This window comes from Panthera onca, chromosome B4, assembly GCF_046562875.1.
Source record: "Panthera onca isolate mPanOnc1 chromosome B4, mPanOnc1 haplotype 2, whole genome shotgun sequence".
Classification (NCBI taxonomy): Eukaryota; Metazoa; Chordata; class Mammalia; order Carnivora; family Felidae; genus Panthera; species Panthera onca.
In genome coordinates this window covers 130515099-130651489 of record NC_138345.1, presented here as the reverse complement: position 1 = coordinate 130651489, position 136391 = coordinate 130515099, and the positions used below count along the sequence as shown (strand labels likewise).

Here is a 136391-nt window from a genome sequence, read left to right as displayed (position 1 = left end):
TAAATAAACATTTTTATTCTGGAACGAGTTTAGCTTTACAGAAAAGTTCCAAACATAGTCAGAGAATTCACCTATACCCGTCACCCGGTTTCGCCTTACGTGAACATCATAACCAGGGCACGCTTGTCAAAACTAAGAAATTAACGTCGGCACAGACTGAGTCCGCTCAGTTTCAGACTTGATTTGGATTTTACTACGTTTCCCACTAACGTTGTTTTTCGATTCTAGGATCCAATCCAGGACCCCGCAGTGCATTTAGGTTTTTTGTTTGTTGTTTAGATTCACAGAGGTTGCCCTAGGGGCTAGCGGTGGATGGGAAAAGAACCTGGGTCCAGGGGGAGCATGTAGAATAAAGACCTTAGGTGGTTTGTGAGGCAGGAAGCCCAGGGTGGGTCATGGGGGGCCTTCCTGACTCCGTCTGAGCCCCGCGAAGTATTTTCCACCGTCTCAGCTCAGCTAATGCCAAGGACAGAGGAAAGTATCAAAGTTTGTTGGCTGGTTTGAATCCCCGACGGGCCACGTTTTGGAGCAGGCCACTGTCCCGGGGTCTCCTCGTTCGTCCTAAGTGACAGTCCAGGGTGGGTGACTGGAGGCTCTGCCTCTTTCTTCCCCCGGATGTGGCGGGGGGGGGGGCAGTGGCCATGAACAGTTAGAGCCAGGTGAACTTGGGGTTGCCTGGCGCTGGGTATGATTTCAGGCTGGGCGGTCCTAGCGAGTCCGCTGCCTTCTCAGACCCTTCCTTTCCCCCTCGTTACAACAGGTCACGGATCCTTGTTCCAGGGTGCCTGGTCCCCCAGGGTGGCCTCGAGCACCGGACTGGCTCGTGTGGAGCACTGCCCGTAACTTCCTTTTTATTTCTCCTTCTCCATCAGCGGCCCCCCACCTCCCTTCCTGCCCACCCCCCCGCGCCCCTCCCCTCCTTCCGCACTCTGGGATCCCCGTGCTTGGGGGAGCCTTGTGTATGGCTCATGCAATCCCCCGGCCTGGAGTGTCCTCTCTCCGGCACCACCTTTCAAGTGCTGGCTCACATGTCACCTCCCCGGCCCTGGTTCTCCCTTCGTGTAGCCCCGAGGTCCCCTCCCTGGAGATCCCTCTTGGCCCCATCACTTCCTGCCTTGTTTCATAGACACACGTACAAGGTCTTATCTTCCCCAGGGATGGGCTATACCTTTTGCGCCCTGGACTCACCGGCACCTGAATACCGTGCAGGGCACACACTTTCAGCTCATTGAGTGTTTACCACTTAGACTCGAGGGGGACTGAGCTCCTCAGGAAGCCCGAAGCCTTTGGAGAACTGCTCCAGCCCGGCGCCGTGCGCAACAGGTCAGGCCCCAGCCCAGAGGGTACCCGGGTCTCCTGTCGGTGCCCCAGCCGGCACCTGAGGGGCCCCGGGCTGATCTGCCAGACCGCATGCTCCGCCCTCTGCAATCGGCTGTTGGGGCAGCAGCTTGGGTAAGTTCCCCTTCCGCTTCCTCCTGCCTCCCGTCCTACTGAGCTGCTCTTCCGTCCGGGGGGACCTCGCCAGGCTCTCCAAACCCTTGGAGCCCGCAGAAACGCTCCGTGCCCCGAGCTGTCACCAGCGCCGCCTCCCAGGCCCCGGACGCGATGCAGGCCATCAAGTGCGTGGTGGTGGGAGATGGGTAGGTACCTGGCTGAACCTCTCACCTGGCCGGAGCCGCCCGACTGGGTTACCCCTGAGACCCTCCCGCCCTGCAGATGTAGGAGTCCCTGGGAAGCAGCTGGGAGGGGCTGCTCCCTTCTTGTCCCCGGGGCCCAGAGAAAGCCCCCCCCCCCCCAGGTGGGCAGAGGACAGCTCCACTCTCTTTTGCCCACTTCCCTCCGGAAGCTGCCTGGGGGGAGGTGGTGGAGGGTGCGGGGCTGGGGGTAGATGTGCCCGGGGCCTCTCACCTACACCCTGAGAGCTGGGACAGGTCTCTTATGGGACCTGTCTTCCACTCTGTGGAGGCAGATGGGGCGGGGGTGGAGAACCAAGAACCTGGCCTTTCGTCCGCAGGCTGACCTGGGCTCTGGTCACTGGCTTGCTCTGCTGTGTGTCCTCAGGCAAGCTGCAGAGCCTCTCTGAACCTCAGCTTGCCCATCCGGGGAGAGGCCACGCCCCTGGGGTTGATGTGTGGGGGTCACCTGACATATTTCGAGGGGCTGTCCTGTGCTCAGGGCGCTCAATAAATATTACCCTCCTTCCCCTCCTCCCTCCCTGACTCTCCCCTCCCCCTCAGCCTGCCTGGTTGGGGAGGACTCGCGCGCCCGTGGGGGATGTGGGCAAAGAGCAGAAGGGGGAGGGGAACATGAAGGGAAGGGAGAGGGCAGGAGGGGTGGGAGGGTGATTGGGAGGGCCCGTGCCAGGTAGGCTGGGCCGAGGGGCCTTCTCAGCCGTGGGCCTCAGTCTCCTCATCTGTACAACGACTGGTCCGAGATGCCGATCTTTGATGCCGGCCGTAACAGCATCTCAGGGTCCAGCCCACAGGGGCATCCTGGGTGCAGTCCAGCCTACCCCAGCATTTCTGGCTGGGCAGCCCTCCGTTCCCACCCTCCCGTTCTGCAGAGGGGCAGCCTGAGGCTTTGGGAGGCTCAGCTCTTTCCTGCCCTGGGTCGCAGTGGCCCTGACACGACGGACCGACTTTGGCTCCGATGGGTCTCCTGGGAGCGGGTCGGTTTATCAGAGGGCCCTCGGCTGATTCGGATGTGCTGGCCGGCCTTATCTGCCCGCCTCTCTGCCCAGCCCTGCTCACTTCCGCTTTGTACCTAATCTGAGGCGGGGAGGGCAGAAGCCAAGGGCAACGTTCCAGTCATTCAAAGTTACCTTGGTGGCAGGCCCTGGGGAGGGCGGCGGTGGGGGAGGAGAAGGCGGCCAGCCTTCTCAGAACAGGAAGTGACGAAACGAGGGCCCAGGGGCCGCCCCTTTGGCCCCGGGCTTCCCATGGCGCTACCTGTACCCCCTCCCGGCCCAGCCGACTCGCAGACCCAGGGAAGAGGGCCCGAATCGTGGCCAACACTCTTCAGCACTCACTGTGGGTCAGGCGCCGGGTTCTCCCCTCTCTCCAGTCTTCCCACCCACCTAACATTAGGCCCATTTTACAGGTGGGGAAGCTGAAGCTCAGAGAAGTTAAGCAATTTGGCCCAGACCTCATGGGGTTTGAGGCCAGGCCTCTCTGACCCCCAAAGTCTGTGTTCTTAACTGTTACTCTCTCCGGTGAGGTTGGGAGGGATAGGCTTTCCCTAACACGGACAAGCTGCTACACTGTGTCACACGTGGTGCTGGCCTCTTTTACAAGCTTCGTGCTAATTTACTACTCAGCACACTCCTGGGAGGATGGACGCATCGCCGTTTTCTAGATGGGGAGACTGAGGCCCAGAGAGGTGGGCCCCAGTCTCCCCCCCGCCCCCCGAGGGCTGGGCCAGGGGATAGCGCAGGTGCTCAGAAACCTCCGTGTCTCGGGCAGGGCCCGTGACCGCTGTCCTCTCGAACTTTCTGCCTTTCAGAGCCGTGGGCAAGACCTGCCTTCTTATCAGCTATACCACCAACGCCTTCCCTGGAGAGTACATCCCCACCGTGTGAGTCCCCGGGGAGGGGAGGGCCGGGGCGCTGGGAGGCTGGGGAGAGTGGCATCCTCGAGCCCACCCCCTTTTCAGACACGTCCTGTGTGGCGGCCCGTGTGGGCACCTGGGGGTCTCTGCCTGGCAGGGGTGCCTCATGATCCAGCCAGGAAGCAGCGATCGGCGTGGAGATGGGCATTGAGGGCGGGGGCCGGGGCCCCAGGGTGGGAGAGAGCCGCTGTCCAGCTGTCCAGCTGGGCCTCGGCAGGAGGTGGGATGTGGGGCTGGGTCCCAGAAGAGGGGCTGGGATGGGGTGGTTGGAGGAGGGGGCAGTCGGGGGCCTTGACACGGGGGAGCAGACAGCAGACGCATGCACGCACGCACGCACGCTGTTAGGGGGGAGGGCACTGCCCTCTGGAGGCCAGTGGGGAGCCCTGCCCTGTTGTGGGATGTGGAGGCGGGTATGTAGGAGTTCGTGGGTGGCAGCCTCGGGAGGGGGGGTAAGTGGGAAAGCGCCTGCCCCGCCCCCACCAACCCTCAGCGGGTCCCTCCCTCCGCAGGACAACTCCCCAACCCTTAGCACTGCATTCAAGGCTCTGCAGGGCCTTCTTCCCACCTCGCCTTCCGGCATCGTGGCCCATCACTTTGCTTCGTGTTCTGCCTGCTTGTGCCCACCAAACGCTCCCTGGGCATTCTGGCCTCAGGGCCTTTGCTCAAGCCGTTCCTTCTGCCCGGAGTGCCTTTCCTTCCCAGGCGTCTAAGACCCTCAGGCCAGCTCCGGTGCCCCCCACCCCCCACCTTCCAGGAATCTTTCTCATGCAGCCTGACAGGACCTCTCACTCCCTTGAGTGACTGTATCTGATCCTTCCTGTGACTGTGTCTCTGGAGGGCAGGGAGCCTTGTACTCTACGGTCACCCTGTTATCTCATGCACATCGTCTTATACCTGATAGACGTGTTCTGTGTTGGCCTGAATTGAACTCCATGGAGAGGCCCTCGGAGGATCCGTCAGAACTACCCACCATCTATGGGGGGGCCTATCGTGTCCTGCATGAAATGCCACACATGTGTGCCCTCCCTCGGTCCTCAGCAGAGGTGGCCGTTATACCCAGGCCACTCACGGGGGAAGCTGCGAGCCTCACGGCTCCCAAGGGGCCTGCTCCCCAGGATGCCAAGCAGCCGGCCGGGCCAAGGCAGAGAAGCCTGGGTAGGGACCCTGGAAAACGGGCTTCAGCACCAGCTTGTCTTCTGAGTTCCCAGATGGCCTGGTGCCAGTGTCCAACCCTCTCTGCACCTGCCGTATCCGTCCGTTTGCCATGGATCATCAAGTGTTTATCAGGCATCTCCTAATGCAGAGGCAGGACTGGCTCTAAGCCTGAGAGGGCACAGCTCCCGCAAAAGGCCGTTGTCGCCGGCGGTGCCCTGGCCCGGCCTGCCTTCCTGCCTCTCTGCCTGTCCCAGCTGGGGGGGCCCGTTCGCTGAAGGACCTTAGACCAATCATTTCTCCTCTCTGAGCCTCCGTTTCCCTTTTTTATAAGGTCAGAGCTGGGCTGGGAAATCCCAGGCTCACCGCCGGGGCACTTCTCCTGGGCAGGGAGACGAAAGGCAAGCTCTCTGCTGCAAGACGGTGGGACCCGCAGAGGCCAGGCTAGGGCCAGTGGTTGCCAACGACTTGGAGAACCCGGGCTCCTGGTGGCCCTTGGTGGGCTCGGGACACCGGACGCCCCTTGCAGACCGACAGATAACGAACCAGGCAAGGTCTACCTTCCCAGGACTCTGGGGAGTTTGGGTCAGACCCTAGGGCCATCTTGAAATTCTTAACTTTTGAACAAGGGGTCTTGCGTTTTCATTTTGCATCGGACGCTGCAAAGTATGTGGCCAGTCCTGCATGCCATGCTCCTTTGTCGTCCGGGACAAGAGTCGCTCAGCTCTGGACAAGCCCTCTGAGAGGCTCCAACTACACGCCTGTTCCTCTGTGATGGGGAGGGAGAGATGAGTCACGCCGAGCCCTTGACGTTGGAGGGCGGGGGCAGCCGGGGGGAGTGGGGTTAGGGAAAACAGGAGATCCCTGTTTTCCTGGGGGGGATCCCCCTCCTCTGGGGACAGTCGGGTTTGCTGAGGCTGGGACACGTGTGCGGCCAGCACGTGGTCAGATGAGCAGGTGAGCTGAGCACAGTCATTGCCAGGCGTGGGGGGTTGACAGCTCAGGGTCCAACAGATGGGGAGACTGAAACTCATGACCATGTCCCTGGCGCTCTGTAGTGACTGGGCGCTCTGGCTGCTTCGAGAAGGTGCCAGAACTCAGCCACCGCCGGGTGGCTCAGCTGGTGGGAGAAAAGAACACGCGGTTAATTTCGGTCAGCTTGGCCAGGACTCGGTTTTCGTTTTCATTTCACCTCTTGGCAAGCCAAGTGTGGAATTCTGTGCACAGCATGGCGTCCAGCCCCTTCTGGGCTCTCGCTGCCCCCCGCCCACCCTCCTGCCGCCGAGGGTGTGGTTCCCCCACTGGCCCCAGCTACCCTTCTCCAGACTTCTCCACCTCGTGGCTCCTCTTAGCCAAGATGATCACGTCCACACCCCCACCCCCCCCCCCGCCTGGTGAAGCCCCTCAGCGGTGCCCCATTGTCCTCAGGACCAAGACCCGAGTCCTAACGGTGGTCCACACCCTGCCTGACCTGGTCGATCCTCCCTGGTCCCCACATCACCAGCCACGCATGCCCCCTGGTCTCTGCGTTCCTTTCTGAAGGTGGGCTTGGGTGGGGGTCAGGTGATGCTGGGGGCTGAGCCCCCTTCCTCCTGCCCCCAATCCCCTCCTCCACTCCGTTGCAGGTGTAGGGTTGGGACCAAAGCCCCATGTAACCTGGGGCAGGTCCCTCCGAGCCTCCCTGAGTGTGTGTCCCTCGTGTGTGAAATGGGGACAATGGTAGCAGCTGCTTTCTGGGCCCACTGAAGTGGCCCAAGTACGAAGGTCCTGGAACAGTCGTTGACGGCTCTGGGTGCTCAGCAGACGTGAGTTCCCTGCCTTCCCCTCAGCTCAGGGATGCCCCAGGCCCGGACTCAAACCTCCGAGTCTCAAGCCCTGAAGTGGCCTCAGCGTTTCCCAGGTGGGGGTTTTCTGAATCTAGTCCTGGCTCTGCCGCCGACTGACTGTGAGATCTTGGGCAAGTGCCTTCCTGTGTGTGGGCCTCAGTTTCCTCATCTGGGTAAGGGGGTGAGGGCTGGCCAGAGCGGTTCCTCTGGTGCTGACTGCCTGTGGATCTCAAGGAAGGGGGGTCCCCCGGGAGGTGTAGACCGCTGGTGCATCCTTGCAGTAATCCCTCAGGCTCTGGAAGCTGGGCCTCTGGGGAGGGACTGGGGTGTGTGTGTGTGTGTGTGTGTGTGTGTGTGTGTGGATGGTGCAAGGAATCTTGGGAGGCTTTCTGGCACCAGAATTTCAGGCTGGACATTAGAGAGGAGAGTGTCCCTCCTTCCTCAGCGTGTCCCAAAGGAATGTTTCCGACCGAAGCCGAAGACACCAGAGGCGCGTCTTTTCCCGTGATGCCCCGTGGTGTCTCCCTGGATGGCGCCTTCTTCCTGAAATCCCACAGGGCATGGCTGGTAGCTAGAGTTGGTACACAGAGCCCCTACTATGTGACAAATGCCTCAGGGGCCTCAGGGTGCAGTGAGGAACAAGCCAGGCATGGTGTCTGTTGTTTGGGCAAAGATTGCTGGGTTGGGGCCTGGATGGGTGGGCTGGGAGGCAGGAAAGGCTTCTTGCGGGAGATGACCTTGACATGGGGCTAGAGGGGAGATGACCTTGACACGGGGCTAGAGGCGGCTGAGTAAGAGTCAGCTGGGCACTGGGGAGGCGGAGTGAAGGAGGAAGCAGAGTGGAGAGTCAGAGAAGTGTTTGTGGCAGCTTCCAGGCAGTAGGGAGCGGGGCTCTCTGAGGAACCGAGAAGTGACCGGAACACTCCATGGATGAATAAGTATGGGGTGCTAAAAATAGCAGGCTGCCCACTTTTGGGGGTGCGTGCATGGGTCTTTCTCAGAACAGTTGTTTCGGGAGGCACCCTGAAGCACTGGGGCTTCTGCAGCCGGTCACCAAGCAGCATTCTGGGGCGGCTTCCTGGAGGAGGTGGCATTCCAAGGGCTTCAGTTCAGTCGGCTTTAGTTCCCATCTACCTGCATGTATTGGGTGCCAGGCCTGGGAAGCAGCCAGGGCCCTGTGGAGCCCTGACCCCCAGCAAGATAGAGACACACGGATTGCCTCTTCAAGGTCAAGATAAAGCGGTTGCCTAAGGGAGGGCACAGTGAGCTCTTTCCAGGTGGAGGCTAGGGGAAGGGGGTGGCCCCCTGCCCCTCCCAACCGCAGTGGAGGAACTGCCTGGCAGGAATTTGACTCTTGAACTGGAGGTGGCATCTGGGTGGGAGGCACGGCCATGATCAAGCTCAGGGAGGTGGGCAGCATGAGCCTTGCCCGGGAAAGAGCTTGGCTGGTGTATGAGGAGAGAAGGAGGAGGATCCTGAGGTCTCAGTGGGCCAGGCCAGGGGACAAGGAGTGGGTGGCTTTTGTGGGGAGGGACAAGGTGATGATCCTTAGCCCTCGTGGGCGGGAGGTGAGGGCATCTGTGGTAACCCAGCTGGGGCACAGGGCAGTGAGCGTCAGACGTGAGCGCTGGGACCCCACGCAACTGGCTTCTAACTTAGTTCGGTCCCTCGCTGGCTGTGGGGCCTTGGGCAGACGGCTATACCTCTCTGATCCCAGTTTTCTTTTCTATAGGCTGAAAAACCAGCACTTTCCTTTCAGGGGTATGTGTAGTGAGAAATAGTGTTGGGTTGGATTAAAACAAAAAAAGAAAAAAGAAAAAAGAAAAGTCTGGAAGCTTGTGTGATGGCCCTGGAGGCCTCCCTGGCGCTGGTGGGAGATTTTAGCTGTCGCTATTGACATCCCCCTATCAACAACCCCCCCCCCCCCCCCGCCCAACACTTTGGCACATGTCTTTCCTGTATGTGCTGGTGGCATTTCTCAAAAGTGTCACCCCCCCCCCCCCCCCGCCCCCCACTCCAAGCCCCCTGCCACCAGCCTGGAAGACCAGGAATTTAGCGCCCCCGGAGGTCCTTCTGCCAATGCAAGATAAGGATGCTGGACAAATACCTCGCTTCCTGCCCCTCAGGGGTCGGGGGGCGCCCTGTCTCCCAGCTGCCTCTGCTGGGACCCCTCAATAGCGCCCCCCGGAACAGCTGGTGTCCCTTCTTTGCCTCTTCCTCACTCCCCTCCCGAGGCTGCCACCTCCTCCGCTCAGGGTTTGTTTCAGGGGAGGACCCCACCCGCGACAGGGTGACCCACATCAGTGCAGCACAGGAAGTGGGTAAATTTGATGCGGGTCTAGCCTTAGGGGGGGATGCTCTGCGACGCCCCCCCCCCAAAGTCACTTCTTCAAAAGATAGGCCAAGGGCAGAAAAGGGACGGAGAGACCATGTCTTTCTCTGGAGGTTTACCTGCATTTAACACTTTTTTTAAGGTAATGAATCAGTAATGGGGAAAAAAACAGCAAAACCCAGAGGGAAAGCCGACTGCACAGGGCCATGCGACGTGCGAGTGACGGTGGCCGCCCCTCCCTGGGCCTCCGCACCAAGCAACGGGAGGAGGCCAGAAGGAGGGCCCGGGGTCCGGGGCGTGGAGACTGACCCTCCTGTGTTGCCTGCTCCCCGCAGGTTCGACAACTATTCAGCCAATGTGATGGTGGACAGCAAGCCCGTGAACCTGGGGCTGTGGGACACCGCGGGGCAGGAGGACTATGACCGCCTCCGGCCGCTCTCCTACCCACAGACGGTGTGCTTCCCTGTCCTCCTATCCCCAGCCTGAGCTCTTCCCGCTCCCTCTGGGGGCGACGCCCTGGGGCCAGGGCCGGGCAACCCTGCCCCTGTCAGTAATGACCCTGCTGGCCAGAGCGGGGCCTCCTCCCCTCCCCGCCTGCCTTCAGCTACCCTGCTCTCACTGTGCCCATCTCCCCGGCCCCCCTGCCTCATGGGCTCTGGCACCCCCCGGGGCTGCCCAAGGGTGGGGCAGGAAGATCCTGGACGGGGCCCAAATAGGGAGCCCAGGACTCTGAGTCCCAGGGGTGCTGGGGAGGGGAGGAGAGATGGGGGCGAGCCTACAGGCTCTCCCTCCGGGCTGGCCGGGAAAGGGCTGGTGACCAGAGGGTAGGTAGTGAGTGCCCGGTGAGGAGTACGGGTTCTGGAATCCCGGGTGACAAACCCGGGGCTTCCGTGAGCCTCACTCTCCCCACCTGTAGAATGGGGCAGCCTGTCGTGTGAGGATTAGTCCCTTAGAAAAGCCTGGATCAGCAAACAGCTCAGCGGCTGCCCAGGTGTGGGAAGGCCCAGGTGATGCCTCCAGGCCTCTCACGGGTGACCGTTGCCTGCTCTGTCCCCAGGATGTCTTTCTCATCTGCTTCTCCCTTGTGAGCCCTGCCTCCTACGAGAATGTCCGTGCCAAGGTGAGCAGGACAGAGTGGGGCCTTGGGGGCTTGGGGCGGGTGACCCGGGGTGGGGGGGCGGGGTTGCTGAGACTTTAGGGCAGGGGCAGGGGCAGCGGAGGGTCCCCAGTGCCAACCAGGGCTGTGAGTCTCTGGGGGTGAGACTCAGAGGGGGCTCCGAGGGGGCTGGGGTGGTTAGCTTTACTCCCCACCCTCTGTAACCTCGTCCCCTCTCCTCCCCACACCCCCTCCTCCCCGCCTCGCCGCCTCTCTTCTCTCCTCACATTCGGTGCCCCTCCTCTCCCCGTTCCCGTGCCCCCTCCTGCCCGCACCGCCTCTCACCCCCCCGCCCGCCCGCCCAGTGGTTCCCTGAGGTGCGGCACCACTGCCCCAGCACGCCCATCATCCTGGTGGGCACCAAGCTGGATCTGCGGGACGACAAGGACACCATCGAGAGGCTGAAGGAGAAGAAGCTGGCGCCTATTACCTACCCGCAGGGCCTGGCACTGGCCAAGGAGATCGGTACGGGGCTTGGGGCTCGGGCTCAGAGAGGGGAGCCAGCTGTGGGGGGGAGCCCGCCTCAGCCTCACGCGGCATTAAAGGGGCTCCAGGGCCAGGCCGTGCCGGGGGGGGGGGGGCTGTCTGTCTGGGGACGAGCAGCCAAGTGGAGCTTGAGTTTTCCAGGAAGGCTTCCCGGAGGAGGTGCTTTGCCTCAGGTCTGAAGGGGTGATTTCCCTTCTGCCTCCTTCTCACTTCCCTTTCCCCAGGCCCCCTCCTCAGGCCAATGCCTCCCGATTACTGGCCCAGAGAAGTAAAGTCACCTCTCAAGGTCACACGGCCAGCAGGTGACGGCACTGGGAGTGGAATGCAAGAGAGCACGTTGCCGGCTCGGCGGCTTCCTCGTGGCGGCTCAGGGCTGCCTGCACCGGGGAGGCCGGCACCGATGGGTCCAGCCTGTCCCCTGGCACCTGGGCCTGCTGTCCCTGGTCAAGGCCTGACCTGCCTGCGGCCTGGGGGTGGGGCTCTTGCCCCAGAGCCAAGCGTCCCCAGCCGAGTTTGGCCACTACGAGCAGTGACCCAGCTGCCCGGGGCGCTCTGCCTCGACACAGGGTCCTGAAGGCCCAGGGTTTGGTCCCTGAGGAGGCTGGGGCCCCCCTCCCCGCCACCCCCCGCCCCGGCCCTGCCTCAGCCCCACACTCTTCCTTCCGCCGGAACTGGGAGGGCTCCGGGGACTCACATCTCTACAGGAAGAGAAACCGCAGCTGCCCCCCCACCCCCACCCCCTTCCTGTGACTAGTCCACTGACATGGCCATCTTTCTCGGGGGGCCTGTGGCTGCCTGTTAAGCCTGGGTCCCGGACCCCATCCTGGGGTCTTTGGCTCCTAGGCCTGCTGGCTTTCCTCGCAAATACCGGGCCTGCCCCCTTGCCCTCTCTTGTTTTCTGACCAGCCTGTCCCCCACCTCCTCCTGCCCGGGGCTGACTCCCCAGCCTGCCTGTGAGCCCTTCCCTTCTAAAGCCTGTGCTTTGGGACAAGGAGAAGGGGGCTAGAAGCCTGGCTTCCGGTCCTGGCTCCAGCGCTGACTGTGTGTGTGACCTCGGGAGAGCGGCCACCCCTCTCTGGGCCTCAGTCTCTCCGTTCACATGGGCCGACCTGCACACGCCCCAAAGGTCCTTCCTCCTCTATAGGGAGATGGCTCCGGATCCTGCCTTGGTCTCTAGCCTCTCCCTCCTGGAGCTGATCCCCAGTGGGGGTGGGGCAGGGGCAGGGGCAGTGACTTTGAACTTGACTCGGACCAGCCTAGGCCAGAGGGGAGGCCGGAGAGGAGGCCTGGGGGACCTGCTGGTGTGATGAGAAGGGCGGAGGCCGCCTCAGCCCCCAGCCTGTGGTGGCGAGTTGGGGAGGCAGCTGAGGTCCCGGCTGGTATAATCGCGGCTGGCTGATGGAGACTGAGCACCTCCTGGGTGCTGGGCCATATACCTCCCCTCCTTGTTCCCACGGCAACCATGAAGGAGGGTCTCTGGTTGACCCCACTTTACAGAAGAGGAGAGTGAAGCTCCGGGAGAAGTCGCCGGCTCAAGGCCACCCAGCCAGGCTAGGGCAGAGCTCAGATCCAAAGCTGGCAACCTGGCTCCATTAGTCATGGAGATCAAGGGCATCTGCAGCACCCCTGACCTGCCCCCACGCCCTTGGCGCTCCTCTACCCCACCTGCCTCCGCTCGATACGCGTCCCGAGTCACCACGTCCTAGACAGATGGGAAACTGAGGCACAGAGAGGGGGACTGGCCAGAGTCCTAGGGTGATCAGAGGCAGAGCTGAAGGGAGCCCAGCACCCTCCCCCCACCCCCCTCTACCTCCACTCAGGGCCGTTGCTCTGGATGCCACTGAGCCGAGAGGAAGCAAGGGGGTGGCAGGTGCCAGGGAGGAGGCAGTTGGTGGGTGCGGAAGAAGTCGACGCTGGCTGTGGTCCCTCGCAAGGAAACAGTGGCCAATGCCCGGCGACACCCTTCTAGGCACAAAAGGGTTATAAGATGATGACACTCCGGAACCTGAACCTGAACCTGAACCAAGGGAGTCTGGCCTCTGCCAGCCAGGCCCTGGGACCACTTTGTGCTCTCCCTGCTGGGAATATGCTCCCGAGTACAGGGGACACAGCCAGCATGTGACTTTGTGCAAGTGACACACTCTCTGAACCTCGGTTTCCTTGTCACTGCCCTTTCTTTCTTCCCAACCCCAGGGCATCTGTGGTCTTCCTCCTTCCAGGGGCAGTCCCTCTTGAGGTCCTGGCTCTCCTCTCCCCAGCTGTGTGTCTCTGGGGCCCAGGCTTCCCCTCTCTGGGCCTGTTTCCTCATCTGGGAAGTGGGGAATCACAGTATTTCTTCACAGGGTTTTTGGAAGCCCCCAGCTCAGTGCTTGGCAGGGGCACCTATCGGCCTTGGTCTGCTTCCTTCCTCCTAGAAGGGCAGACTCCAGGGGGACAAAGTTCCCCTTCCTGCCCCTGCCTTTCCTCTGGTTCCTGAGGTCAGCCCCAGCCCTCTCAAAGAAGGGGCTTTGTGGTTCCTTACTTCAGGGAAACGATTTGTGTTGTAGCAGAAGTGGGAACTCAGGCAGGTTCCTTCCAGAAGGGCATGAACGCGGCCCCCTGGGAGTAAGGGCTCCGCCTGACCATCTGTGCCCCGGGCTCCTGCCCTGAGCGGTCAGGTGGGAGAAGGCTGGTCCCCTCAGCAGGGAGGGAAAACTCTCTACTCCCGTTCCCTTCACTGACAGTCCCCAGCCGCCCCGAGGTGGACGAGAAGCACCCAGCATGTGACTTTGGACAAATGATTTCCCACCTACGAGCCTCAGTTTCCGAATCTGTCAAATGGGACGATGTTAAGGAATGGTCAGATGGCACTTGGAAGGTCCTGGTGACCGGGCTGTGAGCACCTCAGGCCTCCCGAGGGGAAGCGTGGAGGCAGGTGTGCGGCTAGTTTTTTCGGAGAAACTGAGACGTGGAGAGATTCAGTCACTGTCGCTGGAGCCCTTGTTTCCTTTAGGAATGTGTCAAAATTCCTGCCTGCCTTCCCTAAGGGCTTACGTGTCTAAGGAAGATACAGACCTGCTCTTGTGGGTCTTAGCCTCTCTTTTGGAAACCAGGCTCCCCATTTCAGACATGGGGAAACCGAGGCACAGAGTTGTGGATACTCTCCTCGGAGTGGCACAGCCCAGGTGGCCCCCACAGCCTGGCACAGTTGTGTGGCTTGGGAGAGGTTTCTGCCCAGGGCCGGCCCCTGACCTGGGCCTGCCCTCTTGCCACCCCACCCTAGACTCGGTCAAATACCTGGAGTGCTCAGCCCTCACCCAGCGAGGCCTGAAAACCGTCTTCGATGAGGCGATCCGGGCCGTCCTGTGCCCCCAGCCCACGCGGCCACAGAAGCGCCCCTGCAGCATCCTTTAGGGTAAGAGCGCCTCCTTCCCCGCTTCGTGACCCGTCCTCCACCTGCACACAGCAGGCTCCGGCTGGGGGGCGGCGGGGTGGGGGTGGGGGGTTGTCTAGCCACTGCTCAGTGGCCTTGCGTTTCACCGGGAATGGCATTTAGGCCAAGACAGAAGGGCAAGCATCGCAGTGGCCTCAGTTTCCCTATTTGCCTGAGCCGGTCCAGCTCAGTGGAGCCCAGTTCCCAGCAGGAAGGTGCCAGAGCCAAGGCATGGGTGTCGCTAGGCTCCCACCCTGCCGACCCTGCTGGAGGCCAGGGATGGAGACCGGGATGGGAAGATGCGTCGGCCCCACCCCCCAGGAGAGCGGGGAGGAGCCAGCACCTCACATAAGAGTGGAGGCAGGGCAGACTGAGCTGAGACTCCAGTGGGGGCAGAAGGGGGACCAGTGTGGGTTGGAGGCAGCCTGGAGACGTGGGACTAGAAGGGTGGAGAGGCCTTGGTGTGGTGGGCAAGCGGGGGGGGGGGTGGGTGGCGGGGGACTCGTGGGAGGGCCAACCTGGAGCCAAAGCCAGGAGGTGGTCGTGAGCCTTGAGCTGGGAAAGCGGCGAGGGAGCAGGCCGTTCTGCTTGCCATCAGATTCTCACCCCCTGTGTGTCTGCCTTCCAGGTTGCACCCAGCCCTCCCAGCCAGATGGTTCTGACCTCCAGGGTCCTCCCATAAAGCCCAATGGCACCCCGGCTGGCCACGCTGTCCCCTCCCCGCCTGTGGTGTTTCCTAGCAGAGGGCTGCAGAGCTTGGTTGATGGGCTTCTCTGGGCTGGGGGGCCCCTGGGGCTGGAAGGGTGTGAATTCGCAGGCTCTGTTCCCAACCCCTGCTGCTCCTGCCCTCCTCCCCCCTCCCCGGGGGCCAGAGGGGAGCCCCCTTTGCATTAGTGCTCTTCGTGCCCGCTGCCACACAATGGCAGCGTCTACCCCTTTGCCCCAGTCCCACCCGACGCCTGAATCCCCTCTGGAAATTTCGGGCCAGATTGTCGCCAGTATGCCTTCAAGGACGGGTCTCTCGCTCCCTCCTGAGGCCGGCTACTACTCCAATATTGGTGGTCTTGCTTGTCTGAAAGTTCTCCTTCTCCTGAGCCAAAGTGAGTGTCTCAGAAGTTTGCTCCTCTGGTCTGAGCGCTCTTGTTTGGGACAACATGAAATAAACCAAATTCTCTGACTGTCGGTGGGTACCTGCAACCGCCCGTCAAAACCCTGGGTCCCGCGGACTCCTGCCACCCCTCGAGGCTTTCTCCACCGCTCACAGGACCCTGAGCTACATTTGCCCGTAGGAGTCTTAAAACTTTCAGACGCTGCCAGCCAGGACTTTTGCTATTGCAAATGGAAAACCTAATTCAACCTGCTTAAGCAGAAAATAAATTTACTGATTCAAATTTGGAAAGATCGTGTCTTCAGGTGCAGCTTGATCAAGGAGGGAGGGGGAGGCTCAAATTATGTCATCAGGGCTTGCTTTCCTGTACCTCTTTGCTCTGCCTCCTGCTGTCTGGTTCATTTTCTGGCAGGTGTCTCTCAAGAGCATTCTTCCGGGTTCAAGTTGGGCAAAAAAACAAAACAAAACAAAACAAAAAAAACACACACAAAAAACCCAACCCACAAGTATCTGCCCCAGGCAAAGTTCTAATTAAGGTTTACTCTGAATAGACCAGCTTACTTGCGGGTCATATTCAACCAATCGTATTTGGTGGGGGGAGGGTGCTGAGCTCTGATTGGCCAGGCCTGGACCACACCCCATGCTGGAGCGAGGGGTGGTTCCAAGCCGATGATAAGAACCTTATCTACTTAAGGTGGAGGGGTTATCTCCCCAAGGAGGACTCAGACCTTGTTGGAGTTCGGGGTTATGGGTGTCGAGCAGCCAGAACTCCCCAACCACCCTTATTGCGGGTCACCGAAAGGGTCCCCACGGGGTAAGGAAGCAATGCCCGTCCCTGGAGGCACGAAGCAAGAGCGAGTTTCTTTAAGAGAGAGAGAGGGGACTGTGCTCCCACCTTAGAGTTTCCTAATTGACAAGTGCCAGCCTTTGCGCTCCCGTGGATGGTTGCTCTCCTCTGTCCAAGCTTCATGCACGCTCCAGTGCATGTTTATGGCGCGCCTTCTCCCTCTGTTCCAGGTGCGGGGTCCAGTGCTGCACATGAGCTCCTGCCCTCGGGGGCTGACACTCTGGAGAAGCTACATGGAAGCTACAAGGCAGGAATAAAAAAAGAGAGGTCTAAGACCCCGTCCCCCGCAGCACAGAAGTCCCCCCCGGTTGCCAGCCCGCGAAATGCTTTGGGTTTCTGTTCTCTGCTATTCTCTGCTCACCGCCCCCGCCCCCCCCCCCCCCCCAGCTGCCCCCATAAGTCCTGATGTTGGGAGAGGCAGGGCCCTCCACCTCACCGGCCTCCCAGGAACCCCCACCCCCTTGAAAGGAACTGGGTTTAGCCGGGGAAACCCCATGGCGCCTCTCAGCCTCCGCTCAGACAAGGCCTTTCTGTTTTTAAGGTGACTTCACCACGGAAACAAGCCACCCCCCTGAAAACCCCACGCCTGCTCTCGCTAGCATGTGGCGAACACAGACCCACCACCCCCCATAATCGGACACGCTGGTTGTTTGGAAGCCCTGGGGCGCCCCCTCCAGTCGTCCAGAGTCTGAAGCGAACCTCATTTGCTCCCTGCTTTTCTGGGGCCTCCAGATAAATCTGGGACCCCTTCCCTTGACTCCGGAGGCCTGGCCACACCCGGCCTCCAGCCTCAGACCGAACTCTCATTTCCTCAAAGACCTCTCTTTCGTCTTAGCCTTTGGCACACCCTGGTCTGGTCCTCTTTCCTCGAAGAATTTCCTTCGCGCCTCTAACTTCCCTAGATGCCAAGGGCGCGCGCGGGGGTGGGGGTGGGGGGTCTCTGCTACGTGCCTCTTCCCCCGAGCCTGCCCCAGTGGGCACAGCCCTTGCTTTATGCCAACAGCAACGCCAGGAAATAAATTCTCTCACCACCGTGCGTTCTCACCTAGCCGATATTATCTCATTTAATCCCCCTCCGGGCCGCCCAGTGTAGGTGTTAGCAGCTTGGTTTTGCGGAGAAGGAAACAGGGGCACAGGAGGGCACAGGAGTCCGGCTGGAGCTCAACTCACTACGGCAGACACTCTCCTTTCCCATCTCCTCCCACTGCTCGCATCCTTCCTGCTGACAGAAACCTAGTTTTTGGGGAGAGCCGCGAGGTCCCTCGCCCCAGACCAAAACACTTGTTCTCCCGGCCTGCTTTGCCGCTGGGGTCCCACGGGGGCACAGTTCTGGCCAGCAAGGCAGGTGTAAGTCAGCTGGAGAGGTGGCTTCTGGGGAAGTTTGTGTTTTCTTCTGCAACCCCCCCCCCCAAAAAAAAACCCCAAACGGCCACTGCCCTTTGTCCTGTCCTCTTCCCCGATGAATAATGATGAGATGTCTGGAGCTGCAGCAGCCATCTTATACACATGAAACCACAAGCACGCAGCTACAAGCTGACAGGCTGAGAGTGGAGGAGCAGAGGGACGCAAAGAGGCTGGATCCTTGACAACTTTGGGTGGCCGCAGAACCGGTGCCAATGGCTGCCTTGCTAGGGGAACAAAAGGAAAATGAAACCACCTATTGGTTACGCCCCTGCTGGGCAGGCCTCTGTTGATGTTAGCTGACAGCGTTTGTGACTGAGGTCTTGGGTCTCCCAGGGCTGTGCTCTTCCTCCTGTATCGCTGTGCAAAGTGGCAGAGGACCAGATAGGTCCTTAGATAGGAGAGCGAAGCCTCAGGGGGTCTGTGCGACCCAGATGGCACGATATACGCCCATTGCCCTAAAGAAATGCTCGCCCAGCGATTGATTCATTCAGTCACCCAATCACTGAGCAAATGCTTATTGGGCTGGTGTGCCAAACGCGGGGGTCGAGGGTGAGTCAAGCGTGGGCCTGCTCTCAGGAGCTCACTCGCAGCCCAGTGGGGACAGCTGAGTCCGCAGGGAGCCCCAGGCAATGGCCCCTCTGCTTGGATGGCTCACCATGACCCTAGCAGGTGTCTGGGACCTAGTCCACGCTGGATACGTGTATGTTGTTGATGTAAACGAACAAGCAGACGGAAGAATAGACTTTACTGGAGAGAGAGAGAGACCCAGCCCTTCGGGTGACCCAGCTGAGCCCAGCCTCCCAGCCATCCCGGCCAAGGCGCCAGTCGTGTGGCTCAGCCATCTTGGATGTGCCAGCCCAGTCGAGTCCCCGGATGACGGCGGCCCCGGCCGAAATCATGTGGAGCAGACGAGCATCCCACTGAGTCCGGCCACCTCGTAAAATCATGGGAAATAATACCGTGGTATGCCGAAACGGCGACTTTTCTGGGGCCGAGAAAGTTTCTTCCTTTGCTGTTTCACTTCTCCGCCCTCCTCTCTTAACACCCCCCCCCACCCCCCCGCCCCCCAACCTGCAACCAGAGAAAGAGTCGCCTCTGGGGACCTCTGACTCCATCCAGGCCTCATGGGATGTGAGAGGCAGGGCAGGCTAGGCTCTGGGGAGGGCGACGGAGATCTAGGATGGTTCTAGAAGACTTCTGAAGGCCCTAAGCTAGGTGAAACGATGAGCAGTCATCCATGTCACTTGAAGTTCGTTCACTTCAGTTCTCACGTAGAGCCAGGGGCTCCATGCCAAGCTGCGTGGGAGCTGGAGGTGCCGCGAGGGTGACGCCCGGCCCCGAGCTCCCCAGGGGGCTCAGGGGCCGGTGAGACTGACCGACCAGCAACTCAACACCTGCCGTGTGGTCGATCCACATACCACAGAAGTGTATGCAACAGAGCAAAGAGGAGGGTCTTGTCTCGGGGTGCTGGGCCACAGCTGCTTCTGGCCCCTCCCCCTTGCTGAAAAGCAGCCACCACGACGACGACGATACGGGGAACACGAAACAGAAACACAAACTCTCATCTTCAAGGAAACCAGGAGACACCTGTGAACCCAGACCAGCCAGCGCCCAGCACACAAGTACGGAGAGCAGATGGAGGGGTGGTAAATGATTTAACAGAGGCCCGGGGAAGGCAAACCCAAGCGCCTGCTGTGCTGCGGGAGGGGCGGCGGGGGTGGGGGGTTGGGGGGAGGATTTGCAGGTGGAAGAGACGCAACCCACCGGGCCTTGCAGAATCCCAGGGCAGCTTCCAAGTGGGGGATTCAGCCACCGCAGATGGCCAGGTGGGAGGCTGAAAACTGGCGGGTTATTTAGAAGTTTGCTTAAGGGGCAATTAGACCCCCAGAGCCCCTCCCCCCTCCCCCCCACCCTGCACGATGCAGCCAGGCAACCATCCCTCCCTAGCCTGGGCAGGAAAATCCAACCAGACATTTCTGGACCCAAGGACACCAGCTACAGGGCAGGCGGGGGTGAGCCCCCAGACTGATTGTTTGAGGTGCAGTAGGTCTGATTATGCCTGGCGGGTGATTACTCCCTCCACGCCCCCCTCCAGGGTAAGAGCACACTTCCCCTCCCTGCTCCACTGACTAGCTTTGGCCTTCGGCCTTGCCTTTTGCCAGTGGGATGTTAGCATATGCATCGTAAGGAGAGACTCGATGTGCTTGCACCCTTGGACATGCTCTCTTGTGCTGACAAAAGAACATGCCTTGGTAAACCCAGTGGTTCCAAGAATGGGACGGCAGAGGTACCCAGCTGCCTGCAGCTCAGAGCCGACCTGCCTAGATTAACCCACTCCAGCTGACCTGAAGGTGTGAGGTACAATAAATGCTTATTCTCGTGCACCAAAGCCATGTGTGTGGTTGTTTGTTACACAGCAGTAGCTGACTGATACAGGGGGATTCAGTGGAAGTCGGAATACCGAACAGGGTGACCCTAGCCCACCTCCTCTCCCTGGCTTAGTTCAGGAATGCTAGCACCCAGGCATACAGATAGGAGTCGGTGGATAGGATCTGACCACCCCAGAGAGAAGTCTCACAGGTGCTGACCTCTGGTCCCATCTAGGTATGCTTGACGAAAGAGCCAGCTGTGCCTATTGCGATGTTCATTGCCTCGCAAGCCCTGTCCTCCTACATGGAGCTGCCAATCTGAGTGTTAAGGCTTCATTCTGAAAAATGAATGGGTAACAGAAGATGAATGGATGACTGAAGAAAACTCAATCAAACAGAGAAAAGAATTAGCAAGAAATAGAGACAAGGCAGCGATCAGAAGAAAACTTTGAAGAAACTACCACGGCTATCCTTGGAGAGAGAAGGAAACATAACATAGCCATAAACAAAACCAGAATACCATAATAAAAGAACAATCAGAAAACCGAGAGGAGCTCTTAGAAATGAAAAATACTATGTTTATTAAAATTTTAAAAACGTACGGGGCACCTGGGTGGCCCAGTCGGTTAAGCGTCCGACTCTTGGTTTCAGCTCAGGTCGTGATCTCACAGTTCATTTGTTCAAGCCCTGCATCGGGATCTACACTGACAGTGTGGAGCCTGCTTGAGATTCTCTCTCTCTCCCTCTCTCTCTGCCCCTCCTGTTTTCTCTCTCTCTCTCTTTCTCAAAATAAATAAATAAACTTTAAAAATACATTTTTTAGGCGGTGTCTGGGTGGCTTAGTGTCCAGCTTTTTGGTTTTGGCTCAGGTCCTGATCTCAAGGTTTTGTGGGTTTGAGCCCCACATGGGGCTCTGCGCTGGCAGTTCAGAGCCGGCTTGGGGTTCTCTCTCTCCTACTCTCTCCCTCTCTCTCTGTCCCTCCCCCACTCGTGCTATCACCGTGTCTCTCAAAATAAATAAATAAACTTAAAAAAATAAAATAAAATAGTTTTTAAAAAAAAGGTTTGGAAGAAAAAACAGAGGGAACAACAACAATAATAGAAACAACTCTCAGAAGGTAGAATAAGATGGTAAAAGTAAACAACAAGAAAATTACAGGGTTAATCCAGGAGGCCAATAGTCAAATAACAGGAGTTCCAAAAGAAAATAATAGAGAAATCTTACCCAGAACTGAAGAACACAAATCTTTAGGTTAACACAGTGCGCTAAATGCCCCAAACACTTGTTGTTGGGGTAGGGTGGGTGGCATGACCCACGCATTAGGAAATCTCTGAAATTTAGGGATAAAGCAAACATCCTAGAAGCTTCCGTTATAAAGAAAAAAATGACCTAAGGTTACCCACAATTGATTGAGAATAAGAACAGTACTGGGAGCTAGAGACATGGACAGATGCCTTCCACCACTGAGTCAAAGTAATTCTCAACCTAGAATTCTATACCCAGCCAGGCTATCCATGCGCACGAGAGGAGAATAAACTATTTTCACACGTGCACACCGGCTCAGGGAGTTAGTAGAGGTTTCGCACTGGCAAAATAAGGGAGTAAACCATTATGGAGGAAGATTCAAGAAACAGGACCTAACAGGGAAAAAGCTGAAAGGGATCACCGAGAGAGCAGCGAAGAGAGCGTCTCAGGGTGGTAGCCACGCTCAGGCACAGAGGACAGCCAGGACAGATGGGCAGAGTTGAGACGTCTCCACACAGAAATCCTGACCGGGCTCACATTCCCCTGTGAGGTTTTTCCTGAGCTGTAGGTCGCAGCTTATGCAAATACGGAGTCCTAGAAAACTGAGATATTAAAAAAACTAAAAACAAGCAAATGAAAAAAAAAAAAATGAAGCAGTTATGAACTCCAGGCTGGGCAGGAAATAACATGTACGGTACATTCCTAGTGAAAACACTGAACGTGCACTTAACCGAAAACGCCGTTCGGTGGAGAGGGTGGAGAGAAGGGGCCAGAGTGTGTAAGAAATCTAGAATCCTCACGTAGCATAGTAGGAAGTCAGTAGATAATGGGTCAGATTGGAGGCTCAAAAGATGGAGAAAGAAACCCGATAATTAGCAAGACGGAGGCAAATACAAGGAGAAAGAGCTAGAAATTGCCTCTGGCATAAGGGTGGGGGCAGGGCTGTGGGAGGACTGCCGTTTTCTGCTGTTATAAGTCCTTTTCATCACTTTGGTTTGTAAAATTTACCGGCAAGCAGTGCTTTGATAAAAAAAAAAAAAAAAAAAGAGCAAATATAAAATAATTGCCTGATGGATAAAAGAGAAGCCAGAAGAGGGAGCGTCAGAGATGGGAAGGCTTCAGGGTGGCTGGTACCCCAACCTGCTGAAGGATTAAGAGAGCGACAGGGAACAGCCTGTGCAAAGGGCTTGGGGCCCGCACGGGGTTCAGACTGAAGGCCTCAGCGCTGCAGAAAGAGAGCCAGGCTGCCGGCCCATCTGCCCCTGCCGCAGATGAGGACAGGGGAGGCTCACGCTACGTGTAGCTTCTCGGTGTCCCTGGGACCCGCGGATGTGTACAGGGATTGACGCATTCTATCGTCGCGGCAACCCAGCGCGGCAGGTGTTGAAGATGAGGGGCTGAGGCTCAGAGAGGCTAAGTCACGTATCCGAGGTCACACAGCCGGTGAGTACAGAAGCTGAGATTCAACCCCAGCAGCAAACAGCAGGGCTGATGAGCCACTTTATAGGTGTCCACACTCTCGTGACAGCCCCAGGGGCCAGGCGGGGGAGGTATTTTGGCTCACTTCATCTTGTTTGGAGGACGGACCTCAGCGTCAGTAGCCGAGGCCTCCACCCTACACTGTGGTCAGCTCTGGCGTTGGCATTGTGGGGGAGAGGAAGGAGGGGACAGCACGCTCCTGGCTGCCAGGAATGGGAGGAGCCTGGGCCCCAGCCTCTCTGGAAAACCACCGGTCTGATGGTAGAGGCACAGCCCCTGGTCTCAGGGAGCCCTCCAGTCTGAGGGTGGAGACACGGCCCTGGTTCTGAGGAGATCAGGGTCTGATGGGGGACCCATAGCATTGTCCTCTTCCGGCAGGCGCTCGGGGCAGCCCCGCCAGGATTCCAGGCGGGCATGACAGCACCGAGGGACCAGATGGGGGCCTGAGGCTAGAGGCTCTCATGTCCCAGGACCTCCGTGCCAGGCAAGGTGGGGCCGCCCCACGGCTCCGACACAGCATCCCTAGCTTCCCAGAGCTCGCGGGTGTGGAGTTGCACTTCCTCTCTCTGCCCTGCCCTCCCCGCAGAAGGAGAGGCTGGTCCGGGATCCCTGGGTCACTTCTGCTCGGGGAAGGCCCCTCGGTGTCCCACTGGGGCCACCCCTGCCCGCAGCCTGGCGCCCGGGACCCGTCACCACCACTCGGCCTCCAGCATATTATAGTCTCCCATCCTCCACCCCCACCCCTGCCGCCCGCTCGCCCTCCATCTATCTTCTTGTCTTCGGTAAACATGTGGCAAACACTTACTGCGTGCTAGGCGCTTCCAGGCCTGGGGACACGGTGAGGCCGGGGTCTCTGGGAAGCCTAGAGGAGAGGCCTCGCCGATCCAGGCCAGGGAAGGCTCTGGGAGGACTTTGTCTCACACGTATGGGTGGGATGCGGGCACAGCCTGTGCAAAGGCCCTGAGGAAAACCAGCGCCGTCACCGGTGCCTGACTGGTGAGCCTTTGAAGAACATGAATTAGGTCAAGAGACTCCTCTGCTCCCACCTGTGAAGCCCCCAAGCCACCCAGACTGAGCCGAGGCCCTGCGTGGTCTGGCCTCGGAGGCCTCCCCCTGCGTCCCTCCTCTGCAGCCACCCTGCTCTCCTCCTGGTCACCCGAACGCACAAGCTTGTCTCCACCTGAGCACCCCGGCAGGGCCCTGCTCCCCACTGGAGGCTTCTTCCCTAGATGGTGCTGTATCCCTCTCACTGTCTCACAGAGGCCTTCTGAGCTCGCTGGTCAGAGCCAATGAATGAGTGAATGAATGAATGAATGGATGGATGAGACTAGGTGCGTCTGGAGCACAGGCAGGCAGGAAATCGGCAGAGGAAGAGCCGGAGGGGGGAGGCAGGGGGAGGAAAGACTAGGGCGGTGCAAAGTCTGGAGGGCTCCGGAGGGTGGGCTTAATTCTGGGGGTGATGAGAAGCCAGGCGAGGGCCCCGAGCAGGGCAGGGAGACCCCTTCCTCACCTCCGGGAGCTTCCTAGAGCCCATCTACTCCTCAGGAACTTGGCCAGACAGACGAGAGGCTGAGGCTGGAAGGAGGGGCTTGCCCAGGACCCACGGCAAGTGCAAGGACAGCATCAGGGGGCCGGGGGCTCCAGAAGCCGGCGTGGGCATTTGTTTTCTCCTGTATAATAGCTTTGATTTTGCCCTTGACCCCCTCCCCCCCAAAGCCTGAAATATGTATTCTTTAACCCTGTCAGCCTGCCCTGGGCCCTCCGGACTCAGTCAGTCTCAGGACGGCTGCCCCCACCTGGCTTTCCTCTGGCTGGTGTCCAGCCGGTGGCCAGGACTGTGGACTCCCACCGCAGTGCTCCCTCGCGCTGCCCGCCCTCGCAGCACTGCCCAACCCCTCACCTGCCTGGGATCGGGAACCAGCTGTCGTCCCCGGGGGAACATGTGCCACAGTGGCCTGGGGGACGTCCAGCTCCCCTGGGCACCACGCTCCTCTCTCCTCCCCTCTGCGGGAGCCAAGGCCAGCGTGGGTGGCCAAATCTCCCCGGTAACAGGGTCTGTGCCCCCCCCACACCGCCGCCCCAGCCTCCTCTCCTAACCTGCCGCCCCTCCCCTCTCCTGCACCTGCTCTCCGGCCCCTCCCGCACCCCCCACTCCTGCCCCCTCCTTCCCCGGCTCTCCGTGTCACCATCTGTGGCACAATCCTTCTCTGTCACTCTGCCTGCCACCCCCTCCTTCTCCTTCCTCCTTCCTTGCTCTCCATCCCTGCCTCTCTCCGCATCTCCTCTCGCCCCTTCTCTCCTCCCTGCCACGCATTTCACATCACTCTCCCTCATTCTGGCTTTCCACCCACTCACTGTCTTCTCCCTCTCCCTCTCTCTCCACCTCCGACCGACCCCCCTTTCCCCTCTATTCCTATTGGCTTCCCACAGTCCCTGCTCCCCTTTGCTTCTCCGTCCACCCCCACCCTGCGCTCCTGCCCGCAGAACCCCCTCTGTGCCCCTACCCGCCCCCTCCTCCAGGACGTGTCCTGGAGATGGGGGGGTGACGCACAAGGCACCCGTGGGAAGTCAGGGCCGCAGACCAGATGGGAGAGGCTCTGTGGGCAGCTGTGGCCGCCGCGGGCCTAGGAGGGGGATCGGGCCGTAAGCCCTGTAGAAGTGGGCACTGCGTGGGGACCCCAGCTAAGGGTGCTCTGGGAGCTTGGGGACTGGGCAGGGAGGGGGGCAGCAGGATGATAACCAGCCTGGCGGCAAGCAGGGGAGCCCTCACCCCATGGGCAGGTAAGGAGGCTGGGGCATGGGTGGGGTCCCAGAGGGTGGGGTGCCGGGGCCCACCCTCTGCCCAGGGTGAAGTTGAGAGGCTGGGGGCTGGGGGCTGGGAGACGGTGGGAAGGCCCGGGGAGGAAGGAGGCCTTCCTGTGCCCTCCTGGTGGGCTGCAGAGGGTGGGGGCAGGTTAATCTCGGACTCTCGTGCCATTGTTCTAGAATACTGGGATCGCACAACAGCAGAGTGTCAGAGCTGGAAGAAAGCAGATGCATCATGTCGGTTGGCCTCCTTGGCTCACGTGCCAGCTTCTCTGAGCTCCCCCTCCACGCCGGGCGCTGTGCTCACGGCACGCTCCCATTTAATCTTTACAACAAGCCCGGGAGGTACGTCTACCTGTCTTCATTTGAACGGGAGGAAACTGAGGCCCGGAGCTAGGCAGTGACCTGCCCAAGTTCACACAGTAGCCTGGTGCCATCATTCTGTGGCAGAGACCAAGCCCCCAACCCGGGGCCTGCGGGCCGTGTTCCTGGGGGTCGGGCCCCAGGCCCGGAATGGGATGAGTGAGTGAGTCGGCAGTGATCAGCACAGTCCGGGTCTTTTGGGGGAAGGCCCAGTGTTGCAGAGGGCAGGCAGAAGGCAGTCGGCCAAGGGCATCAGCCTGCGGCATTCAAGGCCGTCCTGGCTCTTGGTTCCTCTCAGCTTGGGGCCTTCAGGGAAGCCAGCAGGGCCAGAACGCACTGGTGATTCAGGAGTAGACCAAACTGGGTTTTAATTCCCGTCTTCCGCTCACCAGCTAGGCGAACTTGTGCAAATTACTGACCTTCTCTGAGCCTCAAAGTGCTCCCCTTTAAAAATCCTCCCTCCTGGGCTTGGTGAGGATTTCACGATGAGGGTCTGTGCCCAGGAGCAATGCCCCCACTTTGCTCGGAGCTCTGGCTGCTCAACTGCTCGGTCTGTTCACGTTTCCCAGGGCTCGGTGCTGTGTCAGGGGCTGGGGCTGAAGAAACAAATGACTCAAGGTCCCTGCGACCCAGAGCCTGCGGGTAAGCGGATGGGGGCAGACGAATGGAAGGTGATGGGGGTATCTGGCATCTCTGAGGGGCTCTCCTGAATTGCTGTGTGGCTCGGAGCAGCCCCTTGCCCTCTCTGGGCCTCTGTCCCCGCCCTCCCAGAGCAGTCCTGTGAGGAGTCCGCCCCCGGCTTTCAGGCGAGCTTGTGCCAAAGATAAACCAGACAGGGAGGAAAAGTCCCTCCTCCCTGAGGATGAACCAGATCATGCACAGGATCCCAGCTCCTTAAAGAAAAGGAGGCACCTAAATTGTAGGGGCAGAAAGCTGTAATTTTCCTGCTCCTGGCACCCAGCCTCTTAAACTCTGACAGGGAAGATGGGCCCAGATGGGGGGTGGAGGCAGGGAGTCTTCCAGGGAGGGCAGGGGCTCTGGGAGGGGCTATTGCACCCCCGGGGTACAAAGACAGGGCCTGGCCGGCCGCGCGCGCCCGTGTGTGTGCGTGTGTGTGTGTGTGTGTGTGTGTGTGCGCGTGCCTGAGAAGGAGGTGGGAGGGGGATGTCCTCAGGGCTCACCTCCAGGCTTCCCTGGGGGCATCTGTCCCTGCAGCCTGGAAATTAGGTTTGCCCAGGTCCCAGGCTGTCTCAGGAGCCTGGCGCTTTCCTGCCTCCTGCAGCCCCGGGCTGTGATTGGCTGCCCCATGGGGATGCTGTAAAGAGAATGTGCGCGGGGCGGCAAGGTGGATGGATGGGTGACTGATGGACCAGGGCTGAGGAAGCCAGAACTCCAAGGTCTCAGATTCCACGTTTCCAGGTTGAACAAGGGCCGATTCTGGCATTCAGGAATTCTGACATTCAGACTCAAGGACGCAGAATCTAAAAATCTATGACTCTACAACTCAGGCCTAAGAATCTAAAATTCTGGTTTTAGGATCTTACGATTCCAGGGGTTTGAGCCCACGATCCTAAGAGTTCAAGAGCCCGAAGAACAGCAAGGGAAGCTCTAAATAGGTTGGTGGGAGAGTGGGATGCAGGCTGGGTGCCTCCCCAAGGCCCAGCCTCAGTCTGCCAGCCTGTGAAATGGACACACGTGCGTGTGTGTGTTGGGGGTGGGGGGGGGAGGATGATCTTAAGGGTCCTCCCAGGTCTGCCCCTTCTTAGCTGTGTGACCGGGGCTAATGTGTCCAATGGTGGGGACAACATTCGTCCTTCCCCCATCAGACCCCTAGGATGCTGCATTTCACTAGCTTCACCCGGAACCTGGCAGCTGGGGTCAGTGACAAGGAGCCAGAAGCGCTTTTAGGATCCTATGAACCCAGTGTCCAGATAGCCCCTCCCTTAATGCCGCCGCCCCAGAGTCAGGAGAGCTGATGGGGTCCCGGGGTGATGATGGGGCACCCCCTGGGGTTGGAGGAGCAGGGAGGGGTGCTCTGAGCCCAACCAGCCTGGGGCATCATCGGGAGCAACCAAGGTCAAGGGGTTCTTTGCTATTCTAGGCAGTGCCCGGCCTGGTGCTCAGAGAGACTTTAGAAACCGAGACGTTTGTTCCTAGTTAGGGTGCTTCCCTTTTCCAGAAGCTTTGCATCTTTTTTTTTTTTTAATGTTTATTTATTTTTGAGAGAGAGAGAGAGAGACAGAGAGACAGAGTGCGAGTGGGGGAAGGGCAGAGAGAGAGGGAGACACAGAGCCAGAAGCAGGCTCCAGGCTCCCAGCCGTCCACACAGAGCCTGACGCAGGGTTCGAATTCACGAACCGCCAGATCATGGCCGGAGCCGAAGTCGGACGCTCAACCGACTGAGCCACCCAGGCGCCCCCAGAAGCTTTGCATCTTAAAAATAGTGTCCAATAGGGCAATGCAGGTGGCAGGTTCCACTGACAGTGTTGGGTCAGAAGGGGGATATCAGAGGCTTTCCTTCTCTCTCAGGGTTTTCTGTAGGGACAGGCAGGAGCCAAGGGATGGTGGGGGGAGGTCATTAGGAAGAAGGGGTGGGGAGCCTTGGCCTCCACCTGGGCCTCCTGAGAGCCAGAGGTAGGCTAGCAAGTTCCGAGGTGGGCGGCCTTTCCTAGCGGGTCTTGAATTTCCACTGTCGGTAATACCCACCCCCTTTGCATTAAGAATTGTCCACTCCGGGTTCCTCTGATTCATCCGATGCCTCCAGCACCGATGCAGAGCCTGTGCTGTATGAGGGACGAGGAGACGCTTCAAAGCGGAGTGAGAGGGTCTCCACACTTAGGGAGAGTCGGTCTAGTGGGGAAGCCGGGAAGAGTCTAGCTCCTTGCAACACACGGGAGGCACGATAAGAAAGGTACTAACCTTAGTGAACGGGCATGCTGCGTGGTGCCCACCGTGTCACCGGGCAGACTCTCATTCATGCTTCAGGACCCGTCTGGAACCTTCTCTTCCCTGGGAAGCCTGCCCCACCGGTGCAGAGAGGTGTGGCTGCCCTTGTACCTCCTTTCCGGTGTGAATTTCTCACCGTGGGGGGAGAAGGGGCCCCACACGCCCACCCCCCCCCCCCCCGTCCAGGTTCACAGCTGGCCATCCCAGGCAGGGCCTCTGTGGGAGCGCAGCGGGACGGGCTAGGCTTGGGGGGGGCCCCCGAGCACTCCAGTTCCAGGACAGGGGACATCACTCTGCCTGTGGTTCCTAACTCCATTCAGAATCTGAGGAATCTGATACAAGCTCTGGGCTCTGCCCAGACAAGACATAGATGCATGAACTTTCGCCAAAGTTTTGGGGGGCTCACGGATCCTCTGAAGTTCATAGAGAGACCCAAGTTCAAGGTTAAAGACCCGGGATATGCAGCATCGTTTTGTTTTTTTTTTTCATTTTGTTTAATGTTTATTTATTTTGGAGAGAGAGAGGGAAAGAGAAAGAAGGGCAGAGAGAGAGAGGGAGGCACAGAATCCGAAGCAGGCTCCGGGCTCCGAGCTGCCGGCACAGAGCCCGACGCGGGGCTCGAACTCACGAACCGCGAGATCATGACCTGAGCCGAATGTCGGATGCTCAACCGACAGAGCCACCCAGGCGCCGCCCCCCCCCCCCCCCCAGCACTGTTTTTCCAATGTGAGGGCTGAGACCTGTGGGTGGCTGCCTCGGTCCGTTCTGGCTGCTATAACAGACTACCACGGGCTTACGAACCACATTTCCTTCTCCCAGTTCTGGAGGCTGGAAAAGCAAGATCAAGGTGCTGGCAGATTCTGTGTCTGGCGACGCCCACTTCCTGGTTCGTGGTTAGTCCTCTCCTTGCCGTGTCCTCACAGGGCAGAAGGAGTGAGGGGCTCTCTGGGGTCTTTTCTGGCCCAGACCCCATTCATGAGGGCTCCACCCCGAAGACCTAATCACGCCCCAAAGGCCACGCCTCCTAAGACCGTTACTGGGGGGTGAGGGTTTCAACACGTGAATTTGGGAGAGGGGGACACGTTCGGTCTATCGCAGGGGGTGATGCCCTCGGGCTTGGGCTTCTGCCAGCCGAGGCATCCTGTGCAGAAAGGGCAAGTATTGCTTTCCGAAACAGTATGACCTCGCTGAGTCACAATGTAAAATGGGCCGGTGTCAAAGACGGCTGATAAACTCTGGTCTAGAAGAAAGGGCCTGTGTGGTCGTGGGCCAGTGGACTGATCCGTTCACTCCTCCGTTAGACACCTGTGGAGGACCCACAGGGGCACGGGTGCCAAGGGGAAGGGGACCCTGCGAGGCACAGGCCAGCGCAGGCCCCCGCCCTTTGCAGCCAGGCAAGCCCGCATCCCCCGCCACACCCTGGCCATGTGACAGACGTCACCTCTCTGAGACTCAGTGTCCTCGTCTGACAGGCGGGGATGCCTTGGCGGCCCGTGCAGAGTAAAATGGCTGGGGCCTGTCCGGCTCTGGCCGGGCGGGCGCTCTCGGCGTCTCCAAGTTCGGAGTGACGGGGGGAGGGGCGGTGGAGGGACCGCCATCGCCCACCGTGACCCGGCCGTGTCCTTCCCCCTCCAGGCCAGTAGCTGCCCGCTGACCGCCGCCACCCCCCCCTCCTCCTCGGCCATGGACACCCCTGGTTTTCCTTCGTCGGCCCCCACCGCCTTGGAGCCTGGGAACGCCTCCTCGGCCTGGCCCCTGGATGTCGCCCTGGGGAACGCGTCCGCGGCCCCGAGCGTGGCGGGGCTGGCCGTCAGCGGTGTTCTGATCCCTCTGGTCTACCTGGTGGTGTGCGTGGTGGGCCTGCTGGGCAACTCGCTGGTCATCTACGTGGTCCTGCGGCACACGGCCAGCCCGTCGGTCACCAACGTCTACATCCTCAACCTGGCGCTGGCTGACGAGCTCTTCATGCTGGGGCTGCCCTTCCTGGCGGCCCAGAACGCCCTGTCCTACTGGCCCTTCGGCTCCCTCATGTGCCGCCTGGTCATGGCCGTGGACGCCATCAACCAGTTCACCAGCATCTTCTGCCTCACGGTCATGAGCGTGGATCGCTACCTCGCGGTGGCCCGTCCCGCCTGCTCTGCCCGCTGGCGCACGGCGCCCGTGGCCCGCACGGTGAGCGTGGCCGTCTGGGTGGCCGCGGCCGTGGTGGTGCTGCCCGTGGTGGTCTTCTCGGGTGTGCCCCACGGCATGAGCACCTGCCACATGCAGTGGCCCGAGCCGGCGGCCGCCTGGCGCGCGGGCTTCATCATCTACACGGCCGCGCTCGGCTTCTTCGGGCCGCTGCTGGTCATCTGCCTCTGCTACCTGCTCATCGTGGTCAAGGTGCGCTCGGCCGGGCGGCGGGTGCGGGCGCCCTCGTGCCAGCGGCGGCGGCACTCGGAGCGCAGGGTCACGCGCATGGTGGTGGCCGTCGTGGCGCTCTTCGTCCTCTGCTGGATGCCCTTCTACGTGCTCAACATCGTCAACGTGGTGCGCCCGCTGCCCGAGGAGCCCGCCTTCTTCGGCCTCTATTTCCTGGTGGTGGTGCTGCCCTATGCCAACAGCTGTGCCAACCCCATCCTCTACGGCTTCCTCTCCTACCGCTTCAAGCAGGGCTTCCGCAGGGTCCTGCTGCGGCCTTCCCGCCGCGTGCGCAGTCAGGAGCCTTCTGCCGGGCCTCCGGAGAAGACCGGGGAGGACGAGGGGGAGGAGGACGGCGAGGAGGCGGCAGGGGGGCGGGGGCAGGGGAAGGAGATGAACGGCCAGGTCAGCCTCATCGCACGGCCTGGCACCGGCAGGCAGGAGCGGCCGCCCAGCGGCACGGCCAGCAAGCAGAGGCAGTTCCTGCCCCGAGAGCCCACAGCCGGGGGCAAGCCGGGCGCACTGCACGCCAGCTGTCTGTAGGGGCCCGCGGGGAGGCCAGCGTGGTCCAAGCACGGGGCCGAAGCTGTGGGGACGCCTCGGGCGGGCCACCCACGGTGCCCGGGGCCCCGTGACGGGATGTGTGGAGGCCTGGGCTCCCATCCTGTGGCTGCTGAGACTCGCGGTGTGACCCTCGCGTAGGTCACTTTCCTTCCCTGCGCCTGGTGTTCTCTTCTGTGACTCAGGGATGGGAGGACTGAGCCTGGCCCGGCTCTGCTGGACGAGAAGTCTGGAGGGGCATTGCCGCGGGCCGACCTGCCTGAGTGGGGCCCAGAGAGCTGCGCACCGGCCTTCCCCCTCAAAGACAGAGCATCCTGGCAGATGGGCCCGGATCTTGGCCCTCGGAGGGACGGACCGAGGTCTGGATCGCCCGGGGCTCAGAGTCAGGCTCCCAGGAGAGGGCCTGGGACCCCAAATAGAAGAAAGTCTTACCCAGTGCAGGGAGGGGTACACACTGCTCAGGCCCCACATCAGCTCTCCCCCACTCGCTGCAAGGCCTGGGCGGGCTCTTCTCTCTGGGCCTCAGGCCTCCCTTGCTGAACAACCCAGGAACCTCCAGGCCCTCTCGGCCCGGGCGGCCAGCGCTGGGGCTCCCGTGCTCCTCGACAGGAGAATTGTCCGGGATTTTGCAGGACAGTCAGGCCGTTCAGCTTCAAGGCCCCTTACCGCTTGGGCCCTTCCAAGGCCCTGTATCTTATTTTGTACTTGTGATTTCGTATTCTTTTTCATAAAGAGGGACCCCACACTGCATACATTTAGGCCACCTAAAGCCTGGCTCAGCTCCCGTTGAGGGCAGCTGACCTATCCCCAAAGCGGCTCACTCTGCGTCCCGTGGCTGGAGTGGGGGAGTCTCTGGGCGTAAGCGGGCTCCAGGAGCCTCCCCTTAGCAGCTACCCCCTGGCGTTCCTCCTCTCGCGGAGACCAAGGCAGGATCCGGGCCAGGCAGACTGGCAGGGAAGCGCAGCGTCTCAACAGGGTGGTGGAGAGAAGGAGGGAGAGGAGGAGAGAGAAGGGAGGGAAGGAGGAGGAGGTGGGTGGAGGACAGACCTGCTCCGTGACCTTGGAGCGATCCTTGGCCCCTCTGGGCCGGGCTCAGGTGCAGCGTCCCCGAAGGCAGGCTGTGGATGCCCGGCCTGATCAATCTCAAGAAAACGATGCAGTGAGGACGGGAAAGCAAATGGTCTGGAAGGCACAGCGCTGGCTGCCCGGAGGGCCTGTCTGTGCTGGTTAGGAGGGGCCGTGTGTTGATGGAAGCCCCTCATTCTCTGGCGCTACAGTTTGAGGAGGCCCAGGGAAGACAAGCCAGCGGGGCCTGGACAGGGACCACAGGGAGGGGCCGCCATGCAAGGACTCTCTTCCGGAGATAACCGTTTAGAGCCACAGTGAGGCTGGCCCTGGGGAGGGTGGTACTCAGGCTAAATCCCTCAATCCTCCCTCCCCCGCCCCCCGCGGAGGGCAGGGGGCTCCTCAGGGAAAGTACGAGAAATCACAATGTGGGGAGACCTAGGTCTCCAACCCACCTCAGGATCCTGCCTAACCTTGACCTCTCTGGGCCTCAGTGTCTCCAGCATAAAATGGAGGTTGTCCCGGCTTGCCGACCTGCTCAGATCTGGGGAAGAAAATGAGTCATGCTGGGCAAGCCGCCAAGCACAGCGCGATGGGTGGGGGTGGGGGTGGGCGCGTCACGTTATAAAGTGGAAGCGACCCCCATGCCATGCCAGGCTTGGCCGACACCTGCTCCTTCCGCCAGCGGCCTCTCTGGCTCTGGCTCTCGGAGGTAAGAATACTGCGGGGCCCAAGACAGGAGGAAGGCTCCGGAGAGTCAGAGGCCAAAGACAGGCAGGGCTTGGGGAACGCGGCCCCCTCAGGTCACCGAAACAGACTTCGTACGCGTGTTGGCGCTGGAGGCCCGGCCCCCCCGTCTGGGATTCCCCTGATGAGGATCTGGGGGTCTGAGGGAAGAAGGGCCCCAGCATCTCGGCATCCCCTGGTCAGCCCCGCCTTCCTGAGCCCTGGGACAGGTGCGCCTGTTCTCCAAGGGCAGCTGGAAGGCCCTTTAGGGAAATCCTGTGCGGCTCCTGCCCCTAGCTCTTGTCAATAAAGACAGTGACCCCCGACAAGAGCCGTGACCTGGGCCAATTCCTCTGCCAGGTGCTGTGCGTCTAGACTGGTGTGCATGGATGGGTGTGTGTGTGTGTGTGTGTGTGTGTGTGCGTGCGTGTGTGTGTGCCACACCAGCCGTGTCTCTCTGGGCATGGGCTGTGTTCCCGGGGTCGCGTAAATATGAATACTTGCAATAAATGAACAAATAGGGAGATTCCATTTCCCAAGCTGCAGGGGGGCAATTTTCACACCGGGACTCTAGCCTCCTTTGCATTTGTGCCACGAAGGGACCCTGAATAAATGTGGGGAGGGCCGGGGCGGGGGGGGGGTGGTGCTGGAAGGAGCTTGTGTAGGGGTTTGGGCCTGGAATCTGTGGGTTATTGGAAAGGCGGGGGCCACAGGGTGAGGAGAGACCTGGGGTTGTGAGTCTGAGCAGGAAGGAAAGAGTGGTGATGGCCCTCCCTGCCTGGTTCCTCCTCTCCAGGCGGTCAAGTTGCTCAGAGTCAGGGCCTTACCTTCAACTTCTCTCTCAGAGGCGGTTGCCAGGCAACAGCCCATGGCCATCAGGCTCTGGACCCGGACTTCATGCATCGGCATCGGCATCGGCATCGGCGGTGAGGATCTGGGAGTCTGCAGGGCCTGGAGTAGGGGGAGCCGAGGGCCCAAGGCTGCAGGTGTCCTCGCCTACAAGGGGTGGGGAAGATGGAGGTCGCTGTCCCATGGGGAGGTGACAGCTGGGCTCCACAGGACTCTAAACACAGAAGGAAATACTCTAAAGGTGGCAAGATCCCCAGGCTGGGGTGTGAGGGGCATTCCCCGGAGTAGCGCGAGGTCGCAGTCCTGCCAACGCCGTGTCACTGGCGGGCCCTGGTGACGTTCTCAGTGACACTGCTGGCAGGCTGGCCTGAAGGCACGGGGGAGGAAGACGCACAGTCTCCGTGCTCTTTGTGGGAACCATGGAAGCGCAGGAATCACTACCTGGTGGGGGAGGGGGAGGGGGGAGCGTGGGGGTGCGGGGCTGGCCGTGGGTGGGGGCTGAGCCTGGAGCAGAGGGAACCTGGTGTGCTAAGGCCCTGAGGCTGGAGAGCTGCAGGGAATAAAAGGAAGAGAGGTGGGGGGGGGGGTCAGGCCCAACTGAGGGACAGATGTGGTGTCAGACAGGGCCTCTGGATGCGACCTTATTTGGAAGTAAGCTCCTTTCAGATGCAAGGAGTTAAGATGAGGTCATGCCGGGGTGGGGGGCGGCCCCTCCCCCCAATCCTACCGTGACTGGTGTTCTTAATGGAAGGGGAGATCTGGACGGACAGGGGCACAGGAAGAATGCCCGGTGATGCTTCTCCAAGCCACGGAATAGCAAAGGTTGCCAGCCCGCTGCCAGAAGCTGGGCGAGAGGCCCTCAGAGCCCTCAGAAGGAAACAACCATGCTGACTCTTTGATTTCAGACTTCCAGACTCCCGAACCGGGAGAAAATTAATTTCTGTTGGAAGCCACCTAGTTTGGGGCCCTCGGTTACGGCAGCCCCAGCGCACGGGCTAACAGATCCCCACCTGCGAGACAGAGATAATCGTCCCTCTTCTCCGGGATCTCCGGGGGCGTGTGTGTGTGTGTGTGTGTGTGTGTGTGTGTGGAACCGTGGCACCGACCCGTTCACTCTTTCATTCAGTGAGCGTTTATTAGGCAACTGTCGGCTGCAAAAGGCTGAAGGCAGAGAAGTGCAAGGTCCGTCTTTCAGGAGCAAAGGAAGTCACAGCAGAGATAAGAGAGAAAGAAGCCAGTTCTTAAGCATGCGGACTCTGGAGCTGCCTGGGTTTGAGTCCCGGCTCCTCCCTTCCCTAGCTGTTGGGCCCTGAACCGCTTAACTTAACCTTCCTGTGCCTCTGTTTCCTCTGCTCTGAGATCGGGGGAGGGAGGGCAGATTTCTCTACCGTTAGGAGGTTTAAATGAGTTAATATTTGTGCACAGTTTAGACTCGTGCCTGATGCGTTAGGTGCTGTGTTGACATGGGAAGTGCTTTAACAGAAGCAAGAGTCCCTCTGCCGGTGGAGGGTGGACGTCTTCTCCCCGGGAGGCGTTAGGGCCCAGCTGAGCCGAAAGAGGAACCTAGAGTCGATGGCACAGGGAAGGAGGCCCAGGTACCCAGAGCGGCTCCGATACCCATTCCCAGCTGAGGACGGTGAGGCCTGGGATGCTCATGCAACTTGCTCAGGGTCACGGCTCCAGAAGCAGGGACCAAGAGCCCTGTTTTCTGAGTCCCCAGTCCCCAGGTCCAGTGTCTCTAGTTTTTAACAATTGTGAAAACGGGGGACAGGGTGGCAGGAGCAACGCTGGCGGTGGAGAGAGGGCCCGAGGCCGCGGGTGGCCCCTGGGTAGTCAGGTGATGCCCTCAGGGAAGACCCGACAGGCAAGAGGCCCGCCCGGGCCCCACAGGGGACTTCCGTCGCCTCCTAGAGGCTCAGCCCCCCCCTCTGGTGACCCCTGTGGCCTCAGCACAGGCCTGGCTGGCAGGTCACGGTGGTGTGCACACAAGGGTGAGTGAAGGGGACGCACTTGTGCACGTGTGTGTGTGTGTGTGCGCGCGCGCGTGTGCGGAGGGCAAAGCCAGCCCTCACTTTTTCACAGGCTCAAAGAAAATGCCCAGGCCACACCTGGCATCTCCAGGGTTCCGGACACCTCCCGGTTCACACATCCCAGGAACATAGTCCTGGGTCACACAACCCCGGGAACACGGTCAGTAGGCAGCCAGGAGCCCGTGTCCTCTATGGTCAGCTTGCTACCGGGGGTGGGGGGGGGGAGTGGGGAGGACAGGGGGAGTGGGGAGGAGCCGGGGGGGGGTAGTGGGGAGGACAGGGGTAGTGGGGAGGACCCAGGGGGAGTGGGGAGGACCCAGGGGGAGTGGGGAGGATTGCAGAGGGATGGGGAGGACCGGGGGAGGGGAGTGGGGAGGCTGGAGGGGAGTGGGGAGGATGGGAGGAGTAGGGAGGGTGGGGGGGAGTGGGGAGGACTGGAGGGGAGTGGGGAGGATGGGGGAGTGGGAAGGATGGGGGGGGAGTGGGGAGGACAGGGGGAGTGGGGAGGACCTGGGGGGAGTGGGGAGGACTGAAGAGGGGTGGGGAGGACGAAAGGGAGTGGGGAGGACCGGAGGAGGGGAGTTGGGGGGGATCAGGGGGAGTGGGGAGGCTGGAGGGGCGTGGGGAGGCTGGGGGGGAGTGGGAAGGACTCGAGGGGAGTGGGGAGGATGAGGGGGAGTGGGGAGGACGGGAGAGTGGGGAGGATGGAGGGGAGTGGGGAGGACGAGGGGGAGGAGTGAAGGGGACCTGGGGGGAATGGGGAGGATGGGGGAGGGGAGAGGACCTGGGGGGAGTGGGGAGGATAGCGGGAGTGGGAAGGATGGGGGGTAGTGGGGAGGACTGTAGAGGGGTGGGGAGGACGAAAGGGTGTGGGGAGGACCGAGAGAGGGGAGTTGGGGGGGACCAGGGGGAGTGGGGAGGATGGGGGGGAGTGGGGAAGACAGGGGAGTAGGGAGGATGGGGGGAGTGAGGAGGACCTGGGGGAAATGGGGAGGACGCAGGGGGGGAGTGGGGAGGACGATGGAGTGGGGAGGACCGTGGAAGCGGGGAGGACCAGGGGGGAGTAGGGAGGATGGGGGAGGGGGGAAGAGGCCCAGGGTGGGATGCGGCCTCTCGGGCCTGCTGTCTGCTTTAATTGCCAGAAAATGTGTCAATATTTGCACGGGAACTGGTGGCCGGCTGCCGCACTTGGTCAACACGGCCCAGACCCGGTTTCTCCATCTGTAAGGAGGGGTCGTCGCCTTCCCTCTGCTCCTCAGGGCGGGTTTCTCCTCTCGGGCCATCAAATGGCAGCGGTTACACAGAGAACGAAGCGAACCGTCAATGCCTGTTCATGCGGGTGGCAGTCAGCTGAGCGGTCAGCCACACCATCGGGCTCCGACCCCAGCCGCCACCACGTCTTAGCGCTGCGGGACTCCGGGCTGGCTTCGAGCCTCGGTGTCCTCATCCGTAAAAAGGGCTCCTACCCGCATCTCACAGGACTGTCGCAGGACCCGAGGGCTGCGCCACGGGCTCCGGCCCAGGCCAGCGCTGTGCGCTGTGTCCGGCAGGGGGCGCCGCGGCACCTCCGCCTGGTCGCGGCTCCGCTCGGCTGGACTCGGCTCTCTTCGGCTCGGACCCGCTTTTTCAGACTCGGCTGTGTTCGGCCGCACCCGCTAAGGCCCGGCCAGACTCGGCTCTTGCTCGGTTGTCCTCGGCAGCGGTCGGCGAGAGTCGGCTATGTCCGGCCTGGCTCGCGCCCGCTCGACGCCGCTGGGCCCTAGACTGCCAAGTCCCCTCCCTGGCGCCGCGGTGGCTCCTCCCTGCCGCCTGGGGTTGGGTTTCCCGGGTGGAGGCCCCGAGGCCGCTGCAGAGTGGCCCTGAGGCTCCGCAGCCGGTGGGCGGTGGCGCGGTGGAGTCCGGTTTGGCCGAGACCTGGGCCGTGCCGAGGGTGCCGCGAGCATGCCCGCGGCCGGTGGCAGGCTTTTCCCAGTGCTCGAGGGCGAAGCGGGTGGGCCTGGGTCGGGGAGTCGCCCCCACCCCCACTTCTACCCAGAGGAGGCCAAGGTTGGCTGCTGGATTCCCTCCCACGCGCCTTGGCGGGCTCCTCATCCCGGTTCTGCCGCCAGCCGCCCCGTGGGGAGGGAACCAGTTGCTGCACCTGTTTCCTTTAGCCTCAGTTTCCCCCTCTAACAGTTAACGAACGGGGTTCTTGTGTGGCGGGGCAGGGGGGCCGGCGACGGGCGGGCGTCCTGAGACCTGCGGGCCCTTTCCTTCGCTGGGCCTCTTGGGCGTTCAGTTTCCCCTTCGGTTAAAATGAGATTAAACGCGCCCAACTCGGATTAACACCCTTGGGATCAGCGAGTCCAGGATGGAAACTGAGTCCAGAGGTGGACGTTCCCCCAGGACCAGCCAGTGGAAGGGCTCGGTACAACCAAGTCTGGGGTTCTCCACGCAGGGGGGAAGCTGGACGAACTGCTGGGGAGAGGGAGGGTCCCGTTGGACCCTCCGTCCACTGTGGAGAATGGGGTTTGGGAAAAGTGCATGGGCTCCAGGGCCACCCCTTAGCGCGTCGCAGTGGGCCCTTCATCTTCCTCGTCCCCTCCTCTGCCCCATTATCTCCTGAAGAAGGGGGCGGGACGCGTGGGGAGGGTCACAAGCCGCGGGTGGGATGGGACACACACAAGCTACCCGGGACGCCGGCCCTGCCCGGCAGGCGGCGCTCCTGGTTTCCTTTGTTTAGTTTCTTAGTTGGTTACTGACCTTGAGCGGTCAGATCGGTGACTTGTCATTCACAATTTGCAAAGCTGACTCCAGGAATCATGTGTTCTCTTCTATCTCATTTTTGAGAGGCACACGTCTTATTTTTTAAATTACAAGACGTTTCCTGGCGCTTTGTAAGCACTGACCGAATGTCACTATTTTTATACCTGTTCCCCAATCCTGGGCAATAACCTGGGCGTGGCTAGGAGCTTGGTTCTGAGAGTGAGTCTGTGCCTCATTTTCCTCATCTGTAAAATGGGGATAATACTCAGAGATTTGCCGAGGGATTCGATGAGTTAATATGCGTAAAAAAAACCCTTAGGACAGAGCCAGGTAGGGAATAAAAGCCGTCTTTTGTAAGCAGGGGGAGAAGAGGGCGGTTGGGGAACACACAGCTCTGCCCTGGGTTTCTGGCCTTGGCGACGAAGGTTTTGGCCTTCTGCCTTGGGGTTACACCCTTGCTGATGGGGGTTGTCGCAGAGTGACAAGAGGTATCCCAAGCCAGCTTCTCTGGACATGCGGTCTTTTGGGTCCCAGGGCTTCTGACTCGGGTGTGCATGAGAATGGGCTCATGCCCTTGCCATATTCACGGTGTAACCATGGAGAAGCACTGATGGGTGGCCCACACAGGGTACCCCCGTGGGTGTCCCACAAGCTGTTCAGACGCCCTCGGCCTCGTCGTGTCCCTCTGGCCCAGGGACTCCCGGGCTCAGATGTAGGGAAGCGTGCCCAAGGTCATGCAGCTAGGAGGAGCAGAGACCTAACACTTTTCTCTGCCCCAGAGCTGGAACTCTGTCTCTAAGCTATCTGGCTAGCTGGGGAGATCCTCCGAATGGCTGGCAGACCCGGGGATGGTGCATAGACGAAGGCATTTTAGGCACAGTGGGAGAGAGCGAGAGGAAAAATATTGAAGTATAATACATCTGAGTCTTGCTGTCTTGTCTGCCCTGCCTCCAGCTGTTCTGGACAGAATAAAAGAGGGGCTTTTTTTTTTTCTGGGGCATCGGCCTGGCTGGGGGCCAAAGGAGCCGGCCTTAGAACCTGGCAAGCCCAGTCCCTTTCCTGGCCCCAGCCTTCTCATCTGTTAAATGGGATGAGCAGCCTTTGGCAGGGGGCTGCACGGAGTACGGTGCGGGCGCACGAGAGGATAAACTATTCCTGTGTCCCCGAGCTGAGCTTCCCATCCCGTCGGGTCCGTCTTCCCTTCCCTTCCCCCTTTCCTAAGCCAGAGGGCTCAGAGACAGCCAGGAGCTGTCTCCCCCTCTGGTGCTGCTGACTCAGCCCTTTTCTGGTGGCAGCAGCTCGGGGAGGGTGGGGAGGGTGGCTCCCCTTGGCTCCCTCCCTCTGCAGCCTTGGCTCAGTGCCCTGGGAATGCTGCCTGGGGCAGGGCCACGGAGAGGGCATGGCCAACGTGGACTTGGAGTTTTCTCAGCGGCCATAGTCCTTCAGTCTGCTTCCTATGGGGCCCCCTTGGACCCCGAAATAGGCCTGGAGGGGTGGGGGTGGGGGGCTCCACGTGGGCTTGGGAGGTGAAAGCAACACAAGGCTAGAAGCTGGGCGAGTCTGACCCTCATTCCAGCTTGGACTCCAGTTTGGCTGTGACCTTGAGCCAAAGCCCTGGGTCTTTTCTGGGTCACAGAGTCCCTGCTGGTTAGATTAAGTCATCGAGTTAGGTCACCTCGAAGAGTCCTCCCAGGCCTGATATTCTGCTGTTTGATTAGCCCCCAAGCTGATAGAAAAAACGGAGGCCCAGAGAGGAGAGGCGGTCAAGGACACACAGCCCCGGGGCTATCCTCTCCTCCAACCTTGCCCAGCTGAGCGGAGCCTGGGGTTTGGGGTCCAAAGCCCCAGACTGAAATCCGATCACCCTCGGGTCTCTACATTTCTGTGCCTCCTGAGGGCAGTAATGTCACCACCTCCGTCTTCCCGGGGCACAGACCCTGAACGACAGCCTTTGCCCCTCAGCGATGCCCAGGCGTGTTCATGGAACTCTAGTGGGGGGGGAGCCCTTCTTTTCTGTGGGGTTCTGGTTCTTCATTTGCCGTGTGACCCTGGGAAAGCCCAAGGCTGGCGGGGGGGAGGGGGAGGGGTGTGTGTTGAGATAACAAATGGCAACACCTTTAGGTGTTCACCCTGCAAAGATGAGGTCCAGCCCAGGCAGTAAGTTCTCAACAAATGCAGAATCAGAGGGTGCTGGAGGGTGAGGGACATCTGAGCCTGCCTTTGGTGGGTTCTCTGACCCCAGAGGCTACAGCCTTTGCAAATATTCCGCGGCCCCCCTCCCCCACCAAGCCCAGGCCCACCCCAGATTCTAGCGCTGCCTCCCCCTTCCTGAGCAACTTGGGGGGGGGGCTCCTGCCCCGTCCCTTCCCTGGCCTTGATTTTCCAGCCTGCACATCAGGGGGCCTCACTCAGGCCCCTTCCGGCTCCAGCTCTATCGGGCCTCTGAATCAAACCAGACCCCACTGGATCGCCAAAGAGTTAAACGAAGGAAATCCCCAGCTCCCTAGGCTCCCTTTATCTCCACGGGGATCCCAGAAGCTGGAGAGGAGCAGGCAGGGAGGAGGGGAAGTGGGAAGCCAGCTCAGCCCGCTCCCTCCGCCTTCCCTCCGCCTCCCTCCCTCCCTTCATCCCTCCCTCTTCAGCTTGCTTGCTTGCTTGGCCTGGGGGTCCGGGCCAGCAACAGGCAGACATGGGCCAAGGAGCCAGAGGCTGCCCAGAGGCTGGGGGTCTGTGAGCCGCTGTGGAGGCCGCTGGACACAGGGTGAGTGATGAAAGGTCCTGTAACTCCCTCCAGCAGGGCCCAGGGGGCTGGGGTCAGAGCCCAGAATTCCCTTCCTCCCCCCCTGTCTTCCTAGGCACATCTTGGGTTCTGCTGTCTCCCTCTGACCCTGGCCAGCCCCTCTCACTCATTCTCTGGCTGACTGAGATCTCAGCACCCCTCACCCCCAGAAGGGCTGCCCCTGCCTGGACACTCACCGGCTCAACTCCGCAGGCCCGGCTCCCTCCTTCCCCAGAGAGCTCCCAGCTCCTGAGTGGAGGCAGCAGGGACCCCCGATCACCCCCGCCCCCCAACCACAACAGGCTCCCTCACCCTTGATCCCTGCCAGGCACCCTCCCCCAGGGCCAGTCAATGATCACGGCTGTGGTTATTATTACTCTAGTTCAAGGCTGCCTTGCTTCCTGCTTCCTGCTTCCCAGGTTACAGTTCTCTGTGTCTCCGAGCTTTTGACTCCCGGCTGGCCCGGGGCCCACAGAAAGATCCCCGACCGTGCCAGTCCTCTGGGAGAGACTCTGCTCGTCCCATCCTGTGCAGGCCCTGGGAAGACGTCTTGTCGCTTGTCGGTTGCAGAAGGAACACGTTGTTTTATTTTATTTGCTTATTATGGAAGGGTAATTGACATGCAGTGTTAGTTTCAGGCGTAGACGACTGCATCCCAGTCATTTGGCAATTCTGTACATTACTCAGTGCTCACCGCGATTAGCATAGTCACCGTTGGGTGTTATTGCAATGTTATTAACGGTCTTCCCTCTGCTGTCTTCTTTTCCTTCTTTTTGTCAGAGTCCTTTACAAGTCAGGCACTTTCCCTGCCTTTGGATCCTTCCAAACAACCTGGGAGGCGGGTGGTGGTTTCTTCTGCTTTTACATGTCAAGGAGTGGGAAGCCCAGAGAGGTTAAGCCGCTAGCCCAGAGGTCACACAACTTGTAAACTCTCCCGGAATCTCAGGTCCAACCCCGAGGCCTCCCCTGTCCCCAGAAAGTCACGTCTCTCTCTATGACCGGGGGGGAAAAAGAGGGGGTTTTTGCTCTTCTCAAAAATCACTGGGATGTGACATTTACAAATACAAGATGAGGGTGATAATCTTGGACAGAGATTAGGCTGATCTCTGAGAAACTGATCTGCCTGATTGAGCAGAACCAGGAAGCCAGAGCAGGTGGAGCTTAGGAATGGTCACCTCTAAGGAGAGGGGTGGTGTCTCCGGGGACTGCCTGCCCCTCCCCCCCACTCACTGCTGTCCCCCAGCCCCCAGAGCTGCTCTTCTAAAACCTCTCTTACCTCAGTGCTCAGTGGAGACAGAGTAGCATTTAAAAATAATAATAATTTTACCTTCTCTACACGTATTAACCGCACAAAAAAATATTTTTGAATCGTACTAAATGTTAAAGTAGAACGAAGAGGAAATAAACAAAGAAACGCCAGAAGTGTCAAAGCCAATCTGGTTTCAAGAGCTGAGTTTCTGATCCTGCGATAAGGTGCCAGCCCCCAAACACCGCTATCACCTCAAAGGCTCTCTGCCTGGCTTCCTGCCCACCCGGCGCCAGCCTGTCCCCGGTGTCTGCTGTCCCGGCCACTTCCTGCCCCTCTCCTGGAACCCTGGATCGTCTCTTGGCCAAGGCCAGAGACCGGTCTTCATAGCCCCTTGGGCTTCTCTGAGCCTTTTGAATTTTCCGGACCTCCTCAGCCTGCTCCTTAATTCCAATTTACCCCCTTGGCAGCGGATTGGCAGATCTGTGATGACTGACGCAACCGCCGTCCAATGAATTAACTCCGGAGCCTTCCCTGCAGGGCTTCTGTGTGAGGTCGCGCGGGTTGTTGACGGTGCAAAGGTGCCGAGAGGGAAGGTGGGCTGACGCCAGCCCTTGCCAAGCCACGCGCCCTCAGTGCCGCATTCCTCCCAAAATGACGTCTTCTCTGTATTTGTGTCTAACGCGTCCGGCCAGAGAGTCACCTCCTTTTGCCCGGCACCCAGGCAATTGTATCTCAAAGGTACAAGGGCAGCATCATGGGGCACAGCCCCGTGCATTTTCTCTGACTGATGTCGCTGTCTGGCTGCTAGAGTAAATGAACTTTCCTGGCCCCTTTGGCCGGACCACGGTGCCCCTGTGCCAGACCGTGGGCTCAGCCACGCGTCCCCCCTCCCGGAGAACAAGGCTGCAGAATCTTTTGTGTTTGTCCCAAGGGTCCACCGACCTCCCTTGTGCTGCCGGGGGCATGTGCTCCCCGGACACGGAGGAGTGGGTGACAAGAAAACAAGCCCCGGGGAGGCGGGTCGGGGGGGCAGAAACAGCATTTCACGGTCTTCCGGGTGATGACTCTTGGGTGGCTGGGACATCTTCCTCACCCTCCTCAGCAGAGGCCTCCAGGGACCCTTGTCCGTTCCTGGCCCGTGGCTCCCTAAAGGGGTTTCCCTCCCAGGCCCTGGGTTTCTGGGGCCTCGGCCTGCAGGCCATGCATCGCCGCCAGTCTCTTCGTGACCTTGGAGAAGTTGCTTCTCTGTGTGGGTCTCAATCTTCTCGTCCGTTAAGTGGGGGCACAATCGCTCCCTCCCCGAGTTATGTCAGGTGGGCAGACGCTGGGCGGGCAGCCTCCAGGCCGGGCATCGGGGCGGTGTAGATGTTAAGTTAAATATAGTCCCTGCCCCTCCTTCCTTGTTCCAGGTCGCCATGGGGATAGCTGCCCTGGGCCTCCTCTGCGCGGTGGTTCTGTTCCCTCTCTTGGTGCTTGGGGTCCCCACCCAGGAGCCCACCTCTGGGGAAGCTGTGGCCTCCGGTCCCCCTGGGTACTGTCGCCGGTGCTGTGACCCTGAGGACTCCCTGACCCCCGCCGACGAAGCAGATGTGTCCTCAGCCTCTCCATCTGCCCTCCCGTACGTGCTGCCTGAGGTCAGGCCCTACATTAACATCACCATCCTGAAGGGTGAGTGCCCACACGTGGCTCAGGCTAGACGGGTCCGCTTGGGGATGGGGAGGGCCTGGGGGTCTCTTCCCGGGCTGGGGTCAGTGAGGTGGAGGGAGCAGGAAACACCAGGACGGAAGGCTGTCCGAGACCCTTTCTTTCATTTGCACGTTTATTGAGCACCTGCTATGTGCCAGGACTGTTCTGGATTCTGAGGACGGAGCGTAAACAAACCAGACAGAGAAGCCCACTGCCACGGAGCTCCCGTTCTAGTCGGGGAGGCAGACAGTGAGCAATAAATATATTACCGCGTTAGGGAGACAGAACGTTGGATGGTGAGAAATGCTATGGCAGTGGTGAGTAGAGCAGGGCAAGGGGCATCAGGAGTGCAGGTAAAGGGGGGGTAGGTTGCATATTAAATGGGGGTGGTCAGTGTAGTTTCAATGAGAAGGTGAGGGAGAAGCCATGTGGATATCCGGGGAAGAGTGGGCCAAGGTGAACAGCAGGTGCAAAGGCCCTGGGGCAGGAGTGGGTCTGGTGTGTTTCAGGGGCAGGGGACAAAAGGAGGAGCTGAAGTTGGAGGCGAAGCAAGGACCCGATCAGACTTGGGCTTCCCCTCTGAGTGAGATGGGGAGCAGGGGAGGGCTCGAGCGGAGGGACCTGATCCCACTTGGGTTTCAAATGGATCCCTCTAGTGTCGCACGGTGAATAGCCAGCAGGGGACCAGGGTGGAAGCAGGGAGACCCGTGGGCAGCCCCTGGGGCTGTCCAGGTCGGAGCTGGCTCCCTGTCCTCTAAAATCAGGAAGAGGCTTCTGCTGCTGGGGGCCGCGGGCAGCCGGGCTGGGGCCAGGCCCTAGACCCCCGTCACCTCTGCCTGCGCTGACAACCACCCCAAGAGCTCGGAACTTTGTCATTCCTCCCCCCGCCTCCCACTTTGCAGATGGGGAAACTGAGCCCCCGAGAGGGGAGGAGCTGTGCTAGGAGCACACAGCTGTCAGGAGCAGAGCCAGGGTCTGGCCCGAGGTCTCCGGAGGGCCAGGGCTCGGCTGGCCTCTGAGACCCTCCGGCCCTGAGATCTCACGGGTGAGGACGCCTCCCTTCCTCCACATGGCCCTCCGAAAACCCCGAGTCGAAGAGGACACGCCTGGGCCAGACTTAGTTGCGGAGTGGGGGGGGGGCGCGGGGTGGACCCTTGACCGTGTTGCAAGGCGCCTGGCTGGCGTCAGGGCTCCCGGGTCCCAGCCCCGGCTGCTGGGCACCTCTGCCCTGTGGGTCAGGCTCGGCTCTCCCTCCCTGGCTTGCTGCCTCACTTGTAAAACGGAGAAGGAGGGGCGCCTGGGTGGCTCAGTCGGTTAAGGAGCCGACTTTGGCTCAGGTCACGATCTCGAGGTCTGTGAGTTCGAGCCCCGCGTCGGGCTCTGTGCTGACCGCTCAGAGCCTGGAGCCTGTTTCAGATTCTGTGTTTCCCTCTCTCTCTGACCCTCCCCTGTTCATGCTCTGTCTCTCTCTGTCTCAAAAATAAATAAACGTTAAAAAAAAAAAAATTAAAAAAAAAAAACAAAACGGAGAAGGAGACCCCCTCCTAAAACCACCCTTCACCCCCTCCTCCCTCGGGGCGAAGAGGTGCTCCGCAAACTGTAAAGTGCTGGGCACATGATGAGACCGTTCTCCGTGGAGGCCGTGGAGCCAGAGCGCTGCGGACCCCTTTGTCCCCGCTTCTCTCCAGGCCTCTCCTCCCAGGGGCTGGGCCCCCCTCCGCCCTTCCCAGGGGTGTGGCCACGGTCCTAGGAGACCTTGGGAAACCACAGGGGCGTGCGGCTCTCTCAAAGGGGAGGGGCTGATGGTGCGATCATCAAATATGTGGGGTCAGGTACCTGGAGACACAGGCGGTCACCTGCGTCTCCTGAGTTCAGGGTCGGCCTGGAACAAAGGCTGGGCAGAGGCGTGCGTGCCCGAGGACCAGGTTAGACGCTGCCGGACCCCAGGGCAGGCAGGGACGGGCCGAGCCTCGCTGGGTGGGCCTTCCCACCTCGCGAGTGCGGGCTGTGGCGCACTGTCCCCTAGGACATTTTGTTGAGGGCCCAGGAGCACCCCTGCGAGGTGGACGCGATCCTTCTCAAGATATAGACAAGGTAACCAAGACCCTGACCGGGAAACGCCCCGGTGGGACATAATCCCCACCCAGGGCCGCCTGGCTCCTACCCAGGGCTTTTCCCTTCGGGGAGGCAGAGGTGTTTTTCTTGGGTTCCTTCTCTGGGTCAGAAACGCAAAGCGTATCCTGCACGTAGCCCACGTCTCCACTGCAGTCTGGCTGGGGGTTTGGGCCTGGCCTCCCAGGGGCCACACCACGCCTTCGCTGTAGGGGGGAGGGGAACAGGCAGGCGGAAGACAGACCCTCCTGAGTCTTGCGTTACCTGCTTCCCCTGAGCTGTGTGACCCTGGGTGAGTCCCTCAACCTTCCTGGGACCGGAGACGGTCATGGTATCTTCCTCAGACGGGCATTCAGGGAGGTGAGGGCTGGCATGCACCAAGGGGCTCTGTAAACGCTGGCTCCCGCTCTGGCCTCCTTCTCGCGTCTTCCGCAAACCCACGGAGGGGCTCCCTTGGCTCAGGCCTGGGCGCCTGCCCTGACTTTCCCCTTCTTGTCCCCACAGGTGACAAAGGGGACCGAGGCCTGCTGGGCACCCCCGGGAAGCTGGGCAGGGAGGGTCCCCGGGGGGAGCGCGGCCCGCAGGGCACCAAGGGCGCCAAGGGGCAGGCGGGCAGCCCCGGGGGCCCGTGCCAGACGCGCTTCTCCGCCTTTTCCGTGGGCCGCAAGACGGCCCTGCACAGCAGCGAGGGGTTCCAGCCGCTGCTCTTCGACACCGTCTTCGTGAACCCGGACGGCCACTTCGACCTGGCCGCCGGCCACTTTGTCGCCCCCCTGCGCGGCCTCTACTTCTTCAGCCTCAACGTGCACAGCTGGAACTTCAAGGAGACATACGTGCACGTCGTGCACAACGAGGAGGCGGCCGTCATCCTGTACGCGCAGCCTAGTGACCGCAGCATCATGCAGAGTCAGAGCGTGATGCTGGCCCTGGGGCCCGGGGACCGCGTCTGGGTGCGGCTCTTCAAGCGCGAGCGGGAGAACGCCGTCTACAGCGACGATGTCGACACCTACATCACGTTCAGCGGCCACCTCATCAAGCCCGAGGAGGACTAGCGCCTCCAGAGGGGGCCGCTCCGGCCGGGGGGTGGGCTGGGGGCAGGGCGGTCCCCTGCGAGGCCTCAGTTTGCACCTCCGTAAAGTGGGCCCCCGGGATCTGGCGTTCTGGATGGTCTTCCTCTTCTTTTCTCCCCTCCATCACCCCTTTCTCTCCTCTCTTGGACCTATCTTAAGAAGCCCTCTGACCTAAACATTCTAGAATTTTCCCAGCCTTTTAAACCAGCACGTCCCGGACTTGAACGTGCATCTGAATGACTTTGGGGGCTGTGCCAAAATGCAGATTCCGATTCGGATTCTGGAGGGGGCCCGTGATTCTGCATTTCTAAGATGTTCCTGGGTGGTGCTGATGGGGCTGGGCTGTGGACCCCGCTTGAGCCACCAGATTCTAGAACTTTCACACGCTTCTACTTTCGGAACATTCTGGAAGCTTCCACAACATTCTCTTCCCAACATCCTCCCATTCTCACATCCCTCTGGGGCTCCCCCTCCTCTGTTCTCTTGCCCCTCCCGGCCCACCCTCCCGAAGGTGCCCGGCTCCCAGGTGCTCGTTGACCCTCCTTGGCCTCTCTCGCCAGCCCAGCGTCCCTGGCTTTCCAGGCTTGGTTAAGGTGCTAAAGCCCTGGTGGGTGTCTCCTGCCCAGCAGCGCCTCCTCTGGCCCGATGCCGCCTTTACAAATGCCACCGAGGAGTGGGCCGGGCTTTGGACCCCTCAGCAGGTCTAGGGAACTGAAGCGGCCAACATTCCGGGTCAATCAGGGGGAGGCTCCTCTGAGCCATGAAGCCAAGACAGGCACCGGGAGAGGCCAAGGTCAAGTAAGGGGACATCAGGTCTTCTGTCCTTTCTCCCCCTCCCAGGGTGGGCCGGCATGGCCGCGTCCAGCCTTCCCCTCCCCCCATCCTGGGTGGCCTGAACCTCTCTCCAGAGGGAGATGGCCTCCACCCATTGGTGCTTACACAGACCCCGGGGCAGAGGTGGCCCCAGTGGTGGTTTCTGGTGCTCACTCATAGCCAACGGACCCATGGCTACGTGGCTGGGGGCTGGCAGCGGGACCTGAGCAGGTGCCGTCGAGGCTGGTGCTCTCCCAGCCGCCCCCCCAGCCTGACTTCCGCCCCTGCCCTGCTTGTCCAGAGTGATTAAAGTTCGTGTGTCTCTTTGGCAATGCGGGCTGGTTCTTTCCCCTCCGCTTCCTCTGCCCACCTTGGGAGGGCGGCCCGTCCCGGTGCTGCCGGTGCCCCCCGGGGAAGGCTCGAGAGACGGAGCAGCCCAGGGCTCCTCTCCATGTGCTTCCCACCCACCAAGACAGACACCGGCCCCCTCTGTCACTCATCCGCCAGGGCGCCCGGGGGCGGCCAAGCTAGCGCGTGGTGGCCACTCACGAAAATGTAGTTACAGTTGACGTAACCCGCGCAGGCTCCCCTCGCAGACTCGACGGGACATCCTGCACCCCTGGGCCTCCCTGTTGCTGTGTGAGATGGCTTCCTGGGTACTGTGTGCGAGAACGAGCTGTGCAGGAGGAACGGCCCCCCGGACTCAGCCTAGCCCAGCCCGGTGGCCCACCCAGGCAGGGGGTAGACGCAAGTCTTCGAGTCTTTGGAACCTATACGGCCACGGAAGTTTTCCCACTGGACCTGAACTCCCTGCGGCTCTCACCCAAGGGGCTCCTAACAGGTCAGGGGCTACTCAGGGGGAGGCGATCCCAGGGCCTGCTTTCCATCCAGGCTCTGTTCATGCACCATTGGCCTCACCAGCACTCCCTCTCAGCATCCCCTCACCCCTGGCGGTAAAGGTTGCCCCCGCCCCACACCAGGAGCCTTTTGTCACGGTCACGTCACAAGGACAAGCCGGTTTGCTGATTGATAAGGCAGCAAAGCTTTATTTTTCCTTTTTTTTTTCTGGCAGCGAAGCTTTTGAAACTTCTCACCAAGCACCCGCAGGAGGATTGAAGCTTGTCCTTTGCAAGCTGAGGTCAAAGGCCCCCAGGCATTTCCGGGCCACGTTAGTTCAGGGCTCCCAGAGAGCATCTCCCCCAGTGTCTCAGCGGACCTGTGGCAGATGCCGCCTCTATCCGTGGTTCAGAGTGGCCTCTGATGCTGGGCCAGGTTTCCCCACAGGAGCCCAGTTCCTGGCTTGGTGGCTTCTCTCCAATGGGTGATAAGAGCCCCCGGATCTTTGTGATGGGGGCTCTCCCGGAAGGCAACGTCTTGGCGGGGGCTGGGTGAGGGGCCCGGAAAACTGGAGGCCCCCCAAACCTACTGCCAGGAATGTGGGGGGGGGGCAGTGTCCCCCCGGAGATCTGCCATGCTTAGTCCTGGTGACTCTGGCGAGCCCATGTGGTTACCTCCCCACCCTGGGGGGCAATCCCTTTCAGTTACATATTTTGAAAAGAATATTTCCCTCCGAAGTGTTAGTGACCCAGGAAGGGAAGAGAGAGGAGGGCCAGGGGGCGAAGAGGCTCATGAAATGGAAAACAGCCTGGACGAGGAGTCAGGGGACCTCACCTCAGCTTGGCCATTGCTTGGTCGGGTGGTGTGGGGGGCGGGGAGAATGGTGATCGGACAGGGATCTGAGTTGAAACCAGGAACAGAGCTGGTGCAGGCAGCTGAACCCAGCTGTGTCCCTGGGGGCCTGCTACCCAGACGGGTGGGTTGGATCCATCCCATGGGTTTGGGTAGGGTGTGCCCGGAAGTCACACAGGAGGAAGGACCTTCCTCTGTTGCACTGGAGTATGGGGAAGAGTGTGGAGAATTCTCGAGAGGGTGATCTAGGAAAGCTTCTTAGTGGAGGCGGCATTTGAGCCGGGCCTCGGAGGACAAATAGGAGTTTGAAAGACACCATGATCTGGGGGAAAAGGGACAGTGGGGTGCAAGGGGTGGCCGTGGGCCAGTGCGGTCTATGCTCTGGGCACTTGGAGAGGGCAGCACGCTATGGAAATGTTTGGAAAAGTGCAAGAGACAAGGGCAGGATGAGATTTGAGGCTGGAAAGGTGAGGAGGGGCCAAGTCATAAAAGGTCTCGAATGTCTGCCTTCGTCTGGACTTGACCCCCCACGTGCTGGGGCATTGCTGGAGGGTTCTGAGCCGCGTGGTCACTGGTTAGAGCTAACTAAAGGGGCAGATCGCTCTCGTGGCCAGGTGGAGTGTGGATTGTACAGGGTGGGACCAGAGGCGGTCAGCGGTGCTGCGGGCCCGGGAAGGGCACGGTGTGGACCCAGGACGCCATCCGGCGGGAAGGGCCGTATTCCCACTGGACTTCAAAGGAGGCAAGAGATTTAATAGCAGAGGGGGGCGGGCGGAGGGCAGCCAGATGGGGGGCGGGTTCAGCTTGGGCAACGGGTCTACCAGGCTCTGTTGCCCCTACTAGACTTTTCTATGGCAGTGAGAAGAGGGCAGGCCTGGGTGCCAGTAGTTGGGCTCCCGTGCCGGCTCTGCCCCGGGGGAGCCCCCTGAGTCAGCTGAGGACTAGAAGGCGCTGGGTAACGCATCTAGTCTCTCTGGATCCCCCCAGTGTCCTTATCTGTCACGTCGGGTTCAAAGCCCCTCCTCTCTTGGCCCACGGAGGCCTTTGCGGGTGCCCAAGGCTATACGGGGTGACTTTCAGAACTCCAGATCAGGACCCCTGGACTGACGATGGGAAGGAACGTGAAACCAGCGCTGATCGTCCCAGAAAATAGAAAGTGCCAAGTGACAGGGCTTGAGAAATTTCAGGGAAGCGGTGAGCGCTCAGATTCCAGAGCGTGTGGGCTCCGGGGCCCGGCCGGGGGTGGGGGGGCTCTGATCCCGGGTCCCTGTTTCCTTAGAACAGCTCCTGGCTCAGCGCCGACACCACTGTTTCTCCTGTGCCCACGAACCGGGCCTGTCACCTCGTCCCCGTGAGTCTCAGTTCTGTTTCAAATGAGGACCGAACGTGATGGTGTTTCGCGCATTCGCGGGGGTTGGCGCCCGGCCCGCGCTCCAAGGCCATTTTGCTGGATGGGTGACGTGTACTGAGCAGGAGGGGAGAGGAGCCGCGGGAGGCAAGGTCCAGGAGTCCTGGCCCGGGGGGTGGCGGGGGGGGGGGGGGTTGTTGGAATCTGTGCAGCGCCCTCCACTGTTTCTTCCTCCTCCCGCCAGCTCCCGCGGCCCGGGGCCCGGTAGCCACAGGCTGCCACGTATGCATCTGGAGGAAGGGAAAACATAGGCAGAGACTCAACACGACCAGAAACAGATGTCAAGAACACTCGGGGTGGGGCCCGGCAGGGCAGAGCTGCTTCCAGAAGGCAGGCTGCGGGAGCCAGAGAGGAAGGAAGGAGGGATTTCCAGGACAGGAGTCAAGAGTGCGAGGCTAAGCCCCCGTGGCCGGGAGCAGCTGGCTTGCACACCCAGCAGGAAGGGAGGCCGGGGCGGGGGTGGGGGGGGGCGCCGTGCAAGGGTCGGGCTGGGGTGTGAAGTTGCTGCCTGGAGGTGAGGGTGTGGGCGGGAGGAACTAGTAACCGAGGTCCGGGCCCACGGAGGAAACAGGGGACCCACTGCAAGGCAGCAGCGCAGTGAGAGTGTGGGTGTGGGCGGCCGTCCCTGTCCTTCCTCTGGCCAACCGCTGTTTCCCGCTGGGGGCGGGGGATGCATTGGTGTCACAAACACAGAGGTGCGCGAACTAGAACTTGCTTTCCACCGCTCTGGGCTCCTGGGTCCCCCCCCCCCCCCCCACATACCCGCTGAGCAGCGCTCAGTCCTGCGGAGCCCTCCTGGGTTCTCGTCCCTCTTGGGGCGCTCTGCACGGGGGCTTGTGTCACAGGTGCTGCATCGCTCCGGGAGCTGTCTGAGCCCGGGATCCTGTGCCTGAATACACCGTGTGGCCGTTTCTTGTCCGGGTTCTCAGCTGCCTCCCCAGGGTTCGGCCTGGGAGAGCGCCATGGCCCCTCTGAGTCTCAGCTGCCCCACACCTGTTGGGGATCTCCTCTGGACCCCACCTCCAGGCTCAGCTGGGGAGGAGGGGCGACGGTCCCCTTCAGCCAGGAACCCCAAGACCGACACGTTCCTTCCTCCCCCTCTGCCCGCCTCCCCCCAGGGGTAGCCGGGAGCTCAGATCTACTCAGTGTCTGCTCAGGGCACCCTCTCCCAAAGCTCTCGGCGGGGCAGACAGGCTCTTTCCTTCCCGTTTTAAAACGTAAGAACCTAGGGGCGCCTGGGTGGCTCAGTCGGTTAAGCGTCCGACTTTCGGCTCAGGTCACGATCTCACAGTTCGTGGGTTCGAGCGCCGCATCGGGCTCTGGGCTGACAGCTCAGAGCCTGGAGCCTGCTTTGGATTCTGTGTCTCCTTCTCTCTCTGCCCCTCCCTGCTCACACTCTGTGTATATCTCTCTCTCTCTTAAAAATAAATAAAGATTAAAAAAAAAACGCATAAGAACCTAGAAAAGAATCCTTTCCTCCCTCTGCTTTTCGTGGCATGTCCCTTCGGTATCTGTTAGGATGCTTTTGGGGGCACAGAATGCTTCTAGAACATAAGGCGTCAGAAAGGACAAATAACCCGAAATCCCAGGGCTGGTTCGTTCAGCAGCCCAGCAGCTTCGCTAAGGATCACGGGTTGTCCCAGGGTGCCACTGGGCACTCTTAACGCCACACCTTTGTGCTCAGGCCAGCTTCCCTCAGGGCCACAGGACGGCAGCCACAAGCTGGTGGCCACACGTTTGCTGTCCCAGGTCCCCGGCGTGTCACATCGGGCATGACGAGGGCAGGTGAGATGACCAGTCTTCCCTCCTGCAGCCTCTCCCTACTTCTCCTTGGCCAGAGCCGGTCACATGACCGCAGCCAACCCAGCCTCTGGGAAGAACAGAACTGTGGGAAACAAGATTTACCTCTGAGCCCTGAGAGTCCGGGCCGAACCCCCAAGCGGGATAAGAGGGGCTGTGGGGGACGTGGTCAAAAGGACAGCTGGCACATCGTCACCAAAGCTCTCTGGCCACATTGTCAGATGTGGCCATCTGATTCAGCCAGGTATCTTGGTTCTAGGGAGCCTTCCCAGACTTGGGGGGGGCAGCATCGGCCCTGAGGGTCCCCCAGCGCTTATCAGTTGTCAGCCCTGCCCCTTGGCCTTCAAACCCCCGGGGCACCAAGGTCACCATGTCTTAGAGCCCCGCCCCCACCCTCCCAAGAAGAGTCGCACTTCCCTGAGCTCAGTCGAGGTTGCTGGTTCACCCAGGTGCCCCATGATGTTAAATATTATTGTAAGGTAGGACGTTGGGTTATACTGTGTTTTTTTTTTTTAAGTTCATTTATTTATTTTGAGAGAGAGAGCACGCACGAGCAGGGGAGGAGCAGAGAGAGAGGGAGACTATGAGAATCCCAAGCAGGCTCCACCCCGTCAGTGCAGAGCACGACTCAGGGCTCGATCTCCCGAACCGTGAGATCTTGACCTGAGCTGAGATCAAGAGTCAGAGGCTTAACCGGCTGAGCCACCAGGGCGCCCCTACTTTTTTACAGAGGAAGAAAGAGACCAGATAAGTGCCTTTGGGTACCACGTGCACATCCATTCGACAATTACGGAGTCACTGCCTTTTCCAGGCTCTGCGCCGTGCTAGGCCCCGGGGGACGATGCCGTGAACACAAAATCCACACGGGCCCTGCCCTCGTGTGGCTGACAGTCTATAAGCAAAGGCCCTGGGGTAGGAAACTGCTCAGCCCTTCCCAGGAACTGAAAAAAGCCAGGAGGCGGGAAGGAGCCGGCTTTGCGGGTCCTGGGATTTTGAACCTGTCCAGTGGGCACTTGAAGGAGTCAAACCCAGGCCTTGCTGACGAGTATCTAGGACCCGAGCTAGGATTTTTCAGAGGGTGTCTGGACGGGGCAACACTTCCTCGAGCTAGGGCCGGCCGGGCTCCTCACGGGGAGTCTCGGGGGAGCTCGTGGCCTTGAACCTGGACCCCCGCAGCCAGGGGCATGCTGGAGCCGGGGCCAATGGTGTGAATCTGTTCCCAACTCTGAGTTCAGGGACATCACAACGTTAGCTTGAAGTTGGCCACGGTGGGAGTCCTTTTGCGACAGAAGTTGGCAAATGTTCCGATGGTAACTTGGGGAAAACAAAGCCTTTGTTAAAAAAAAAAATGCAGCCGCCTGGGAGGGAAAGGGTGTCCCCAGAGCTTTTGCCTCCAACACCCCTACCCTTCAAATAAGGCCAGAGTCCCGGGCCTCTCACACAGGAAGCGTAGGGCAGGGTGAGTGAGGCAGCGCCCCCGGAAGGAGGCTCTCTGGGTGTTTGATCCCCAGGCTCAGTGACCTGCTCTTTATCTGGGACCCTTCACCACCCCACCAGCCCCCACCCCACCCGGGGCCCAGGCTGTCTACTTCACCCTGCCCCCTGGTGGTCAGGGTAGTTGGTGGCTCCAAGGGAGGCCTCCACCCCAGCAGGGCCAGCCTGAGTCCGGCTCCTGGGATGAGGGAAGCAAAGCCCCGGCCAGAGCTGACGGAGCTGGGCACATTCAGGCGGGGCTCCAGTCAGGGAGCCCAGGCATGGCACATGCCAAGGTCCTGGGGCTCTGGGTTTTTCCCACCTTGAGCTTTGGCTGGGGCTCAAGCCCTCATCTTCAACATCACTTTTTTTTGTTTTGTTTTTCAACTTTAAAACTAGCAAAAGTTGAATTATCTTGCTCACATCCCAAGGGACCTCAGCTCTGGCACCCCAGGCCCCCAGAAATGCAAACCACTTCTCTGAGAGGGAGCGCTGAAGGGACAGCAGGTCATTTCAACTTGGCCACCATTAACCAAGCATCTCCAGGAGGCTCCAGGGGTCCAGAAGTCAGATCCCCTTGAGGGCTCCCAGTGCAGGGAAGGACCTTCAGGAAAAGAAGGGAAATACAGTGCATCGGGGGCTATGAAAGAAGTTTGTATAAGGTGCAAAGCTTGCATAAATAAGGGTGGGTAGCTCCAAGGAGAGAGCAACCAACTCTATCCTTATGTGTTTGGGTCTTGAAGGATGAGTAGGAGTTCGCGCGGAAGAAGGCAAAGAAGGAGGCTGCAGGGAGCATTCCATTCTGTACGAATCAGCCCACAAATCCCATAGATACTTTTTGAGGGCAAGTCAAGCCACCTCATGCCGTGTAGGACCTACAGGCTGGCATGGGGCGAGGGCACGGATCGGGGGTCCCGGGGCACATTTCGGGGAGCATGGCAGTTGTCCCGCAAATTCGGAAGACAGTCCCCGCTTGTCATCCCTCCTCCGGTTCCTCCCGGATCCCCTTTCCTTTCAGATTTTCACATCACCTCCTCTGACCACCTGATTTGAAATGGTGCCCCTGCACCCCGTGTCTTGTTTTCTCTTTTCCCCATAGCGTTTGTCTTCGAATTCCTATGGTGTTTGCTTTGTAGTTTTATTCATTGTTGGTGTCTCCCCCTCCCCCATTGCTGGACTGTGACTTCTGTAAGAGCAGGGATCTCGGTTTCGTTCACTGCTGGTGGCGCAGAGCTTGGCACATAGCAGGCACTCGATAAATATTTGTTTACTGGATGAATATGAGTTCTAGAACTGGCCGAGGTTAAGGGTGGGCGTGGGGAAGCTCTCCCTGTTTGCCCCAGCCAATGTCTTCTGCATGCGTTTTGTTAAAACGGGGCACACTCTGTGTGTCTCACACTCATCAGGACCACTTTTTCTAAAGGAACAATTGCCTATATAGACTGAACAGTTCTTTTTTCTGTCTTGCTGATTTAGATAAAACCTTAAAAGGCCTAGAATCAAATCAGAGGAGCTTATTCTTATCACTCGATTCTGGGATTGTCCTGAAATTTCAAGCCAGTGGTCATTGTACTGACATGGTCCCTTAGTTACAATTGTTTGTGTATTGTCCTGCCCCCATCCAGAGAGAAGGTGCCTTGAATTATGCAGATGGTAGGTGACAGGTGTTCTTGTAACCTCTGTAGTGGCCAGCATGGGGCTGTCAACAGGATCCCCGTAAATCCCTGTTGAATTAAAGAAAGCATGAACAGACACCTCCTCAATCTGATACCAAGACTCCCCTTCCATCCATCCATCTGTCCGTCCATCCATCCATCCATCCACCCATTCATCCATCCATCCTTCCTTCCATCCATCCATCCATCCTTCCATCCATACTTCCACCCATCCTTCCTTCCATCCATCCTTCCATCTATCCTTCTATCCTTCCATCCATCCATCCATCCATCCATCCATCCTTCCATCCATCCATCCATATATCCATCCTTCCATCCATCCTTCCATTCATACATCCATCCATCCTTCCATCCATCTTTCCTTCCTTCCTTCCATCCATCCTTCCATCCATCCATCCTTCCATCCATCCTTCCATCCATCCATCTACCCATCCATCCTTCCATCCATCCATCTATCCACCCATCCTTCCATCCATCCATCCATCCATCCATCCATCCATCCATCCATGCTTCCATCCATCTTTCCTTCCATCCACCCATCCTTCCATCCATCCATCTATCCATCCATCCATCTTTCCTTCCATCCATCCATCTGTCCGTCTGTCCATCCATCCTTCCATCCATCCGTCCTTCTGTCTGTCCATCCATCCTTCTGTCCATCCATCCGTCCATCCGTCCATCCATCCATCCATCCATCCATCCATCCTTTCTTCCATCCATCTGTCCATCCATCCATCCTTCCATCCACCCTTCCATTCTTCCATCCATCCACGTATCCATCCTTTCAACAAATACAGTGTGAGTGTCTATCTGAGTCACACATGGCTTTAGGGGCCAGAGAATCCCTGAGACCTTGAGGTGCTACAGTCCAGCCAGGAAGACAGCCACCAAGCAGATCTTCCACCGATGCCCAACAGTTAAATGAGAACAAATGCTTGGGAAAGAAGGGCAAGAGCCTGGACAGAATAGACCAGCGTCTGCCTTAGCTGGGGCGGGGCTGGCCAGGGAGGGCCTCCCTCAGAGAGTGACCACTGGCTGAAGCCCGTGGTGGTAAGAGCCCAAGGCAGGAAAGAGCTCTGAGCCTTCCAGGAACGACAGGTGCCCAGGGGTGTGGTGGTAAGGACGAGAAAAGAGTCTTAAGATTTTTGTCTTCAGAAGCAGCTGGGGCTGAGGGCATGACGGTGGTACTTGGGAGGGAGGGAGGAGGAAGGAGGGCTGAGGATGTGGGTCGGGGCTGCAGGGGCAGAACTGTGAATCCTTGGCACTCAGGGGCAGTCAGGGCCAGAGGTGGGGTGTGACGCCATCACCAGGGCTAAGGGAAAGAGATACAAGGGGAAGAGAGCTGTGTCAGGAACCCTAACAGTCAGGGCCTGGAGAAGGAGGTGACTCTGTTTCTTTTTTTTTTTTTTTTTTTTTTTTTTCAACGTTTTTTTATTTATTTTTGGGACAGAGAGAGACAGAGCATGAACGGGGGAGGGGCAGAGAGAGGGAGACACAGAATCGGAAACAGGCTCCAGGCTCTGAGCCATCAGCCCAGATGCCTGACGCGGGGCTCGAACTCACAGACAGCGAGATCGTGACCTGGCTGAAGTCGGACGCTTAACCGACTGCGCCACCCAGGCGCCCCTATTTCTGATCTGTACCAAGTAAAGAAAGATGAGGCCCCTCCTGGGTTAAGTTCCCTGCTCTGTCCCAGGACTGAACGGGACGGAGGGATCTGGAGGGCTGCAGGCCAGAGTTCAAGGTTCACTCTGCTGTGTGACCTAAGGCTGATAGCTGCTCTCTCTGAGCTCAGACTCATCATCAGAGCCTCCAGATCCCTTTGTAGGTCACTGGTCTTGGCTTTCTCCTTCCTTGGGCTCCCCTCACGCTGTCTTCCTGGAATCCAGGGCCCTGCCTGCTTCCCCATCCTATCTTGCGGGGGCATGCCCCCCCCCCCCCCCCCCCCCCCGCCCCCAGAACTCCCAGGTAGGAAACTGGGTACTGATCCATCCGGGTCATTCACCTTGCCTTTGCGTCCTCTCCAGCAGCACGAGCGCTGTGTAGAGGCCGGGGAGGAGCAAGCACCGCCCTCTGGTGGCGACGTCTGGGACCACATGTCCCAGTGCCCTGTTGCATTTTCACCTAAGTATTCCTCAGAAGCAATTATCGAGTGCCTTTTGTGTGCAATATTCCGAGCCAGGCATGAAGGAGTGGCAGCGAGGTTAAAGACGGAAGGGATTCTGTATGGGTCAGGTTGTGGGGGCCCGTCCAGTGCAGTGGGGACCTTGGGCCTGGGAGGCATCTCTCGCTCCCCCGTTAGCCACCGGGCCGGCTGGCTCTGCCTGGCTCAGGTGTGCCTGGAGGAGGCCCACCTGTACACAGGTGTGCTGCCTGGAGCACACCTGGGTGCACACCTGAACCGGAATGGGCTTGCTCCTCCGGGAGGGAGTGATCGCTGCATCCCAGGAGGAAATCAAGGGAGCCTGGGCACTCGCCCTGGAGGAACCTTGCACTTGGGATGTTTCAAGTTCCAGGCGTCTGCTTCAGCCACACAGGCCCCGTTACACCCGTGTCCATTCCCACCTGTGCCCCTGTGCTCAGGCCGGTCTCTGCCCCTGGCTCTGTGTTGGCCATTATTCTGCCTTCGAGGCCTGGCTCAAAGCCGCCTCCTCCGTGAAGTCTGCCCTGAAGAGGCAGCTGCCCAGGGAGTGTCTGAACACCTCGAACAAACTCTGGTTATTTTTACTACATTTGCACACGTGCCTGTTCCCTGGCTCCTTAACGCGGCCCTGGAGTCCTCGAGGCCGGGATGTCTGGAAGATCTTCGGCGGGTACCGTAATTCCCAGCCCGGAGCCGGGCTGATACGGGTGCCTGAAAAATGCTCCATGCTGACGGCGCGGCGTTTTTATCTTGGACACCTGGGGACACCATTCAGGCTCTCCCGAGAGAGGTCGGGGTCAGAGAAATGGTGGGAGGGCCAGCCTGGGTTCTGGAGGGCCGGGTGGCACAGACAGGGTAGGCACAGAACCATCAGCAGGGCTTTGAGTTCCCAGGGCTCCTCGTGCCAAAGGCAGTAGCAGCCGAGCCGTTGGGAGCATGTCCTCTAGAGCCCAACGGCCTGGGTTCAAGTCCCAGCCCCGGCACTTACCGCCTGGGTGGCCTTGGGCAAGATACTTAACCTCTCTGTGCCTTAGTTTCCCCGGCCATAAAATAGGATCCCGAAGAGTACCAACCTGAAAGTGTTTGGATTAAATGAGTTACTAGGCTGCTTCTCAAACCTCCATGTGCCTGGGAATTGCCTTAGGGATGTGCTTAAAATGCAGAGTCTGGGGCGCCTGGGTGGCTCAGTCGGCTAAGCGTCTGACTTTGGCTCAGGTCACGATTTCACCGTTCGTGGGTTCGAGCCCCGCGTCGGGCTCTGTGCCGACCGCTCGGAGCCTGGAGCCCGCTTCGGATTCTGTGTCTCCCTCTCTCTACCTGACCCTTCCCTGCTCACACTCCGTTGGTTTCTCTCTCTCAAAAATAAACAAGCATTCAAATGCAGACTCTGACTCAGCAGGTCTGGCTCGGGGCCTGGGATGCTGCATTTCCAACAACGAGCTCCTGGGGACGCCCGTGCTGTTGGAACTCAAACCGCATTTGGCAGTATTCAGCAATTAATGCCTCAAGTGTTTAGAACAGGGCCTGGCCCAGAGTAAGGGCTGGGAGATGTTCCTGGCTGCTTTTACCTGGCACCTCTCAGGGAAGCGTATGGCTTCTGGCAGTTTCTGCCTTCCCCGTCCTTCATGCCGCTCTGCTCTCTGGATCCTTGGCCGTGCTGTAGTTTCTGATATCTTTGGGCTATTCTGAACCTCCTCTGGGGTCTGTGCTCGGGGCCCTGAAGAGGGACAGATGTTGGGGGGGGAGGTGGGCCGGCAGAGGACGATCTCAGGAGAGAATTGAGAAGGGAAACAGGAAGGGGGGGGGGCTGTGGAAAGCAGCGGCTCTCGAGGCCCACTCACCTGAGTGTCCGGGCTTGCTCTGATGTGAGCTCCACAGCCCAAACCACACTCCTCGCAGCTTCCCCCCGCCCCTCCCGCCTCCCTGCCACCTCCGCTCCCGCCACCTCTGCTTCCGGCGGGAAAGACACAGGTGACCTCAGCCAGGGTGCCAGCAGCACTTCTGGGCTGGAACCGCAGGCCTGAAGGCATTGGCCACATCCTCCTGATCGCAGCACCCCACAGCCCTTCCCTCACCCTGACCCCAACCCCCTCCCCCGCTCCTGGCCTCTGGCCACCAGGCCTGGTGTGATCCCTCGCCCTGGCTGGGGGAAGGGCGAGGCTGGGGATCCTAGGTGCTTCTGGAAAGGTGGAGGAGGCTGGGGGGTGGGCGGCCGCAGGGGCTGGGGAGCAGGGGGTGTAGAGGGAGGCTGGGAGTTGGGCGGCTGCAGAGGCTGGGGGGCAGGAGGTGTAGAGGGAGGCCCGGAGTTGGGTGGCCGCCGGGGCTGGTGTCAGGGGGTGTAGAGGGAGGCCGGGAGTTGGGTGGCCGCAGGGGCTGGGGGGAAGGTGGTATAGAGGGAAGCCGGGTGGTGGGCGGCCGCAGGGGCTTGGGAGCAGGGGGTGTAGAGGGAGGTCAGGGTGGGCGGCTGCAGGGGCTGGTGGCAGGGGGTGTAGAGGGAGGTCGGGGGTAGGCGGCCGCAGGGGCTGGGGAGCAGGGGGTGTAGAGGGAGGTCAGGGTGGGCGGCTGCAGGGGCTGGGGGCAGGGGGTGTAGAGGAGGTCGGGGGTGGGCTGCCACAGGGGCTGGGGAGCAGGGGATGTAGAATGAGGTCGGGGGTGGGCGGCCGCAGGGGCTGGGGAGCAGGGGGTGTAGAGGGAGGTCGGGGGTGGGCGGCTGCAGGGGCTGGGGAGCAGGGGATGTAGAGGGAGGTGGGATGGCCGAGATGGGACACAAGCTGTCTCTTCCAGAACACCCTCGCTCATGGTCTCTATCTTTCATCTTCCAGCCTGTTTCGATGGGTCCCCCTCGACACCCTGTGACGAGTGTCTGGGAACACAAATCACTCATCGCTTAGGAGCTGGTGGGGGCCTCCCAGCCCGTGCAGCTGGCTGCCTCGGCTCTGTTTTGAAGCTCCTTCCCGGGGAGCAGGGCCCTGAGGACCTGAGCTAATCACGCGCTCCTCGGGCCTCCCCCCCGACAAAGAGCGGTGCAGTCCGGGGCCCTTACCCTCTGCTGCTTTCAGGTTGGCTCATGAGCTCCTGGAGGCCCATGAGATCAAGGTCACCGGTTCAAGCCTCACGTAGGGGGTCGAAGCGAGCTTCCCTCCTCTCCACTGAGGCAGCTCTGCCCCTGCCCGGTTGTGTCCTAAATAGGGGGTCTCTGGGTGGTGCATGAGAAGCTCCCTCACCCCAGAGGCTGCCCCTGAGGGCTGAAGAGAGTCCCATTTCCCCCGAGGGCGACAAGGTGCCCAGGTCAGAGTCCTCCAACTAGAGGCTGCCTCTCCTGGAAGAGCTTTCAGGATCATAGGACCCCATCCCATCCCTGTGGGGTGGGGAAGGCTGAGCCCAAAGAGGGGATGCCGGGTACTTTTGGCTGCTGCTTATCCAGCCTCTGTCTGGTCTCCCGTTTCTGGTAGCCGTGCCCCATTTCTCTTTGGAAATCTACCTTCCTGCATTAGGTGAGGTCGCGGTCAAGCTGTCGGTCAAAGGACCCCATCCTCTCCAGCCAAGGGGTGGGCGTTTGAGCTCATTTAGCCAGTGAGGCTCTCTGAATCCTACTGGAACGAGCCAGGAAACAGCTGAGGGGGGGTGGGGGGGAGCCTGAAGGGGGTCTTTGTAGCGCTACTCCTCCGAGCTCCCTCTGCTCCCCCCTGAGGCCTGAGTCTCCGGCTCTTTCCAGAACCTGTAAGCCACTCTAGATTCTTCTGGCTAGCTCTGTGTGGCTCAAGTTGGCCACAGCCTCTTCCTCTGGCCTACAGCCTTCGCACCTGTGACTGGTGAGCTGGTGGCCCTGCGGGGACCAGAAGTCAGGTGTCCAGATTCCCAGCCAGTGCTCTCATCCCCCGGGAGGACTGAAATGCAGTGGAACGGAAGAGAAGAAATGAGTATTCTCGCCCGTGGCCCCGTGGTGGGCAGGGGAGGTCGGTGGCTCAACCACGCTGGGACACTGGGCAGGTGGGGTCGGCCAGCAAGGCTCCCTGCCCAGCACCAGCCCCCCCACCCCCCCTCCGGCAGGTGGTAGGAGCAGCCCTGGCTGCAGGGCCTCCCGGGGAACAAGCATTTGGTAAACAGAGCATGTGCTGACCTGGCTGAGACGAGCCAGGGTGGGTTTGTGACTCCTTGTGGTGGGAGAACCCACAACGGGGCCGCGTCTAACTCACTCTGAAAGCGAAACTAGCCACCCACCAAATACTCGGGCCTCTGCTAGTTCTGAGAGCTCTTTCTTAACCAGCACCCAAAAGTGGAAACAAGTCAGTGGGACAGATTCAAGGTCAGCCAGCCAACTGGGGTGGGTACCTGGGTCTCACTAAGACCTTGAAAGTGAGGCCTTCAACCATGGAGCCAGCCAGGAAGACATCGCGCTGTAAACCCCCTTTTTAGGGTCACTTACCGCTTGATTTCACCAGGCAGTAGGAGGTGTTTCTTAGGCCCTCTTGGATTGTCCCCTCAGACACCTGGCTTCCAGGCCTGTGTCACACTGCCAATCCTATTCCAGTGGCCCCAGCAGGGAAAACCACAGGCCAGGCAAACCTCTCTCTTTTTCTTAATGTTTATTTATTAGACAGAGCGAGAATGAGAGAGAGAGAGAGAAACAGAGGGGATGAGTTGGGGAGGGGCAGAGAGAGAGGGAGACACAGATTCCCAAGCAGGCTCCAGGCTCTGAGCCGTCAGCACAGAGCCCGACGCGGGGCTTGAACTCACAGATTGTGAGATCATGACCTCAGCCAAAGTCCCATGCTTAATGGACTGAGCCACCCAGGAGCCCCAGGCACACTTCTCTTGTGCTTTCACCGGCTTCTCACCTTGCTGCCCGCCCCCCTCCCCTCGCCCTGGGCTGGTCAGCCATTGCCGAAGGGTGAGGGGGGGCCTGGGGGGGGCAGTTAAAGACAAGTTTAAATCTTAAACCTGTGCGCTGAGATCTGAAATCTTAAATCCGTGCGTGTGGCAAAGGCACCTGCCTTGGGAATTCCAGTTGCAAGCCACAGAACCCAGCCTGTCTTCTTCCATTGGAAAAGGAATTTATTTAGGATATTCTGATGTGGGGGCATCTCCGGCAGGACCCGCAAATCGGGCTCAGGGGGGTGTGGCATCTGGGATGTGATGTTCTTTTTTTTTTTTTTTTTTCCCTAAGTGTATTTATTTTGAGAGAAACACAGCGCGAGTGGGGGAGGGACAGAGAGAGAGAGAATCCCAAGCAGGCTTCGAAATGCCAGCTGCGGAGCCCGACGCAGGGCTCGAACCGATGAACCGTGCGACCTGAGCCGCAACCAAGAGTTGGATGCTCAGCCGACTGAGCCACCCAGGCGCCCCTGGGACGTGACGCTCTGATGCCACCCTCCTCGGCCTCCTTGCCAGTCTCGCCGGCTCCCAGACTGAGGTCTGCGAAGGAGACGTCAGAGTAGAGGAGCCTGGTCACGTGCTCACCTGCCCCCGCTGCAAAGGAGTCTGGGAAAGTAGTGCTTCGGCTCGTTGCTTGGGACACCAGGCTCCCGCCGAGAGAAGCAAACACCTCAAACACAGGAAAGGTTTGCAAAGCTCCGTGACCACGACGGAAGATAAATATCTGGCCGGCGCCCGAGAAGAAGAAGCACCTGCAACAGAGGGTCCTTTGTCAGCCCTGGACCTCAGCCACCCACGCCCTCCCACCCCCTCGCCCGATGCCCCTTCCTGTGTTGTCTTCTGAGGCAGGCCTGGTCGCGGGGGAGTGTTGTGTATTCGTTAGAATTTATGGCCAGGATTTTAAGCAGGAGGATTTCACGTGTTTTGAAATCAGGACGTTCGGCGTCTCTTGGAAATCAGCCTTTTGTGGCGGGCCCGAGCCACCTCTGCTGTCAGTGGAGTCTCTCTCTACGTGACGCAGGGCCACGCGTGACCCACCTCGCGCCTGCCCACTGCCGGAAGCTGGCATCCTCGCTGCTCGGGGGTCCCCTGTTCTCTGGGGGCCCGGGGTTCCTGGCCCTGGAGCCAGGCTTGACTGAGAGGCATCGTTCCAGAGCTCGGGCCGATTCCTGACCCCATCTAACTGCTGTCCTCCAAGCAGACGTTGTAGGCAGTGGTGACAGCCAGACACAAGCTCCATAGAGGGGCCTCTACATTTTTTTTTTCTTCCGATTCCTTAATAAAGACACCTAGAAAAACAGGCAAGCAAGCATGACTTCTAGATGGAGAGGAACTTCTCACAGACACATCGCAAACATCACACATTCTCTTTCGCCGGTGCGACACCTAGATTGTCTTCTGAGAAAGATGACAGATCTTGGTGAAACCCGCTTAAGAAAAAGCGAAAGGATTCTTTTCTACCTGTTTCCCACGGGAAAGGGGGCAACCGGTTGAAGGTGTTGGTAGAGGGTCTCTGGCGCCCTCCGGACTGTCCCCGTCACGGGACTCTGGCCCGGTAGTCAGGAGACGGGGGTCCGGAGTCGAGATGGCTGTGGACAGAAAGCTTCTCTCCCTGGGCTCCTTCGGCGCAGGGTGGGGGTGGTCCCAGGGGCCTGGGGACCGGAGGGTTTTCAGGTTCCTTGGGAGACGCGGGACGTGATCAGGAGCCCTCAGGGGAATGCCACCCCCACAAAGGGTCCTCCACTTTTGTTTGGTATTTGGTTCTAATTTTATTCACTTTCTTAAGTGGATACCCTGTTCCCGGGAAAGAAAGGTCAAATTGCACACAAGACTCTTCCAGAGAGTTCCTCCCCCTCCTCTCCCTCCTGGGTCTCCCAGCTGGAAAATCTCTAGGGATTCCTTCCACTTGGTGCCCGTGCTAGTTCACAGCCATGCTCACACACACGCGTGCACGCACGCACGCACACACATTCGCACACGTGCCCAGTTAGCCTTACACACGCACACGCACAGCAACCCGTTCACCAAAGCCCACCCTCGCACACCTCCACGCTCCCCCTCCCCCCCCACGCAGGTGCACCTTCACACCCATCACACGCTCCCGGCACGGGTTCTCACACCTACTCACCATCACACCCTCACGTGCACCCCGACACACGGACTCCTGCCCACGTAACGCACGTATACGAGGAGGCGCGTGCACACACCCACACGCGTGCACACACCTTCTCACATTTACACACTCACTCGCATCGGCCCCTCCCGCACGGGGCGGAGCATGTTACACACTTCGTTCCGAACTCGGCTTTTGTTGGTTCCTCCACACACCCTGGGGATGGTGCCGGGTCAGGCGCGGAGAATTGCCTGCTTGGGTTTGTCGCGGCTGTGTCGCCTTGCATGGTCCTTTCTCCGCGTACCCGGCGTCCTCCGTCGATGCCCATTCCGGCTGCTTCCCGTCCTGGCGCACACGCCTCCTGCGCGGGCCTGCCTCTGTCTGCAGGATGAACTTGGGACCCGGCGCCGCTGCGTCACGGGCCGGAGCGACGGACGGATGTCGTCACATTGCGCCCCCAGAGAGGTCGTGCCGCTCGGAGCTCACACCAGCGACGGGAGCCACCCTTTAAAACCACGCCGATGGCGAGCCTTTGGAACCTTCGATACATTCCTCCCCGAGTCGTTTTTTAATTTGTATCTGCTGGAATCTTCGTTGTATCCCATGCGGAACACTTGAGTCTTTCTCTTTTCCTTCCTTCCATGCGTCTTGACACCTTCTGTATGCTGGGTCATTGCTAAGCTCTGGAGCTGTCTGGATGGAGTCACACACGGTTCCTGCTGCCAGGGGGGCCCTAGTGTAGACTCATAAACAGTCATGACAGGAGATGGGGTAACCGGCGCGTGCATAGAATCCGACCTGGCTGGGTGGGGGGTCAGGGAAGGACTGGCTTTAAATCGAGGAGCTGAGTTAGTGCAGGACGAGTGGGATGGGAATGACGTGACCGACTTTTCTGCCCGCCCCTCCGCTCCCTGCAGGCGTGAGTACTCAAAGTCCCATGTCCCTCCCGCCACCCCTTCAGGCCCAGGCAAGGCGGGACAGCCAGTCCCCCTGGAGCAGTCCTGGCGAGTGGAAGGCATGGTTTATGCAAGATGGGAGCTGCTTTGGGTGCTGGTGTTCGAGGGGCTGGTGAACCAGCCACTCACAGGGGAACACGGAAACGCGCGGGTATCGGATCTGGAGCCCGGGAGGCTGGCGAAGTGACTGCGGAGACTGGGGAGGGTGGCGGCTTACGTGGGGGGCGAGGAAGAGGAAGCCAGGAGCCCCCACATGTGCTTGGCCCGTGGCGCCTACAGAAGTGGGGTCCCCGGGGAAGTGGCAGTTGAGCTGCTGGGGCTTTGCTATGAAAGCTGAGGGTGCAGGGGTGAGGTGCCGTTGTTTCGCAATGGGCACTGTGTGGACGCATTGGAGGGGGAGGGGACGGTGGAGGCGCGGAGGGCACAGGAGAGGCCGTCGTAGGAGTCAGGGTTTGATGCACTTGGCCGTTCTGGTGCTGGGAGGGGAAGAGGCTAAGTCCAACCCCCAGAATCCCTGAGATAAAGGTCTGGGCAGGTCTCAGTGAGCTCTGTCAGGCCTCTGGCATTGGAGAAGCTTCTGGATTCCTCTTCGGGTTACCTCAGAGAATCTGATGTCCTCCATCAGACGCACCTGGTTCTAATCCTGGCTCTGCCACGTTTCGTCAGATGACCCCTGAGCCTCGATTTCCTGGCCTGAAAATGGGAAAGGGGCTGGCGCTGTAGAGAGCGGGGCGGGCAGGGATCTGGGCGCACGGCCCCGAGGTGTGGGGACAGGCCTGACAGCCGCAGCGCCTGAGCCGGAGGAAAGTTCAGAGACGATGGCCAGGCTGCTCCCGCGGGGCTTGGAGGCCGAGATTCAGAGTCTGAATTGTATTATGAACGCACTGGAAACTACTGGAAGCTTTCAGCGGGGTTGCTGCAGTGAAATGGGCTGATCTGGCTCAGGGGAAGCTTGCTCTGGCTGCTGAGTGGAGAACGGACCGGCAGAGTCAGGAGTGGAAACAGGGACGCCCGTGAGGGGCCTTCTGCGGGCCTGGCCCGGGGGCCGGACGGAGCAACCTGTTCCCCACCTGTTCCGTGCACCCCCTGGGCCCCCAGCCTGGCCTGCGCCCTCGCCCCCCTACCCGGCTTTAACGTCCAGCTCAGGCACCCGTGGGCCCTTCTGTATCAGCCGGGGCAAAGCCCCCCGACTGCTGCTGGACGATCAGGGGTCCTGGCCGGAGCCCCTTGGCCAAAGCAGGACCCTCCTCACTACGCTATTCAAGCTGCCTCGGTGGGTGGAGGCCACGCGGTGCTGCACCCGCCCCCCAACTCCCAGGGCCCCGGCTGGTTAGAGCCACCCCCCTCCCTCCCCTGGACCCGCGCCAGCCTGGGGCCTGCTGCTGGTCCCTGCCCTTGCTGCGGGGACATCTCGGTGCTCAGCCAACGTTTGCCGAACTTGAATGAGAGAAGGGAAGAAGGAAAGGGGGTTGGGGGAGGTGCGGAGTCTCAGGCAGGCCACGCAGGGCAGGCCAATGCCGTCCCCGTGGACGAAAGTGTCAGCTCCTTATTACAAGATGCGTTTGTGATTTCTGGCTTCGCCCGGGGATGTCTTTTCTCTTTATACGTGTTTTTATTTTGATTTTATTTAAAAAAAAAATGTTTCTTTATTTACTCGCCGGGGGAGGGGGCAGAGGGAGGAGAGAGCGAATCCCAAGCAGGCTCCGCACTGGTCCGAGCAGACTCAGCACAGAGCCCGACCCGGGGCTCGATCCCGCGAACTGTGAGATCCCGACCTGAGCCGAAATCGAGAGTCAGAAGCTTCACCGACTGAGCCACAGAGGCGCCGCTCTTTTCATATGTTTTTTTAAAGAAGTTTTAACCGAGTTCATTTATTTTGGGGCAGGACGTACGTGCCGGTGGCACGAGTGGGGTCTACAGTGAAAAAACATTCTCCCTGCCCCTTCCTGACCTGGCTTTCCTTCCTGGGAGGACCAACGTTCCTGGTTTCTTGAGAAGCTCCCAGGAACATTCTGGGCTCCAGACATCCTGGCCGTCTTCTCCTCTTTGTGGGGGGTGGTTCACTACCCGCTCCTGCAGCCAGAAAGCTTTGCTCGAGGGGGAGAGGAGAGGAGGGAATATTGCGAGTTCATTAAACGTGCGGTGGACAGGTGAGTGCTTCGGGCACGTATATCCTGCAGGAACCACCACGCCTCCTTCCCCCTGGGAAGGCAGGGTGGCTCTGTGGGCAGGCCCCAAAGAAGGTCGTCCTCTTCTCAAGGAGGCCGCCCTGTTGCTTCTGCTTCGACTTGGAAGGGAGCTGGGTCTGCCTCTCTCCTCGGGGTCGTCAGTTCTGCTCTCCCTTCTGTGCAGACAGCCGGGTCTCTGGAGCTGCCTGACCCCTCTCCTGCTTGCCCCGTCCCTTTCTTTGAAAGAGAGAGCAGCTTATGAGAAAGTCCCCCACCCGAGGCAGGGGCATTAAGGTCAGGACAACGAGAGAACACAGAACTGCTTCTTCTGGAGGCTGGATGGAACCTCACAGGTCCCCGGGCCTGGGACGCTGCACGTGAATAGATGTGCGCCTTTCTAAAGAGGGGCCTTGCGGCTTCTCATCATTTGAAAAAAAAAAAAGAAAAAAAGCCGTGAGCTGATCCAAAGAGCAGGGGGTTGGGGGGGGGGGGCGGGGAAGGAGGAGTAGGAAGCATGACCTGAGCGGGAAGGGAAGGTTCTAGAATGTCCAATAAGTGGCCCTCAAATTGCTTGCAAAGCCCTGGAAAATAGTTCCCTCTGGATGCTAAACTAAGGAAGGGGCTCCCTGGAAGCCTGGGCGAAAAGGGAGGTCTTGGAGAGGTGGGTGGGATAAGAGGAGAAGCGCCGGGAACACCGAAAAGGGCACCTGTGTGTGTGTAAGGCCTGAGTGTGTGTGTGTGGGGTGGGGAGGGGGGGCCGGGTGAAGGTGTCAGAGGCTTGCAGTGACCTGTGTGAGATGGGGTGGGGTGGGTGTAGGAGGGAGAAGGAGGGCTGCACCCCCTGGGGCTCCTGTGTGCACCAAGGCGCCTTGGCGAGGGCGATTGTGTGTGTGTGTGTGTCTGTCTGTCTGTGCGTCTGTCTGTCTGTTGCCAAGACACCCACGGTGCCCCCCCCCCCCACCCCGCAGCGGGGGAGGGAGATCTTTATCTGGCCTCTAGGTGCTTTAGGAGTTTCAGAGTTTCTCACCAGCTTGATCTCTCCCTGCCCCCCCCGCCCCCCACCCCCCTGTCCCCACCCCAGGCCTTGCCCCCTCCATCCTCTCTGCACAGGAAGTGGGCTGGCCCTGGGGTTTTACTTCGCTGGCCTCATCAGCCAGCTGCTACCTGGGCGGCTGGGAGTCTGAGTCCGAGCAGGGCCCTGGGGAGATGGCTGTGGACCCAGCAGCGGAGAGATCCCGAGAGAGTGCACCGCAACCCCATGTCTCAGCCAGGTGACTTTGCCCTCGCCCCTGCCCCCCTTCTGTCCCCGGGCACCCAGGGGCTCCCTCCCGGCCCTGCCGCCAGCCCCGGCTGGAAGTGAAGGTCTTGGGACAGCTTTCAGCTCTCACCTAGATGCCCCAGGACGTCATCTGCCCGGACTTCCTTCTCCCAGCCCTCCCGGCCATCCCTCCCACCCCCAGCCTTATCTTGAAATCCCTCAGGAATGAGGCAGGTCCTGAGCTCATGGCTTTTGGCTTGAGGGAAAAAAAATGCTGGTCCCTAGTGCTGGGACCTCCCTCTCCTGCCCGGCCCATCCCTGGGGACGCTGGGGCTGCTCTGGGGCAAGGGGCCTTCCAACCCAGAGGGGTGAAGGAAGAGGCGGGAGGACTGGGAGAGGGGAGGCCTGCTGAGCCCCAGACAGAGGACAGCGGAATGTGGGGTGGGGGGGGACAGGCGAGCCCCCTCCTCACAGCTATGGAAAGGCGCCCCCCGGGTGAAGTGCTCCCGAGGAGGCTGAGGGGCAGGAGAGGAGAGAGGGGGGCCTCTCTGAGACCTGTCCCTGAAGCGGGGTGGCCAGGGAAGCCCTGGGCGGGAGGCCAGACCTGCAGGTTTGAGTCCGGATCTGTCCCGCCCTTGGCCGTGTGAGGGGGCAGCTCAGTAGTGTCTCCGGGCACCTCTGGCGGGGCGGGCACCTCTCTCCTGCCTTGGGGAACGAGGCCTCCTGCCCTGAACTGTATTCGGAGCACCTCGGGGGTGGGGGAGCTGAGGGGCAGAGCTGGCTCTGAGGGTCCCCTTCCTAGCCCCACAGCCGGGGTCTAGAGCACCCTGGGGTTAAACAGCAAGAGGCAAGCCCCCTCCCCTCCCCCCACCGCCCCCCCCCCCCGTGTGTGTGTGTGTGTGTGTGTGTGTGTGTGTGTGTGTGGCCAGGAGGACAAGGGAAGACAGAGCCTGTCAAGGTCAGTGGTCTGGCTACTGAACTCCTTCCTCACGTCCTCTCCCTCCCCCACGCACCCCAAGTCCCGCAGCGTCAGCCCTGCAGGAACTCGGGCGGTAATGACCCATTCAACCCCTGGCTTCCCCCCACCCCCACCCCCGCCACTCCGGCCTTGGCCTCCTCGTCTGAGAAAAGGAGTCATAATGGTACCTTCTCCCGGGGTTGCTGTAAGGGCTAAATGAAGTGTCATCTGCTGAGTGCTGAGGACTGGGGCACAGAGTGAGAGCCGAGTATTAGTCACCATCGCCATCACCATCCCTGTCACCATCATGACCGTCATCACCATCACTGTCACCGTCATTATCATCTCCTCGCCTGAAATCAGAGGACTGGCTTTGAGTCCAGCCCCTTGGGCAGTGCGGAGCTCAGTCTTGGCATCCGTCAAAGGGGCGGGTGACGACAGCCACCTTCCCGGGCTGTGGTGGGGACCTATGAGTCAGTGTGGGTGTGGACAGCTTTGCAGTTGGGAAGGGCAGGGTGCGTGGGTGTGCGTGGGAACCTAGGGCTAAGGGCGCTTGGGGCTCAGAGGTCCTACTTGCTTGCTCTCCCTGAGGCTGGGCCCGTGACCTTGAGCAGGTTCCTTAACCTCCCCGAGGCTCCTTTGAGTGGGCTAGGAGCCCTCCCAGCCCCAAGCCCCTCTGGTGCCCCCCACGCATCCCCCACCCGTGTGCTTTGCAACCTTGGAGAGCACATGCGCCCTTTCTGATGGGAGCGGTGGGGAGCTCATTCTAGATAATGCTTCTGCTCCTGCCGGCTCACCCCTACTGGGGCTGTGGTTTGGCCTTGACCTTCCTGTGATCTTCTATGCCTTTGCCCTGACCCTCCTCCCCTCACCCTGGGGCTCTGTGCCAGGTCCTGTCTTGGGCATGGGGTTGCCTTGCTGGCTGGCGCTGGCCGAGGGTGACACCCTCCAGGGGACTGACAGGGCCTGTGCCCAAGGCCACGATCGAGCGACTAGGGGTCACAGCAGGGCTTGCTGGACCCCCTTAGGGCCCCAACCCTGTGCCCTGTGCTGTTGGGGGTTCCCAAGGAAAGAAGTAACCAGCCCCCACCCCCACTCCAGCTGGGAAGCCCACCCCACTAAGGGGACGGTGGGCCAAGCAAGGAGGAGCCCGTGGGCACCTCTCTGGGCTCCTTTTTGAACCCAGGCCAGAGACCTGACTGTGGGCCTGGGCCCCTGCTGGACCCGGACTCCAGGGCAGGGAGGCTGTCGGCCTTACCTCTGGGGCCAGTGCCCCGGACAGAGTCTGGGCAGGGACAGAGGATGTGAGAGAACAGGCCTTGGGGGTGAACGTGGCCGTGACATCCCAGTTCTGCCCCCTTCTGCGCCTGTGACCTTGGCGGGTTGAGGACCCGGAGCCTTAGTTTCCTCATCTGTGGGAGGGGCTAAGACAAGCACCCACCCCCAAGCTGCTGGGCAGATAAGACTATCTGATGTATGTAAAGCGCTCGGTATTGTGAGGTCATCAGTACGTGTCTTCGGTCGTGTGAACGGTCTCGGTGGGTGGGACAAGTTACCTGAGTCCCTGCCTGGGCCCTGTCCTGGCTCAGATTCCACAGCTGCCTCTTTTCCGCTCTATGGCCTTGGGCAAGTTGCTTCACCTCTCTGTGCCTCAGTTTCCTCACCTGAAAATGGAGATAATAAGGGTATCATCTGGTAGATGGCCTTATTGCTTCATTTAAAGAGTTGAAAACAGCCCGGCCTACAGGAGCCTCCCGATGAACGGGTTTTGGTGTGATTAAGGGGCAGCAGGGCACAGAGGGTGGGGGGGGCTCTAATCCCAGCTCTGTGCTGGCCTCGCTGTGTGGACTGGAGCAAGTCTTCCCTTTTTTTTTTTTTTTTTTTTGAGTCTCAGTTCCTCCAGCTTTTGAACAAGGGGTTGGGTTCGCTCAGAGGGCCCTTTCAGCTCTGACAACGTGTGGGGCTCTAAATCTCGGAAGGAAGGGAGTGTGTGGGCAGGGCCGAGGTACCAGCAGGTGCAAAGGCCCTGAGGCCGGACGGTGCTGGCTTGGTAGGGCCCAGCCCACCGCCCGGAGTGGCGGGTGTTCACTTGTGCCTTCTCTTCTTCCTCCCTCCAGGGCTCCCTTCCCTAGCTCCCACGCATGGCTGTGATGGCGGCTCCTGGTCTGCCCTGGTGTCTGTCCCTCCTTGTCCTCTTCCTGTCCCTGGCCATCCCTCAGGCATCCACAGCGGTGAACGGTGAGGACCCTGGCATCTGGATAGCCGTGCTTTTCTTGGGAAGGTGGCCAACAGCCGTCTAGAAGCCCTTTCAGGACCCCCGCCGAGAAGCGGCAGGAGGCCGGGAGGGAGGGAGGCGAGGGCGATGGGACCAGAGATCAGGCGTCCACCTTCTCCCTCGGTCCTTCTGTCCTGCTGTATCCACACGTCCCTCCACGTCAAAGGAAGACACTGGCTTTTCGTCCCTGCTCTGCCTCGGCCTGCCTCTGGGACCTTGCAGGCTCTGGGGCTCAGTTTTGTCCTCTCTGAAATGGATCCCCCCAGATCTTTTCTGCCCAGCAGGGTCGCCTACCTGCCCATCTGGTGGGCACAGGGTGCAGGGCGCAGGGTGGTAGGCCGGCCCCGGAGGGCACCCTGCAGCCGGCCACTCACGCCTCTTTTTGTCGGCAGACCCCTCCAAGCTCGCGTGCTTCTACAACTCAAAAGCCAACATCTCCTGTGTCTGGAGCTGGGATGGGGACCTACAGGCCACATTCTGCAGGATCCATGCTAAGCCGGATCAACGGTGAGTGTCCCTCGAAACCACAGCATCTCGAGACGGGGGCGGGGGGCGGGGCAGGGTGGGTCTTCTAATCATTGCCATTTAGACTCTTGGAATGCCTTCCTTGTAGATGCCAAGATGTTACGCTTTGGGCATTTGGACTGATGGGTCCCCCACACCCCTGGCAGCACATCAGGCTGGAAAAGCTAGGAGGCAGATGTTTAGACGCCTGAGACCAGGGCGGGCGTGAGAAACAGGGGTCCAGGCTGCGGTGGAGGGGCCAGGGATGGGCTGGACAACGTAGTCTGGGGACACAGACCTGTTATGCCAAGGTTACACTGGACTTGAGAAGCCAAGGGGGAGAAGGAAGGGAGAAGGAAGGACTCCCCAGGAGGAGTCAGCGAGGGGTTTCTGTGACCCAAATGTTCTGGGTGCCCATGGCAAAGGTGACTCTGAGTGGGTGGTGATTCTACGGGGTTCCAAAGGCTCCATCAAGCCCCACAGGAAGATTCTGGAGGGCTTTCGGTGTGGAGGCCACCTGCCCTAGAAGGTCACTGTGGCTACCGCGGGGCCGGGCTGGGGAGGGCTGGGGAAGGTGTCTACGACGGGAGGCGCAGCAGAATTCTGCCTCTGCCGAGGTTGGCACAGAGCCCCGCGCCGACCGGCCCTGCTGGATGGGGGACCGTCCCCGGGGCCGGCTCTGGGGGGCCCTCCTTCTGTCCTAAGGAGGTTCTTTTGCCTTGGAAGGTCTTGGAACAAATCCTGTGAGCTGCTTCCGATGGGACCGGCCTCCTGGGCCTGTTACCTGATCCTTGGATCCCCAGATGTGAGTAGTGGGAGCTGAGAAGAGAGCCCGTGGGGAGGGCAGGTGCCCTCCCCGTTTTCCAAGCACCAGCAGGTTATATCCACTCTTAAGGGGCAGGAGAACGTGGAGATGGGCTCGCACAGCACACAGGCTCTGGGTGCAGAGGCGTGGGTTTGAATCCGGACGCCCCTGCTGACCAGATGCATGACTTTGGGTTTCTTACCTGCAGCAAGAATCCACCGGAGGAGTGGCCAAGGAACCTGAGCATTTGCCTGCCGGCAGGGGATACTCACTACCTGGCCATTTCCTTCCCCAAAAGTCAGGGTGTGGGGGTGGGGAGAAATGGAGGAAGGGAGGCTTTCATACTCAAAGCTATTGTTCCAGATCTACGTTTCCGGGGGGCGGCGGCGGGGTGGGTGTTAACCTGCTTGCACACCTCTTGTGATGGGGAACTCCCTCCCCCACCGAGGCAGCCCACCCCGCTTTAGATCATGGATCAAATTCATGCCTGTTTTCTGTAAATTAAGATTCACTGGCACAGAGCCACGCCCGTTCTCCTGCGGGTTGTCTCTGGCTGCTTTCGCAGGACAGCGACAGAGCTGGGTAGTCGTGAACGAGACCGCTTGACCCGCAAAGCTAGAAAGAGTTCCTATCTGCACCTTTGCGAAGAAAGTTGACCGACCCCCTGCTTTAGCTGGGGGGGCTTGCGGAGGGGCTCCACTTTTACTGGGGTCTCGATCTTCCCCCTCCTCTATCCCCCCCTCCCTTGCAGACTCAGAGTCTGACTTCGGCTGACACCGTGGGCATGAGGGTGATGTGCCGCGAAGGGGAGAGGTGGAGGGTGCTGATGACCCAGAAATTCAAGCCCTTTGAGAACCGTGAGTGAAGAATCTGGAAGCAGGGGCGGGGGCGGGTACTGGGGCCGACTGGGAACCTCCTTCCCTGTCTTTCCCTTGGGGGATCCTGCCTGTCCCAGTCTCTCTCCACACCCGCGTGCGAGCTGTCACTGCCTGCTGCCCTCGGGATGCAGTCCCGATTCCTTACCCTGCTATTCGAGGCTCAGGATCTGGCCCTGGCTTCCCAGTCTAGGACTCCTCGTCTTGTGGCTTGTGTCCCTGCCACGACCAAAGTCCAGCTCTCCAAATTCAGCGTGCCCCTCCGTGCCTCTGAGCCCTTGCACGTGCGGGTGCCACAGCCCGCAAGGCTCTTCCCACCAGGAAAGCTCCCACTCACCCTTCAGGGCTCAGGGGAGAGTCACCTCCTCCAGGAGGCCTTCCCAGACTCTCCCAGCCCTTTGTGCCTCCTCCTTCAGGGTGTTTAGGTCCTGGGTCCTCACTGCCTGATCAGGGGACTGTTCCCCTCACTGGGCTGTGAGCTCCTGAGGGCGGAGTGTTTGTGATCCCTCTGTCTCCACTCCAATTACTCAGCACCAGGCCTCATCTGGGCAGTGCTCCGGGAAGGTTTGTTGAATGACTGGGTGTCCAACTCCAGCCGCAGACCATGGAGGGGCCATCTCTAAGAAACAGAGGGCGAGAGCTAGGCAGCTCTCTCTCTCTCTTTTTTAATGTTTATTTTTGAGACAGAGAGAGAGAGAGCGCGCATGAGTGGGGGGCGGGTAGAGGGAGAGGGCGACCACGGAATCCCAGCACGTCTCGGTTTTATCACCTCAGCATCGTGTCCCAGTGTCCCCCAAGCCCACTCTCCCTTCCTGTCTCCCTCTGTCCCTCTCTTGCTTCCAGTTCGCCTGATGGCCCCCGACTCCCTCCAAGTCACCCACGTAGGGACCCACAGATGCAACATAACCTGGAAAGTTCGCCAGTCCTCCCACTACATTGAAAGATACCTGGAGTTTGAGGCCCGGAAAAGGTCCCCAGGCCACAGCTGGGAGGTGAGTGCCCTGCCCTGATTCCTCCTTCCTGCCCTGGTCACCCTGTCCATCCTTCATCTCCGCCAAGCCACGGCGGCCCCGAGGCTATTGCCAGCTCCGATCCCCCCCTGCCTCCATGTGCCCCCTGACAACCCAGAGCTTCCAGCTGGTGGCAGATGCCGGGCTGGCACCAGGGCAAGGTCTTACCTAGCCAAGAGGCCGGTGACTGTCCTCTCCGGGAGATTTCAGAGACCCCGGGAAGCCACCTTTCCGTTCTTCAAATCCGGTGTGGTCCGCATCCACTGGGGTCGGTCGCCTATCCATTCACTTACCCGCTCCCTCATTTGCTCGCTCACTCAGCAAACACTGAGTACCTACTATGTGCTCCCGGGGGGGGGGGGTGGGCAAAGAGGGTGGAGGATGAAACTGACCAGATCCCCCCACGGTCAGGAAACTCACATGGAGGGTGGGGAGACTGTCTGCAAACAGGACCCTGGAGACTATGAGATATTGATCAGTGCTACCCAGGAAATTAAATGGGATGACATCATTTGAGAGGGCCTAGAGCAGGCCCTCAGGTCAGGTGCCCACAGAAGGCTGCTTGTGGGATCCCAGGGCCAAGGAGGAGCAGACCCTGCAAAGGTTTGGGGAGGGCTTTCCAAGCAGAGGAAAGAGACACCGCAAAGACAAGACCCTGTGTGTCTGAGGGCTGGCGGAGGGTGGGGTGGGGGTGGGGGAGCGGGGAGGAGCAAAGAGGGATCCAGAGGTGGGCGGGGTCCCTGGGAAAATCCTCTTTCTGGACGCGGAAAATAGACTGCAGCAGAGTTTGGGTGGGAGCAGGGAGACCAGCCCCTGCCTGAGATGGGGGAAGGAGAGGAGAGAAGGGGAAGGGTCCAGAATAGGTTCCGCAGGGGGAACCAGCTGATGGGTGGCAGGCTTTGTGTGTGAAGGCTGAGTGAGAGGGAGGGGTTCGAGATGAGCTTGGGGTTGGGGCCTCAGCACTGGGGAGTCAGGGAGCCTTCTGGTAGGACTGGGTGAGGGGGCATGGAGGCTGGAGGCGAGGAAGGAAGGAGCTCCTTGCTCAGCCTCCCAGGCAGCCCTGCCGTGGGAGGTGAGGAGGGCTGTGGGGACCCCTCTGCTCTGACAGCCCCCACCCCTGCCTGTCTCTGCCCCAGGAGGCCTCCCTGCTGACCCTCGCGCAGAACCAGCAATGGATTTGCCTGGAGACCCTCACTCCAGACACCCAGTATGAACTTCAAGTGCGGGTCAGGCCCCAGCTGGGCAAAAATGAGGCTTGGAGCCCCTGGAGCCAGCCCCTGGCCTTCAAGACGAGGCCCGCAGGTACCAGTGGGCAGAAGGGGTGGGACAGAGCTCAGGCAGGAGAGGGGCTGGCTGGGGTGTGATCCGAGGGCAGCTGGCGGGGGAGGCCTGGGGACGGGGTCCAGGGCTCGGCCCCAGCAATGGCAGGGGGATGCTGGAGGGACCTGGGCGATGGGGGCCCTTCTCTAACCCCTCTCCCTGCTTCTCCTCCCATCCCCGGGCAGCCCCAGGGAAGGAGGCTGTGCCCTTTCCTTGGCTGGGCCACATCACCATGGGCATCAGCAGTGCCTTTGGCTTCATCATCTCGGTCTGCTTGCTGGCCAACTGCCGGTACATCGGGCCATGGTAAGCGCCCTCCCTTCCTGCTCCTTCGTGCTCTCCTCTGACACACGCACCCCTTGCCGGGTTAGGCTCTAGGCTGAGCCCCCCACCCTGCTCCGACACGCTGGTGCTCCCTCTGCCCTCCCGAGAGTCCCCCCTGCCTAACACCTGGCTTTGCCCTGCCACCCACCCCCAAAGATGGAACCCTGTGGAACCGGCCTCAGGGGATCTGAGGAAGGAGAGCCCCATGGCAACCCTGCCCTGAGCGTTACTCTCAGGAGCTGAGTGTGTGTGTGTGTGCACATGCCGGCTGTCTGCGCGTGTGTCCTCACGGGTCTCTCTAGGTCCGGGCACGCGTTGGTGTATTTCTTTATTTCTTGAGCCCCAGCTCAGTGCCAGGCCTGGGGCGGAGTGCTGGGAATGCAGGGGCAGGCCACACGCATGCAATCTGGAGCCCACAGACCCATGGGAGAAGGCAGACGTTTATTAATCACACACGAGTACAATGACGCGCCACGAGGAGGATGGCAAAGGAAGATGTTCGATGTGTTGGAAACAGACAACAGGGACAGGAACCTTGGCTGAGGGGTGGCTGGCAGAAGCTTCTCCAAGGAAGTGATGGGTCCCTTGAAATCTGAAGGAGGAGCTAAGCAGGCAGGGTGGAGGGGGTTGGGGAGCGCATCCCAAACAGAAGAAACCGGGTGCGCAGAGACCCTACGTGAAGGGGGTGGAGGAGAGGGCTGACCCGACATCTGCGGGGCAGACGGGCTTTCTGGGGCCTTGGGGCTCTGACTACATTTTGAAGCAGGTGCCTACAGATACTGGGGCATTCTGCTTGGCAGGCCGAGCACGGGCTGGAAGTCAGCCCCCACTCACTACCCTCCTACAACCGGGTGCCCTTGGGCAGTGCACAACCTGAACCACCATCCATGACAGCCTGGACTAAGAGACCCACGATCTGACCTCTCTCCTGCCTCCTTACTCCTGGTTCACTCTACTCCAGACGCCTGGCTGTGTGTGGTCCCTGACCAGTCTGGCTCACATGCCCCCCCCCCCCACACCCCCGCCAGCCCTACATTTTCTCTTTCACAGTCTGCTGCTTTCTGTTTGCATAGAATGCATGATAATGTTGCACACTTGGTTCGTGTCTGTCTCTTCTTAAGATCAGGGGCCTTCTCTGTTTGCCATTCTTGTGTCCCCTCCCTTACTGGGCATTCCCTTGATACTGATCAAATGAATGAATGTGGAGGGGTTCGGTACCCTACCTTCAGGGCCGTGGGGGGCTGGCCGGACACCATGGCCCCCTTCCCTTCTCATCCACCTTCCCTCCCTCCCTCTCTCCTGTTCAGGCTGAAGAAGGTTCTGAAATGTCACATCCCAGATCCCTCAGAATTCTTCTCCCAGCTGAAGTCAGTGCATGGAGGAGATTTCCAGGTAGGACTCTGGAGGTGGAGGCCAGAAGCAGGCACAGCCGGCTTGGGCTGGCCAGAGAGCGGGCAGAGGTGTGAGTGGGTTTGCGCTTTGCGAAAGGAGACAAAATAAGGAAGGGAGTAGCCTCCAGGGTGGGGGTGGGCCCCTTTCCCCAGCTCTGGCACCAGCCTTCTCAGGCTGAATGGCACCTCCCGTCTGAGCCAGACTTACTGGGTTCTAATCCCGGCTCCGCCCCTTCTTGGCTGTGTGATGTCTGGTAAGTTAGAGAACTTCTCTGTGCTCCGTTTCCTCGCCTGTAAAAAGGGGAGGGAAATAGTGTTACCAGGCGTATGGACCCACTGCCTGGGACACAGTAAGTGCTCGAGGGGCCCTAGTGGGAGTTACTGTCACCAGTCTGTCCACCGAGCAGGGCTTGCCAGGTACAAATTCTCCCGACCCCACCACTTGCGCAGACCTTCTTCGTGGGCGCAGGGCTTCCTCGGACCCTGCGCAAAGCCCCGAGCGGGCGCCCTGCCTCGTCCCCGGTGCTAACAAGTCCTCCAGCCACACCTCGTCACTCGACCCAGATTCACGGTCAAAGCGCGGGCCCCCGAGAGTAGTAACACTCTGAACCCCATTTCAACCTCAGTCGTCTCCCCTCCCCGAGCCCACACTCGCTTCAGGAAGGAAGTGTCAAGGGAGGTGGGGAATGCGGTGGGCTGCTTCTGTCACCCTCCCCTCCCCAGGCTCTCTAGATTCGGTGCGGGTGGGGGTGGGGGTGGAAGGAGATCCGGAGGAGCCCTGAGGGGCCGGGAAGCCACGCTGGGCCCGAGCTATCAAGAGCCGGAGTTCTCTGTTACCGAGGATCAGGGCCCCTTCTGGAATTCTTTGGAAAACTCCCAAGACTGGGGATCGCTAACCTACGGTTCTCTTGATGTGCAGGAATGCATCTCCTTAAAATTCTTCCTAAAGCCCTAAGGGTCGTGAGCTCCCCGTCAACAGAGGCATTCATGCAAGCCTTGGCTGACTATCTAGGTTCTAAGGGACTAGGACCTTCCGGGTGGGAGTGAGCTCCTTCCCGGAGGGGTGCAAACCACCCCATCTTCCCATGAGGGCATCCCCAGGCCTAGATGCCTGCCCCCCGCCCTCAGGTGTGGAAGGGGGGTATCCCAAGGAGGCCCTGGGGAGGCACGATGTGCTCGGGGGTTGGGGCTGGCCAAGAGGGACCCCATCCTCTCCTCTGTGTCGGGGTGGGAGGCCCGCTCCTCTCTCTCTACCCCAGGACCTCCGGCGACAGGGCCACAAGGCCCGCTGCCCTGTCCACGGGATCTGGGAGTGTGCGTGCCAGCGTGTGAGCGTGCGAGAGGGGGAGAGAAGCTTCTCCTTGCGCCCTCCCCCCCCCACCCCCCCGCTTCAGGGCACTGTGGACAGAGGCCCTGGGCCCAGGAAGTGGCTGACCACACACACCTCCGAGGGGGGCCGGCCAGGCCCTGGCACACGGGTGCTGGTCACGGGACTGGCCTCTCCTTCTTCTGGCTGCCCGGCTGCCGGGCCCTAGCCTCCTCCACTGCCTCTTCTCGCGACAGACCCTGCCCAGCCTCCCCCCACCCCCCGCCCCCCCCTGCACTCCTTCCCTCTACCCAGACCTGTTGGGCACAGGACTGTCGGAGGAACCCATCCGGCCCTGGCGCTGTACTCAGGGGACCACAGTCCGGCTGCTGAGTGCTCCCAGGACAGAGGGCTTGTTGAGGTTCTCAAAAAACCCACTTGAAGCCCCCATCACGCCCGCCCCCGCCCCCCCCCCCCCCCCCAGGGATCTGTTGTCCCTCACACCCCGGGTGGTGGCCTGCATTTCACTCTGTGCTAGGAATTCCCACCTTCATTTTCTTCTTTGACAACTTCCTGCCACCACCCCCCCAACTCCCCCCACCCCCGCCAAGGAAGTTGGGAAAGAGGTGGCTCACTGTTGTGGAACTGAGGCTCAGAGAGGTGCAGTGACCCGCCCCCGGGGTCGCACAGCTAGCGAGGGGGCCGGGGCCCAGATTGGAACGTGGCTCTCCCTGCTCTTGCCCTCCGGATCCCAGATCTGGGCCCACCGGATCCCAGAGCCAAGTGGGAAGGGCTCAGGCGGGCACTTTCTTCTCTCCGTGGATGGAGGGCACGGGAGGTGGGGGCTCCACGGCGGCGCTGGGAGGGAGAGGAGAATTGCGGGGCCATCAGGTCCCCGCCAGAGAGGTTTTTTTTTTTGCACGGCGCCCGGGGCCACTGGCTGTGTGATCGGCCCCGGGGCACGTCCCCTCTCCGTGCATCTGTGAAGTGAACGAGATGTGCTCCAGGGCCCTTTCCGCTTCCAACACGGGTTGGTTGATTCTCACACCGGTGCCAGCCCCCACCAGACACACGGAGAATTTTACCCTGTGCCCAGTGCCTAGATCAGCGCCAGGCTTCACAGCAGGTGCCCCAGAGACAGTCGCGCGCGGAGACAACGCATCCCCCGGGCGCCTACAGCAAGCACACTCCCTGGGCTGACCCAGAGCGTTCCCCAAGCCAGTTGGCGGGCGGGCAGTCAGGGAGGCCTTCCTGGAGGTGGCCGCCCTGCGTAGCCGGTAGTTAGGAGCTGTGGCTGAGAGTCTGGAGGAGGCGTCCCACTCACCTCCCCGCTGCTCTTTCTCCTGGCAGAAGTGGCTCTCCTCTCCCTTCCCCTCGTCGTCCTTCAGCCCCAACACGCCGGCACCCGAGATCTCCCCGCTGGAGGTGCTGGACAGGGACGCCAAGGCCACACAGTTGCTCCTGCTACAGCAGGAGAAGGTGCCCTCCTCGTCCTCAGCCGAGACCAGCGGCCACTCGCTGACCAGCTGCTTCACCAATCAGGGCTATTTCTTCTTCCACCTCCCGGACGCTCTGGAGATCGAGGCCTGCCAGGTGTACTTCACCTATGACCCCTGCACGGAAGAGCCCGATGAGGCTGGGCCCGGGGCGCCTGCGGGGTCTCTCCTGCCACCCCTGCTGCCTCCGCCCGGGGAGGAAGACGCCTACTGCACCTTCCTCCTCGGCGGCCCGGGCCCCCCAAACACGGCCCCGGGGGGCACTGGAGCTCATGACAAGAAGCTGGCCCCCTCCCCGCAGGAGGGAGCTCCCAGAGACTGGGCCCCCCGGCCCCCAATGTCCCCCCCGCCAGGTGCACCTGAGCCGGTGGACATCCAGCCACCCCTGGAGGGCTCCGTGGAAGGAGCAAGAGAGGAGGTCCCGGGCCCGGGCCCTGGCCCTGGGGAGGGGGTCAGGGTCAGCTTCCCCTGGGCCAGCCCTCCTGGGCAAGGCCAGCTCAGAGCCCCTGCCTCCTGCCTGACCCTGAACACCGATGCCTACCTGACCCTCCAGGAGCTGCAGGATCAGGACCCAGCTCGCTCGGGGTAGACGGACGACCCGGCGGGTCACTGCCCACTGTGGTGCCAGGCCCAGTTGAGGGCTCGCTGTCCTCAAGGCTTGTCCACTGCTGAGTCACTCGGTTTCTAGCCGTGCCCCGGACATCTCTGCCCAGAGGGCCCCCACCCAACTTAGCACACTTGGCCGTTCACTTCTAAAGACCTCAGTTGCTGCTTCCTGGTCCTATGGCCCAAGTGCAGAGTGGGGGGGGTGGGGGCACCGTGACTCTCCCACTCCCTCATCAGTCACGGAGCCCCATGGCTTTTGTCCCTGAAGCATCCCTCCTCTTCAGCCCTGCAAGCACTCTTGGGGGAGGGTTCTCGGGGCTCTCCAGGGGTCTTCTCCGCAGGCTTCCTGCCCCATCTCCCCCCCCCCCTCCCCCGCAGGACAATGAGAACAATGAGAACGCTCTTTTCAGGACATAAATATGGTTAAGCTGCTTCCCCCGGTTGGTTAAATCCCTGCCATGCCTCCTCACTGCCCTCCGCTTCACTTCTTGGGCTGGCCCCTGCTCCTCCAGCATCGTGTTGGGACGTTCCCTTCTGGAACCCTCCTACTGAGCCACCAGAAGCTCCCTCCTGCCCCCACACCTTGGCACATGCTGTTCCCCGGTGCCTTCAGTGCCTCCCTCATCTAGGGGACAAACCCCCCTTATCCCTCAAGTGTCAGGTCCGCTTCCCTTGGAAGGAAACACTGCTTCCATTCATGTGCCCAGGCTTCACGACTCAGTGCTGGAGGGACAGTTCTCGGGGTCACGGGATGGCTAGACCCAGCGGCTCTGTCACTTCGCCCTTGGGATCTCTCATGACCTCAGCCTGCTTTCCTGCTGTGTCCTTACCACAGTATGGACACAAATACCCCGGGGGGGGGGGGTGGGGGGAGAGGAGGGGACACTGGCTGGATGTTTCCATGGAGGTTTCACAGACTCCTAGGGCATGCTGCTGGAAAGTGAACCTCCTGTCAGTGGCAGGTTCCGATGCTGTCCCAGGGAGCCCAGATCTGGGCCCCTGCCACTCCACCCTCTACTGGAAGGACCTCTTCCGTGGCTCCGGGGCTGGCACACCGCCTCCAGAAGAGCAACTCCGTTCACCGCACTTGACACGGGGTACCTGGCACCCCACCGTATCCCCCGGATGAGATAATGAACCGTCTGGAACCGTCTTGCTCGGACTCCCTGTGCCCGGCTGCCTTCACATAGGGGGCATCATCCAACGCACAGAGCACCCCCGGCGCCTTGACCCGTGTGAGGTCAAGACTCAGAGAGGCAAAGCCCCATGCCCGCTAGGCTCCAGCACGCCCATTCCAGCAAGAGGCTCATCCCCTTTACAATGGCAATCCTCCCCACCAACGCAAACACGCAGACACACACAGAGCCGGCCCCTTCCTTCTTGGTGCTCCCCACCACCTCTCCATCTCTCTTCCCTTCTGTCTCTGGCACTGGTCACACCTGCGACGTCCGTCACAATCTTGCTCCCGTACGACCAACCTCAGTCAAGAAAGGACTTCGTCCAAGCTCAGCGGGGGACCAGACAGGTCCTCCAGTTACAGGCCCTGCTCCTCCCTGATTGGGCACTTGACACAAGCCCACCCATAGGCTGACAAGCAGCCTATGAGCTGGCTCAGAAAATAAGCTCTGCCCAATCAGAGAGGCGGGGCCCGAACCGGCCAATCAGGTTACTCTCCGTCTCGAGAGGGTGCACTCAGGGAGGGAGCACGTCCTTGCGGAAAAGGCACCCTCAGAGAAGGCAGCGGAGGACTTTCGTCCCGTGTAGAGGACAGCGCCGGGCTCTGTTAACAGAGACTCTTGCTGCCAAGGAGGCTGCTGACTGTTCACTCAAGATTCTTGTTTTCCTTACGTCCAGAATAAACTCCCCTTTCCTGAGGTTGTCTGAGTCTTGGATCCTTCCCACGGAAGAGCTTCGTTACCTGGCCAGCTCACGTCCCACCTCCTGCCATGTGATGCCATGTGTTCTGGGCCACAGAGCTCCTCGGTCCTGATCTGAGCCTCAGACCCGAGCTCCGTGCCCAGAGCCTTGCGCTGTGTCCCGGGACCAACCGAGAGGCCGCTCTGCAAGTCAGGTTCCACTTTGAAGCGTTCTTGGGACGGTTACATTTCTCATTTGTAATGTATTTATTTTCAGTGATCTGCGTGTGTCATCTCTGTTGCTGTGTACTTGATATTTTCCTGTAACTCCATTCACTATTTTGTTTACTTGTATTTAAAGAAAAATCGTCGTGTTGCTTCCGTGAATGGAGACACCGATAGTCTCTGTAAATAAAAGGGAACTCTAAAAAGTAAATACAATAAAACAAAATGTCTCCATCTGTTGCCAGCTGGAAATTCGGCTTTCTTAGTTTAAAGAGGAGATTAGCGGGCCGCCTGGGTGGCTCAGTCAGTTGAGCGACGGACTTCACCTCAGGTCATGATCTCGCGGTTCACGAGTTCGAGCCCCCGAGTCCCGCATGGGGCTCTGTGCCGACAGCTCGGAGCCTGGACCCTCCTTCGGGCTCTGTGTTTCTCTCTCTCTCTCTCTCTCTCTCTCTCTCTCTCTCTCTGCCTCTCCCCCACTCACGCTCTATCAAAAATAAATTAAAAAAACAAAAACACTAAAAAACTTTTTTAAAGAGGAGATTGGCAAGTGTTGGGAGGCTGTTGAAGACATGCCAGCACCAAACAGTGAGAAAGCAAAAAGATTATAAGAGGAATATCATTTTCACTAATAGGAGTCAGGTTTCTCTTATTCTGTGCCTAGGCACCTTCTGACATGGTCTCATGGGAAAATAAAAATAAAATATCATAAAAATATGACTAATATGTACATTTAATATAATATAAAGTAATATAATATAAACTGAATATAATAAATGTAAATAAGGTTATATATATATATATATATATATATATATATATATATATATAATTTTTTTCCCCTTTCAGTGCCTTTGACTCTGAACAGTTGGACCAGATCACAGATAGCGATAGCTGACGTTCACAAAGCTGCACCCATGGCAGACATTGCTAATCAATTGCACCCACTCATACCAGACATCGCTAACCGATCACAGCTCTCCTTCCCGCGAAGTTTGGGTACGGCTTTAGACTCCGCAGGCAGGTCCCAAATGATCATAGCTGGCACCTGGTGACCTATCTGGACCAGATAATCCTCCTGAGATTCCTTCCACAGTGGAAGGTCTTATCTTCCCAGGCCCGATTTTCCAGGCAGGGATGGGGGCTGGAAAGCGGAGAGGGGCCAATTAGCAGACATGCCCAGGGAACATGCCCAGGGTCCCCACCGTGGTCTGATGAGAAGTTTGAACTGGTGGTGAGCAGAAATGAGGGGCCACCTTACACCAGATGGACTGATGGGGCCGAAGCCACCATGTGACATGTCCTGGGTGGGTCAGAGTCTGTGCCTCCGGGGACGGGGCAAGGAGGAAGCAGCTGGTAGGGGCAGGAAGGGCGAGGCAGAGACAGGCCTGCCTGGGTCAGATCGCAGGGAGAGGAGCGGCACCAGCTGGGACGCAGGCGGCCGAGAGCCCCGGGAGACCTGTCAGGTGCGGAGTGGGAAGCAGGAGGCAGCCGGGCAGACTGGGGGATCAGAGAAAAGGAGGGAGAGGTGGGCAGGCCTTCCAGCCTCTCAGACCTCCAATTTCTCGAACTATATTTGTTCCTCACCTCCCCAGTCCATCTGGTATCCCTGCTCTCTCCCCGCTTCCCAGATCCCACCCCAAGCAACTTCCAGCGTCCATGGTCACCGAGCAAATTACGGAGGAAACAGTCCATCCTGGGGTGAATACCTACCCCTGCCCTCTCAATTACTGGCATCCTGGATGACTTCAGAAAAGATTAAGAGGCACATTTGGCCACTGCTTACCAAGCGTTACCCTCATCGCCTGAAAAGACCCAGCAAAGCAGGTGTTTTGTCCCCCATTTTGCAGATTAGGAAACTGAGGCTCAGGGAAGTTTAAAAGTTTAAAAGTTCCCGGCAACGGATTAAAAAGTGACAACAGCAGCCCCCTTTTCACGATTGTAATTGTAGTTGAGACCATCCCCACCCTTGTGAGGCGGCAGCATCGCCTTGAGCTCGGGTCCCTGCTCAGCCTCCTCCTTGGTCCGCCTGTCCCCTGCCACCTGCTTCTCTAATTCTTCCACGTCCTCGACCAACCGTATCCCAAACTAGCTGAAGGGTGGCTGAGCTTCTCTGGCTACAGCCCCGTGCAACAGGTCCCTCTCCCTCCCCAATTCAGGAGACTCATCCAGAAGCTTCCCATGCAGCCCATTTCCAATAAAGGCTCAGGTTCCGCAGAGGAGGGTGTGGCTGTCCCTCTACTCATCTCTGTGTTCTCCACGGTCGCTCCCCCACCCAGGGCTGGGGACTCTGCAGAAGGACAGTAGCCAGCCTCCTCTCTGTGGCCCAGCGCGTGGCACGAGGCCAGGTGCACAGAGGAAGATGATGCGTCTCCCGCCAGCTCCTCCCTCCCTCTGCGTCCTGGCTTCCTGGAATTGTAGACGGGGAACCTCTCCCCCCCAACCTGTATCTCTCTCCCCACTCAGAACTTCCGGCCTTGCTTTCCCACAGCCCTTCGCCACCCACCCACCCCGCCGGGCCCTGTGATGGGAGCCTCGAGTGTGTCATATCATGGTGGTGGAAAATGTCTCTGAACAAGCCAGCCAAGGGGATGTCCCGGCTGTCACAGTGGCCAGGCCCAGGCACCCGTGCTGAGCTAAGTTTAATCAACAACCCAACCGCTTACCCCCCAACCCCCAACAACAGTGGCCTTGAGATAGGAGAACGCAGGGGTGAGGGCCCAGGGTTCCGGCGCGCCACCCCCCCCCCCCGCCCCACCCCCCCAGCCAAACTCCCTGGGGGACGTGTGCCGTCCTCTCAGAACCTCTTGTCCTCCCCTGTGACGCAGAACTCAGAAACTCCGTCATTCCTGTTTCACTGGATGGCTGAGAGACTGGGTAAGACAGACGTGCACGCACTTGAGAATCAGTGAAAAAAAACTTGCCCGGGTGAGTGCTAAAGTCCTCCCGGTTCAAATCCTTGCGTCCCTGCGTTCTAGCTGTGTGGCCTTGGGCAAGTCACTGGCCACTCTGTGCCTTGGTCATCTCAGCCCTAAAATGGGCCCAGAGGGGCGCCTGGGTGGCTCAGTCGGTTAAGCGGCCGACTCCGGCTCAGGTCACGATCTCGCGGTCCGTGAGTTCGAGCCCCGCGTCGGGCTCTGGGCTGACGGCTCAGAGCCTGGAGCCCGTTTCAGATTCTGTGTCTCCCTCTCTCTCTCTGACCCTCCCCCGTTCATGCTCTGTCTCTCTCTGTCTCAAAAATAAATAAACGTTAAAAAAAAAAAAAATTAAAAATAAATAAATAAATAAAATGGGCTCAGAATAGTACCTCCTTCTTTCCCTCGCGGTGTTGTTGTGGAGACCAAGTGAGTTAATAACACCGTGTGCTTAGCACAGAGGCTCAGGCGTGCTAAGTGCTTAATGAAGGCAGCTCTTGAAGGGACACTAAAGGATCCTCGCAGGCCCTTGTCCCCACCGCTGTCCCTCCCAGCGCCTGCCACAGGGTGTTCATTGAGTGAATGTGCGTATTGCTGGATGGGTGAGAGAAGGAAGGAAGGGAAGGAGGGAAGGACACACAAGGTCCAAGAACCTGAACTTGTATATAAACTGGAACCAACGTGGACGGCAGAAAGGACAGAGCCCACAGGCCGTCACGGCCACATCTGGGTTGACAGCTGCCCCGATGACACAAGGCATCCAGAGGAGAGAGGTACTCGGAGGGGGCGGGGGACCCGAGCCAGCGCTGGCTGCTTCCTCCAAGGCAGCCTGAAAGCCGCTCCTTGGAGAAGCTTCTATGCCTCCAGCCTTTGGATCTGGGCCCTCAAACCGAACTGCCCGCAGGGGAGGAGCCCTGGCTGTGACAGCATTTTGAGAACCAGAAAAAACGTACACGTATCTGTTGAAACTTGGACTTCTGTGTGCCTTGGAAGTTTTTTATTGCCTGATGGTTTTTAGTCTTAAAAATTTATCTTTGGGCAGAGCCCTGGGAAGAGCACAGGACTGGGAAGCAGGTAAGCTGGGTTCCAGTCCCAGGCCTGCTGGTGACCTCCCCCCACCAGCGTGTTCCGGGACCCCCCGCCGCCAGGAGGGACCGCACAGTGGAGGAGGACAGGCTGGGTGACGCATGAGGAGTTTCCATTGTGTGTCCCTGACTGTGGCCTCAACCCCCAAACCCCTGATCAGAAGCCACTCCCCTGACCTCTGGCTGGGAAAGTGTCAAGGGGCCAGGCCAGAACCTTCTGAGTCCTCCTCTAACTGTGCCTGCAGACAGAGGCCAGAGGCCAGAGGCCAGGACCCAGAGCTGGGACAGAAGGGGTGAGGGGCCCCAAGGGGGAGGGACACAGACACAGAAGGGGGGTGGTCACTGGGGGAATCTGACATCAGGGGGGTCCTGGGGTTGAATCCCAGCACTTCCTGGCTGTGTGATGTTGACAAGTGACGTCTGCACTTTGTCACCTGCAAAATGGAGTGAAATGGCCATTTTTTTTCTGTTGGCGGGGGGGGGAGGATGAGGCCAGCCCATGTCTGGTTAACTGTATCACAAAGTCACAGAGTTGTTTTTTTTTTTTTTTTTTAACATTTCTTCATCTTTGAGAGACAGAGAGAGACACAGCATGAGCAGGGGAGGGGCAGAGAGAGGGAGACACAGACTCCGAAGCGGGCTCCAGGCTCCAAGCCGTCAGCACGGAGCCCGACGCGGGGCTCGAACTCATGGACCGCGAGATCATGACCCGAGCCGGAGTCAGACGCTTAACCTATTGAGCCACCCGGGCGCCCCACAAAATCGCAGAGCCTTAGGGCCTCCATGAGGGTACCGGAAGCCCTTACGAGCCTCGAATCCCTCTACAGGCGAGGGAAGTAGGGTCACTGAGGCAGTGATTCCTGCGAGGTCTCACACTTGAGTCGATGACAGGCCATCCTGATGGATTCTCATTCCTAAGGAGTGTCCCTAAGTGCTGCTGAGGGCCTCGTTCTCTGCCTGCTGCTGAGAGAACAGTCTGGCATCTGTCGCACTGTCTGTCTTCCCCCGGCTGAGCTGCCTCCCTCAAGGACCGGGACTGAGCCTTGTTTGTTTCTGCGGCCCTGGGGCCCAGCACAGGCCGGCACCCTGTTGGTGCTGACACGAGCGAGTTGCTCTACGTTCACCGTGTGCTGGGCAGAGGTGACAGAGGTGGCCTCCGGGGCCCCTACCGGGGCAGCCCCTAAAGGCTTGGTCAAGGCAACTGGAAAGATGTGCGCAGCTCACGCAGCTTCCTTTCCTCCCAGCCGTGAGACGGCTCCCAGAGGCCACAAGGAGGGGGAAGTGACAGGTTACATCTGTGTTTGTGAGGGGGCAGACCAAGGCAGGGGTAGCAGCTCAGGCGTGCAGAGGGAACGTGCTTCTGAAGCAGGGAGGGCGCCCGGGTGGCCCCGTCGGTTCAGCGTCCGACTCCGGCTCAGGTCATGATCTCGCGGTCCGCGAGTTCGAGCCCCGCGTCGGGCTCCGTGCTGACGGCTCGGAGCCTGGAGCCCGCTTCGGAGTCTGTGTCTCCCACTCTCTCTGCCCCTCCCCTGCTCATGCTCTGCCTCTCTCTCTCTCAAAAGTAAAATAAAAGAAATTCTTTTTAATTTAAAAAAAAGAGAAAGAAGCGACTTGAGGACTCAGGGTCACTTGGACCTTTGGAACAGTAGTCCGCGGCATTGCCGATAAACAGCCTGTTCCCACCCCTCTCCCCCTGCCTGGCAGGGGTTGACCTTGTGTCCCCTAAAAGATATGTCGCAGTCCTAACTCCTGATAGCTATGAATGTGACCTTCTTTGGAGACAGGGCTCTTCACAGATGTACATCAGATGAGGTCATCATGTGGGTCCTGATCCAGCACGCCTGGCGTCCTTATAAGAAAGGAGGGATCCAGGGGTGCCTGGGTGGCTTGGTCGGTTAAGCGTCCGACTTCGGCTCAGGTCATGATCTCACGGTCCGTGAGTTTGAGCCCCGCGTCGGGCTCTGTGCTGACAGCTCAGAGCCTGGAGCCTGCTTCCGATTCTGTGTCTCCCTCTCTCTCTGACCCTCCCCCATTCATGCTCTGTCTCTCTCTGTCTCAAAAATAAATAAATAAACGTTAAAAAAAAAGAAAGGAGGGATCCAGAGACAGACACATGACATGCGACAATGGAGGCGGAGATTGAATGAATGCCAAGGATGACCAACAACCTCTAACGCTGGGAAGAGGCAGGAAGCGTCCTCCCTTAGAGCCTTCGGAGGGAGCTTAGTCCTGCCGACACGTTGATCATGAACTTCTAGCCTCCCGAGCGGTGAGAGAATAAATTTCTGTCGTTCGACACCACTCCATCGGCCGTACCTTATTAGGACAGTTCTAGAAAACGAAGACACCGCCTTGGAGCCTAGGGGAGCTTGGTTGTCCCCATCGCCTGTCTAGACAGCATCTGGGTGGCACACAAGGGGCCCGCCCCCGCGGCCCCCACCGCAGCCCCTGGACCTCAGAAATGCCAAGGGTTGCTAGCCATGCCCAAAAGCTAGGACGAGGCAGGGAAGGAATCTTCCCTAGAGTCTCCAGAGAGAGCCTAGACCTCTGACGTTTGATCTTGACCTCCAGAACCGTGATAGAACGCATTTCTGTTGTTTCCAGCCCCGGGGACGGTAATTCTTCGTGGCAGCCCAGAAAAATGACACCGCTCCCATCAAAGGGATCAGGCCAGAGCCCCTGAGACGGGCGGTGGGACCTGGGGCAAGTCAGCCTCTCGTCCCCGGAACCTCGGTCTCCTCCTCAGCTGAGCAGAGTCACGGATTCCCGCTCCCGAGCCTGGACTTGAGGCATCACCGGGAGGGGCCCAGCTCGCGGCCCAGAGCTCAAAACACCCACCGGATCGTCATTGAAAGAAATGACAGTAACCATTATTTGCTCGCTCAGCGAGCGTGTGTGTGTCCCGTGAGCCCGGCTGGGATCCAGCGGGGTCAGGACAGACCAAGCCTTTGTCTTCGTGGGGTTCCTAGCAGGCCCCACGCTGTCAGCACAGAGCCCGACGCGGGGCTCGAACCCACGGACCGCGAGATCATGACCTGAGTCGGAGTCGGATGCTCAACCGACTGAGCCACCCAGGCGCCCCTGCCCGTCCCCACCTCTAATTTCACTCCCACCTCGGATGAAAAGAAAGGCCTCCCGTGTAGAGGGCACAGCACCCGCGAATTCTACCCCCTTCCATGTTCCCGAGTCCAGATGATTCTTTATCATCTCCCTTCCACAGCTGACGACCTGGGCAGGTGACATGACTCGCCAGGTCACTAAGAGGTAGAGCTAGGACTCCAGTCAGGTCCTCGAACTCTCCAACGTCTGGCTGGATCCTCGGCGCCTGAGTGTGGTGGGCCCACTGAGGTCTGTCCCTCCCTGTCCTGATGGATCAAGCCTGCCGTGTCCCTTGGCCTCCAAGCCTCACTGGCCAGGCCTCCAGGTGGCTTCTCCGTCCCTAGAGACCAAGGGGACCCAGTGTGAACGTGAAATGCAGATACCCTGGGAACACTGAGGCTCTTATCCCGTCTGTGTGGGACTGTGTCCCCCTGCCACGGGACAAGGGTGTCCAGGGCACGTGGCTGCCCTGTGGACCGAGAGGACTCCGGGGCAGGCTGTCCCCCGCCCGTGGTGGCTCTCTGAGCTCTTGGGGAGTTGACATCCTTGCACTTTTGCTTTCAAACGCCCCACTCAGCAATTTGCTGCCCCCCCAACCCCCCAGTCCCAGCCCCTCCCCACGGGCTGTGGCCAATCAATGGCCGGGTGGCCGCCAAGTACAGAGGATGCCGATTGAACGAGGCCTGCTTTTCAGACCGTCCGGCTATGGTCTGGGGCCACCTTGCCTTCTGAGCGACAGGATGCGGCTCAGACGCAAGTCTCTGTCTCTCCGCCCCGCGCCCGCCCGAGAACCCCCTTCCCCTCGGAAAGTTTGCAGCGGGGGGGGGCCCGGGGGCCAGGAGGAGGGGAAGAGGGGAGGCTGGAGGGAGGAGGGAAGGTTTCCCGGGGGCTGTGGTGACAGGAGGTGGGGCAAGGCTGGGGGCTTCAGTCCCAGGGTCCCGGCGGGGGCAGGGAAGGTGCCCCCCACCCCCCACCCCCAGCCAGAGTCCCCAGCCAGCCCCCTGCAGCCAGTGCGCGGTGTAGAGCTGTGCCCTTCACCCCGACCCTCCTCACTCACACCTCCCCCTCCTTGCGACACGGCTTCTTCGGACTCCACTCGGGTCAGCCCCTCCGCGTCTGCCTGGCCATCGTGACTTCAGTGTTAACGGCCACATCACACAACACACACATCACAAAGCAGGTGAGATGAATTGCGATAAGTTGTTGTTTAACCCAATACAGCCGTCGTGTAATCAATGTGGAAACTTCTCACTGAGGGGTCGGACATTCTTTGTTCGCCCTGAGGCTTGGATCTCACCACCAGCGCGTCTCAGGTCGGACTGGCCGCACCTCAGGGGCTCAGGGGCCACCTGTGGCCAGTGGCCGCCTCAATGGAGAGCACCCCTCTATAGAATCAGGGAGGAGTTGAAATCATGTCCAGCTGAACGGAAAGTAGCATCAGACCCCGCTTTCCCCCTTTCTGTCCCCGGACCACAGGGGCCCAGCCTCCTGCTCTCTCTCGGGCCACTGGCTCCTCCGGGGTCCCCAGTCTAGGTAAGGAGACCGGCGCGAGCCCCTGCCCCCGCCTCCCGGGCCTCTGCACAGCCCCCCATCCTCAGTCCCTTCCTCCCCCCCAACCTCATGCTCTAGGGGACCGGGGGCTGTAACCAGGCAGGAACGTCACCAGGCAACAGGCCTCAGGGGAGAGCTCAGATCTCCTGCACCTGCCCGCCAGCCTCCGGGGTGCCCACGGGGCGGGGTGGGGTGGGGCGGGCGCTGCCTGTCTCCTGCCTCTGGCCTGTTTACCTGGGCTCAGTCACCGAGCTGACCTGAACCCGGCAGAAGGCCCATGGAGCCTGGGGCCACAGGCCACAGGGGACAAGGGCCAGACAGCCCGGCCATGGCTCTGGGCCATTGATCCAGCCCAGGCTGGCTGGTGGGGGTAGGGAGACCTTGGCCTGGACAAACAGAGGCTCTGGGGCCTGCGTGCAGGCCCGGCACCCACCTGCTACTCCCAGAGGTAAGCGGGGGCCTCCAGGACGGGGGACCAGGATCTAAGAATGGCCCGGTGACAGTGTCCGTTCTGAGAGCCAGGCCCGGCTCTCTGGGGCTGGAGCCTCCGGCCCTGCTCTGAGAACAGGTCTTCAGGGCCCCGTCGGCCAGACAGCGACTGGGTAAGCAGAGGGCGAGGGGTCCCCAGAGCCGGGGTGGGGGCGAGAAGGGGCGGAGTGAGGCCAGGTATATGGGCAGGCACGGGGGCAGTGGGGACACTGCGGGCTCCGGGGGCTGGGAGGCCTGGGTTCCGGTGGGGCCGGTGGACCCTGGGCCAGGGACTGGGCGGAGGAGGGGCCCCGTCTGCCAGGCCGAGCTCCCCACCCACACTCCGCAACACTGGATGTGCCCTGCTCCCTACCTATGCACCCACCTGGGCTCTCGGGTGTGGGAGACGGGCCCCGAGCCTCACGCTGCGCCGAACGGGGGACCCTTAGGTCCCAGGCCCAGAGCTGCATGCAGCCGGCTCTGCGCGTGCGTGCGCGTGTGTGAAGTTTGAGGAATGCACCCGTGAGTTTGTGTGTCACAGACGGAGGTGTGTGTACCTGAACGTGTGTCCGCCTGTGTGATCTGTGTGTGGGTTTATCACATATTTATACCGTATTCGCGTGTGTGTGGAAGGGACTTTCACGCGCTCCCCCCACCCTCGGGCACACGCCACGTGGCTCGTAGCAGGGATCTGCTCCAGGCCCGGGTCCTCCTTGCTGGAAGGTGCCTTCCATGGCTCTAGATGAGATTTCTGGTCTGTTCCTCCCCGCTCTGCCCTGCGGTGGCTCAGTGACCTTGGGCAAGTCGTTTTCTCTCCCCGTACCTCATTTCCCCCAACTATTAGATAGAGATAACAAAGCAGAACATTCCAGGCTGCTGGAGGCTGAGATACAATGTGATTCGCAACATGGTCCAGTAAAGGGCTGGCAGGCAGGGGGGTGGCCCGGCCCTGCCCCCCCCCCCCACCCCCGGGGAGCTCAGCTTCCGGTGGGCCGACTGAGGACGCTCTGATGGTCAGGGAGAGCTGGAGGGCAGAGGGGCAGGTGCCAGGGAAGGCGCCAGGTGCTCAGATCAGAGAAGAAGCCGGTGTCATTTGGGGCACACCCAGCCCTCCTTCCAGGGGCTCACCCTCAGGGGACAGAGAATGTCCCAAGGTGAACTGCGCGTTGATGGGGGAGGCCCGGGATGCTCCAGAGAAGCAGCCACCCCTCCTGAGGCACCCTGGGAGAACTGCCAAGAGGAGGTGGGAGGCGCGCAGGGGTCAGCTGGGAGCTGGCCAAGTCAGAGGAGGGCAGCCCAGGTAGAGGGAAAGCCAGGTGACGAGCAAGAACTTTCAGGGTTCCCGAAATGACCCACGTGACGCTTTTCATGCAGAGCGAGCTCAGGGCCCTTGACCTGTATACCTCTTCTAGCATCTTCGTTGTTAGAACTGATGGCCGAGAAGTCCAGCGTCAAGGGGAAAAAGAAAGCAGAGAGAAAGGAAGGCAAAAGTCGGCCGGGCCACGCATGCCCAAAGCACCCTCCAGCTATTGGGAAGGAGCTGGGATCCCAGCATTCCCTCGCTTGATGACAATTACTGGGGGGTCGAGCTCTGCCCTGGGAGCAGGGCACACAGCGGTGGGCAGAATAAAGCCCCTGTCCCGGTGCCGCTTTCAGCCAGAGAGGAGACAAAGGACACTCAGCATCATGCAGTGTAGGTCACCAGAAGGGCTGTGAAGAAATTTGAGCAAAAGACCTGGAGGGCGAGGAGCAGTTTTTGGGGCAAACTGAAGGAAAAGCGTTCCTGGCAGAGGAAACAGCATGTGCAAAGGCCCTGAGGTGCCGCGTACTTGATAGTGGAAGGTCTGGCAAGGAGCTGGGTGTGGCTGCAGCAGAGGGTGGGAGAGGACAGAAAGACACTCCAGGGCCATGTCCCATAGGCTCTTGTGGGCTGTGATCTGGGCTTCAGGCTCCGCTCTAGGTGGAGGAGAGCGATGTGAGGCCCACGAGTGGGGCCCACGGTGAAAAGCCCGCTCTGGCGGTTGTGTGGGAATTCGCTAGTGGCGGTGACCACACAGCTGGCTACTACAGGAGTCGAGGTGACGGATGATACTGACCTGGATGACGGTGGGAGCCCTAGAGGTTCCAGGAAGGGGTCGGGTTCTAGAAGCAGCTAGAGGGTAGAACCACAGACCTTTCTGATGGACTGAACCCTGGAAGAAACCAGAGAGGGGGGCACTGTATCATAGTAAAAGACAGGAGTCGTGGGTCATCTTCCCAGCTGTCACTTGTCACACCTGCCCATCTCCTGCTGGGCTGTCAGCCCCAAGAGGACGGGAGACAGGGCTCATATTCACCAGCGCGCGTCCCCCCCTTCCCCGTGCCCAGTGCAGAGCCCGACACCAAGCAGGTGCCCGACAAAAATGGAGTGGTTCGGGGGCACCTGGGTGGCCCAGTCGGTTAAGCATCCATTTTCGGCTCAGGTCACGATCTCACAGTTTGTGGGTTCGAGCCCCACATCAGGCTCTGTGCTGACAGCTCAGGGCCTGGAGCCTACTTCCCATTCTGTGTCCCCCTCTCTCTCTGCCCCTCCCCAGCTCATGCTCTGTCTCTCAAAAAATGAATACAGGTTAAAAAAAAAATTTTTTTTTAAATGGAGTCGTTCAGGGGGACACGGCAGGCAAGCCCCAGGTTCCGCCTCCTGGAGGCAGCAAGGTGTAGGAGAGAGCACCGTACCAGGGGTCTGGAGACCTGGGGGCTCTTGCCATTCGTTTTGTCATTCACGTAGCAGGACCTGTGGGTTCTGCGGGGAAGCAGGGGTGAGGAGGACACGGGCCTGTCTCTCCTGTGGGGGGAAGAGACGAAGCCAAAAGCCAGGCATCCTGGGGATCTGACCGCCCAGGAGAGGAGGCGGCCTACTACCCAGGGCCTGGGGACCCATCGCCAGGCTGGTGGCCTTGCACGGGGCCTTTAGGGATCCCTGCAGTCCTCAGACGGAGGGCGTGGCTGCACAAAGGTGTGGCTTTGTGGGCCTGCGGGGCGATGTGCGGGATGGGAGTTAGGGTTACGGGAGAAGGTGGGCATGGAGGGTCTTGGGCGCTACAGCAAGGGTTCGGAGGTGGCCACGAGGGCGTTCTGAGCAGGCGAGCGGTTGGAGGTGGGCAGGGAGTGCTGCCCGGTGACAGTGTGACGGCACGTTGGAGGAGACGGGAGATGGGGACCCCAGGGAGGAGTCCTCCCAGGGAGGAGTCTGCCCCAGGAGCCCAGGTGGGAGGCGATGGGGAGGTCCCGATGAATTGCCCCCACCCCTGCCCCGCCGTCAACTTGGGCTGGATCCAACTTGGGCCGATCTTACCTTGGGTTTCTGCCCAGTGGCTTTGCTAATACTGGGCTCCTCTGTGATGCTCACTGTCCCCCCCCAGATGCGAGTGAGGGACACTTAGGAAGAAGATGAAATCCGTGGAGTGAAGGTCTGGTCTCGGGGGTGGGGAGAAGGGAGGGGAGGCCTGCTGAGCATCCCACCCTGGACTGCTCCCCTAGGCGCCTCCCCTAATAGACCTCTGACCTTCTCCGGGCCTCGTTTCCCCCCCCCCCCCCCCGCCTCGGTACCCCGATGACGCGTGAGCCAGCAGAGCATAGGGGTCGGGGCGCTACTCTGCTTGGGTTTACAGTCTGGTTCTGTTGCTCTAACCAACCGTGAGACCCCGGCCAAGCCGCTCAACCTCACCTCTGTGCCCCCAAGTCCCCATGGCGGTGCGAGAAATCCCGCAATAGCTCCTTGGTGATCCAGGCTCAAGAGTATATAACCAGGGGTGTGGCCGCCTCTGGCAGAAGCGGTGGACCTGGGCCGAGAGAGGACCAGGACCCGGCCCATCACCTGGGCTCTCCTCGAGCCAGGCTGCCAGGACGGCCAGTTTGTCACCAGGGTTGCTGTGGACGCTTTGGGAGGTGGGCGAGGCTGCCCCGACCTTCGCAGGATGTGCACCGGCCATCCTCGGCTGCGGCCCCGTGGGTACTGATGGCTTCTGGAAGAGCCTCAGCCCGGCTGAGGGTTGCCAACAGTCCCTCCTCCCTTGCGCTCTGGGGGGGGGGGGGAGACACTGTAAGGGTCACTGTGGCTGGGAGCCAGAGACTTAACAATGCCAAGAGGAGCAACGGGGAGCAGGGACGCAGGGAGGAGGGCCAGGAGGCCCCTTGAATCCAGCCAGGAGAGCTTCGAGCTTCACTGGGGAGCCCCATTTTTCATAAAAAAACCTAAGACGCAGCCCCAAGGAAAGCCCTCCCACCCCCTCACCCCCACCTACACATCTGGGGATGTATTTTAAAGCCACAGTGGCATTTATGGATGCAGTGAGACACTTCTCGAGGGTCTAGCATCCTGACCCTGCCGGTGGGTGGATGGCTAAAGGGCCTTCCCTGAAAAGCCAAATAACACCCAGAAGTTTCCTTGGGGGTTCCGAAGATACAGCCGCAGACCCAGGGCACTGAGAGCGGCAACATCCGGTTGTGATTAAGTCATGATCTATTAATGAACAGCTCATTTACAGGAAGCAGCCCACGGTCCTGGCAGGAGCGGGGAGACAGAACCCCCCCCCCCCCCGCCCACCCCCGGGCTTGATCCCCACCTTCCTGCTGTGTGACCCTGGGCCAGTGTGGCTTAGCCTCTAGGGCGTCGGGGTTTTCATCTGTAAAACGGGGCTGATCGTGAGCGACAGATCCTCAAACCGCATTGGGAAAATGAGCCTAAGAAAATCCCGGACTGAGCTGTTGCTGTAATGCTCTGGCCGTCGGCTTCCTCCTCTGCCCAATGGGTGCGGAACCTCGAACGGTGTTTGGAGGTTTGAGCCAGACACGTAAAGTGTCCACACAGCGTGGGCCCGAGGAAGGGGAACGCAGAGGGACAACGAGCCCCACGCCCCTGGGTGAGCACATGAAATGAAAAGTGTTCCCGAGACGCTCGATGAAATTTAGTTTGTGCCTCCTCTGGCCCCAAGACCCTCTCGGCTGGGGGGCGGAGACCAGAGGGGACGCACTTCTGGAAGGGCAGGGGTCTGGCCCAGCATTATACTGGCTCAGGGGCTGCCGGGGGAGGGTTTACGTGAATGGAAGGCAGCGGTATTTCGGGACGCTGTGCCACGGAGAACCGAGAGGAAGGAAATCGCCTGAGCGGACAGAAGGCCAAGGGCGCGAGGAGCTGGTTGATAGAAATTTGCACTCCGGGCACTCCGGCTGCGGGTACCATCGCGGGGCGGTGGGGGGCTTGGGAACCGAAGCCCCTCTCTGTCCTCGGACCCCAGAGAGGCCGGTGCGGCCGCAAAGGTGGCGTTTCCAGAGCCCGACTGAGTCCAGCTCCGCTTGCCCTCTGGAGCGAGCGGCCCCAAGACCCTAGGAGGTGGCTCGTGCCCTCTCTCAATCACCGCCTTCCAGAGTCGCGGACTTCCCATCCCAAAGGCAGGGCTGCTGTCTTCCATGCACGCTTGGTACTCGGCAAAAGCTCCTTTGCCGACGCCGGGTCGTTTCCAACCCGGGTCTGTTTCTCCACCAGGATGCCCATGGCCGAGGCCCCCCAGGCAGCTGGCGGACAGGGCGATGGAGGTGATGGCGAGGAGGCAGAGCCGGAGGGGATGTTCAAGGCCCCCAAGGACTCCAAGAGAAAAGTCCGGGACTACCTCCGCCTGGCGCCCCTGTGGCTGGCCCTTGTCGTGCTGGCTTCGGTGGGGGTCCTGCTCTGGTATTTCCTAGGTAACCTGTGGGCCCGTCTGGGAGAGGCGCCTGGGGAGGACTTGGGATGGCCGTCGGGGACGTACCAGGAGAGACCGGAAGTCCAGGCTCGGGGAATGCGGAGTTCACTGCGTGAACTTGGGCAAGGCACTTCTTCTCTGAGTCTTTCTGCCGTCCTGTGAGATGGGAGAGCTCCTGCACCTATGTCCTAGGTCCCGGGCTCGGGTCAAGGGCAAGTTCCTTGCTGGAGTCAAGCGCCCCCAGCTCCCTCCAGTGGGGGAAGGCGTATTCTCACAGCACCCAATTCCTGTGAACCGACAAGCAGGAGTGTAAACATTGCCTCCACTTGCCTGAAGCCCTCCTGGGTTGCCCCTGGGCTCAGAGCCAGTTGGCTCTGCGGGAGGAGGCCCAGCGACACAGGAGGTACCTGGCACCTAGGGTGGGGACCACAGCTCTGTCGCCTCTGGGTCTCCAGGACCCAGCATGAGTGGGGATGAAGGGGAGGGAGACACAGGACTCAGACGCCCGGGGGAGTGTCCTTGCACAGAGATAGCTTTCACACCCCAGCTCGGGCAAGCTTACAATTCAACACACGGGGAAGGGGGATCTGGAGTGTCCAGAGCAGGCGGCCAGGGGACGCTGGCCTTGGTCTGAAGTTTGGCCTCCCCCTCTGGTATCACAGCCATCAACTGGTCCCCGGGAGACCCAGGAGCAACGGGCCCATGTTCTTGGGTCCATCTGTCTATCCTTCCATTCATTCATTCATTCACTCACGCATGCATGGCTTCATTCATTCATTCATCCACTCACTCCCTTATTCAGTACCAAGCACTTTCTGTGCCCCAGGCTCTGTGCTAGGCTCTGAAGATAGCCCCCTGCCCTCACCAGGAAGCAGGGCATGGGCTAGGACAGAGGAAGGTGACCGGCCAAGGAACCAGAGTGGAGACAATGCACCTTGCCCAAGCGATCAGAGACTTCCCATAAACACTCTGCGGAAGTTAGATAGTCTCCTTACTGGCTGAGTCTCATGGTGAATGTCAGGCCCTGTGAAGGGAACGGGGACCCACTACGGAGCAGGCATCAGAGACATCAGCCCAGGCCCAGCTCCAGCGGGCGTCGGGGTAGGGATTATCTGGAGCCGGCCCCTGGGCCACGCTGTTAGGAAGCCTAGGCCTGATGCACCTGCTGGCCATGACTTAGACTGTGAATCCGCTCAGAGCCAAGCGATGTGGGCAGGCCGGGGGGTGGGGGGGTGGGGGTGGAAGCTGTGTGCATTTCACCACTGGCAGGAACCCAGTACCCCAAATAGCACAGAGCTGCCGAGGCCTCGGGATGATTAGTCTTCGGGGTAAACCGCGGTGTCGGGCTGGAGGGCCAGGAACCCAAGGACCAATCGGCTTTGAGGAGTCTAACTGCTCCTGATTCTGCTCCGGGAGTACATTCACCCCTCGGGGAGGGGGTGCTCCCTGGGGCTGAGGACCCAGCGCTGGGGGGGGGGGGTGCTCCAAAGCCCCCAAAGGGATTTAAGGGTAAAAGGAGGCACTTCCAGGAGCTATTTGAAGGATTCTTCCCGCCCAGGCTCACGCTGTGCTCCGGGTGCTGGGCGAGGCGAAGAATCTAGAAGGGGAGACAGACAGGGGGCCTGTTCTACTGGAGCAGGAGAAGCCCAAAGTGACAAGCCAATGACTGGTTAAGTGGCAGTCGGACTCTAGAAAGGGGCCCCGGGGGAGAGGAGAGGCAGGGGTAGGGGCTGGCTCCCCAGGTGGGCAGGTCCTGGGCCCTGGGGTGCCTCCTACTTACGCTGGGGGCCCTCATGACTGCCCAGCTCTGTCTTCCTCCTACTTACCCTCCCCTGCTCTCCTGGGTGACCGTTCATGCTTTCTTCTTCCCAGCACCAAACCCCGCGGGCGCCCCCCCCCCCCATTTCTCTGCTCCCCCCTTTGCAGCAAACTCCTCGAAAGACCCGTCTCTACTTCTGCACCCCCCGCCTCTCCGGTACCTTCTCCAATCTGGCTCCCCGCTCCCCGCCCCCAACGGCGCTTGCCAAAGTCACCAGTCATCGCGTCGCTATATCCGACGTCCGGCCCTCTGTCCGCCTTGCACCTGAGCCACCGGCAGCATCTGACCAGGCCCCTCACTCCCTCCTCCTCGAAACCCTCTCCTCACGTGGCTTCCAGGGCGCCCCACATTTTCTTTTCCCCCAGCTCACACTGTTTGCTTCTCCCGCGTGTCCTTCGCTGGTCAAGGGCTCCCCTTCTCCCTAGTCAGCCTTCTTCTTTCAGGGTCTCATCCGGTGCCCCTGGCTTTAAATGTCCTTTATACCCAGGTGACTCCCAAATCCGTCCAGCCTGGGCCCCTCTGTCGCCGGGGCTTGCCCTCCACCAGGATGCCTAAGGGCATCTCGGACCGCAGCCCACGGCTCTCCCTCGTTTCCTCTGGACCCGCACCCCCCAGCCCACTCAGTGGCCATCCCGACCCTCCAGCCGTGCCCCCCTTTGCCCCCCTCTTTTACACCCCGGCCCCAATTAGCCAGCAGGCCTGGTCGCCCCTCGCCTGGCCACTGTCACTGGACGACTGTGGGAGACCCCCTCCCCTGACGGCCGCGGGGCTCCCTGCTTCCGCCCTTGTCCCCTTACAGCCCGTTCACACAACACCAGGGGGACCGATTTAGAAAGCAGATCAAAGCACCTAACCTCTCCCCTTAAACCTCCCCCGGCTCCCACCTCATGGCAAAACCCAAGTCCCCCCGTCCCTCCCCCCTCCCATCTCTTCCTACTCTCCCCTCCTTCCCTCCTTGTGTTCCTCAAGTACACCACATGAGCTCCTGCCTCAGGACCTTTGGGCTTGCTGGTCCCTCTGCCTGGATTAATCCTGTAGATTAACATCCGCCTTCTTCCCTGGCCGCCAGGTCGCGGCCCGCCCTCACCCTTGATCTCCGAGGCACTGACGCCTCTAAGTGCTCCTTTATTGTCTGCCTTTCTTGCTCAACAAACCATTAAGGGCAGGGTGTTGTTTTCTTCACTGTTATACCGCGAGCGCGAACACAGTAGGGTTCTCAAGTACCATTTGCTGACTGAGTGAATAAACGAATGAACGGGGCTAGAGACCCAGGGCTGTGACTCCGGCGAGGGGAAGGATGCACGGAGGCGCTAACCCGCAAACCTGACCTTCTCGGCCACGCGGGTCCCCTGGCTTTCGTGTGGTCTGCATCCTGGACCGATTCTTGTGTCCGAGCTTCTGCCTGGGAGCCTTCGGGACATAGACCATCCGTCTATGGGCTTCTTTCCTCCCTGTCGCCGAACAGACCGGACGACGCGACGTCCACGGCAATGATGATGACGGCGGAGGGGCCTCGGAGGCCCGGGATGCTGGCCGCTGAGCTGAGGGTTTGGGTGGCAGGAGAAGGCGTCGGGGAGACCGGAGGCTCCCTCGGCTGACCTTGTTGGTTCTTCCCGGGCAGGGTACAAGGCGGAGGTCACGGTCAGCCAGGTGTACTCGGGGAGCCTCCGCGTGCTCAATCGCCACTTCTCCCAGGACCTCGCCCGCCGGGAGTCCAGTGCCTTCCGCAGTGAAACGGCCAAAGCCCAGAGGATGGTAGGGAAGGGCTGCAGGGAAGGGAGGGAACGGACGAGGGGTGGGGAGGGACTCAGAGGGCCCCGGTCAGGCCGAGCCCGCCGGTCAGTCGCTTCAGAGCCCTCGCTGGGAGCCGGGTCCTGTTCCAGGCACGACGGGAGGGGAACGTAAGACGGGGGGTGGGAAAGTCAGTGGACTCGGGGGTGAAACGCACTTGGGTTAAGTCCCGATGGTCACTTCCTAGCAGCCTTACCTTGGGGGAGGTCAGGGTCGTGCAGGGGTGCTGTCCGGGCCCACCCACATCCCCTCCCCTCCAGGGCGATGGTTTCCTGCCCTGGGGATGGTCTCGGGCTGCCCGTACGTCCTACCCTCCGGCTGTGGGATGGCACCCCGCCCGGGAGGGCAGGCCGGAAGTGCTGAGGAGCAGTGCTTCCTGGGAGTAACCTTCAGCCACGACACAGGGCGCGGGTAGATAAGTACCCCAGCTCCCTTGGCCTTGGTGAGGCGCCAGCTCTGAGGATGCCCCCACCGCCTCCCAGGGCTCCGTGTTGGACGGTGCCTCAGCTGCCCACGGCCCTGTCCTCCTTCACAGCCGCACTGGCCGTCCCCCTGACGGCCTGTCCTCCTCGCCCCCCCCCCTCCTGGTGCTCTCCAGAATCACCCCCAAAGAAGCCACTCTCCCCACACCCTTGTCCCGGGACTTGCTTCTGGGGGACCCGCCCAAGGCTCTCTTTCCTCCTCTGTAGCGCGGATAATCTAGAGGGGCGCGGGATCGAAAGGGGATGGTGGGGACGTTGTTCAAGGTGTCCGAGATGCTCCGCAAATGCACCTCCTGCTGTCCGCGCCGGGCTGCGAACACGCGCGCAAACCGACCAGCTCAGCCCCCGTGGCTGGTGGCTGGTGGCTGGTGGGGGGGGGCGGTGAGGACCCACCTCGGGAGCCGAACAGGGCTCTCCGGGGTGGAGGGGCGACTTTTGACGAGGAGGGACGGAAGCCATCGGTGGTCTGGCGTAGGCGACAGCGTTGAGGGGCAAGGCCTAGGTATGGGGGGAGGGGAAAGGAACGGGGGTCAAGTTTGTTTTCTGACCTCAGGCAAGCCTCTCCACCCCGTGGGTTCCTGTCAAGCAGGGCCACCGACAAGGGCAAAGGACACGCGCAGGTGGGAGGGGGTTTCCGCAGAGGGTCCCCAGGGTGCTGCTGTCTCCTCTCCTTTTAGCTCAAGGAGCTCATTGCTAGCACCCGCCTGGGGCCTTACTACAACTCCAGCTCAGTCTATTCGTTTGGGTGAGTCGCCCCGGGCCCCACCCCCACCCCCAGCCCTCACTAGAACCTGAGACTCAGAGACAAGGAGGGGGTGCTGGCGGCTTCCGATGCGATGGGCTTGTTTTTAAAAATGGGGACACCCAGACATGGGCCTTCCCTTCGCGGAGCTCGGTTTCCTCACCTGTAGAATGGGCACAAGGCCGCGGTGGGGCTCACGCCAGACCGTGGCTGTGCAGCGCGTGTACGCCGCACGGGAGTCGGGTTGGCGGGAGTCCGGGTGGCCCAGCTGTCCCGTGCATGTCCGGCTCCGGCCCGGTGGCACACCCCTGAACCCCGCCCGCGCGCGGCCGGGAGGTAGAGAGCGCCTCGCTCCGGGTTTGTTGGGAGGAGGTTTCCACGTGAAGGGGGACGACAGCGCGGGGGCGGGGGAGTGAGGGGGTGGGGAGTGGGCACGAGCCACGCTTGGCTGTCTCCCCCACCGGAGCCGGATTTCGGGCCCCTTCCCACCCGCCTCGCCTTCTGCCTGCCTTAGGGAGGGGCCTCTCACCTGCTTCTTCTGGTTCATCCTCCAAATCCCCGAGCACCGCCGGCCGATGCTGAGCCCCGAGGTGGTGCGGGCGTTGCTGGCGGAGGAGATACAGTCCACGGCCAACGGCTCGGCCCCCGCCCCCTACAGGGCCGACTACGAGGTGGACCCCGAGGGCCTGGTGATCCTGGGTCAGTACTGGGGAGGGGGGGTGTGGGGCGGGCCGGTGAGGGCTCCGCAGGCCTGGATGCTCTCAGGGTGGGGGTGGGGTGGTCTCCGAGCGACCCCCACCCCCACCCGGGGAGCCAGGACCACTGCGGGGCGGTAGGGGGTCGGCACTCAGGGTCAATCTCAGGCAGGCTGGCTCTGATGGTGGCCGCAATTTTTACTTGCACTTTTTAATTTCGTTTTATTTATTTACCTTTGGTCTTTGTTGATTTGTCTGTTCGTTTCCTTTTAACAGAGGCCAGCGTGAAAGACATAGTTGCCCTGAACGCCACGCTGGGTACGCGCCTGGGGTTTTTCTTTCCCCTCCGCTTCGTTTTGAGTCGCTGTTGCTCTTGGCTTTGGTCGAGTGTCGGGGGGCCGCGTGGCTTCCGGTGGGTGCGGGGAGCAGTGGCCTGGAGGGACCCGGGGGGGGCTGCCGTGGTGGGCTTGGTGATGAGTCCCGAGCGAGGCTTGGGCCCGCAGGGGACGGGAGGGATGGTGCCCGCGTGCGTGCGTGCGTGCGAGCGCGTGCGTGTGCGCGCGCGCGCGTTGCCTGTGCGGGGTGTCGGAGTGAGTAGCCGGGTTAATTGCACGCAAACGTGACTCTCCTTTTTTTTATGCCAAACTCCCAAGCTACGGTTTCCACTAATGGTAGAAAATACTCTTGCCAATTCCAAGCGTTATCAGCCGCTTTGCATTTAAACCTTGGTCTCTTGGAGATATTTCTGTCACGTTCAAGGATACTCCCTTCACATTTTCCTTCCCCTTCTTAGCCAGGCTCTTCTGCCCTGTCTTCCTCTCCCACTCCCATGCCCTGTTGCCAGAGTCGCTTTGCTTTTCTCCAAGAGGCTCCGTAGTCCTCCTCCTGCACCCTGGGAACAAAGTACCAGCAGGGCCACCATGCCGCACAGCGCCAGGCGGCAGTGTCCACATCGGAGTCTGCGTGACTGGAGACTCCTGCGGTTGTGCAGTGCACAACCTGTGCTGCTGTGCCCTGTGGTTCCCGAGCAGAAGCTCCTAAATTCCCAGCTCCTTCTTACATTACCTAGAGTGTCTACCCAGAGCTGAGGCCAGGCTGAGGGCATCAGCCCCCTCTCAGTGGGGCAGGCAGGATTGAAATCATCGTCATACCCTCTCTTATCTTCTGGCCGGTCAAATGCTCACTTCTTCGGGGGATGGAGGTGATGAGGTCAAAGTGCGACTTCCAAGTAGCTGAAATCATGGTTCTCGAAACTATAGTGAGCACACATCAAAGATGTATTTAACTTCTTAACGAGGGGACCAGTAGAATATTGTAAAACTGGTTCAAAGGAGAATGTGAAAGACGGACGGATGGAGGGATCGATTGATCGATCTCCCTACGTAGCTCCCTATCATCTTCCTCTGCACCGGTACTCACACCGCCGTGACCCTTGGTCTTGGATGGGCTTCTCTGCCACCCTTGCCTGAGCTGGCTGTCCACGCGTCCTCAGGTTTCTGGCGGTTCCTTCGTAATTATCTTTATTTGGTTCAGTGCACGTCTGGAGTCCCTGCTCCCCGACAGCACGGTGTCTAATGGGGCGAGGATGACAATTCAAATCCTTCGTACAGGCTTTTTCGAGCATTTCCCCCATGCCTGCTCTGGGGACATCAGATGACCGTGTCCTCACCCCTGCCCTCAGAGGAGCTCTGAGCCCAGGAGAGAGACAGACAAATAAACAGAATCTCATAACACCAAGTGCCAGCGCTAGAGCAGAGGTCCCAGGGGCAGCGGAAGGGGGGGGATCGTTCCACCCTGGGGGCGGAGGGACACCAGGGGCCACAATCCAAAGCAGAAGAAGGGACCCTGCCTCTAGAGGGAGGGAAAAGTTGCTCCTGCCCGGGAGGGCGGGGGGGGGGGGTTCCTGGATGCCTTCGTGGGGGGGAGGCGGTCAGGCAGCAGACTCAGGTGTGGGAGATGGGTAGGGGTCTGTCAGGCTGCGAAGAGGAAGGGACACTCTGGGCAGAGGGAACAGTGTGAGCAAAGGCCAGGCAAGGAGAATGCAGCAGGCATGTTCGTTTACTCTCTCCCAATGACTGGAGGTGACAGGGTTCCCAAACATATTTCTGATGATCAACAGAGACCAGCAGATACTTCTCTACTTAATAAGCCTCAAAAAAAAAGTGTGGGGGGGGTGTGCCTGGGTGGCTCAGTCGGTTAAGCATCCGACTTCGGCTCAGGTCATGATCTCACGGTCCGTGAGTTCGAGCCCCACGTCAGGCTCTGTGCGGACAGCTCGGAGCCTGGAGTCTGCTTTGGATTCTGTGTCTCCCTCTCTCTGCCCCTTCCCCGCTCATGCTCTATCTCTCTCTGCCTCTCCAAAACAAAGAAAACTAATTAAAAAAGAGAGAAATTATTAAAATGGCAAAAGCAAAACCTCAACTTGGGGCAAGATTTGAAGAAACGAGACAACCAGGAAGAGCCAGGCGGCCTTCCCCAGGTGCTGGCTCAGGCAGATCAGAGGCCCTGTCTCTTCCCTGTCACTGGTGCCCCGTCCCCCCCATCCCCGCACCCCTCCTCCCCCCCCCCGGAGGAAATCAACTCCCCGATGGAGTCAGGACGGCCAGGGCTCAGGACGAGGCGGTTGAGGCAGCAGCATCTGAGCAAAGCATCCTCCCCTCTGTTCCCTTACTGGTGCTCAGAACCCCCCAGAGAAGGAGGCGGGAAATGGGCGACCATAGTGTGCGTTCGCCAAAACGGAGTGGCGAAGCAACCGAGTCACGCGGCTGATGAGAAGGTGCCGATGGGACTGCAGAGCAGAGGGCGAGCCCCTCACCCACCAGGCTGCCTCCCACCTACCGGGGCACCTCCCCTCATCCCTGCTGCTCCCCGGGCTACCCTAGCGTGAGGCTTCGAGGAGAGACTTGGGCTCCAGGGGAGAAACTGTTGGCTGCTGGTCCCTGGGGCCTGAATCAAACACACAGTAGGGCCCCCACCGACCGTGCCGAGGGAGTGAGCGCACGAAGATGCTAGAACGGTGCAGGGGGGCCTGCCGCGCATGTCCTGACATTGCCCGCAAGGCTCATGGATTCAGTCAGGCGGCAGGTGCAGCGGGGTGCGGAAGCAGGAGGGGAGTCTGTGACGGAGAAGGGGCTGCAGAGTGAGGGCAGCTGGCGGGACTGGCTGTGTCTGAGCCTCAAGCGGCGGGGCCCGGCTGGAGGCTGACAAGTCACAGGGCTCTCTGCCCCAGCTCCCCCTTCTCCCCCTCCCCCCACTCACCTAGGGAAACATCCCCCCGCGTACGGAGCACCTGCTTTGTGCCAGGCCCCGTGGTGGGCACGCAAACGCACATCAGCCCTAAGCGTGTGACAAGGCCTGCAGGGCGGTGTCGTGGCCCCCATCCGGCCCGGGTCTGTAAAGGGGGACGCTGACAGCAACTGCTTCACGGGGCTGTTAAGTGAGGTGGTGAGTGGAGGGCGCTTAGCCGCCCTCCCCGCAGCCCTGCATCAAATGCTTAATCAGTGCGATCTGTGTCCTCATCATTAGCTCCAGGCCACTTTCTCGACCCAGCGCTGCCTCTCGGCCCCACCGGAGCGCGCGCCCTTCTCTCCACCTGAAATGAAACCCTCACCCTAGTCCCCCCTTTTCGCAAAAAAAATTTTTTAGAAGTTCATTAGTGCGAGACAGCGCATGAGCGGGGGAGGGGCAGACACAGACTCGGAAGCGGGCTCCGGGCGGGCTCCGAGCTGTTCGCTCAGAGCCCGACGCGGGGCTCGAACTCGCGAACCGCGAGATCGCGAGATCGCGACCTGAGCCGAAGTCGGACGCTTAACCGATGGAGCCCCCCGGGAGCCCCTCGCCCTTCTCCCCTTATTGCACAGCCACCTTGCAGGTCGCTCGGCCTCCTCGAAGCTGCTCCCAGCAGTCAGAGGGGTCTGTGATCCAAGACCCGCCACGCCCCAGCGCTGCCTAACCTTCCATGGCTCCCCGTGGCCACGGGGGAAAGGGTCTCCGCTCCAGGGCGTGATCTGGGCCCTGCCTCCCTTCTCCGGCTTGCTCTCTTGCCTCAAAGTCCCCTGGCCCCCTCTGGCCACCGGCCGTTTGTTCGCGCTGTGACCCTGCCTCCCCCCACCCCCCCCACCCCCACCCCAGGTCTCCCCAGCCCTACAGCCGGCTGGGCTTAGAGCCCTCGCTTCCTGAGCTGTTACTTACTGCTGGGCTCTGTATCTGTCCTCGCTGTTCTTGGTGCTCCCAGGCGGTGACCGGACCTTTCTCTGGCACTCGCCGGGCACGGAGAGGTCAGTGAGCGCTTAAGCGAATGAACGAATGGACCCATGAGTGAATGCGTGGATGGGGAGAGATGGGAACCAGCGGGGAGACAGAAAGAAGGGACATGGCACATCTGGGCTGATCCCCATCCAGCTGCTGTCCCCAGGCCACCCCCGCCCAGGTGAGGACCGGCTGGCCCCCCGGGGTCTCTCCTCCTGGCTAACAGGGGTCAGGGGGCCTGTGCCTCTCCCTCCTCCAGGCTGCTACCGCTACAGCTACGTGGGCCAGGGCCAGGTCCAACGGCTGAAGGGGCCCGACCACCTGGTCTCCAGCTGCCTGTGGCACCTGCAGGGCCCCAAGGATCTCATGCTCAAACTCCGGCTCGAGTGGACGCTGGCCGAGTGCCGGGACCGGCTGGCCATGTACGACGTGGCCGGGCCCCTGGAGAGGAGGCTCATCACCTCGTGAGTCCTGGGAAGGGGGCGGTGATGTGGGGGCCAAATCGCACCCCGTTCCGAGATGAGGGGCTGTGTGACCCTGCTCCTCGGCGTGCGGTCTCTGAGAGGCAGCGGGGCTAGCCCACGGAGAAAGGGAAAAGAGGCTGAAAGGGGCTGCGTCTTGTGGGCCGTCCCCTTTCCCTCCCTGAGCCTCGGTTTCCCCACCTGTAACAAAGCGGTTGTACGAGATGACCCGGAACCTCAGCACTGAGGGGCGACAGGGCTTGTCAGGACGCTTCAGGGTTTGGCAGCCCCGGACCTCCCACCCCCCCCCCCCCCCCACTTCTGGTGCTTCTCAGGGGCGTGTCCTAAGGCAAGTCACTTTGCCTCTCTGAGCCTCAGTTTCCTCGCTTGTAAAATGGGGGCAGAATCACGCCCACCTTGCCGGGTTATTGCGAGGATTTAATCAGTGCCACGCTTCTCACACATCGTAATGCTATCCGTTATTGCTACGTGTTCAGCGTATCCATCAAATATCCGGTAACTGCTGTCCGTTACTGCTCTCATTGTATATAGTCTAGTGGGATTGGGTCACGAGGGGCATTGAATGCCAGGAGCAGTTTGAGCTGTAACACTTGCTAAGTGGCCCCCACTTACCAGCCCCCCCCGCAAAAGTTCTTGAGCAGAGGAGCGGGGCTTTAGGACATCGGATAGGATGACAAGGGCAGGAAGCAGGCGAGTGGCGGTGGGGGTGGTGGGGGGAGACCACGAGGGGGCTGGAAATGGCCTCGGCCTCCAGGAGATGTGGCCACCTCCGCAGCGTGGGGGAGGGGCTCTGTGAGCCCAGGTGTCACGTGGCTCTGTGACAGGTAGAGGGGCCCGGCTGGGAGGGCAGGGGGGGTGCCCCAGGCTGCTGCCTCCTCTGTCTCGCTCGGGCTGGCCCAGCTTCCAGGCGGGAGTGGGGGCGAGAGCCGCGTGTTCAGATCAAGGGCAATCCTGGAGTCTGGGCAGGGCCGAGGTTCTCCCCCAGATCCCTCCCCTCCCCCTCCCCCCCCCCCCCCCCCCCCCGCCCCGGGCCTCTCTGAATATCCTGGCTCTGAGGCGGCACACTCATTTGCGACACCGCCCCCCCACATGGTGACCTCAATCTGGGGTGTGCGTGGGCTGGGTTCCTGGAGGGCTCTGGGAAGGCGGAGAAGTCAGACACCATCTGATTTCCAGCCCCGATGAGGGTGGGGACACTTGCGGGCTTCCCCTGGGGCTTCTTCAAGCCCCACCCCCCACACGGCCTGCCCAGAGGGAGGGGACCCGGCTCGGCCTCGCCCCTGCCGGCTGTGGTACCCAGGCAGCTCGGACATCCCACCTCAGAGCCTTGCAGTCTCCAATGATGGGTCGGATAAGGTCAGGGGGTCCCCAGACTTGCACCCCAGAGCCGTGAGAGGGTCTTGCGCGGTGATAAAGAGGACAGAGCAGGAGGGTCCCCGCCCTACTTGAACCCCGTGGTTTGTCTTATGGGTTTCACACCCTGGGAGACGGCGACACATTTTTGTCTCTGCTGCTAAGCAGATAAAAGAAAAGAACCCCCAACGTTAAAGGCTGAGGCGCCCACTACAGGTGACCTCGGGCCCCTCAACCCTGAAACCTGGGCTCCCTGCGGGGTACCGGCCGGGCACTCGGGGGTCACAGGGCTTCTGAGGGGACAGGGGCTGAGGGACGGAGGCAACCTCCTGGCCTCTCTCACCTGAGGAGCTGGCCTGACCCTCACAGGGCCTCCAGTCGGCCTCCTGGGCCAGAGAGGGTCAGAAACCTGCCCAAGGACACACAGCAGGTTGGCCACAGCTGTGCTGCTCTTAGGCCGCCCTCCCGGGCCCCTCCCGCCCCAGCCACCTTTCTCTGTCCTTCCAGGGTCTACGGCTGCAGTCGCCAGGAGCCCGTGGTGGAAGTCCTGGCATCCGGCGCCGTCATGGCCGTGGTCTGGAAGAAAGGCCTGCACAGCTACTACGACCCCTTTGTACTCTCGGTGCAGCCTGTGGCCTTCCAGGGTGAGGGGTCGGGTCCCTAGGGACGGGGGTGGGTGGGGCATTGCTGTGAGAAACCCAGGGCACAGGCCAGCAGGCCTTTCACCTTCCTGTTGGAGTTGGGAGTGGGACGGGGGCAGAGGGAAGGTTCTGGAAACTCCTCCGCTCTCCACCCTCCCGTGCCCGCGGCTCCTCTCTTCTGTCCTCTATTCTCACTCCATTTCCCTACCTTTCACCTGGCTCTCCGGCCCTCCCTGTCCCTGTCCCCCGTCTCCCTCATTCTCTCTCCCGCCCTCTTTCTGTTTATTGTCTGTTCTGTCCCCACCCTGGACCTGTGTCTCCTCTCCAGGCTCCTCCCCTGGCCCTTTCCGCTCCCCCCCCCCCCCCGCCCGGCTGCCCCCCTCCCGCCCCTGCACCTGCCTGAGGCTAGAGGGTGGGTCTGTGGTCAGGAGGCCCCGAGAACCTCAGATTCACCCCCAGACCACCCTCGCATACCTAGGGTGAGCCCCACATCTCTCTGGAGAAGGCGTTCGGCTCAGGGAGGGCTATCCACACCATTTCCGGGAAGGGCTCCCCAGGCTGCCCGCGGGTCTCCCCGCTGTCCTCCTGCTCCGGATCTCCCTCGCTGACACCCCCTTTCCCAGGAAGAGCTCACCTTGCCCTTCGTGCCCTGGCTGTCGTTAGGCCTGGATCAGCAAGGCCCCTCTAGTTTCTGGAGCAGGTGGAAGAGAGAGGGTTGGAGACAGGAGACCACGAGACGCTGCCCCCACCTCTCCTGGCAGTCTGCCTCTTCCCGCCCCTGGTGTTGGCCCCAGAGGTCTCCTGGCAGTGACCCAGGTCCCCAGCGGCCCCGGCTGGGTTCCGGCAGCCCTGTGGGGGGTGCCTGGGGCCGAGGAGCTGCCGGAGCCCGCGCTGGTTCCAGGGAGTCACTGACATAGCTCAGGGGAGAGGGGGACAAGGTGACCCTGGCTCCGGGGAGAGGTGGCGGGGCCCCTGGGAACCCTCCTGATCCCTCGCCCTCTCACTGTGTGACCTCAGCCAGGTCCCTCCTCCTCTCGGAATCTCAGCTTTGCAAAGGGGAATGATTCTCCCTCCCCCGATGCCCAGAACCGCGAGGCTTGCACAGTGGTGACCACGTGTAGTAAACGTTCAAGGGCAACACAATTCGTGCCGATAGGTAACATTTATTTGAGGACTCACCACCGATCAGGCTCTCTGTGCGTTGCGTGTCTATTTAATCGGCTTAGCTGCCCTGTGAGGTAGGTGCTACTATGGCCCCCGTGTTGCAGATGGGGAAACTGAGGCCCAAGGCCACACATTCACACTCGACCACTGAGCTCGACGGTTTAATGGCAGGATGCGGGTGGGGTTGCGGCTGCCTCTCACCTGCTGGGAGGCGCAGCGAGCTGGGGCCGGGGGGACCCTGTGTAACAGCTGTTCTCGGGGCCCAGCTTGCGAGGTGAACCTGACCCTGGAGGGCCGTCTGGAGCCGCAGGGCGTCCTCAGCACGCCTTACTTCCCCAGCTACTACTCGCCCAGCACCCACTGCTCCTGGCACCTCATGGTGAGCCCCGTGCCCTGCCACCCATCTGCCCTCTGCCCAGGGCACCCTATGGACCTCAGGAAGCCCCGGCGGGGAGGGGACCGCTGTCCTGCCCCTGCTGGAGCAGCCACAGGCTGGGCCCTGGGTGCACATCTCCCCGGGAGGGGGTGGCCAAGTGTGGCCAAGGTCTGCCTCCCTTGGCCGCAGTGGTGCCTGTGTGTTGAGTGACAGACAAACCTCAGCCCCGGCAGGCCCTCTGTGTCGACAGGCCTCCTCCCTTTGCAGGGCTGGGAAGTGGGGCCACCAGCCCAGCCACAGCCCACGGGCCGTGTGGTGACCACTCCTCTGTCACAGGTGCCCTCCCTGGACTACGGCTTAGCCCTCTGGTTTGACGCCTATGCTCTGCGGAGGCAGAGGTATGACCTGCCGTGCACCCAGGGACAGTGGACGATCCAGAACCGGAGGTACCCACCCCCTGGGGCCCCCTTCCTCTCCCCACAGTCACCCGCCTGGGGAGCCCACGTCCCGGACCTCAGAGGGGCAGCGCAGGAAGAGGGCACAGGGCACAGGCCAGGCTATTAGGCCTGCCGCCCCGGCCCCAGCCTCCCGTCCTGCCACCCGAAGGTCTCAGACACCTTGGCTGTTGATTTTGGTTCGGGCGGGATGGCTTCGCTTCCTTGGCTGCTGTCACCCCACTGTCTGGTCCCCTGAATTCTCAAATGAGACGATTCCGGAGCCACAGGACTCCACGTGCACCCGGGGACCCCTCTTCCCTTACCCCACGCCCTGCTGTTGGCCAAAGTCAAGTGGCTTCCGGGCTGGAAAGCTGCATGGCCAGGGCCAAGTCCGCTCTGGCTAATGTGACCAAGGGTGGCCGATCGCCAGGGTCGCTCCGTATCACCCACATCACCCACGGGACGCTTGCCCTGCTGTCTGTCCTGACTTGGGCCCCCGGGGGACAAAGTTTCAGAGGAAGAAGCGAGCCCTCGGGGAGGTGGGACAGGACATAGCAGGGCCACCCGTGGGTCATCCGGGGTTGCAGTTTGATCAGTAGGAGGAGGACTGGTAAATGGCCACTGGGGCAGGCAACCTGGGGTCCCCGGCGGCCCTGACAGCTGCAAGGAGTGAGGTGGGAGGGTGGTGGGGAAGGGAGGCAGTGTAGACACGCTCTCCCCAGTCTGGGAAGAGGTGGGTGACCTGGGACATTTGGGGGGAGGGGATACTTATGATGGGAGGGGCCCCGTGCCTAAGCCCTGAGTGGGAGCGGCCCCCAGAGGGAGAGGGGAGGGTTCGGGCACCTGTAGCGGTGAGATGATGACGTAAGTGACAGGCAGGGCTGTGGGGGTAGGGGGAGTAGGAGGCCCTCCCGGGGCCCCATTGTTGGGCGGCAGACGTTTGGGGAGAGAAGAGGGATCTTGAAGTAGCCTCGCCGGCCGGGGTGGGGTCCAAGGACGTTGGAGAGAAGCTTCTGCACCTAGTAGGGTCGGGCCTCTGCCCTCCCTTTCAATCCCAGGATTCTGGTCTCAGAGGCTGGGATGCTCATGGGCAAAGTTCCTGACTTCTTGGCTTCACGCAGTTTGAGTGTCCGAGATTCCAGGACATAAAATGCAAAAAGGTTCCAGGACTCTGGAAGCCTCGGATTCTGGGACTGGTGTCCACGTTCGCCAACGCGGGCTTTGTCGGTCGATGCTATTCAGACACAAGGTGACAGGGTTGACGACGCTCCTTGACTCGTCGTCATCCTCTCCGGGGCCCTGGCAATTCATCAGGGACTGTGGTTAAAGGGAAAAAAGGCGAAATGCCTGTGGTGCAACCTCAGGCCCGTGCTGTTCGGGAAACAAAAGGCACCCTGTCCCATGGGTCCCAGCGTGCGGGTGTCATTTCTGGGCACCTCCATGTTTATACTCAGGGAGCTCCCTGGGGACCCAGGGGAGTCACTCTTGCAACCGGAGTCGGGCGAGGCGGTCAGATCCAAAGCGTGTGTGGGTGTGCATACGCATGCCCGTGGGTGTGAGTCCACACATGTTCGCCTGCACCCGTAAGTGCCCACCCGAGTGCGGATTCTCCTGCAGAGCCTCTGAGCAGCTGTGCTGGCTGTTCACTCTTTTGGCCACGGCGCTCCTGACCAGCCCGCCGGCACCCGGGTGAGAGGACTGAGGGCCTCTGTGGCCCTCGCCAGTTCCGAGAACGGCCTGGGAAGTCCCACCTCTATCTCCTGAGACCTTCGGGAAGGATCCAGGGTCCCCAGGTGGAGACTCACGCCCCAGGCCGGCCCCCCCGGGGTTCCTGCCCATGTCTGAGTGTGGAAGGGAAGGCAGACGTGTGTCTCCAAATCATAAGCACAGGACAAACATTTCCTCTAGTTTCGCTCTTTTTTGATAATGATCATCCAGTGTAGACGCTGAGAAACTCTTTGAATGAGCATTTGTTGGAAAATTTGCTTGTGTGGGTGGCAAAGATATGAGAGGTCCGGGGAAGGGTGTTGATTTGCAGGCACAGGGTGTATAGGGAGGGGGAGGGCACGGCCCCGGACCCAGAATGGCCATGGACGAGGAGCGATAGAGGGCGGGTTGGGGGCAAAGGGGCCTTGCCCTTCAGGTGGCGATGTAGCAATGAGGAAAGGCTGGGCATCCTCGGCTTTGTGGCCTCCCTCCCCTGGGCCCTTTCTGCCTCTCCCCACCTCCCTCCTTTCTACCCGGCTTCTCCCGGCGCCCACGGCCAAGGCCTCACGCCCTTTGAGTGGCCCGGAGGCGGCGGGGAGGGACGTGGCCTAGTGAGCCTGGCCACCGGCGGCTTGATTTCACAGAACCCGCTCTGGCTGGGCGTCACCACAGCATAGGTTTCCCCTTTACCGGGAATCTGCCTCCTGCCAGCTTCCTCTCCTGTGATGTCACTTTTCTCGTGATCTGCCCGATCGTTTCCCCTTCCCGCCTGCTGACGGGAGAGGCAGAAGCACCGGCTCCCTGGGCCCGCGGGAGCCCCCTGTGGCTGACCCGGCTCCGGGTGGCCCTCCTGGTCCTCTGTGCCGCTGGGTGGCCAGCACTGCCTGCAGCCACGGGGGCTCCCGGTCAGACTGAGGTCAGCCCGACCCCAGGGCTGGGTGCTGGCCGTGTGCAGGCCCGGCTGCAGCTGCTGCCCTAGACGAGCTCACAGCCCGACGGCATCAGCAGCTGGCCTTCCGGGAAGTCGTTTTCTCATGTGTTCCTTAAAATACCCGGCAAGGGAGATATTATCACCCCCATTTTATAGCCGTGAACACTGACGCTTGCTGAGGTCGATGTGCCCGAGGTCGCGCAGCTGCTTCACGTGGCAAAGCTGGCCTCCAGCTCGGCTCTGCGGCTCTGGGTCCGGAGCTCTGGCCGCCACGCCAGACGCTGCTATCCTCCCTCCTTTAGTGCTTGCGCCTTCTGACCCGCCTTCGCACGTAATCTGTCCTCAGGGAATGGAATGTGTGCGTGCAAGCAGCTATCCTGGATCCTTCCTTCCTTCCTTCCTTCCTTCCTTCCTTCCTTCCTTCCATTCATCCATCCACCTACCCACCCACTTTTCCTTCCTTCTGTCCACCCACCCTTCCATCCATTCACCCATCTATCCATCCACCCATCCTTCCTTCCATCCATCTACCCTTCCTTCCTTCCTTCCTTCCTTCCTTCCTTCCTTCCTTCCATTCATCCATCCATCCACCTACCCACCCACTTTTCCTTCCTTCTGTCCACCCACCCTTCCATCCATTCACCCATCTATCCATCCACCCATCCTTCCTTCCATCCATCTACCTTTTCCTTCCTTCCTTCCTTCCTTCCTTCCTTCCTTCCTTCCTTCCATTCATCCATCCATCCACCTACCCACCCACTTTTCCTTCCTTCTATCCACCCACCCTTCCATCCATTCACCCATCTATCCATCCACCCATCCTTCCTTCCATCCATCTACCCTTCCTTCCTTCCTTCCTCCCTTCCTTCCTTCTTTCCTTCCTTCCTTCCATTCATCCATCCATCCACCTACCCACCCACTTTTCCTTCCTTCTATCCACCCACCCTTCCATCCATTCACCCATCTATCCATCCACCCATCCTTCCTTCCATCCATCTACCCTTCCTTCCTTCCTTCCTTCCTTCCTTCCATTCATCCATCCATCCACCTACCCACCCACTTTTCCTTCCTTCTGTCCACCCACCCTTCCATCCATTCACCCATCTATCCATCCACCCATCCTTCCTTCCATCCATCTACCCTTCCTTCCTTCCTTCCTTCCTTCCTTCCTTCCTTCCACCCACCCAATCTTTCTTGAATTCCTCCCGGTGTGGAGTTGCTGATGTGCAAGAAGGTTGATAGGGTCTCTTCTGACAGTCTGGGTGAGGCAAGAAGGAAAAACCCCCAACCCAGAGAGGTGAGAAAGCAAACCGGCCACTGCGCAAACATGTGCCTCCAGACCCCCACGCTTTGCAGCTGAGCTGGGTTCCACGGACTTTAGACTCCTGGCGCCTCCTGAAGAGGGCTGATGGGGGAGGAGGTGACGCTTGGATGGGGAGGAATTAGGGAGCCAGAGGGGGTACATGCCCTTCCCCAGAAGGCTCTGCAGCAGGATCCAGACAGGCAGATGCGCACAGGGGCCCAGCTGGTGCATCACTCCGTGAGGCAGGCTGCGTCGGGGAGAGCGGGAGAGGGAGGGGCGGGCTGCAGCCCTACACATGCCTCTGATTATTCCCAGCCAGTGTTCCTGGGGCTTCCTTTCCAGAAGAGGAATCTAGATTATTATGTGAAATTAGTGGCTGACTGAACTTGAAAAAAAAATTATTTTAACATTGCATCGACGAAAAAGACTGTCTTTAACTTGGGTGAGTCAGCCTGAGTCCCTAGATTGTAGCCTCTGCCTTGCATTCTTATGGAGAGACTTGCCCCAGGAAGGCTGTCGCCAGCCCCTGCCCCAGCCCTCCAGGGTGAGCCCCAGATGCTGCCCAGACAGGTCCCGGGGGCACCAGGCTGAGCCACGGGCTGATTCTGGAATTTCTTCTCTCAGATGCCAGTAGGGAAAATGTTCGGTCAGCACGCACCGGTACATGAGAGAGCCAGAGCTCAGGGTGACCACGTGGCCCTCAGATTCTTCTGGATTGAAATGTTCCACTCCTCTCCCACCTGGCTCTGGTTTCTTTCCTGTCTCTCCACAGTCTGTCCCTGACTGTGTGGGGACAGTGCCTCACGCCCCTGAGCCTTAATTAAACACGTTCAGGGTTGTGCTGTGACACTTTTCCCCTGGCCCCGTATTTCCCACCTCCTACCTCCCCTGTCCCTGCTCCTCAGGGAAAATCTCCGGGCATAATAATCCATGATAACATTTGTCCACGTTAGAAACAGTCCGATGGACGAGCCAGCCAGCCAGCCCAGACCCGCTTTGCTTCCTTAGTTTTAAAAGGACAAGGGCCAGGACTGCTCGAAGGCGCCCCCTAGTGGCGTTTCCTCCCTGTCTTGTCCCCTTGGACTGGAGGAGCCGGGCTTCTCCAAATTTTCCACCTTTACACCCTTTAAAATTATTGAGCGCCCCAAAGCGTTCTTATGCGGGTCATATCATCTACGTTTACAGCATTAGAAATCAGAGGTACGAAAATTTAAAAACACTTACCAATTCATTTAAAATAACGAGCCCGGGGATGCCTGGGTGGCTCAGTCGGTCAAGCGTCCGACTTCGGCTCAGGTCATGATCTCACGGTTCGTGGGTTTGAGCCCCACGTCAGGCTCTGTGCTGACAGCTCAACCTGGAGCCTGTTTCCGATTCTGTGTCTCCCTCTCTCTCTGCCCCTCCCCTGTTCACGCTCTGTCTCTGTCTCAAGAATAAATAAACATTAAAAAAATTTTTTAAATAAAAACAAAAAATAAAAATAAAATAATGAGCCTGTTACATTTTAACATAAATAACGTATTTTGCAAAAAAAAAAAAATTATATTTTCCCAAACCAAAAACAGTTGGTGGGAAAAAATATCGTTTCACGTTTTTGCAACTCTCTCCTAAACTGGATTAGTAGACCAGAACCGGATACACACATCTGCTTCCACATTCAACCGGCTGCCATTATCGCTAACACATCGTGTAGTCTCTGGAAAATTCCCCCGCATCCTTGTTGAGAGAATGTGGGTGAACGTGGCAGGTATCATCCGAGCATTATTATGAACATAATTTTTACTTTGGACCCCCCGCCCTGAGGTTCCCCGGACCACACTTTGAGAACTGCCTGTTGGTCTGGAGGCAAGGAGAGGATTCACTGTGACTAGACAGCAGGAGGAGGCCGGACCTTAAGCCGGGTCGGTGGCGGAACCCGGGAAGTTGCAGTGACGGCCAGGGTGCCCATCTGCCCCCCCCAGAGCGGGCTGAGCGCGTCCTCCTAGGTCCTGAGCAGCCTGGATTCTGGTTTACCTCGATGGTTCCCTACGCGAGCCTCATCTAGAAAATGGGACGAGAACAATCCCTGTGTCACGAGATGGAGTTGTTGCAAGAACCTCGAAATCTCTGGGCAGTGAGGCCTTGTGATGTTGCTGTCGATGTGGGAGGGGCCGGACAAGACAACCCCACATCTTCCTCGGGTGTTTGCTGATGAACTCATTGCTTAGTCAGGTGAACTGTGGAGGGCTTGCCATGTTCTAGAAGTTCCGGGGAGGTACCCGGCGCCTGCAAATCAGGGGAGCTGCTCTGTGGGCTGCATCTGCTGTGGGATGCTCCCATCATGTTTTGGGGCATTCCCGCCTGCTCTCTTGACTTCCTCCCGTCCTCTCTGCCGGGGGTGGGGGGGGGGGGGGCACTTTCCCTTCCGTTTGCATGTTTTCTGACCTGTGTTCTGGGTGTTTCCTGCGTCTGTAAAGCATCCCTATTTGCTCTGTGAGGGTGCTCCCTTCCCTGTGGGGGGTGTTCCTATGAGCTGTTCAGGGAGGGGATCCCACCTGCGAAGGGAGGGAACCCCAGGCTGCTGTCTGGGTAGCGACCCTGTCACTCTGGGGGGGGGTGGGCTGCCCCCCCTTGGTGAAAGCGTGCCCACGTGCTCTGGGAGGCAAGGTGCTCCCAGGCGTGGGGTGGGATGAGCCCCCCCATACCTCCGTCCCTGGAGATGGGAAGATTCCTCCCTGCTCTCTGGGCAGAACTTCACCCCTCTGTGGAAGTTCTCCCACCTGCTCTGTGGGGACGAGGGCATCATCTTGTGGTGGGGGAGTCCCGGAGGGATGTGATGGCCCTCCTGTGGCCGGGGAAATGGTCGCCCCTTCGTGGGACAGAGAAGCTGATGGCCGTCAGCGTTACTCTATTGTATTGGTCCTGGGAGCAGAACTGGTGTCTCCCTCAGGTCCAGAGAGAGTCACAGGGAGACCCCCCCAGGGCTATGGAGGCTTCTCAGTGGGCAGGACGGTGCCCGAAGGGGGCACACGGCTGCCTTCCCCCTGCCCCCCTCCACACTGAGCACAAGGGGAGCGTCGTCTCCTGTCTACACCCAGTAGACCAGTCAAGGACTCCTCCCTCTACTGACACACTGAAGTTTTGTCGGCTTTGGAGTCAACGGGGGTAACCATTTCCCTTATTTTCTAAGGCAGGAAAGCGTGCAGCTCAGAGAAGGCCACGGACTTGCTAGGGGGCCAGGCTTTGAATTTTATCCCGCAGGGAATGGGGAGCCACTGAAGGGTTTTGAGCAGGGGGATGACGGAGGCTGATTTCCAGAAGATGACTGTGGGGGTGAGCGTTCACCCAAGGGAGAAGTCAAGACAGATGAGGTGGACGATGGGGGAGCAGCTCCCCCTTCCTCTCCGGCTGCTCTGCCCTTGCCCTGTCTGTGCGCGGGGACCTAAGCTGTCCCTTCCCTCGGGCCGGCCTGTGTGGCTCTGAGCCTCTCTCGGTCGCCCCCAGGCTGTGTGGCCTGCGCACCCTGCAGCCCTATGCCGAGAGGATCCCCGTGGTGGCCAGCGCCAGCATCACCGTGAACTTCACCTCCCAGATCCCGCTCACCGGGCCCGGCGTGCAGGTGCACTACGGGTTATACAACCAGTCAGATCGTGAGTAGGGGCAGCCTGGGGGGCAGGGCGGGCACCCCCCGACGCCCCTGCAGCTTCTTCCCGCCTGCCTCCCATCCCCAGAGGCTGGACAAAAGGACCGTGTGTGTGTGTGTGTGTGTGTGTGTGTGTGTGCGCGCGCGTGCGTTCACTAGGCACACCCTCTCATACACGCCTGTGCGTGTGCTGGGTCCGTGTGCCTGGCCACGTATGTCCTCATGGACTGTGCATACCGGCGCGTGCGTGAGCACACGAACGCAGCGTGTCCGTCTGCCCGTGTCTGCACGATGACACGTGTCCTGACGGCGCCCTCCCCGTCCAGCCTGCCCTGGAGAGTTCCTCTGCTCTGTGAATGGCCTGTGTGTGCCAGCCTGCGATGGGGTCAAGGACTGCCCCAACGGCCTGGACGAGCGGAACTGTGGTGAGCCACCCACCTGTCGCACCCCTCCTCTCTTCTCTATGCTGAGCCGAGCCCCCTTCTTCAAGTCACGCGCGGTCCCCCTTCTCAGCATCCGGGAAGTGGGCTCCCTTCGCTGTGCTAGGTGGCAAAATGGAAGCAGACAGTGGGAAAGTGGGCTCCCCCGGACCGCCATGTGGGGCAGGAGCAGGGATAAGGTGGGACCCCAGGTCTCCTGACTCCCAGCTCAGGGCTTCTCTCCATCAGGTCACGGCCCCCAGCCGGCTGTCCGAGAAGGAACAGAGTGGCTGGAGGACCAGGAAGGGGAAGGCTGTTGTGCAGGGACAGGCGAGGCGTGGGCGGCCAAGGAGATAATCCTGTGTCTCCCTCCCTCGCGTGCGGTCTTCACTCCTCTACTCAGGGGTTCGCACTGCAGCTGCCATCTTCTTGGTGTTATGTTCCCCACTGCCCGGCCCTGGTGGTCTCTTGGAATAACGCCTCTCCCTCTGAGTTCTGGCTTCTGGGCCCCCAGATTCACCACCGGGGCAGCCTTTTCTTGTGTGACCTCCCCAGGCCTCCCCCAACCCCGTCCCACCCAAGTTTTACATCCTTGGGGAGAGAAGCGGGAGGGAAGGGAGATGTGCTGGGGAAGGTGTCTCATTTTTGGAACCAGAGCACCTGGCTGCAAGTTCTGGCTCAGCCAGGTGACCTTGGACAAGTCACTTCCTTTCTCTTTCCACTGGTGAAACGGGGTACCTCACAGTACCTCACAGGGTTGCTGTGAAACTCGGTGGGTAGAGTAGCTAAGAAAGACATCTGGGATCATAACACATGTTCTGCAGGCAGCACAGGGTCCCGGTCTGGCTTCTCTGGCTTCCCTCACCTGCCTCCTTTGTGTGTCCCCACACAGTCTGCAGAGCCACATTCCAGTGCCAAGAAGACAGCACGTGCATTTCACTGTCTAGGATCTGTGACCGGCAGCCTGACTGTCTCAACGGGAGTGATGAGGAGCAGTGCCAGGGAGGTAGGGGTGGGGGGTGACCAGCTGTCCAGAGGAAAACCAAACAATGGGCTTAGCCAGACAGCCCAGCCCTTCTGCATGCTTCTTCAGCAAGGGCTTCTGCCTTCTTGTCCAAACACTTACCAACCCATCTGTATGGACGCTGATATGTCCATTCATCCATCCAACCATCCATCCAACCATCTGTCCAACAACCTGCCTCCCAATCCACTGAACCATTAATCTACTCATCTATGAGTTCAATTAACTACCTGTGTGTCCATCATTCCATCCTCCGTCCACGTATCTATGAATGCATGTATGCACGCATCCAACCATTGGTCTCTTTACCTACCTATTTGCCTATTGGACCTTACATCCACTCATTTATCCATCCTTCTAGCTGTTTGTCAGTCTCCCTACTGGACCATCAATCCACTCGTTTGTTGGTCTGCCCAGTCTCCTGTCTGTATTCATTGTTTACCCATCCATCCATCCATCCATCCATCCATGCATCCATGCATCCATCCAACCATGCATGCATCCATCCATCTATCCATCCATGTATCCATGCATCCATCCATCTATCCATCCAGGCATCCATGCATCCATGCAGCCATCCATCCATCCAACCATGCGTCCATCCATGTATCCATCCATCCATCCATCCATCCATCCATCCATCTATCCATCTATGCATCCATGCATGCATGCATGCATCCATCCATCTATCCATCCATCCATCAATCCATCCATCCATCCATCCATCCATCCATGCATCCATGCATGCATGCATCCATGCATCCATCCATGCATCCATGCATGCATGCATGCATCCATCCATCCATGCATCCATGCATGCATGCATGCATCCATCCATCCATCCATCCATCTACCCATCCATCCATCCATCTATCCATCCATCCATCTATAGATCCATGCATCCATCTATCCATCCATCCATCCATCCATCCATCCATCCATGCATCCATCCATCCATCTATTCATCCATGCATCCATTTATCTATCCATGCATCCATGCATGCATGCATCCATCCATCCATCCATCCATTCATCCATCCATCTATCCATCCATCCATCTATAGATCCATGCATCCATCTATCCATCCATCCATCCATCCATCCATCCATCCATCCATCCATGCATCCATGCATCCATTTATCTATCCATGCATCCATGCATGCATGCATGCATCCATCCATCCATTCATCCATCCATCCATCTACCCATCCATCCATTCATCCATCCATCTATCCATCCATCCATCCATCCATCCATCCATCCATCTATCGATCCATGCATCCATCAATCCATCCATCTATCCATCCATCCATCCATCCATCCATCCATCCATCCATTCATCCATCTATCCATCCATGCATCCATCTATCCATCCATGCATCCATCCATCCATCCAAACATGCATCCCACCATCCATCCATCCATCCATCCATCCATCCATCCATCCAAACATGCATCCATCCATCCATCCATCCATCCATCCATCTATCCATCCATCCATGCATCCATCCATGCATCAATCCATCCAACCATCCAACCACCCATGCATCCACCCATGCATCCATCCATGCATCAATCCATCCAACCACCCATGCATCCATCCATGCATCCATGCATCCATCCATCATCCAAACATGCATCCAACCATCCATCCATCCATCCATCCATCCATGCATCAATCCATCCAACCATCCAACCACCCATGCATCCATCCATGCATCAATCCATCCAACCACCCATGCATCCATCCATGCATCCATGCATCCATGCATCCATCCAAACATGCATCCATCCATCCATCCATCCATCCGCCCATCCATCCATGCATCCATCCATCCATGCATCCATGCATCTATCCATCCATCCATCCATCCATCCATCCATCCATCCATCTGTCCATCTATGCATTCATGCATCCATCCATCTATCCATCCATGCATCCATCCATCCATGCATCCATGCATCCATCCGTGCATCCATCCATCCATCCATGCATCCATCTATCCATCCATCCATCCATCATGCATCCATCTATCCATCCATGCTTCCATCCATGCATCCATCCATCTGTCCATCCATGCATCCATGCATCCATCCGTGCATTCATCTATCCATCCATCCATGCATCCATCTGTCCATCCATGCATCCATCTGTCCATCCATGCATCCATCCATCCATGCATCCATCCATCCATCCATGCATCCATCCATGCATCCATCTATCCATCCATGCATCCATGCATCCATCCATCCATCCATCCATCCATCCATCCATGCATCCATCCATCCATCCATCTACCCATCCATCCATGCATCCATCTATCCATCCATCCATCCATCCATGCATGCATGCATGCATCCATCCATCCATCCATCCATCCATCCATCCATCCATCCTTGCATGCATGCATGCATGCATGCATCCATCCATCCATCCATCCATCCATCCATCTGTCTATGCATCCATCCATCCATGCATCCACCCATCCATGCATCCATGCATCCATCCATCCATCCATGCATGCGTCCATCCATGCATCCATCCATCCATGCATCCATGCATCCATCCATCTATCCATCCATCCATCTGTCCATCTATGCGTTCATGCATCCATCCATCTATCCATCCATCCATCTGTCCATCCATGCATCCATGCATCCATCCGTGCATTCATCTATCCATCCATCCATGCATCCATCTGTCCATCCATGCATCCATCTGTCCATCCATGCATCCATCTATCCATGCATCCATCCATCCATCCATGCATCCATCCATGCATCCATCTATCCATCCATGCATCCATGCATCCATCCATCCATCCATCCATCCATCCATCCATGCATCCATCCATCCATCCATCTACCCATCCATCCATGCATCCATCTATCCATCCATCCATCCATCCATGCATGCATGCATGCATGCATCCATCCATCCATCCATCCATCCTTGCATGCATGCATGCATGCATGCATGCATCCATCCATCCATCCATCCATCCGTCTATGCATCCATCCATCCATGCATCCACCCATCCATGCATCCACCCATCCATGCATCCATGCATCCATCCATCCATCCATGCATGCGTCCATCCATGCATCCATCCATCCATGCATCCATGCATCCATCCATCTATCCATCCATCCATCTGTCCATCTATGCGTTCATGCATCCATCCATCTATCCATCCATCCATCTGTCCATCCATGCATCCATGCATCAATCCGTGCATTCATCTATCCATCCATGCATCCATGCATCCATGCATCCATCCATCCATGCATCCATCTATCCAACCATGCATCCATCCATCCATCCATCTACCCATCCGTCCATGCATCCATCCATGCATCTATCCATTCATCCATCCAACCATGCATCCATCCATCCATCCATCCATCCATCCATCCATCCACCCATCCGTCCATGCATCCATCCATGCATCTATCCATCCATGCATCCATCCATCCATCCATCCATCCATCCATCCATCCATTTATCCATCTATGCATTCATGCATCCATGCATGCATCCATCCATCCATCTATCCATCCATCCATCCATGCATCCATCCATGCATCCATCCATCCATCCATCCATCCATCTATCCATCCATACATCTGTCCATCCATACATCTGTCCATCCATACATCCATGCATCCATCCATGCAGCCATCTATCCATCCATGCATCCATCCATCCATGCATCCATGCATCCATCCATCTATCCATCCATCCATCTGTCCATCTATGCGTTCATGCATCCATCCATCTATCCATCCATCCATCTGTCCATCCATGCATCCATGCATCAATCCGTGCATTCATCTATCCATCCATGCATCCATGCATCCATGCATCCATCTATCCAACCATGCATGCATCCATCCATCCATCTACCCATCCGTCCATGCATCCATCCATGCATCTATCCATCCATCCATCCAACCATGCATCCGTCCATCCATCCATCTACCCATCCGTCCATGCATCCATCCATGCATCTATCCATCCATGCATCCATGCATCCATGCATCCATCCATCCATCCATCCATCCATTTATCCATCTATGCATTCATGCATCCATCCATGCATCCATCCATCCATCTATCCATCCATCCATCCATGCATCCATCCATGCATCCATCCATCCATCCATTCATCTATCCATCCATACATCTGTCCATCCATACATCTGTCCATCCATACATCCATGCATCCATCCATGCAGCCATCTATCCATCCATGCATCCATCCATCCATTCATCTATCCATCCATCCATCTATCCATCCATCCATCTGTCCATCCATGCATGCATGCAGCCATCCATGCATCCATCTATCCATCCATCCGTCCATCCATCCATCCATCCATCCAACCATCCATCCATCCAACCACCCATGCATCCATCCATCCATTCAACCATCCAACCATCGAACCATCCAACTACCCATGCATCCATCCATTCATCCAACCAGCCAACCAACACCTGCAGACAACCCAGGGATAGGTGAGGCAGAGTGAGGGACTGGGAATAAAAGTCCCCTGCCCTCTGGGATTGTCCATTAGTAGGAAGACATGATGGGTGACTGGCCCATCACCTTCTGGACATCATGTCCAGGAGCACGGGAAGTCTGGACTGCGGGAGGAGATCAGGCAGGGAAAGCTTCCTAGAGGAGGTAGGCTTTGAACATGGCCTTGAAGAGAGGTAAAATGTAAATAGGCGGGAGGAAAGGAGAGCAGGCCAAGACCAGGTGGTGGCACAGAAAGGTCTTCGCAGCGAAGACGGTGAGGAGCAGGCGGGTGGCTGGCTGGGGCCGGGGTCTGGAGGCAGGCCGGGCTAGGCGGGGAGCCTCAGAATGCCAGGAGAGGCACAGCCCGGTTCTTGGAAGCTAGTCTGAAAGCAGAGGCATAGTTCTGCCTCCCGGTACACCTGGAGTGGCAGGCACGACCTCGGGAGTCACAGCCTGCTAAGGAGACACAGCCTTGCTCTCAACACACCAGTCTGAAGGGGGTGAAGGGTGGGGAGGGGACACGGCCTGCCTTTAGGACACGCTGCAGGAGCCCCAGGGACCCCTTCAGTGTGGTCCAGGGATCACTCCGCAGTCTCCTCCGGCCTCTTCCAGGCTCCATATTCCCTGGGCCTTTTTCAGAGGCTCCCTTGGGCTCGGGCGCCTACTCTCGGTGACCCATCCCCACCCCTTCTCCCGCAGGGGTGCCTTGTGGGACATTCACCTTCCAGTGTGAGGACCGCAGCTGCGTGAAGAAGCCCAACCCGCGGTGTGACGGGCTGCCGGACTGCAGGGACGGCTCAGACGAGCAGCACTGTGGTAAGCCTGGCCTGCGGCTGCCTGGGGCCCTTCCACGGGGCAGACGGGCGGAGAGAAGGCTCTCTCCAGCGGCTGGGCCCTGGAGTGTGGCGGGGAGGGAGGTGCCCACACGGGGAAGCTGAAGGAGAGCTCACTTTGTCTCTTTCTGTCCTGCCTCTGCACCTGCTCTGGGTCCGTCCTCTCCTTTATTCTTTTTCCCGCCTCCTTCCATCTGTCCTCTGCCTTTCCTCGATGCCTCCCCTTCTCCGGCTCTCTCTGCCTGTTTCTCACTGGCTTCTGGCCCTGCCCCTCCCCCACGCACCCAGACTGCGGCCTCCAGGGCCCCTCCGGCCGCATAGTGGGCGGCGCCGTGTCTTCGGAGGGCGAGTGGCCCTGGCAGGCCAGCCTCCAGGTTCGAGGCCGACACATCTGTGGGGGGGCGCTGATCGCTGACCGCTGGGTGATAACAGCCGCTCACTGCTTCCAGGAGGACAGGTGAGTGGGGGGCATGGGCACCTAGACCACAAGAGATGGGGTAGAGAAGGCCATGGCCGGGGGGGGGGGGGTGGACAGCGGGTCTGAGATCCAGGCAGGAAGGAAGGGTGGTGGAAGCCCAACAGACGGGCTGTTCTGACCCTTGGGTTCCGTCCTGGCTCCACCATGAACATAGTCTGCGGCCCCAGAAAGGATGCTCAACCTCTCTGCTCTACTTCCATATCTCGATTCAAGCTGGGTCAGTGATTCATTCCCCACTCACTCATTTACTCATTCATTCAGAAATATTTCTTGCGCTCCTGCTAGGGAGCTGGGCCGGAAACTAGGGGTACCAGCAGAGAACAGAACTGCCCGACCTGGCCATAGGCCATGCCCCCCCTCTGCCAGGTTGCCCCCCTGATCTGGTGAGTGGGACCCAAAGAAGCCAAGAAGGGGCATGTCACCCACAGAGGTCTTCTCCCTCTGCACGATGGGCTCTCAACACCTCCTCCCCCCCCACCCCCATCTCCTGCCCATCATCCCCCCCGCCCCGCCTCACCCCCAGGACAGCCAGCTCTGGACTCCCCTCCCACACCTCCTCTTCTGTCCTGGGTCTACACAGCCCCCAGCCAAAGGCCAGGAGCCATCAGGGCGCCCCACTCCCTGCTCCTTACATCCAGAGCCAGAGACCAAGTTCTCTCGGTGCGCCCGGCCAACGCTCAGCCGTGGCCCGTCCACGCTATCACCAGCGCCTCGGGCCACCCCAGGCAGCCCAGAGCCCAGCTCCGCTTTGCATTCCCTGCCCAGGTGCCTGGGGGCTCTTTCTGGGTGCAGTCTGACCACCTCATTCTCTCACTGCCTCCCTGGCTCCCCGCAGCCCGCAAGGTAAAGAAAGATTTGGACGCTGACCTGACATCGGGGGCGGGGGGGTGGGGAGGGGGTCTTCACTGCCCCTTCTCTGCTGACTGCTCTGCACTCCGAGCCCCCTCCCCTCCCCAGTGAGGACTAGGCAGGTCTCAGCGAGCTCACAGCAGCCCCATCTGCAAAGCGCAGGGACAAAAAGGAGAGAAATGTTCGTCACTGCCTGGCGCTGTGCTAATTTTTTTACATGCACAGCCTCACTGAATCCCCCCAGTAACGTAGGAGTAGAAGGTGCTATTCCCCCATTTCACAGATGGGGAGACTGAGGGCTAGAGAGGCGCACACACACGGAGGCAGGGGTGAAGCTGGGACTGGAACCCAGGCAGGTGGATTCCGGCGCCAGCACCCACGCTGTACCCCCCCCACCAGCTACCCGGGGGGTGGTGGGGAAGGGAGGGAGTGGTGGCCCGCGGCCCACGTGGGGAAGCTGGCTCTCCTCAGGGGCTGGGACCGGAGAGGCCGCGGCTGAGCGAGGACGCGCCCCCTCCCCACCCCCAGCATGGCCTCCCCGGCGCTGTGGACCGTGTTCCTGGGCAAGGTGTGGCAGAGCTCGCGCTGGCCGGGCGAGGTGTCCTTCAAGGTGAGCCGCCTGCTCCTGCACCCTTACCACGAGGAGGACAGCCACGACTACGACGTGGCCCTGCTGCAGCTCGACCACCCCGTGGTGCGCTCGCCCGCCGTGCGCCCCGTCTGCCTGCCCGTGCGCTCCCACTTCTTCGAGCCCGGCCTGCACTGCTGGATCACGGGCTGGGGCGCCCTGCGTGAGGGCGGTGAGCCGGCTTCGGGGGGGGTGGTGGGGGGCAGGTCTAGGGAGTCGGGGTGCGGGCAAAGGGCCCCAGGGCTCCACCCCAGTGGCCCTCTGGTCCCGGGGTGAACCGGGGCTGCTTGTCACAGAAGCGGGTGGCTCCTGCCTTCCAGGCCTTTCCCTCCTTGCATGACGTATTTAAAGGGAACGAAGGTCGCGGGGGGATGTTCCCTATGGGTGAGGTGGTGGGGCAGGCTAGGAACCCAACAGCCCCACGGGCAAGCTCCGACCTCCGCTCCTGGGACAGAGGTGGGGCGGAGGGGGCCCGGGGAGCGCTCTTAATTGTTACCACTTTCTACATCGAGGTTGGGTTTTAGGGAACGTGGTCTCATGTATTCCGTCGGACACCCCGAAGGGTGGCTATTACGGTCCATTTTATGGATGGGGAAACTGAGGCACAGAGACTTTTTTTTTAGCAGCTGCTCAAAGTCACACAGCCAGACAGGGTTGGAACCTAGGACTGCCTGACCCCAGACCCCCTGCTGTTCCTGCTACAGCCTCTCAGCAGCAGGGGGGTTTCTCCCCTTCCCACCTAAACTGACCATCCCTAGAGGCTACTTCTGTTCCGTGAATATAGGCCCAGGCTGGCATAACCACAGCCATGCCCAGCACCCCTTAAAGGTGGTGGCTTTAAAGACGGGGACATGATTTACAATCTGGAGGCAGGCCAGCGGGACCGTGCGGATAAAGATGGGGAAACTGAGGCTCAGATGAAAAGTGACTGGATGGAGGGGATGATGGAGAAGAGTAAATCAAGGGTTGGTTCATTTGCTCCTTCCTTCCTTCCTTCATTCATTCATCCAAGGGCACATTTATGAGCATCTACTATATGCGAGGCATTGAGTTGGGCAAAGGGACTATAAAGATGAGAAGAGAACATTCTGGGGGGAGACGGTGCTAAGAGCCGACATGGGTGGGGAGGCACAACGGCGGTGGCAGCCCAGAGGAGACGCCTAGCCAGGCACGGTCTGGGAGGCGTCCAGAGGAGGGGCTATGTCTAAGCTGGGGCTAGGAGGACAGGTGGGCAGTAACAAAGGGGAGGACAAAGGTGTCCGGTTAAGCGCACAGGAAGCTGCCCAGGGAGCCCTGAGAACGGCCGGCACCAGAGGGGAGCTGGGGGCAGGTGGGTCTGGGTGAGGACCGGCAGGAAGGACAGGGGTCTCATGGGCCACTGTGAGGAGGTTGGACCAGGAGTTCACCTGACCCGCACTTTATTTATTTATTTATTTTTTTAAATATGTGAGACTTATTGTCAGATTGATTTCCATACAACACCCAGTGCTCATCCCAAAAGGTGCCCTCCTCACTACCCATCACCCACCCTCCCCTTCCTGCCACCCCCCATCAGCCCTCATCAGTTCTCAGTTTTTAAGAGTCTCTTATGCTTTGGCTCTCTCCCACTCTAACCTCTCTCTCTCTTTTTTTTTTTTTTCCTTCCCCTCCCCCATGGGTTCCTGTTAAGTTTCTCAGGATCCACATAAGAGTGAAAAAATATGGTACCTGTCTTTCTCTGTATGGCTTATTTCACTTAGCATCACACTCTCCAGTTCCATCCACGTTGCTACAAAGGGCCATAGTTCATTCTTTCTCATTGCCAAGTAGTATTCCATTGTGTATATAAACCACAATTTCTTTATCCATTCATCAGTTGATGGACATTTAGGCTCTTTCCATCATTTGGCTATTGTTGAGAGTGCTGCTATAAACATTGGGGTACAAGGGCCCCTATGCATCAGTCCTCCTGTATCCCTTGGGTCAATTCCTAGCAGTGCTACTGCTGGGTCATAGGGTAGGTCTATTTTTAATTTTTTGAGGAACCTCCACACTGTTTTCCAGAGCGGCTGCACCAATTTGCATTCCCACCAACAGTGCAAGAGGGTTCCCGTTTCTCCACGTCCTCTCCAGCATCTATAGTCTCCTGATTTGTTCATTTTAGCCACTCTGACTGGCGTGAGGTGATATCTCAGTGTGGTTTTGATTTGTATTTCCCTGATGAGGAGCGACGTTGAGCATCTTTTCATGTGCCTGTTGGCCATCTGGATGTCTTCTTTAGAGAAGTGTCTATTCATGTTTTCTGCCCATTTCCTCACTGGGTTATTTGTTTTTCGAGTGTGGAGTTTGGTGAGCTCTTTATAGATTTTGGATACTAGCCCTTTGTCCGATAGGTCATTTGCAAATATCTTTTCCCATTCCGTTGGTTGCCTTTTAGTTTTGCTGATTGTTTCCTTTGCTGTGCAGAAGCTTTTGATCTTCACGAGGTCCCAATAGTTCATTTTTGCTTTTAATTCCCTTGCCTTTGGGGATGTGTCAAGTAAGAAATTGCTATGGCTGAGGTCAGAGAGGTCTTTTCCTGCTTTCTCCTCTAGGGTTTTGATGGTTTCCTGTCTCACATTCAGGTCCTTTATCCATGTTGAGTTTATTTTTGTGAATGGTGTGAGAAAGTGGTCTAGTTTCAACCTTCTGCATGTTGCTGTCCAGTTGTCCCAGCACCATTTGTTAAAGAGACTGTCTTTTTTCCATTGGAAGTTCTTTCCTGCTTTGTCACCGACCCACACTTTAAAACCACCTGAGGGGGGGCGCCTGGGTGGCTCAGTCGGTTAAGCGTCCAACTTTGGCTCAGGTCATGATCTCACGGTGCGTGAGTTCAAGCCCCGCGTCGGGCTCTGTGCTGACAGCTCAGAGCCTGGAGCCTGTTTCAGATTCTGTGTCTCCCTCTCTCTCTGACCCTCCCCTGTTCATGCTCTGTCTTTCTCTGTCTCAAAAATAAATAAATGTTAAAAAAAAAATTTTAAACCACCTGAGGGCTGGGGTGCCTGGGTGGCTCGGGTAGGTGTCCGACTTCGGCTCGGATCATGATCTCACAGCTCTTGAGTTCGAGCCCCACATCGGGCTCTGTGCCAACAGCTCGGAGCCTGGGGCCTGTTTGGGATTCTGTCTCCCAATCTCTCTCTCTCTCTCTTTCTCTCTGCCCCCCCCTGGCTCGCACTGTCTCTCTCCCTCAAAAATAAATAAACATTAAAAAAAAAAAAACCCAACCACCTGAGGGCTTCCAGAAAGACACCGATGTCGAGCCCCACTGGCCAAACAGACCAGATCTCAGGGTGGGACCAGGCACAGTGCCGACAGAAGCTCCCTGCGGGGGTCTTACGTGAAGCACTCGTGGAAAAGCACCGGGCTGGACGCGGGGGTAGCACTGATGACTTTTAGGGGAAGAGTGTAGGGGTCAGGTGTGCGCTCTGGAAAGATCTCCCCAGGAGCCGTCACCGAGGAGAGCAGGCAAGAGGCCGCCAGCAGGAGGGGCTGGGGGGTGTGGAGAGGGACACTGGTCCTGATAGGCTTTGGGGGGGGGGGGCTGTGTCCCCAGGGGCTGCGAGGAGCCAGAGCCGAGTGATGGTGAGGTGGAGGGGTAGGGGGTGAGCAGAGCAGATGAAGGGGGGCTCCTGAGAACAAGGGGAAGGGCGGGAGGAAGAGTCAGGTCTCATGTCTGCCTTCCGCCCTCGGCCGCACGGGGCAGGCCCCACCAGCAACGGTCTGCAGAAAGTCGATGTGCAGCTGATCCCACAGGATCTGTGCAGTGAGGCCTATCGCTACCAGGTGACGCCCCGCATGCTGTGTGCCGGCTACCGCAAGGGCAAGAAGGACGCCTGCCAGGTGACTCGGGGGGAGGCGGGGGTGGGATAGAGGAGGGAGGGAGGGAGGGAGGGAGGCCCTCCCGCCACCCGCGGCCTGGCCCTCTGCTCGCACCGGCCTGCCGAGGCCCCGCAGCCTCCCAGCGACGCGGGGCTGGCTAGCCCCAACTTCATTGATGAGGAAACTGAGGCTCGGGGTGGGGGTGGGGTGGAGGGACTTGCCCCAAGTTGTCCCAGGTCACAAGAGAACCGTGGGGGGCAGGTCTAAGGCTCAAACCCGGTTCCGCCCCCTGCCCCTGCAAGGCACTTTGCCCGAGGGGACACAGTGGCAAGGGATGGGAGCCCACAGAAGGGAGGCAGAGGTGAGTGGGGCGTGGGGACACCCGCGGATGCTTCCGCGATGGCCAGGACCCGCGGAAGCATGGGCAGGGCTGCTCTGGGCTCTCTCCACTTACCAGGAGCGGGGGAAGTAGAGGCTTCAGAAGGGGGTGTGACTTTCTTGTCGGCTGGAAAATTCCCAGCGGCCAGGACCCTCGCCTTACCCTGACGCGGCCCTGTCTCTTCTCTCCCCCTTGCAGGGCGACTCGGGAGGCCCGCTTGTGTGTAAGGAGCCCAGTGGCCGCTGGTTCCTGGCGGGGCTGGTCAGCTGGGGCCTGGGCTGTGGCCGGCCCAATTACTTTGGTGTCTACACCCGCATCACAGGAGTGATTGGCTGGATCCAGCAGGTGCTGAGCTGAGGAGCTGCCCTCCCTGCGGAGCTGGGGCCCACCTCCCGGACTCAAGTGGCCAGGGCACCCACTAAGGAGGGGAGCGAGTTTTCTGGGGGCAAGCAGGGCCCCGCAGAGGCAGGGGGTGGCGTCCCGTGGTCCCCGACCTGCTCCCTGACATCTGCCCAGGGGAGGGCAACAGGAGGAGGAGGAGGAGGGCCAGCAGCTGGTGGTCGACTCCCCCTGCACCCCAGGGCCGGGATGGTCAGCAGGCCTGGCTGAGGGGGTTCACATCCAGCCCTGTCGCCTTCTGATTCCCTCTCCCCCTCCCCCTTCCTCCACTGCTAACTCTGGTGGGGGGGAATGGTTCAGCAGCACCAGCGAGGCTTCCGGGTCCCAGGAGAGGTGTCTGGGCTCCCCTCCGCTAATGCTGAGCAGATCCCAGCCCGTGAACTTGGGGGGGGGTGTGGATGGAAGGCACCCTCAAGGAGGGACCCGCAGAGCCCCGGAGACAGCCAGCTGGGCCAGCTGCCACAGTAAGCCAAAGGGTGGGGGAGCCCCGGGTGTAGGGTTCTCCCCCCACCCCTACCTGTCCCCTGGGCCTCCACTGCTCACTCTCACCTGTAAGTGAGCTCCGCCGCCCTGTGGAATAAAGCCGTTTGATCTGAGGCTCTGCTCTGGGGGTTAAACAGGGCCCCGGAGCACTGACCTCACGCTCTCGACTGTGCGAGACTCCGCTTCCTGCCCGGTCTGTTCATCAAATGTCTGGAAGGCCAAGGTTAGGTCAGTGGGGGCAGGAGAGTGACCTCCCGGGCAGTTGTCCGGGTCCCAGGACCAACCCCAGGAAGGCAGGGGTTTGGTGAACCGGAGAGCAGAGCGAAGGATGGGACAAGTGATGGGCTCCTTCTGGAAGCCTGGGAGGACACTGAGGCAGAGAGGAGCAGAGCCGTCCTCGTTGGCACACCCGCGTTTGGGGGTGAAGCCTGGCGTGGAAGCCTCACCTCCTGGTTCCCAGTCCTCCACTTCTCCGGCACAACACTCCCTTTGCATTCTTGGCATCATTTACCCGGCAAGCTCTCCTGCTGTGTGTCAACTCCTGCAGTGGGGCCACGGAGACGCACAGAGCTCAGCTCCTGATCTCAGGAGGCCTGGGGATGGCAATCCAGCATGAAGGGGCTCTGGGGTAGCCGAGAACTCGGGGAGTCAGGGAAGGCTGCCTGGAGGAAGTGAGGCTTGAGTTGTGCGGCCCGAAGATGGCCAAGGTGGGGAAGGGCATTCCAGACAGGGGAACAGCACGTGCAAAGGCAGAGTCCCACCAGAACGGGACATA

General features: G+C 59.8%; 5 protein-coding genes and 3 long non-coding RNA genes across 14 annotated transcripts; 5 read left to right on the top strand and 3 right to left on the bottom strand.

The window, feature by feature from the left end:
- The first annotated feature begins 1242 nt into the window (after positions 1 to 1242).
- On the top strand, positions 1243 to 16961 carry RAC2 (Rac family small GTPase 2). Of its 4 annotated transcripts, none has more exons than XM_078449473.2 (7): positions 1243 to 1619; positions 3502 to 3573; positions 9252 to 9369; positions 9974 to 10036; positions 10378 to 10537; positions 13821 to 13952; positions 16096 to 16961. In XM_078449473.2, exons 1-6 carry the CDS (start codon positions 1606 to 1608, stop codon positions 13949 to 13951), a joined length of 558 nt encoding a protein of 185 aa, XP_078305599.1. In that variant the 5' UTR covers positions 1243 to 1605; the 3' UTR covers position 13952; positions 16096 to 16961. The 4 variants fall into 4 exon arrangements, with proteins under 4 accessions (XP_078305599.1, XP_078305598.1, XP_078305597.1 ...); XM_078449472.2 differs by lacking the exon at positions 16096 to 16961 and adding an exon at positions 14599 to 15531 and having other exon boundaries at positions 1249 to 1640; XM_078449471.2 differs by having other exon boundaries at positions 1253 to 1640.
- A 7624-nt stretch (positions 16962 to 24585) lies between these two features.
- SSTR3 (somatostatin receptor 3) lies at positions 24586 to 32071 on the top strand. Of its 2 annotated transcripts, XM_060656430.3 has the most exons (3): positions 24586 to 25204; positions 25409 to 25573; positions 30173 to 32071. In XM_060656430.3, the coding sequence occupies exon 3, from the start codon at positions 30221 to 30223 to the stop codon at positions 31478 to 31480; it is 1260 nt and encodes a 419-aa protein (XP_060512413.2). In that variant the 5' UTR covers positions 24586 to 25204; positions 25409 to 25573; positions 30173 to 30220; the 3' UTR covers positions 31481 to 32071. The 2 variants fall into 2 exon arrangements, with proteins under 2 accessions (XP_060512413.2, XP_060512414.2); XM_060656431.3 differs by lacking the exon at positions 25409 to 25573.
- Positions 32072 to 41429: 9358 nt separating this feature from the next.
- On the top strand, positions 41430 to 48954 carry C1QTNF6 (C1q and TNF related 6). Its single transcript, XM_060656436.3, has 3 exons — positions 41430 to 41674; positions 44351 to 44609; positions 47244 to 48954. Exons 2-3 carry the CDS (start codon positions 44357 to 44359, stop codon positions 47789 to 47791), a joined length of 801 nt encoding a protein of 266 aa, XP_060512419.3. The 5' UTR covers positions 41430 to 41674; positions 44351 to 44356; the 3' UTR covers positions 47792 to 48954.
- Positions 48955 to 68341: 19387 nt separating this feature from the next.
- Positions 68342 to 72671, bottom strand: LOC132693776 (uncharacterized). Its single transcript, XR_009616940.3, has 3 exons — positions 72398 to 72671; positions 71328 to 71492; positions 68342 to 69160 (listed from the first exon to the last, which is right to left on the bottom strand). It is a non-coding gene; the product is annotated as an uncharacterized LOC132693776 (long non-coding RNA).
- Positions 70063 to 83039, top strand: IL2RB (interleukin 2 receptor subunit beta). The gene is made up of 10 exons (XM_060656413.3): positions 70063 to 70194; positions 73257 to 73377; positions 73807 to 73921; positions 74645 to 74723; positions 75475 to 75580; positions 76442 to 76590; positions 77745 to 77910; positions 78114 to 78234; positions 79560 to 79644; positions 82300 to 83039. Exons 2-10 carry the CDS (start codon positions 73281 to 73283, stop codon positions 83032 to 83034), a joined length of 1653 nt encoding a protein of 550 aa, XP_060512396.3. The 5' UTR covers positions 70063 to 70194; positions 73257 to 73280; the 3' UTR covers positions 83035 to 83039.
- LOC132693775 (uncharacterized) lies at positions 78677 to 84239 on the bottom strand. Its single transcript, XR_013556650.2, has 5 exons — positions 84134 to 84239; positions 82987 to 84097; positions 82274 to 82562; positions 79852 to 79934; positions 78677 to 78856 (listed from the first exon to the last, which is right to left on the bottom strand). It is a non-coding gene; the product is annotated as an uncharacterized LOC132693775 (long non-coding RNA).
- A 9796-nt stretch (positions 84240 to 94035) lies between these two features.
- On the top strand, positions 94036 to 135784 carry TMPRSS6 (transmembrane serine protease 6). Of its 3 annotated transcripts, none has more exons than XM_078449475.2 (18): positions 94036 to 94230; positions 99775 to 99971; positions 103411 to 103544; positions 104740 to 104807; positions 105319 to 105503; positions 105776 to 105817; positions 110007 to 110211; positions 112090 to 112226; positions 113654 to 113766; positions 114100 to 114209; positions 121625 to 121770; positions 122090 to 122188; positions 123075 to 123188; positions 128430 to 128546; positions 128852 to 129020; positions 130419 to 130690; positions 134240 to 134376; positions 134933 to 135784. In XM_078449475.2, exons 2-18 carry the CDS (start codon positions 99776 to 99778, stop codon positions 135089 to 135091), a joined length of 2403 nt encoding a protein of 800 aa, XP_078305601.2. In that variant the 5' UTR covers positions 94036 to 94230; position 99775; the 3' UTR covers positions 135092 to 135784. The 3 variants fall into 3 exon arrangements, with proteins under 3 accessions (XP_078305601.2, XP_078305603.2, XP_078305602.2); XM_078449476.2 differs by lacking the exon at positions 94036 to 94230 and adding an exon at positions 94238 to 94384; XM_078449477.2 differs by lacking the exon at positions 105776 to 105817.
- LOC144616870 (uncharacterized) lies at positions 104420 to 107409 on the bottom strand. The gene is made up of 3 exons (XR_013556651.2): positions 105734 to 107409; positions 104968 to 105510; positions 104420 to 104560 (listed from the first exon to the last, which is right to left on the bottom strand). It is a non-coding gene; the product is annotated as an uncharacterized LOC144616870 (long non-coding RNA).
- Positions 135785 to 136391: the final 607 nt, after the last annotated feature.

Bases quoted from the DNA above. Each gene is read 5' to 3' on its own strand.
- RAC2 (XM_078449471.2), top strand. From the start codon at position 1,606: ATGCAGGCCATCAAGTGCGTGGTGGTGGGAGATGG. The intron at 1,641-3,501 runs GTAGGTACCTGG...TCTGCCTTTCAG, and splicing joins TGCGTGGTGGTGGGAGATGG to AGCCGTGGGCAAGACCTGCC. The intron at 10,037-10,377 runs GTGAGCAGGACA...CCGCCCGCCCAG, and splicing joins ACGAGAATGTCCGTGCCAAG to TGGTTCCCTGAGGTGCGGCA.
- SSTR3 (XM_060656431.3), top strand. From the start codon at position 30,221: ATGGACACCCCTGGTTTTCCTTCGTCGGCCCCCACCGCCTTGGAGCCT.
- C1QTNF6 (XM_060656436.3), top strand. From the start codon at position 44,357: ATGGGGATAGCTGCCCTGGGCCTCCTCTGCGCGGTGGTTCTGTTCCCT. The intron at 44,610-47,243 runs GTGAGTGCCCAC...TTGTCCCCACAG, and splicing joins TAACATCACCATCCTGAAGG to GTGACAAAGGGGACCGAGGC.
- IL2RB (XM_060656413.3), top strand. From the start codon at position 73,281: ATGGCTGTGATGGCGGCTCCTGGTCTGCCCTGGTGTCTGTCCCTCCTT. The intron at 77,911-78,113 runs GTACCAGTGGGC...ATCCCCGGGCAG, and splicing joins CTTCAAGACGAGGCCCGCAG to CCCCAGGGAAGGAGGCTGTG. The intron at 79,645-82,299 runs GTAGGACTCTGG...TTCTCCTGGCAG, and splicing joins TGCATGGAGGAGATTTCCAG to AAGTGGCTCTCCTCTCCCTT.
- TMPRSS6 (XM_078449475.2), top strand. From the start codon at position 99,776: ATGCCCATGGCCGAGGCCCCCCAGGCAGCTGGCGGACAGGGCGATGGA. The intron at 128,547-128,851 runs GTAAGCCTGGCC...CCACGCACCCAG, and splicing joins CTCAGACGAGCAGCACTGTG to ACTGCGGCCTCCAGGGCCCC. The intron at 129,021-130,418 runs GTGAGTGGGGGG...CCCCACCCCCAG, and splicing joins CACTGCTTCCAGGAGGACAG to CATGGCCTCCCCGGCGCTGT.